Here is a 144179-nt window from a genome sequence, read left to right as displayed (position 1 = left end):
CCCCCGTCTCCTGACATCATTGTAGTGCTTGGCGCAGCTGATGAGACAATTGCGGCTATTTCCTCTCACGCCTGTTTAACCGACGCTGATTTGGGCGGGTTTCTCCCATCCCCATACAAAACAACTTCTCTGTCTTTGACTGCTCTTACAAGAACGTCAGTCTCCTCGGCTGTGAACCGCTCCCCACGTGCGCCTGTCAAATCCGTCATAATAATAGCAACCCGCCATGGAACTTGCGCCCTTGCGTTTAAAGGGAATGTTGGATAGCGTTCTGATTGGTTTATTTGACGTTACGCCCAAACCACACCTATGAATAATGAACCTACTTCAGACCAACCCCTTATTGATTTGCGCCCGGCGCAAGACTTATTTCTCCCACTGGGAAAATAGCAACAGTGCCCAAGATCCGCCCACAAAGTCACTTGCGCTTTGCGCTTCGGACTTGCGTTTCAGATCGTTAAAATAGGTCCCTATATGTTAGGCCAAACATCTCAAAGTGCTACAAGTTAAAACAGATCAAAGAAAATTTAAAAATAAATACACATAAAGACATAAAACCTAATCGTGATGCAATGTTACTCAAATGCCTTTTTAAAAAGATAGGTTTTTAGTCCATTTTTAAAATAATTTAAAGTCTGTGTTATCCTCAGGTGATCAGGTAAGGCATTTCATAATCTGGGAGCAGCTAAGCAAAAAGCCTGATATCCCAAAGTACGGAGCTTTGTCCTCAGTAGTTTTAAGATCCCCCATAGCAGAGCGGAGAGAGCAAGCAGAGGATTGTGGGGTAAGATGTTCCTTAAGATAGGAGGGTGCATCTCCATGAATACACTTGTAGGTAAGCTTATACTCAATCCTGAATGTGACCGGTAGCCAATGGAGTGTTTTAAGGATGGGGGTAATATGGTCGTACTTTCGCACCCTCATCAGAATCCTAGCAGCACTGTTTTGGATGTACTGTAGTTTCTGACAACTTTTGGCAGGGATCCCAATGAGCAATGCATTGCAATAGTCCAGTCTGGAGGAAACAAAGGCATGGACAAGCCTTTCAGCATCTGCGAGAGTGAGCATGGGACGAAGCTTGGCAATATTTCTTAGATGGAAATAAGAAGTTTTACACAGGTTGTTGACATGAGCCTCGAAGGTCAAATTGGAATCCATAATAACACCCAAGTTGGAAACCGATGTTGAGAGTAGGATATCCTGGTTTGAGAAAGTAATGCTGGTAAGAAGAGATGTCCTCACCTGATGGGTGGTGCCTATAAGAATTGCTTCAGTCTTTGAGCTGTTTAACTGTAAAAAGTTTTGCTGCATCCACGCCTTTATCTCCTCCAGACAGGTATTCAACATGGAAGATGACATAGTAGCATATGTATTTGAGTTTGTCTTCAGGTAGAGTTGCGTGTCATCAGCATACCAGTGAAATTAAATTTTTTGTCGGCTGATGATACGACCAAGGGGAAGGATATAAAGAATAAACAAGATGGGTCCAAGCACCGAGCCTTGTGGAACACCGCAGGTGACTTCATATGTACGGGATTTATCTTGTTTGCTCCTTCCTTCTGCGCTTCCCCAAGAGGTTCTCAGCTCTCAGTGTTGCAAGCCTGCCATGAATGTCTTTCTGCAACAGGTTTATACCCTCCTTCTCCTCCTCTATAGCCTTCCTTCATTGCTTCTTTAACTGCCTCCTCTCCTTGACTAGGCGATCAATCTCTGTCTGCCTTCTTGACTTGGTGGGGATTGAACGAGTAGCTTGTTTGTCTTCGACCACTCCAAATCGTTCCACGCCATAGGCATAGATAAGATAGCCCATCCTTTCCAACTTTTTCATGGCTGTGCCTCTGATCCCTTTCAGTATGTTGCAGAGATAGGTGTTGGCCTCCTTCCACATTGCCTTGTTGCAGGCTTTTGGCCACTTGACAAATGTCCTTCGCCCCTGAATCCTCTTTTCTGCTGTTGGTCATGATGGGTTTGGTTCAGGTTGCCCTCTTGTGCCATGTTGTTCCTTGGGTTCCAGACACTCCAGACACTGGAAGATCAAATTCCAACACTTTAAAAAATGATGGGTTATTTTTAACCCATGATTTGGCAGAATTTTGCGTTAAATAGGCTCTAAACGTATTTTTCTATTCTTTATATAGACTACTGTGGTAAAACAACTGACCTGACAGATTTTGAGACAACTACAGCTGCAGATACAACAATATCCTCAGGTGCTGTTAAAATTTGTTGGACAAAAACTGAATTTAGTCTATAAATAATAAAAAAGTCCCATATTTGTCCCATATTGCACTATAAAAGTAGATCTTTTCAATAATCAATTTCACATAAATGACAATGTAAATTCAAAGCTTTCTCGCATTTGCATATTCCACTAGTATTTATAAAGAGTCTGTTTGATCTCTTAGTAGTCATTTATCACACTCATAAGAGGAATGGGTCAAATCTGTTTTTCTCCTCTGTAGATGGCTCCTCCTGCAGGGATAGCTGTGGCTCATTTGTTGGCACTTGTGCATGTTACAGTGCTTGTCAAGCTCTGGGTAACTGTTGCCCTGACTTTAAAAGTGAGTTTTTGATCAAACAGACAAATCCTTCCTGACTGAAAATATATATTTTTTTCAGTATAAATCCTCACATAATGTAAATGTACTTATTCAGTTTTATTTATTTTCTTTATAGCCTACTGCTCATTGACAACTTATGAACCGGATCCAACAGTTGGGGGTTTGATCATTTATTTAAATTTAAGGAACATTATTGACTCTAATTGAATGATTGTCATTATTATTCAACATCTGCACTTCCAACCAATGCTGATACCAATAGTTTGGTTGTTATAGTAACTTCTGTCATATTTAAATTATGAAGATTACAATGAATGAATATGAATGAATACTGATTCTAACGATACCTAAAACTTAAATAATCAATTCATCAGTTTAAGGAGACTGTCTTCTGTCTTAGTCTTTTCACACTGCAATTAACCCTTGGTTATCTCCCAACCCCTGGTTAAGCATGAACATGGTAAAATGTAAAACTCTTCACAGGATTCTGTTAACCCGGGGTTTAGAATAACCTGGGGTTAACTATTTTAAATGTGAAAAGCCCTTCTAGAGTCATTAATCACAGTGGTAATAATAAATTAATATATTTTTTCTTTTCTCTCTTCTCAGTGTCCACAACAACCAGTGCAACCACGACAACTGGCTCGACAGAACGTAATACAGTATTGTGTGACATTAGGGTTTTCACACTTGAAATAGGTTAAACAAGGTTATTCTAAACCCAGGGTCAACAGAGTCCTAGGTTATGAGTTTCACGTTTCACGCTGTGCATACTAAAAGTGTTTTATTATCTTCAAGCTGAATACTGATTCTAATGATACCTAAAACCTAGAAAATCTATTCATTAGTTAAAGGAGATTGTACAATCTGTTTAATGGAGCATTTCACACTTGTAATTTAGAAGCGGATTATCCATGAAACTAACCTAGGGTTATAAAACCCTGCTCTGAAGAATTACACAGCTCTCTAAAATGCTAGCTTCTAAATGGCTTTAAGGGTTTAAGAATGCACAGTGTGAAACATCAGATTATGAATACCCAGGGTTATCTCTTAACCCCTGGTTTAGCATAAACCATGTGAAACTCGTAATCCATGATTCTGTTAACCAGTGGTTTAGAATAACCTAAGGGTTAACTACTTAAAGTGTGAAAAGTCCTTCTGTAGTCATTCACAATCAGAATGGTAATAATAAATTAATATATTTTCTCTTTTCCTCAGAAATTTATGTGGATTACTTTTGCGAGTTTAGCTGTGATATTGACTTTGGCCCTTGTTCATGCAAGAGCTCTTGTCAGTACCTTGGCAACTGTTGCCCTGACTATGAGTGTAAGTTCCTTAAAATCACTCAAAAATATAATAACTAAAATCTACCCAGTTTTTCATATGCAACAAATGTCCCCATGTGTCAAAATAACAGCACCAATACAATAATATAACAAAAACTACCGTTATGTTAAATTCAAAGTTGTGAAACTTCTGTGTTTTGTTGGTGTTGTTTTACTTTATTTTCTTCTTTTTACACAGGGTACTGCCCAGTGCCCACAACAACCATGGCAACAGGCTCGACAGAACGTAATATACAGTAGTGTGACATCAGGGTTTTCTCACTTGAAATAGGTTATTCTAAACCCCAGGTTAACAGAATCCTGGGTTATGAGTTTCACGTTTCACACTGTTCATACTAAAAATGTCGACTTTCCAACACTGCAGCAAGACAGTTCAGCACCTGGTTGTGCCGCCAGGTGTAACGGCCTTAGGTGAGGCTGATCTTGCTTCCCACTAAGATGTGCTTCAGTGTTGCTAGACTTTGGCATAGATGGCATGCGGGGTCCTTGGCATACCATTGGCTTAGGTTTGTGGGAGAAGGTAGAACATCGTAGGCAGCCTTGACAGTAAAACTTGCCCTGAATGCCTCCATCTCCCATAGCTCTTTCCAGGAGATCTTCCTTTTCTCCACTCCTTTCCATGTAGCATCATCCAGTAGCATCATCTCCAGTCTGGCTTTGGCACACTTGTACTCCTCAAAGAGACTGGTAAGGGGCAGGTGTAGCATCCCTTTGCCATAAAGTCCAATACTGCTGAGGCACCGGGGAAGGCCAAGCCACTTACTTACATATGAGTAGCCCAATCTCTCCAACTTTTCTACCTTTGAGATGGGACTTCATAGAGGGTTAGTGGCCACAGGAGACATGGAAGTAGTCCATACTGCATGCACCAGAGCTTCAGCTTGCCCAGAAGCAAGGTTCTGTCGATGTTCTCCAGGCTACTGGCTACCTCATCCTAAGCTGCTCTACCTGCTCTTTGTCTTTAAGAGGGGCTTCATACCAACAACCTAGGCTCTTCACTGGCTTCTCGGAAACAGTTGGGATTGGTTCCTTGCCAATGTGAAAGCGGTGATCTGACAACTTCCCCTTGATGATGGAAATACTTCTGGACTTGCTTGGTTTGATCTTCATGTGGGCTCGTTCAATGTTTTCCTGGAGCTTATTTAATAGCCGTACAGTGCAAACCTTGGTCGTGGTAAGAGTTGTGAGGTCATCCATGTAGGCTCTGACTGGCGGCAGCCTCAGCCCAGGTCTTATTCGCTGTCAGCCAACTGTCCATCTAGAGGCCCAAATGATGACCTCCATTGCCAGGGTGAAGGCCAATGGGGAGATGGTGCAGCCGGCCATGATTCCCACTTCCAGGTGTTGCCAAGCTGTTGTGTACTCTGCTGTTGTCACACAGAGTTGGACATCCTTGAAATAGGCCTTGACAAGGGTTGTGAGAGCTGCTGGGACTCTAAAGTTATCAAAGGCTGTCCACGGGAGGTGGCGAGGGATTGAGCCAAAGGCATTTGCGAGATCCAGGAACACCACATGAAGATCTGTTCCCTCCTTTTTGGCGACCTGGATCTGATGCCAGATAGCATGCTCTACACAACCGGAGAAGCCTGAGATGCCTGCTTTCTGGATTGACTTGTCAATCAAGTTGTTTCTTTGCAGGTATACTGCCAGCCTGTCAGTGACCATGCTGAAGAAGATTTTTCCTCCACATTTAAAAGGCTAAAAAGACTATTCACAAATTTAAAGGGATCTTTGTAGAAGCGTGATCTTGTTTGCTCCTTCCTTCTGCGTTTCCCCAAAAGGTTTTCAGCTCTCCTCAGTGTTGCAAGCCTGCCATGAATGTCTTTCTGTAACAGGTTTATACCCTCCTTCTCCTCCTCTATGGCCTTCCTTCATTGCTTCTTCAACTTCCTCCTCTCCTTAACTAGGCGATCAATCTCTGTCTGCCTTCTTGACTTGGTGGGGATTGAACGTGTAGCTTGTTTGTCTTCAACCACTCCAAATCGTTCCACGCCATAGGCATAGATAAGATTGCCCATCCTTTCCAACTTTTTCATGGCTGTGCCTCTGATCCATTCCAGTATGTTGCAGAAATTGGTGTTGGCCTCCTTCTCCATCGTCTTGTTGCAGGCTTTTGGCCACTTGACTAATGGCCTTAGCTCCTAAATCTTCTTTTCTGCTGGTGGTCGTAATGGGTTGGGTTCAGGCTGCCCTCTTGTGCCATGTTGTTTTTCTCGTCTAGGGCAGTGGTGTAGATGTTCTGCAGACTGTGGTGTGTTTCCTGCTGCTGAACTTTTGTCAACTGACTCTGCCTGCTTCTCAGAAAGTAGCTGTCGATGCGGCTACCCTGTTGACCCTTCTTTAGGCACCTTTTTTTGCCCTGGTGTATCTTTAGGCCTTGGGTGGAAGTAGCCTTTGTCCAACCACAAATGCAGTTCTGGAGCTTACATCCTGCTGTAGCTGTCAGAGCCTCAGGTATGTTGATCATCAGTCTAATCTGTTCCATTCCTGTGTTCATTACCGGGTTATCTGCCGATGAGCCATCTTCCGCCCCTGCTCTCGCTGGCTCAGGGGGTGTTTTCTTCTTAGGACTTTTCATAGCTATGTGTGGGTGGGACCCATACACCTCTTGTGCTGGATCCCGCTGCCAGGGGTAGCTAGCCCATGGTGGCCCCATTGGGGTCTGTTCCCTCCTGTCAGCTGTCTTTCCATCCTGTCACAAGGTCTTTCCCTTGTAGTCAGCTGCCCTTTCACAGCAGTCACTGGTTCACAAGATGATCAGAGCTGTTGTATAGGACTTGATGTTGATTTCCCTTAATGCATACTTGAGGCACTGATGAGACTCTGTGGGATAGTTAATTGAGTGACCCTCTGTCACACTCCTGAGGTTTCTCTTTTCTCATAACTCAGTGCATAAACCCTTAACATGATCTAACCCCAGTCTCTAGCGCCACAATTTCACTGCAACTCGACCATACACGCCAGACTGTTTGACTAAGGCCAGAAGCCCCAACTCATTGATGTTAATATCCCTTAATACTTACCTGAGGCAATGTTGCGACCCTGTGGGATGGTCAATTGAGTGATGACACAGCTTTCTAAAATGCTAGATTCTGATTGGCTTTACGGGTTTAGGAATGCACAGTGTGAAACGTCAATATGAATACCCTGGGTTATCTCTTAACCCCTTGTTTTGTATAAACTGTGTGAAACTCGTAACCCAGGATTCTGTTATCCCGTGGATTAGAATAAGCTAAGGGTTAACTACTTAAAGTGTGAAAAGCCCTTCTGTAGTAATTCATAATCAGAGTGGTAATAGTACATTAATATATTTTCTTTTGTCCTTAGATATTTATGTGGATTACTTTTGTGCGTTTAATTGTGATATTGACTTTGGCCCTTGTTCATGCAAGAGCTCTTGTCAGTACCTTGGCAACTGTTGCCCTGACTACGAGTGTAAGTTCCTCGAAATCACTCAAAAATATAATAACTAAAATGTACTTAGTTTTTCATAATGTCACCTTCCTAAAATAATTGCCTAAGTCAAATGACTTGGGCAATAATTTTAGGAAGGTGACGATATGCAACAGCTGTCCCCATGTGTCAAAATAACAGCACCAATACAAAAAAAATATAACAAAAACTACCGTTATGTTTAACCCAAAGTTGTGGAAGTTCTGTGTTTTGTTTTTGATGTTGTTATTGTTGTTTTACTTCTTTATTTTCTTCTTTTTACACAGGGTCTTGCCCAGTGTCCACAACAACCATGACAACAGGCTCGACAGAACGTAATATACAGTAGTGTGACATTAGGGTTTTCACACTTGAAATAGGTTGCCAGAGGTTATTCTAAACCCTTGGTTAACAGAATCCTGGGCTGAGTTTCACGTTTCAAACTGTTCATACTAAAAGTGTTTTTTTGTAGAACTTCAATCTGAATACTGATTCTAACAATACCTAAAAGTTAGATAATCAATTCATCAGTTTAAGGAGACTGTCTTCTGTCTTTTCACACTGCGCTTAACCCCTGGTAAAGTATAAACAGTGTAAAATGTGAAACTCTTCACAGGATTCTGTTAACCTGGGGTTTAGAATAACCTGGGGTTAACTATTTCAAGTGTGAAATGCCCTTCTGTAGTCATTAATCACAGTGATAATAATAAATTCATATATTTTCTCTTGTCACTCTTCGCAGTGTCCACAACATTCAGTACAACCATGACAACAGGCTCGACAGAATGTAATATACAGTATTGTGTGACATTAGGGTTTTCACACTTGAAATAGTTAACCCAAGGTTATTCTAAACCCCAGATTTAACAGAATCCTGGGTTATGAGTTTCACATTTCACGCTGTTCATACTAAAAGTGTTTTTGTAAATATTGAATCTGAATTCTGATTCTAATAATACCTAAAACCTAAAAAATCAGTTCATTAATTTAAGGAGACTGTACAATCTGCCTTAACCCTGGGTTATGCAGCACAGTGTGAAACGTCAGATTATCGATACCCAGGGTTATCTCTAACCTAAGAGTTAACTTTTTAAAGTGTGTAAAGCCCTTCTGTAGTCATTCATAATCAGAGTGGTAATAATAAAGTAATATATTTTCTCTTGTCCTTAGATATTTATGGGGACCACTTTTGCGAGTATAGCTGTGATATTGACTTTGGCCCTTGTTCATGCAAGAGTTCTTGTCATTATCATGGCAACTGTTGCCCAGACTACGAGTGTAAGTTACAGGAAGATAATAAATAAAACTTTTTCATAGCTGAAATCTCTTGATTTGCTATGTATAAATTAAAATACTATTTAATAATAAAATAATTCTGCTTTAAAGGTCACAATAAAAACACTATTTCTGCTAATCTCATGTTAATCTTGAGTACCTATAGAGTAGTTCTGCATCCTTCATATCTCCAAAGAGTCTTTAGTTTTATAAGATTTATAAAGGACAGATCAGCTGTACCGGTATTTTCCAAAAAAGCTAAGCTTCTGGAGGCGTACCATGAGCGGAGCTAGTCATGAGCACAAAACATTATCCCACTATCTCTGATTCGATCTGATTAATAACTTATGATTCACTAAACTGTTTGTGCAATTTACATTATATGCACTTATGTGCCGATTGCCAACAAAGCACAGACATTAATACAGTTTTACTTACCACCTGCAACCAGGTTCGTTCCGAACAGAAACGGTATATTAACGTTTCCCGTTTTCGGTTGAACCCTAAAATTGATGTTCCTGAACCAGTTAGAACAAAAATAAAGTTCCCGAAATGGTTCACTGTAAACCCGGATAAGTTCTACTAACTCAAAAAAAATTGAGGCAACTGATTGCCGCTATTTTTCTAAGTTTGCCAACTTAAAACTTTGAGTACTGACAACTTCAATTCAAATAAAAAAATTGTTTATCTAAACTTAGATAAAGTCTTATATAAATTAAATTATATAATTTGTGTAACTTAAATTATAGTAGTAGTTTTACTTAAATATTTTGAGGCAAATGATTGCCTTGTTTTTCTTAAGTTTCCTGTACTCAAATATCTACATTTTACCACTTAACAGAACACTGTAAAACCTGACAAGTTCAGAGTACTCAAAATATTTAAGTAAACTAACTACCATTTAATTTTGTTCACAAATCACAGAAACATATCATGTGACTCATGAAAATTTGATACCAGTGAAAGTGTGTTGAGACTGAGCTCAGTGCTGACTTTCACATAGGTATTGTTTATATGATAAAGCAACACATTATTGACCTATAGCCTAAGCACAGGCACTACACTTCTGAACAATGGTAAGCACAAAACTAAAAAAAATAGTAAACTATTCTAAATCACCAACATAAATAAATGTTTGTTTACTAAAACCCACATAAAATATCACTTAATTTCAAAAAATGCTCTCGTTTTGCGGGCTCATGCAAACATGCTGGGAACTGAACCTTCTCAACCAATGGTGTTGATTTAACTAGTAAATTAAGTACTTAGTACTAGTTGATTTAACTAGTACTAAGTAAATTTGCAGTGACTCTTTCTGAGCTTACCTGGCAAATTGAACTCATCACAACCAGCAAAAGTTTGTAATTATTTGCATCCAAGAGCAAATTCATTGATGACGTCACTTTTTGGTAAAAAACGCCACTAAAGGGCTTTTGACTTAAAATATTTAATTATGGTTGAATCTACTTTCAAGTTCCCTAAACTCTTTACCTTTGGTGTAGTTGTAAAAACTCAAAAAACTATTTACTGTTAACTTAAATCTATCATAGATGTTGAAAATAATAGTTAGCTAAACTTTTTGGCACATTTTGAGTACAATGTACTTTCTATAATAAGTTAGTTTTACTGTTTGGTTTTACAGTGTTAAAAACATTCCAAGTCTACATCATTTTCCTCAAGTCTCTATCTTGTCATAATTAAACTTCATCATTATTAAAAAGCGCTACATTATGTAAGCAGCATAACTGTAATTCTGACACGCCTATATTTGTTGAGTGCACTTAAACACGCGCACACACACAGATGGAGAACGAATTCCAAAAGGCGTTCCGGGAAGAAGATGCAGCATACGTAAACAGTCGCTCCACATAAAGTGAAAATTACGTTGTTTTTCAGTGCTTTCTTTGCCAAATGTATTTTAATGGACTACAGTATGAGACACAGTAACGCAACTCTCTCTCAAGTTTATACATCAAGAGTTCTGATCTTTGAAGGGCATAGAGATAATCACGTTTGATTGGAGTTGGACTGGACACATTCAACCGCATATGCGTCTGTGTGTACAGAAAATTGCTCACTTTAGCGCCTTTTTGTGGTTAAGTTGTTTAACATTACTTAAAGGTGCAGTGTGTAATTTATAGAAAGATCTCTTGACAGAAATGCAAAATAATATACAAAACTATATCATTAGGAGTGTATAAAGACCTTTATATAATGAATCATTATGTTTTTATTACCTTAGAATGAGACTTTTTATCTACGTACACCGAGGGTCCCTTACGTGGAAGTCGACATTTTGTGCCGCCATGTTTCTACTGAAGCCCTTAACGGAAAAACGTTTTTTACTAAGTTGTCTCAGACGATGACGTTTTTTTCTGTGGCGGCTACAGGAGCTTCTCTTTGTGTTTCAAAAGTGAGGGGTGAGCAGTTACAGGGCCGCTGGTTGCATTTCACAACCTCACTACTAGATGCCGCTAAAATGTACACACTGCACCTTTAAGTGTAAACATTTGCAAGCCTTTGAAACACTTGCAAATGTGTCGTGATCTGTACCGGTTTAAAGCCTTGCCTGCAACTCACGAACAGTTGGGTTATCACTGGGGTCGTCCCATTTTAACAAAATCCAGTGTTAAACAAACACATTTGCACAACTCTGCTACTACCCTGGAAAAACAAACTGCATCCACTGTTCCCATAATGCTGGGTTTATTAAGAATCTGAACAAGCTTCAATTTATCTCGCAAACAAAAACACTTCTTTGGTGACACTGAATTTTTTGTCAGCTTTTTGTCAGCATGTGCGCTATTCCAGGGTGGAGTGCCAATATAAGGACTTTCGCTGTACTTCCATCACTCATTAGGTAACAGAATCACTAGTCAAATTAAACTTTCCAAAACTTGTAAGAACCCTCCGGCCTACATCCAAATTGTTCTCTAAAACTTTGCCCATAGCATGGGAGTCCAGTTCTTTAACTGTGTGAATAAGTCAGAATGCATGCTTTCATTAGAATTTAAAATATAATCTGGTCATATTGTGCATGATTTATCAAAGCATATTGCCCAAAAATGCATCTGAACTTAATTTATGCTTTGCTAAAGCTTTATTCATTTTTCCCTCTTTGATCAGCGTATTGCCCAGCGCCTACAACATCATTGCCACCCATAACAGGTATAGTACTACTGTAACAGCATGGCTTATCCATTCTGATACTGTATCTTGATTCTCATGATACTTGTTTGTAACTATACTTAATTTCTTCTGATCTGCAGATAATCACACAGCATGTGGAGGACACCTGTATGGTTCTGGGCTGTTTTCCAGTCCCAACTATCCACACTATTATTATGACAATGCATACTGTGTGTGGTATCTCTCTGCTCAGCCAGGACAGAGGATCTTCTTGTCATTTGCTGATGTACAGTAAGTGAAATATCAGCTTTATTACAGTGTTGGTGCATGTTTGCTATCAACAGATGTCTTACCTTTAAATCATTAAAATATTTTCATGAACAATCTTACTATTGAGTAGTTTTGTCAGTTTTGATGTGCAGTACTAATAGCAACCTGTAGTTGGAAATTAATACACATTTTAACCCTCTTAAAGAGCTTCTTTCCTGTGTTCTATTCTATCCTACATATTTCTAAGTGTTTACCTTAATTACATGTATGATCATTACTTGAGGAGGTGACATGTTTTCTTGTAAATGAACATTTTGTCTGGCTCTTATTTTTAGGTTCAGTAATTTCACTTTGATGGCAATGAAAATATTATTTTCACCTTTAAATTAATGTCATCTTAGTCATTTGATTAGTATTCAACAAATTTGACAGTCGTTGGTCTTATGCTGCATGCAAGTGTTGTTCTTTTTCTTTTGCAAAGACATCTACGTCTAAAAAAATCCACTTCTTTGGACAAGAAAGTAAACCGTTGCAAAATCACTAAAGATGCAACTAGAAACATTGTAAACAATGAAAGTCAGATGACATGTTAATGGCTATTAAATTTAAATCAAATTCTTCTGGTTCAGGTACCTTTCTGCTTGTTTATGGTTCTTTCAGATTGGAGCGCTGCTGTGACTGTGACTACATCTCTGTACATGATGGTTCTTCCACTGGTCATCAACAATTGGGAAAGATCTGCTTCAATGAGAACACAAACCAGACGTTTCACTCATCTTCTCGATTCTTGACCGTTGTCTTCAGGAGTAACCACTCTGGTGTCGACCATGGCTTTAAGGCCCAGTTCACAAGCTCTCTGACTGCAGATCAAGGTAATAAACTGGGAAGGGGGCATATTTGTAGTAAATATGCTTATTAAAGTAAATAAAATGAATAAAACTCTTGCTCTGCAGGTCATGTGGACTGTTCTTCAGACAACATGGTTATTGTCATTAGAACATCGTACCTGAATTCACTTGGGTTCAATGGAAATGACCTTTATGTGGATGACCATCGATGCAGACCCACCATTAACAGTACTGAGGTTATGTTCCGCTTCTCTCTCAACACGTGCGGCACTGGCAAAGAGGTATAATCACACGTTTTTGTAGCAACATTCAAGAATTTAGTGCTTGAATAATAAAAAGGAAGAATCATCAATACTGCCCTCCTGCCTTACTATGCTCTCCATTCTGTGAATTAAACAACATCTCTTTCTCTCTAGATGATGAATGGTTATGTGACTTACACCAACAACGTGCGGGCATCCCCAGCTAACAGGGAACGTTCCCACAACATTCGCTAACGTTTTTTAAAAGTTCTTTAAAGGTTAGAGCAAAACGTTTTTAACACAACGTTTATGCAACGTTCTTATAACGTTATTAAAGGTTGAATAACGTTCTTATGATGTTGATGAACAAACGTTCTTAGAACAACGTTCTCAGAACGTTCCCTTGAGGTTATTTCTAAACGATGAAGGTTGTCATAATGTTACGGAAAAACGTTCTTAGACCAACGTTCTCAGAACGTCCTTTTGAGGTTATTTCTACACAATGAAAGTTCTCTTAATGTTACGGAAAAACGTTCTGAGAACAACGTCCTCTGAACGTCCTTTTGAGGTTATTTCTACACATTAAAAGTTCTCTTAATGTTACGGGAAAACGTTCTTAGAACAATGTCCTCGGAACGTCCTTTTGAGGTTATTTCTACACAATGAAAGTTCTCTTAATGTTACGGAAAAACGTTCTTAGAACAACGTTCTTGGAACGTCCTCTTGAGGTTATTTCTAAACAATGAAGGTTGTCATAATGTTGTGAGAAAACGTTCTTAGAACAACGTTCTCGGAACGTCCTTTTGAGGTTATTTCCTCACATTGAAAGTTCTCTTAATGTTACTGGAAAACATTCTTAAAACAACGTTCTCGGAACGTCCTTTTGAGGTTATTTCTACACAATAAAAGTTCTCTTAATGTTACGGAAAAACGTTCTTTGAACAATGTTGTCGGAACGTCCTTTTGAGGTTATTTCCGCACATTGAAAGTTCTCTTAATGTTACTGGAAAACGTTCTTAGAACAACGTTCTCGGAACGTCCTTTTGAGGTTATTTCCTCACATTGAAAGTTCTCTTAATGTTACTGGAAAACGTTCTTAGAACAACGTTCTCGGAACGTCCTTTTGAGGTTATTTCTACACAATAAAAGTTCTCTTAATGTTACTGGAAAACGTTCTTAGAACAATGTTCTCGGAACGTCCTTTTGAGGTTATTTTTAAACGATAAAGGTTGTCATAATGTCACGGGAAAACGTTCTTAGAACAATGTTCTCGGAACGTCCTTTTGAGGTTATTTCTACACATTGAAAGTTCTCTTAATGTTACGGGAAAACGTTCTTAGAACAACGTTCTCGGAACATCCTCTTGAGGTTATTTTTAAACGATGAAGGTTGTCATAATGTTACGGGAAAACGTTCTTAGAACAATGTTCTCGGAACGTCCTTTTGAGGTTAATTTTAAACGATGAATGTTGTCATAATGTTACGGGAAAACGTTCTTAGAACAACGTTCTCGGAACGTCCTTTTGAGGTTATTTCTACACATTAAAAGTTCTTTTAATGTTACGAAAAAACGTTCATAGAACAATGTTCTCGGAACGTCCTTTTGAGGTTATTTCCTCACATTGAAAGTTCTGTTAATGTTACTGGAAAACGTTCTTAGAACAACGTTCTCGGAACGTCCTTTTGAGGTTATTTCTACACAATAAAAGTTCTCTTAATGTTACGAAAAAACCTTCTTAGAACAATGTTCTCGGAACGTCCTTTTGAGGTTATTTCCTCACATTGAAAGTTCTCTTAATGTTACTGGAAAAGGTTCTTAGATCAACGTTCTCGGAACGTCCTTTTGATGTTATTTCTACACAATGAAAGTTCTCTTAATGTTACGTAAAAACGTTCTTAGAACAACGTTCTTGGAACATCCTCTTGAGGTTATTTTTAAACGACGAAGGTTGTCATAATGTCACGGGAAAACGTTCTTAGAACAATGTTCTCGGAATGTCCTTTTGAGGTTATTTCTACACATTGAAAGTTCTCTTAATGTTACGGGAAAACGTTCTTAGAACAACGTTCTTGGAACGTCCTCTTGAGGTTATTTCTAAACGATGAAGGTTGTCATAATGTTACGAGAAAACGTTCTTAGAACAATGTTCTCGGAACGTCCTTGTGAGGTTATTTCCTCACATTGAAAGTTCTCTTAATGTTACTGGAAAACGTTCTTAGAACAATGTTCTCGGAACGTCCTTTTGAGGTTATTTCTACACAATAAAAGTTCTCTTAATGTTAAAGAAAAACGTTCTTAGAACGACGTTCTCGGAACGTCCTTTTGAGGTTATTTCTACACATTGAAAGTTCTCTTAATGTTACGGGAAAACGTTCTTAGAACGACGTTCTTGGAACGTCCTCTTGAGGTTATTTCTAAACGAAGAAGGTTGTCATAATATTACGGAAAAACGTTCTTAGAACAACATTCTCTGAACGTCCCCTTGAGGTTATTTCTACATGACGAAAGTTGTCATAATGTTACGGGAAACGTTCTTAGAACAACGTTTTTGGAACATCCTCTTGAGGTTAATTTCTAAACAATGAAGGTTGTCATAATATTACGGAAAAACGTTCTTAGAACAACATTCTCGGAATGTCCCCTTGAGGTTATTTCTACATGATGAAAGTTGTCATAATGTTACGGGGAACGTTTTTAGAACAACTTTTTTGGAACGTCCTCTTGAGGTTATTTCTAAATGATGAAGGTTGTCATAATATTACGGAAAAACGTTCTTAGAACAACATTCTCGGAATGTCCCCTTGAGGTTAATTCTACATGATGAAAGTTGTCATAATGTTGCGGGAAACGTTCTTAGAGCAACGTTTTTGGAATGTCCTCTTGAGGTTATTTCTAAACCATAAAGGTTGTCATAATGTTACGGGAAAACGTTCTTAAATCAACGTTCTCGAAACGTCATGTTGAGTTTATTTCTACACGATGAAGGTTATCATAATGTTAGGAGAAAACTTTCTTAGAACAACGTTCTCAAAACGTCCTGTTGATTTTATTTCTACTTGATGAAGGTTGTCAAAATGTTAAGAATTTTTTTTAGTAGAAAACGTTCTTAGAACAACGTTCTTGAAAACGTCCTCTTGAGGTTATTTCTACAGTACTTGATGAAGGTTCTCGTTATGTTAAGAGAAATCATTCCTAGATCCAGCATTTTCTAAACTTCCTTTTGATGATATTTGTACTTGATGAAGGTTCTTGTAATCTTAAGAGAAAACGCTCTTGTTTTAAAATAAAATAAAAAAAACAAGATCATTGCACATCATTTGTCATTAATCCAAGTAATAAGAACAATTACAGACTCTAAAATTTACCCCCAGGTAAGCACCTATATAAATGTACCAGGCCAAGAGCTTAACATTAAATAATAGTTGCAACTACATGCGTTAGCCTAGTGCTAACTAGACATTCAGAACACTCTGAGATGTTTGTTGGTCCAAATAAAGTAGGTACTGAACCATCTTTCAGGGTCAAACGTTTCGCAAATCCTGCCTTGAACTCACCTAGATTGGAGAAGCAATCGTCAGTAAAATAACAAAAAAGGGGTTTTTATCCTCTGAATTTGATTTATCTTCATGGTAGTGAAAACAACACAAACTTGCCCTTACAGCTTAAAACACAGTGTGTTAGACATGATGTTAACACACCAACTAGTGTAAGGGTCTGTGTGCAGATCAGGGTTTTCATTTCTCCCGTGCAAGACTGTAGTCTTATGCAAAGTATTGCCTTTATATGTAAATAGACAACAGGTCAGAGATTCAAAAAGAAAATGTATGTAACATGGTTCAACTCCCTACTTTAGAAACTTGTGTGTTTGCACACCATAGATGGACAGCTACATGACACACTGCAATAAAGGTAATTTTCGATATTGAAACTGCCTGGCACTTTAATATCAATTTGTTGAAAATGACAAAAAGACAAAAAATGTGGCATGGCTTTACATTTGGAAGATTATGTCACCAAGTTGAGCCCCCTGTGTGTGTATAACCCATGCAGGTTATTGCCTACAGTTGTGCAAAGGCCTGTTGTCCTGTACACTATGAACCAGGAAGGGTTTTTTTGGTGAACTGTGTACATGACATGTACAAAAGCTTTGACAATCAGAGAGACATTGTGTGATTGAAATGGTACAGAAAAAAACGAGAAACTAAGTTGGAATGGAAGATGCTCAATCATTCATATACATTACATGGTCAGATGATGCTAGAAAGAATCAAGCCACAGAGGAGAAAACCAATAAGTGCATAAGAATTTTAATGAAATTTATGTGATGGATAGGTTGCCCTTAAATTAAGGTGACCAGCTTTTTCAAATGACAAGTACGGACATGTCCTAATGATTAAAATATCCTTGAAATCTTATTTGTTATTGTCTAGAAATTTAAAAACAGGGTCAAAACCTTTTTAAATGTTTTCATCTTTTATGTGGGTTATGGAGAACACACCAAAAACGGGGACATCCTTAAATTAAATTTTTTTTAATTTATGGGAAAAGTTGATCACTGTTTTGAATCTTGACTTAATTATAAAAAGAAATTATAAACACTTACAGGAGCAAAGTAAATGAAATAAAAAAAATACAAATATTAAAGTAGTATCTAAAAAATAACGAAAATGTGAAGCATCTTGTTTATGGAATCTATCTATATAATCTGAAATTTAAAATATTTAATGTTCCCAGATGCTTTCTTAAATAGGTTATAAATTAGTAGAGTAATATAAACGTCTAATAACGCTTATATGTATCACTACTGTCCGTTTTCAGCACTGGATATATTTATTTTGATATATTTATATAATCTAATATTTTATATTGTGATGTATATTTTTAAAAACAAATTGGCGCGCAAGACGAACCGCGCATGCGCATGAAGAAACGTTCCAGATACAGTCCACGCGGTGAGAGCCAAACCGCGTTAGGTAAGTGTGTATATTATTTATCTTTCTTTATTTTCTTTGAAAAGTATGACCTAGCTAATATGGCATAAAGTGAGTAACGTTAAACGTTTTAGCATCGATTGACCAGTCACTCTTTTTTCCATCATATGTGTCGGATTGTGTTTGTTTATGGGTCTGGCTAGTGGCAAACTGTGAAGTTACTGACCAATACCTGGTCTGAAATAAAAATATTTTGTTTTCCCAAAGACGAGGGCAGACGACAAGCATGAATAACCGCTGTGTGGACGTTATTTGTAAATGTGGTAACTTAGTTGACACGCTTTTGCAATGATTAGAACTTGCAACTCAAGTTTACTTACATGTTTAACGTTATTTCGCTTCTCATCGAAAATAATCTACACTACAGGGACTTTGATAATGTTACTTTTATTTATTCTTTGTGGAAGTTAGTTCAGTACTACTGTGCAGTACTTGTAACAGAAACAGTATTGCTGTTTCTGTATGTTTGTGAATAGTAAACAATGTTTGCAGTATATCTGTAAACCATACTGTATAAGCAGTAACTTATACATGTAAGTTAACAATGCACAGTAGGCTATACACAATACTGCAGCAGCAGCAGTATAAGGCATGTTACTGCTTATATAATAGATATTGTTAGTATAAAATACAGCATGGCATGTGGCTCTTGAATATGTTTGTAATATTACTTTTCTCCCCCAGTAACATCTTTGAAGGTTTCATGAAATTCAGTCTGGCTCGGTATGTTGAGAATAATTCTTAAAAAAATGTAAAATAACTAGTTAAATCTGTTAAAGATGTATTTACCTGTTGTCTGCATAATTTTTCATAAGTCCAAGATTGAACACATTGTGTACCATTTTAGAGGTCTGCTATAAGTGATGTGGGATTAAGATGGGAAAAATGCAGCCTGCAAAGTGCTAAATTATAATTTATTTTGTTTCAGATCCGCTTGGTAGCAATGGTCCAGGTGATGCTGTAAGGAAGGTTTTGCAAGTTGCCCCATACAATGCATCGAAAGGGAAAGAAATACCTTTGGCACTGTGATTATTCGTAAGTGTTTCAAAAGTTTCTGTAACTCGACTGATATTGCTTCTACAGGGAGTGCAGAGTTGTTGGCCAGGATGTGTTTTTGAGGATTGCTTTTGTTGTTGTGCAGCTGCAGTGCTCTTGGTCGGTTCGGGGTGTTGACAGGCCCTCAAACCTGAACATTTAAGTACTAAAAGTGAAATTTTGCCTTTCTTAAGAGGATATTTCTATGTGCACCATTGTTGGGCGGCTGTTGGTGTGCAGAATTATTGGGCAACTCAGGGCTCCAAACTGCGACTAAAATGGTCGCATTTGCGACCAAATATATTTATTTCCGAGTGAAATTTCTGTCAAGGTCGCCATTGGCGACAATACAAATTTACTCCCTTTGATTGTAAAATTTGCATTATATGTGCATGTTTTATAACCAGTAGCCTATCGCTTCATTTGTTTTGTTAACTTCATGAAATGAGATGCGTTGTGTGAACGTCACCCCTCGTTCAGACAGCCAGTGACGTTATTGCTGTGTGTCGCTTGTCTCTTTCAATGAGGCGTTTCTAAATCTGCTTGTCATAAACAAATGAGTACCATCCACGCCAGTAACTGACGAGAGAAGGATGACGTGAACTCCACTGCTTTGTTCTCAATGGTAGTCGCTCCCGAAAGTCGCTCGACCTTTGCATAAAGTAAAACTTTTCTTAACTTTCTCGCGTCGCTGGACACGCGCATACGGTCGCCAACGGTCACTTTCACTCGTGTCACCGGAAGTCGCCAGGTTTCCATTGAATGAGATTGCGTCGCTCTGCTACTGCTAACAAAAAGCAGGCTCCAGCAGCTGTGCCAGAACGAGCGCGGGAGAGAACGCCAGAGACACAGGGATTCATCTTTCCGCATCAGTCAATGAACACCGTGCCGAAAGACATTTCAAAACGTCCTGGATTTTAGACTATTTGAACGACAAAGATGCTAAACGGAGCGTTTTTTTGTGCGCATACGTGCACACACTCAAGCCCAATGCGCGTTTTAAAAATCACGCAAACACATGATTTCTTTGGGCTTGACAGGAGATATACGCACAAATGATCTTGTAATGCCACAGTCTCTGCAAGTATACTCATAAAAACAGACATTTATAAGTGAGCAGTTGAACAGATGTGTCAGTAGCTACGTTTACATGGACACATTTTGCCTCCATCGGATTAAAATCCTTCCGATTAAAGGAGCGGTGAATCAAAAACTCAATTTTAACTTGATAATTTGTTATATAAGAGGTCATCAACTTAAATGAACATCCTGCAAGTTTCAGAACTGAAAACGTCCGTGCTACTGAAATATAACCGTTTTTGGCACCAAGCCAGCTAAACACTCCAGTGAGGAATTCGGAAATCTATGACGTCAAAGTAGAATTGAAACACCTCCCCATAACCGAAAGGACAAGTCTACTTTTGTAGCCCCGCCCACAGCTTCGCGTGACACACGTGTGTCTCAACGAGTAAACATGTCTTTAAAGATTGACAAATGTAACCAAAATGACTTTTAAATACATTTTTTCTGAGAGACTTTTATTTTGACGCGGTGATCTGTTATGATACCATGGAAACGCATTTTCGGTTGTGGAAGAACCGCGTGGGAACAACACAGAAGCTAAATACTTCAATTCGGAGGCTTGGAACATAACATTAGCAATATGCGTGGATAAAGTTTGCTTTTGAAGAAGTTCCAGCTCGTGTGGGGAGCGTTTGTTAACGTTGTGTACACGGATTCATTTGTAAAGAAGTTGATGCTGGATTTGCAGAGAGACTGTGATTAAAAGCACCACTTATATTGGATCTGACAACAATGACACAGCAGTATAATACACAGTAAGACATTTTACTTTATTTAAGTTACTGCGTTTCACTATTGCTTTGTTAGAAGAGATCCCTTGATATGTCCTGTTGTAACATCCGTGTCTAAACACGTTTGTTTGACTGTTTTAATTTACTAAAAACATTAAACGATTAATAAATGTACAACACTTAACAATACGACTGTAATTTAAAGGTAGAAATATGCAAAGTTAGTTATAAGGAAGGATTTATCAGCCGCAGTTTAGATTCTGATGCCCGTTTACTGTGTTGTATACGGTAATTTAGGCGAATTGTGTTTGAAAGGTCAAACACTCAACAAAGCTTTTTTTTTATCATATAACTGTGGTATTTAACATTACGTGAATGTAAAAGCAACCTCACAAGCACAATAGAAATATACAAAGTTATTGAAAAGGATTTATTAGCCGCAGTTTAGATTCTGATGCACGCTTACTGTGTTTTATACGGTAATTTAGTCACGTCGAGTTTTGTTTCTACTTAAATATACGTATTGTCATTTATGTGTATCATCTTTAGTAGAGGTCGACCGATATGCTTTTTCTCTGGCCGATGCCGATTTTTTAGAAATTGGGGCAGCCGATGGCCGATATGTTTGGCCGATTTTCTATATGTACATAATAATCAAAATGTTCTCATCATTATTAGCAGATATTTTAAATGCAAAAATGTCACTATTTAAGTCAAAGTATATATGTGTACATAATAATCAAAATGTTCTCATCATTATTAGCAGATATTTTAAATGCAAAAATGTCACTATTTAAGTCAAAGTATTTAAAAATATATGACTGGTCTTTCTGAAGAGTTTTACAACCTCCTCTGCACCATGCATTTATCAGACACAGATATTACCTAACACTCTGCTGTCATCATCTTTGATCAGTTTTTTACCATGGCTTTTATTGCTTTGTAGGATAAAATCCTTATTTGGTAGACCTGATAAAATATTTATTCATCATAAAGTTAACATAGTAAATGGTTTTTAGTTGAGACTGTTATTTAGGGCAAATCTTTCTAAACACATTTACATTCTCATTTCTGAGACGCTATAAGTGACTGATTGTGCTGACAGTGACGTCTTGTGAGTTTAGTGTTGGGACAGATCTGTTGTTTCAACCGTTCATTCAAACGAATCCGTTCAAAGGAGTCAGTTCGCGAATCGGACGCGCTGTGTTCTAATCCAGGCTGAACAGCGCAAAACTGTAAACAAAGTCTTACTGTAACAACACGAAAAACATTTCCTTTGTGGATATGATTTGGTCTTCCGACCTTTCGCCATCGAGTCAGTTTTGTTTTGAGTAATAAAAGCAGGGAGACAGAAAGCGTGCACGCGCGGCTCTTCTCTCTCTGTCACGCAAACAAAACTCATCATCACTCATTAATCACATGAAATGAGCCTAATCTTTGCACGGACTATGCACCGCGAGACATAAGCCTGTCGCGCTGTTGTACTGGCTGCTTAATTCGCGCGATCCACCATCATTTAGTAAAGCTGTTTGTGAACAAGGCATGGCTGCACACACACGATAAGGGAGCGAGCTGCCTGCAGCAAGAGGCAGCGTCACGAGTTCTACAACAGCGCTTAGGTGCCCGCAGATGCGCCTGCCTATTAATCGGCCTAGTTTTGCAGCAAAATCGGCCAAAGCCGATTTTTTAAAATATGCCAAAAATCGGCCAATTAATCGGCCGGCCGATAAATCGGTCGACCTCTAATCTTTAGCACCCAGAATCTTTTGTGGCTCAAACATATTTGTGTTCGGCAGTTATTTTTATCACATTAATGCTTTTAAAACATTTCCCTACATGTAATGACGGGGAATGAAGCTGTCCAATCATAGCAGTGGGTGTTTACGTTCAGGTCTTCAATGTGGCCCGCCCCTTCAAACGAACCATTTCTCAAGACAGCCACTAATCCATGTTACAAAATAGCGTATTACTTATTGCTTTTATGTTTTTGAATGTAAAAACCAAGCACTTAATAATGTGATCGGATTGATGTGCGTGTTTATATGACACAAGATTTACATCAGATTTGATCATTTGACATGCGCACATTGCACAAATATAGTTTCACGCTGTTTCAAGATTTGCTTTGTGCCTCAGCTGATTATAAAGCAGCAGCAAAAACACCCATTCACGTGTGCCCAAAAAGCGTATTTTACTTCACGCAGTGCTGCAGAGACCGTTCGCGAGAGCGAGTCCAAACACACGCGTTTGTGGATCAGAGAATAAATCATGGACTGACCGGACAACGCTGTCTTGTATCACTTTATGGGGAATTGGAAGGATAATAGGAACAAGATTAACAAGACAAATCACTTCTTGTGACTTCCTTCAACAAAACAAACTCAAATATTTGCGTCACATGTCATTACGGCAATTCTACGTCATTGCACGTGTGAACATGCTCAACACTCCCGTCCTGCAGGTGGCGGAAATGCGCCTTTCAGTGGGTTTACCAACCGCCATTAAAAAAAGAAAAGATGGCACATGCGCAGAGCGTCCCAGTTTCAGTTATCCATCCGGTCAAGTGTATACATGTCCTTTTGAGCGGATTACAAAAGGTATAAACCACCCCTAACAAGCGAATTAGATTTTTAATCAGATTGCCACTTTTTAGTCCGATTGAGGTGTTTACATGGAGCATTTTTATTCCGATTGATCATTTAAACGGATTACAAATGTCCATGTAAACGCAGCTAGTGTAAAGATCAGTGCTTCTCCGTTCTTAAAGGGACAGTTCATCTTATAAGAAAAGCTTATGTTTGAGTCGTTATGTAAATCAGACTACAGAAGACAAAAGGAAAATCACTTTTATAGCTTTAAAAAGATCAATTATATTTAATTTATAGAATGAAAACAGTGCTGTATTAATTTGATACTGTTTCTCTACCTAATCAATACTGTTAGATCTTACTTTATTTGTAAATTTGTTCTTTTCTATTTTATATGTTTGTAATTTCTTGATTTGTTCTTATTTAATTTTCCAACATCGCTTTTTTGCTTATCTGAAAATTATTCAACTCATGACTCAAAAACCATAATGCAATTAATTTAACCAGTACTATATTGTAAAATTAAGTAATTTTAAAATACATGTACTGTAGGCATTCAGGTCCACCCTATTCCAAGGCCAACTTAAAATTGTATGGCCTTGTGACTGATGGTCAGATTATGGCAAAATAAAATTATTGCAGATGTCAAATGGTAAGGGAATGCTACTTGTTACAGCTTTCCACATGTATTAACCCATTTAATTAAACATGGTTTTGGATAACCTACTAGTCAAATGTTTACATTTTAAATTTACAACCTATATTGTCCGTCAGAATTAAATAATTGAAATAATGGTCATAATGTATTTTTTTGCATTTGTTATGTGGTGTGCATTTTGTTTCTGCGCGTGCAGGGGTGTGGGGGGATGTTGGGTTCCTTCCTCATTTTTTGTCCTTGGCCAATCACATGCCTTAAGAATAAACAAGTTAAGTTACCCCTTATGAGGCCATAATATTTATTCTGGGAGAGTCCCCCACCTCCCGGCCCCATCAGAGGCCACGTCGCCCCTCGAGCACCCTTTTCACCCCTGACCATTTTCATGCCTGCTAAAAGTAAGTGCATTGTTATGTGGCTCTTAAAAAAATTATTTGGCGCCTGTTTTTTTCCCCTATAAGAGCCAATGGCTCCTTAATTGATTTTTTTTGTTTGGAGCCCTGCAACTGAATGGGGGGCAAGGGTTTTGCCATCTCACTTGTTTTTTTTCTCCTGTTGAAGTGAGAATAATAAACAAACTCTACATTTACAAAAAAATTAATAAAACAATAAAAAATAAAAAAATATATGGACTCAGTGACCGGTGTGGCCGCCCTTCTTTTCGATGGCAGTCGCAGGCCTTCCATTCGGTCGGTTTTTTGGTCTGGTCTGGACCAATGTTTTGTGCGGCCACGGCCGCGGCCTCCCGGACGCTGTTCGGGGAGGTGTGCTGTTTGCCTTCGCTGTGGATGTCCTGCTTGGGAAGGGATCAAAATATCTCAATAGGGTTTAAGTCAGGTGAAGAAGGGGCCATGTCATTAGTTTTTCATCTTTAAAGCATTTACTGGCCAGCCATGCAGTGGAGTACTTTGATGTATGTGATGGAGCGTTGTCTTGCAAAATAATCAGTCTTCTTGAAAGAAGCAACTTTTTCCTGTACCGCTGCTTGAAGAAAGTGTCTTCTACATTACAGGCAGGCAGGCACAGACAAGTATTATTAAAGATAAGCTTGTTGGACCTTTTTGGGTTGAAAATGAAAAAAAAAAAACTCTCAGACCTACTGCCAATTTTTAGAGGACGCTTTCTTCAAGCAGTGGTGCAGGAAAAAAATATGCATCTTTCCAGAGGACTTTTTTGTGCGGGACGGCGCTTCATCACATGCATCGGGGTGCTCCACTGCATGACTGGCATGTGGAGGCCTTGGAGATGAAGGGCTGGTTACATGGCCCCCTTCTTCGCCTGACTTGAACCCTGTTGGGACCTTTTGATCCCTTCTTGAGCAGGACATTTGCGGTGGGGGTGGACCGTGCACCTCTCTGGGCAGTGTCTGGGGGGCTGTGGTTGTGGCTGCGCGGGGTGTTGGTTCGGACCGGATCAGGAAGCTGACTGAATCCGTGAATGGAGGCCTTGGGGCTGTTGTCGGGGGGAGGGGTGGCTGTGTTGGACACTGAGTTTATATATTTTTTATTGTTTTATTAATTTTTTTTGTAGATGTGGAGTTTGTTTGTTGTTCTCACTTTGACAGGTGAAGGGGGACGGGTGAGATGGTGAAATCTTTGTTTTTCATTTAGTTGCCTAGTGGTTCTGCACACTGGTGGTTGCCTGGTGGTGGTGTGCATGGAGGTATTCTCTTGGGAGGGCCAAAATTTCACTTTTACTACTTAAAGGGACACTTCACCCATTTGCATTAATCTTTGTATAGTTAGAACCCTAGTCATGTTTTTGAATGGTCGTGCATAATTTCCTCAGTTGCTGCTGAAACAGGAGAAATATATATTTCAGTGTTGCACTTCCTTCTTTCAATGATGTAAAAATCATCATTTTGCATCATTGAAAGAAGGAAGTCCAATATCTTTGTTGAGCGGGTGAGACTACAAACAGCCCTTTTCTCAGTCAAATTGGCACCAAATTCGAAATGTATGTTACATTTCGACTACAAATATGAGACACTTTCAATGAAGATTAATGTTTCTATGGGTGAAGTGCTCCTTTAAATGTTCCGGTTTGGGGGTTTGTTGGCATTTTGGGTTGACCAGGAGCACTGTAGTTGTGCGGTGGCAGGGGTGGTCCTCAGGGATACAACTTGCCTAGTAATTCTGCACTCCCGGTATAGGGCTTATTCGCAAACACAGGAAGTAGCTAACCGCGGCCATCTTGTTGACATGACATCTGTCCTGCCCCTAGCCGCACGTAGATTTGAGTTGAGGGGAGCAGTAGCCTAAATGGCATCATCTCGTCAGTATTAAGAGAAGATAAGCTTGATTGGTGTGGAACCATATCAAATAGACCCAATAGCCTTAAGTAAAGATCCGTCCTTATTGCCAGGCGTAACTTATCTGGATATTTATAACTATATCGTTCATACAGTATCCGCATACATCATACAAGCACTGAAGGGCCGTTCACATTATAACGATAACTATATTATCGTCCACATCACCAAACAATACGTTTATGCTAATTCGCTCACGGCACTCGCGCAAATCACTTGCCTTTAATATTGCTTGTATGTCCTCAACACGCTGCGTTTCGCATAACTCTAAACAGTGAATATAATAGTTTGTGTAATCTCTTACCTTTTGGCATAACAGTTAGTTAATGTAATAGATTAAAAAACATTACGTCAATTTTCACAGCAACTGCAGGTAATCTTATGTTATAGACCTCAATGAGCTTCACTGTCATTTTAAGTGCTCGTGCACTTGAAGTTCAATTCATTGTATCTGCATCGTTATAGTTTTGGTGGGAGCTCCGCTATTCTCTTTAAAGCAACACCAAAGAGTTTTTTTTTACCTTAAAATAACGCTTCCAAAACAGTTTCATTCGTTCATCCACTCTAAACAGGGTGAACAGCACTTTCACATTCGCTTTGCAGCCCTCTATCGGCCAAAACCGCACTAAAGAAGTTTCCAACCGTCGGGTAGCGGTCCTGTAGTCCGAGTGAATACTACAAAAACTTGCTTTACGGCAGACCTACAATCCAATCAGAGCCAGCTATGCCTCAGTATTTATGACAGTGGGTAATGGACAATTACGCTTCTAACCTGTACGGGGAGCAAAGAGCCAAAACTCTTTGGTGTTGCTTTAATATAAAACGATTTTCAAAACTATATTTTTCATAGTTATCGTTATAATGTGAACGGCCCTTAATTCCCTACCTAGTATCAATGCCAGACCTATGTTCATAAAGTCATTAATCCTAATTTAATAACTGTCTCAATTTATAGCAGCTTATTTGAAAGAGCAGTTTCAGCCACTGCTTACAGCTAACCATATGTGATTAAATGATGGGGACAGACTTTGCTGTGAGGCATATATCCCTAACGTTACCTGTGGTAAAATGATGGGGACAGACTTTGCTGTTGGGAGTCTCTCCTTCTCTGGTTCAACTCCTCTGTCTCCTTCCTTTCATGTTTTCTGACAGTCTGTATCGCATAAAAACTAATTCCGGGGTTCTTTTTGCTGTTGTTAGAACAGCCGTGTATTACACCACACACCATCGCGCGGTTTTAAAGAATTACATCGATAATACCATGCATAATACCCACGCTGCCTCGCTTGTCAATTGACAGACTGACAGTTCTATGTCAACAATATGGCCGCCGCGAACATTGATGACGTAGATCGAATAACTCCTATACAAGTTCATTTAACAAACATTTTTTTTTTTTATGTTTCTGTAAAGCTCAGAGGTAGAGTATTGCATTAGCAATGCAAAAGGTCATTGGTTCGAAACTCTAAGAACACATACTGAAAAAATACATAATACCTTGTAATGCACTGTAAGTCGCTTAAGATAATAGCGTTTGCCGAATGCGTCAATGTAATGTTATAATCAATTATACCACATGGCTGTTGAATGCTTCTGATTAACAAATGTTTCACAGGTATGCATTATTTTTCGATAAATGCACACCTGACCTGTCAAATGTAACCACCCAAGCAATGTCTTTTGTAACCGTGGTATAAGAGGAATAATTGACTCTGATCCTTTGAGTTATTTAAAAATAATGCACACTCAGCTTCGTGACGTGCCGCATTACCACCTTGAGTGTGCATTATTTTGAATAATCCAGCTGCCCGTCATCAATTATTTCTTACGTATGCAACCATTATTTCTGTTTCTGATCGGCTTTTAGAATTAGTAGGAAAGGCTAATCTAATGATTTGAGCAGTCGATCAAATATTTGTGACAGGAAAAATCTGGCACAACATTCACCTGCAGAAACACTATTTAAACACTTTGGGGCAGTTTCCTGGACAGGGTTTGGATTAATCCAGTTATATTAGGATATTATATTAGGCCTTAGTTATATTAGGATTAGAGCTGGGCATGGATTGGTCTAGATTGATCTCATGCAAGGTGGAAGTGATTTTTTGCAGAATATGAGTTTGTGCTGTGTGTAAATATTATGTGTATGTAAACACACACACATACATATATGTACATTTAAGAAATGTTTTATTTATATATAATTTTTTTATTTATATATAATATAGAATATATAAAAATATAAATAAATATACAGTCTTGTTCAAAATAATAGCAGTACAATGTGACTAACCAGAATAATCAAGGTTTTTAGTATATTTTTTTATTGCTACGTGGCAAACAAGTTACCAGTAGGTTCAGTAGATTCTCAGAAAACAAACAAGACCCAGCATTCATGATATGCACGCTCTTAAGGCTGTGCAATTGGGGTTTTGGTTGAGGGGGGTGTGTTCAAAAAAATAGCAGTGTCTACCTTTGACTGTACAAACTCAAAACTATTTTGTACAAACATTTTTTTTCCTGTAATCCTGTGAATCACTAAACTAATATTTAGTTGTATGACCACAGTTTTTTAAAACTGCTTGACATCTGTGTGGCATGGAGTCAACCAACTTGTGGCACCTCTCAGCTGTTATTCCACTCCATGATTCTTTAACAACATTCCACAATTCATTCACATTTCTTGGTTTTGCTTCAGAAACAGCATTTTTGATATCACCCCACAAGTTCTCAATTGGATTAAGGTCTGGAGATTGGGCTGGCCACTCCATAACATTAATTATTTTGGTTTGGAACCAAGACTTTGCCCGTTTACTAGTGTGTTTTGGGTCATTGTCTTGTTGAAACAACCATTTCAAGGGCATGTCCTCTTCAGCATAGGGCAACATGACCTCTTCAAGTATTTTAACATATGCAAACTGATCCATGATCCCTGGTATGCGATAAATAGGCCCAACACCATAGTAGGAGAAACATGCCCATATCATGATGCTTGCACCTCCATGCTTCACTGTCTTCACTGTGTACTGTGGCTTGAATTCAGAGTTTGGGGGTCGTCTCACAAACTGCCTATGGCCCTTGGACCCAAAAAGAACAATTTTACTCTCATCAGTCCACAAAATGTTCCTCCATTTCTCTTTAGGCTAGTTGATGTTTTTTTTGGCAAATTGTAACCTCTTCTGCACATGCCTTTTTTTTAACAGAGGGACTTTGCGGGGGATTCTTGAAAATAGATTAGCTTTACACCAACGTCTTTTAACTGTCACAGTACTTACAGGTAACTCCAGACTGTCTTTGATCATCCTGGAGGTGATCATTGGCTGAGCCTTTGCCATACTGGTTATTCTTCTATCCATTTTGATGGTTGTCTTCCGTTTTCTTCCACGTCTCTCTGGTTTTGCTCTCCATTTTGAGGCATTGGAGATCATTTTAGCTGAACAGCCTATCATTTTTTGCACCTCTTTATAGGTTTTCCCCTCTCCAATCACCTTTTTAATCAAAGTACACTGTTCTTCTGAACAATGTCTTGAACGACCCATTTTCCTCAGCTTTCAAATGCATGTTCAACAAGTGTTGGCTTCATCCTTAAATAGGGGCCACCTGATTCACACCTGTTTCTTCACAAAATTGATGACCTCAGTGATTGAATGCCACACTGCTGTTTTTTTGAACACACCCCTTTCGGCTAATTCAACTACTTGCCCGGTTGCGCAGCCTTGGGAGCGTGCGTGTCGTGGGTGCTGGGTCTCGTTTGTTTTCTGGGAGTCTGCTGAACCTGCTGGTGACTTGTTTGCCACGTAGCATTGGAAAAGTGTGCTGAAAGCCTTGATTGTTCTGGTTGGTCACATTGTGCTGCTGTTGTTTTGAACAAGACTGTATATACACATGTAAATGTTTCTTAAATGCATACATGAATGTGTGTGTATTTATTTAAACATGGTTATAACACACAGCACAAACTCATATATTGTGCAGAGGATGACTTTTGTTTTGCGTGTGATTGATCTGGATTGATCTATGCCCAGCTCTAATTAGGATATTAGTAGTTTTTTACAAACATACCTTACAAAAACCAGTACTGGGGTGAATATTAAGACAAAACATGTTAAAATATATCAGTGCAAGATGTTTTTAAATTAAAGGTATTGCGGAGGATTTTCTTTTTCCGGGTGGATCATCAAGACTATTGGTCCTCCTAGTTGTCAATCAGGAGTGTTTCGCAATTGCATTTTTTTAAAAAGTGAAGAAGTCGGTTCTTTTCAAAAATTTGAGAAAATCCTCCGCTACACCTTTAAGGCAGCTCAAACATGCATTTTAGTCTGGGACTTATTTGGTCTGGGACTATTCTGGATGGGCCCTGTCTGGGAAACTGTGTATTTATACATGTCAAAGACAATTAAAAAACAAGCATAAGTACTAAAGTAAACGATAACAAACATATCATCATTAGTAAACGCCAACCCCATTCTCTTCTATTGTTACAGTTGTACAAATGACAGCGCATCATTTTATATCATTCTATACCAGTTTGTTTTTACAAACTATATCAGCACGCTGCTATAAAGCCAAATCACACAACTACTAGAGCAATATTAAACATTAGTTTGACTCATTAGTGCCAAACTACTTGCTTCTGCTATGGATTCCTGATACGGATGAGTTTTTATTGCATGTGACAAGAAAGAGGGAAGAGCGTGACACAAAAAAATTACATACTATGCTGTATGCACTTGTTTATCCTAGTACTTTCGCACTTGTTTTAAGTGTCTGACATGAATTTACACACAAACCCTGTTTTCACAGACAGGACTTAAGGCTAGTCCTAGACCAGTGTTTCCCAACCCTGGTCCTCGGGCACGCCCTCCCAGAAAGCTTTAGATGTCTCCTTATTTAACACACCTGATTTAACTCATCAGCTTGTTAGGGGCACATGTTTACCATTTTAGAAGGAGGCTGATGAGTCGAATCGGGTAAAACCATCCAAATTGTTCATCTTGTCAAAATCCATTGTCCATTAAACATATCCTTTTAGACTGTATTACATTTACTCCTGTGAGAAATCGTTTTTACTCTGTTGATAGTTTTAAAAAGGTTTTTAATCAAGTGAGCCCAACATGGTTTTAAGATTTTTAGAGGAAATAAATTTGAAACATCTATTTTAATCTTCCTTTGATTTAATTATACTGTATTCTCGCCATGAATATTCTGCATTTCACAAAAAGTCGAACCTGTTTGCGCCTTCATTGCAGACACCTTAAAGTATGTTCCACATCGAGGAACAAGGGTAAGTCATATTCTGACTATACAAAGCTTAATGCAAATGGGTGAAGTGTCCCTTTAATGGCGCGCTCCGATTATTAGCATCAGTTTTAAGAAGGTTGTGGTCATGACAGTGTTGCCTTCTAAATCAGCTTCTTTTTTGTCCACAAATCAAGTGACTTTTAATAAATGAGTAAAAAATGAACAAATAAAAGAGTAAACTATTGCCCCGCCTAAGACTTATCTCTTTAACCAAGCATTTACCTACTTCATCTCCTATACATACTTATGCCGCATTTATTATACTGTATGAATGCCTTTAACACTACATGTGATGGGCCTCTTTACTAATTGCACCTTGTTTCTGTTTCCCTGTCTCATCCTCGTTCACCGAGCAAATCTGAGACGGACAGGTCCAATTCCAATTTGGAGGGATGCTCATCCCACCATTCATCGCCTGATGCCCATCCTCATGCTGCTAAATTGATGACTGCTCACATATACTCACCGGCCACCTTATTAGGTACAGCTTACTAGTACCGGGTTGGACCCCCTTTTGCCTTCAGAACTGCCTTAATCCTTCGTGGCATAGATTCAACGAGGTACTGGAAAAATTCCTCAGAGGTTTTGGTCCATATTCACATGATACCATCATGCAGTTGCTGTAGACACGTTGCCTACACATCCATGAAGCGAATCTCCAGTTCCACCACATCCCAAAGGTGCTCTATTGGGTTGAGATCTGGTGACTGTGGAGGCCATTTAAGTACAGTGAACTCACTGTCATGTTCAAGAAACCAGTCTGAGATTATTTATTCTGCCGGAAGTAGACATCCGAAGATGGGTACACTGTGGTCATAAAGGGATGTACATGGTCAGAATCAATGCTCAGGTAGGCTGTGGCATTGACACGATGCTCAATTGGTACTAATGGGCCCAAAGCGTGCCAAGAGAATATCCCCCACACCATTACACCAGCACCAGCAGCTTGAACATTGATACAAGGCAGGATGGATCCACATTCTCATGTTGTTGACGCCAAATTCTGACCCTACCATCAGAATGTCGCAGCAGAAATCGAGACTCATCAGAGCAGGAAACGTTTTTCCAATCTTCTTTTGTCCAATTTTGGTGAGCTTGTGCGAATTGTAGCCTGGTTTTCCTATTCTTTACTGTCATGAGCAGTGTTGGGGAAAGTTACTTTTAAAAGTAATGCATTACAATATTAAGTTACTCCCAAAAAAAGTAACTAATTGCATTACTTAGTTACTTTTCATGGAAAGTAATGCTTACGTTACTTTTAGTTACTTTTGCGTTACTTTTTCTTGGCTGAAGCTTGATCTCTTTCAGCCCTTGCAGGTGTTTTTATGACTGAAAAGTTTTGCATTCAGAAATTGCATATTTCATCACAAAAATGTTTAGCTCTGGCCTGCCATCTCAGTTTCTGACTCAAAATGTTTCCACACAGGCACAGAGAGTGCATACGTTTAGTTTAATTCAGTACATATTTTTTAATCAAATTAATTAAACTAAAAAAGTAACTTGAGTTACTTTTTTGAAAAAGTAACTCAAATATCAATGTGTACATTTAAAAAGTAATGCGTTACTTTACTCGTTACTTCAGAAAAGTAATATTATTACGTAACTCAAGTTACTTGTAATGCGTTACCCCCAACACTGGTCAGGAGTGACACCCGGTGTGGTCTTCTGCTGCTGTAGCCCATCCACCTCAAGGTTCGGCGTGTTGTGGGTTTAGAGATGCTCTTCTGCATACCTCACTTTTTTATTTTGCTTTTACCTCCATTGTACCGAACTGTGACGCCTGAATATATATATATGTTTATATGTATATATTTATATGTGTTAGTATTATATAGCATAGTATATACTAAATTCTATACTACATTACCGTAACATATGTTGTAGCTGAAATTAATAACAGGGTCTCTTTCCTCGGTTACAAACTGCACCACACTACAGCTGTAACATGTAAGATGGGAACTGCACCTCCTGGCTAAGCCTGGTTTTCTCACTGGGTTTTTATTTCTGTCTCCCTGAAGAAGTTTCCCCCTTGACCAATGTTTCTGTGTGGCTTGCTTACTAGGAAACTGCTGATATTAACCTTATAACGTCTTTAGAAAATTATGTTAATACTGGTATAAAGTTTGGAGTTGGAGTATATTACATACACTGTTCTATCACTGTTCTATTACTGTATGTTCATAATTTAGCTTGGAATGGAGTAATTCTTATTATATTATTTATATAAGAAATAACTCCATGTAACCTCAAATACTCCATCCTTAACTGTATTTAAAACTTTGAGGTTCTTTGCTTTTCTGTGTCGTCTTTTATTCTATTACATGTACAGATGATTTGGTATGATGAACAATTGTGAAAAGCACTGTATAAATATAATTGAATTGAATTAAATTGATGTTTGTTAAACATTTTTGCAAGGATATTGTACTAAGACATAAAGTTGGTGAAATGCTCAAAAATGTTTTGTAACCTTTAAATAATGGAAAGTAAGAAAGCTGGATATTGTATTGTTTTGGATTATAAAAATTAATGTTTAAAGAATATTATATTTGTGAAAATAAAGTTTTGAAAATATTGTAAGAAACTTTTTATAACCTTTGAACACAAATGTTTAAAATGATAACTATATTGTTGATATAATTTAGAAATAACCATTAAAAGAATGTTATACAGTATGTGAATGTTGTGAAAAATGTTTTTGTAACCTTTAAATAACGTTCTAATCATGACAAGAAAACTGGACATTTTGACGTTTTAAGAATGTTAAAAATAAATGTTCTAAGAACGATGTATTATGGATGAGAAAAAAGTTAGGAAAACGTTATATGAAACGTTTTTAGAACCTTTAAATAACGTTCTAATCACGAAAAGAAAACTGGTCAATTTAACGTTTTAAGAATGTTAAAAATAAATGTTCTAAGAACGTTGTATTATGGGTGAGAATAAAGTTAGGAAAACGTTATATGAAACGTTTTTAGAACCTTTAAATAACGTTCTATTCACGACAAGAAAACTGGACATTTTAATGTTTTAAGAACATTACAAAGAAATGTTTAAAGAACGTTCTATAATGGGTGAAAATAAAGTTAGGAAAACGTTATATGGAACGTGTTTAGAACCTTTAAATAACGTTCTAATCACGAAAAGAAAACTGGACATTTTAACGTTTTAAGAACGTTATAAATAAATGTTTTAAGAACGTTCTATAATGGGTGAAAATAAAGTTAGGAAAACGTTATATGGAACGTTTTTAGAACCTTTAAATAACGGTATAATCACGACAAGAAAACTGGACGTTTTAACGTTTTAAGAACGTTATAAATAAATGTTTTAAGAACGTTCTATAATGGGTGAAAATAAAGTTAGGAAAACGTTATATGGAACGTTTTTAGAACCTTTAAATAACGTTATAATCACGACAAGAAAACTGGACATTTTAACGTTTTAAGAACGTTATAAATAAATGTTCTAAGAACGTTGTATAATGGGTGAAAATATAGTTAGGAAAACGTTATATAGAACGTTTTTAGAACCTTTAAATAACGTTATAATCACGACAAGAAAACTGGACATTTTAACGTTTAAATAACGTTCCAAAACAACGTTCCCACAACCAAAATAGAACGTTTGGAAAACGTTTTTAGAACCTAAATTTGTTAGCTGGGTCTCAGTCTCAAACAGGCGTGATCACCCTTCAGCCACAGTTTCTGTTACAGGTGGACTGCAGAATGGAGCCAGACACTGTGGTGCAGATACTCTACAAGGCCAAAGAGGACATCAATGCTAACCTCACAGGAGCGGGTCGCTTTAATGCCAGCATTGCCTTTTACACCTCTAGCAGTTTCAACCAACAAATTTTTTACTTGCCATACGAGGTGAACCTTAACCAATACATGTATGTTCAGGTTTGGCTAAACAGACCTGATACGAGCCTTGATCTCTTCCTGGAGACCTGTGTCGCATCTCCAGATCCAAATGACTTCAAAACTCGCTCCTATGACCTGCTGCGTAATGGGTAAAATCACACCACAGAAAATTTGATGTTTTTAGTTTAGGATGTATATAGACTAGTACATAGACATTTAGTTTTTTTTGTTACTTCCTTAACCATATAGTACACGACAGTGTTAAACAATATCTATTAATGGCTCAAATAATTCTGGGTTAGTTGTAAATTAAATTTGAGTTTCGCTGTTTTGTTTCAGATGTCCCAGAGACAGCTCATATTATTCCTACATCAACGGTCAGCAGTATTACGCACAGTTCCGTTTCCAGGCTTTTAAGTTCCTTCAGACTCATGCCAATGTGTACCTGCAGTGTAAGGTGATCATTTGTCCAGATAATGATTACAACTCTCGGTGTCGTCAGGGGTGCCGTTTACGTCGCAAGAGGTCCCTTGAATATAACCACCACAAAAATACTGTGATACTGGGGCCAATCACACTCAAAGGTCAGAGGGTAACTCAGATTATTCTTTTGGATCTTCAGGGACAAAAAGTGTTTGTTTTTTTTGTATTACAATCTATATAGAATGAAAAGTAGGCACATGAAATATGGTTTTAGAGGCAGTTTACATGACAATGTTTTCAACCAAAATTCATCCGTTTTGGTTTTTCGGTTATAGAACAACAACGTTTTCAGTTTCTGTAAACATAAGCTTTTGTAAATGGGTTTCAAAGTACAAAGTTCAAAATGATGGCATTAACTTTCTGTGTAAAAGACATAAACACAAATCTGTGACAACAGTGACATCATGTGTATGAGTATTGTGTGTTCGGTATACAGGCATGTGTGAGTACTTCATAACCAACAACAAACGCGGCTTACAGGACTTTGTTTGTGCTACTCAAGTTTATTAGCCCTTTTCCAAAAATGTTTTAAAATGTTTTTCTAGTCATATAAGGGGTCAGTTGTGGTAATAAACCTACCTCATCAGTCATCTAAACAAAGTTGCTTGATGTTTTATCTGTCTTAAATACATTTTAGCAAGAGAGTCATGTGCATCATCATGTCAAAGAACGTGCATGCAGCACACGGGTCGAAAGGTTTTATGATAAAAGAGACACATGTACGAAATACTCGCAAGACAAAAAATTAACACTAAACCCTGATTACACATGAGATTTTTGCAACATGATCTCACAAAGTTCCGTGGGATAGTCACGGAATTTTGTGCTCATTTTTCCGTGGCATTCTCACGGATCTCCGCATTTTTCCGTGGCCCTGCTACGGACTGTCTTTTTCGTGGCATTCTCACGGATTGGTTACTCAACTGCTTTTTCCTATTTTCAAACCATTTTCGCTTCGGTTTAGGGTTAGATTTGGTGTTTGCGTTAATATGTCACTTTAACTATTGGTTTATACTATTTTTTCTGATTTATTCTTTTATATTTTCTAAACTTTAAACAATTGTTGCCTGGCATTGGGGTTAGAGTTGGGTTTGGGTAGGGATGTCATTTCATGTAAATCTAACCCTAAACCGAAGCGAAAATGGTAAGAAAATAGGACAAAACAGTTGAGTAACCAATCCGTGAGAATGCCACGAAAAAGACAGTCCGTAGCAGGGCCACGGAAAAATGCGGAGATCCGTGAGAATGCCACGGAAAAATGAGCACAAAATTCCGTGACTATGCCACGGAAATTCGTGAGATCAGGTTGGATTTTTGGCTAATATTTGGCAAACGCGAGCATCTCTTTTATCATAAACCCCTTTCGAAGCGTCTGCAGCAGGCTCGTATTTTGACATCACGCGTGATGCACCCATGATGTGCCAAACACGCGCCCTCAAAAAAGAAGTCACTGGCAGTCACTGGTAACAGGTATCATTTGTAATGGACTTTCTGAATGACTCATTATTTTATCTCTCTGTCTAGGAGAAAAGCCTGGTGTGAAGAAGTCTGAGAAGAGAAAGAAATAAAGAGATCATCTTCATTGCCTGAAAACAGTGATAATTATCAAAAATCTCTGTTAACCACTTCTCAATCCAAATCAATAAAGCATTCCTAAACAGCTGTGCTTGTCATTGAAGCTTCTATTGTTTATATTAACCTGATTTCTCTGAGTATTTATCCTTGTTCTGTGATGTGACATGTAGACAAACATTTTTTTGTTTGGGTCTGTAATGCCTTAGAAGCTTCCTAAAAACCTCTCTCAGAGAGCTCTATTAGGGTGGGGGATTTCAAACAAGTGGTTTTGCACCTATTTGGCTCCCTACTGGCTTAACTTGCAATCTCATTACTGATTGGCTGACTTTGATGCCACTCAAAAAATGTAGCCAATTATTTTAAAGTGGAGGGGCAGTTAGATGCCTGTGATGTCATAAGTATCAGTTTTTCAGATTGGGCTGTTTTCTGGCTGACATTTCTAAAAGAGGAATTTCTTTGAGACTAAGATGTTTAGCATGTTTAGCACTTTTTGTATGTTTGTGAATGTGGGTAGACTACCATTATTCAACAAAGACAAGGTAAAAATGGTTTTTCATTCTCTGTCCCCTTTAAAGATAATACTGGTTGTATATGTAAGTTCAGAAACCAAGCAAGCATCATATTATGTCAAAATCTGTTAGAGAAACTTGATTAAATGAACCGCAGTGTGACTCATGTATGATGAGGTAAAATCATGTATATTGGGGGGAAATTAAGAAAATAAGAGTCATGTCAAAGAAGGTTTATAACACGTTTCTCACAGGCTCTTAAAGGAACAGTGTACCTGAAATTATAGGTCACTTTTTACAATAAAGCTCTTTAAATGTGAAACAAAAAGGATTTTCCTGCAAAGATCTAATAATCTTTTTCGGGTTTGATTAATAACATTTTAACAAATAATTTATGTTAAAAATTCATAGACATTACATAAAAAATCTGTAAACCCAGTATTTAATTGGCTTTAGTGCAATATTTTATGTATTTAATGTCTTTACTACATGATCACAGAATCAGCTCTAAATCATTACACCACATTTTCCACAGTCAGTATGTGTAATTTTCTTTAACTCTCAACAGTTATATGACTGTGTGGAAGTTATATTTTAGAAAACTTTTTTAGTTAAAAACAGTTTATTTAAATTCTTGAAAAATGCTGTTCTAAATATTTATGCAGAATGCACTTAAAAATAAAGAAAAAGTGCAATGAACAGAAATCTGTCATATTTGCTGCATGGAAAGATAAAATGGTTACATATTAATATATACGAGCCCTTCTTTGTCAAGTGCCACCCACCTACAAAGGTCTTACTTATGAGGATGCTTCATAAGTTCTTAATAAGACTTATGTAATAGGATGATGGTGGCCACACTTTCATTTCATTTTAGGCCAGACATTATTATTATTATTATTTTTAGGCCCATTTTGCCTTTATTTGATAGACAGTAATACAAGATGACAGGAAAGTACAGGGTGGAGAGTGGGGTATGGGATCACGCAAAGGACCTCGAGACAGGATTCGAACTCGGGTCGCCGGAAGTGCGTCTGCACCATATGTCAGAGCACTGTCCACTACACCATCGGCTCCGACAGGCCAGACATTCTTTAATGCTCATACCAACTATTCACCAACCATTCAGAACCAGTAGATTAGATGTTTTCAAAGGGGTCCGGAGATCCACAGGGGTCCCCCAGATGGTTTTATGGAGTCCCAAGAAAAAGACTATTACTATTTCTCTAACACAGTTAAAATTTTCCTTTATACAAAATATGGATGTATGGACATGAGTTTTCGGAAACGGGTCCTGCACTAAGGGTTCGTCACATGTGGGGTCCCTGCTATCATAAAGCTTGAAAACCCCGGATCTAGACCAGTGGTGAGGCCAGAGAGTGGACCTTTGTGAAATAGGGTGGATCTCAAAGCCTTTTATTAAGTTACATAATTTTACAATATAGTGGTTAAATGCACTCTCAGAAAAGTACAAAGGTTGTCACTGGGACATACCCTTTCAAAAAGTACTCAAAAAGTGCACTTTAGTACTTCAAAGGTACATATTGACAGATCAAAGATAAATATTTGTACCTAAATGTTACATATTAGGATCTTTTTAAAGGGTTCTGCCCCAGTGACAGCTTTGTACCTTTATTTGTGAAAGTGTGGATTACAGTCTTGTTCATTCAATAAATTAAAAATAATGTATCTGATTAACAGAGGTAATTTTCCTTTTGCTTTCTGTTGTTTGATTAACACAAACATAAAAGGACACAAACATAAGCAGATTTTGAGGGTACAGTGCCACATTAAGAATGGATCAGCACAGATCCATGTACTGTTTGCGTTCACTTTAAGACATAAACGACTGGTTTTATGAAAATACTTCCCAAGACTGTGGTATTTTGGGATAATTCTGTGTGTATGTGCCCTGTCAAGTGCAAAGAGATCCTGTGTTTGTGTGCTTTTTGAAACGTGCATCTCTGCAGAGGCGTCATGCCCATTCAAACTAAGGGGGCACGTGCCCCCTTGGTTTTTTTGAGCCAATGGATTTTGCATCCAATCTTAAAATCAAATAAGCGTCCATTAATCTGTTATTTGACGTTTAATCTATTTAATATGCACACTATTATACATTCTGTGCTGCATCCTTGTCACTTTTCGGATATTTTCGCCGTTTTGATAGTGTTTTGATCATGTTACATTACTTTTATTCTGGCGGCAGCTGGTGCTGCACTCAGTACAGTCGCAGACGTCATCAGCGTCTGGGCGCGCTCACGAGCTCTCTCCTGTTGCTGGCTTGCTGCTGCATTTTTCTATCTGAGGAATTAAAACGTGTTAGAAACGCTCACAACATTTCCAAACCCCACTACGGTAATGTGCAGTTAACCTCCTCTGTGTAGAAAATGTATGGTTTAAAATGTGACCGTCTCAACGTTATATTAGTAGAGATTCATCTTCTTGGCACAACGCCAAAGTTCGCCAGAGTTCACGCGGGCGCGGAATCTCACATGCTCACATATGAGGTAAACTTTAATGCAAAAATCCGTTCCTCTAATAATTTTATCTAAACATATTTTTTTAAATCATTATTGAACATTAAAATCAATCACGTGGCTATAGCTTATGTCATTTTCGTTGTTTATATACTTTATGGATTTAAAATCACATTAATTGTATAAGATAATGCAGTTGTTGTGCAAAATGCATTAATGACACAATTAAACAAGCCATTAAGACTTAAATAAATAAAACATGCCGTTTCAGATGTAAATATGATGCAAATGTGTCATTATTCCAATTGAATAGTATTTGATATTAAAGTTAGTCAACACTTTTATTTTGGAGGTTTTTGCATGAAAGCAGGGGTTTTCAGATTGTTAGAAATGTAAGTGCCATGGAAAAGACTGAAAGCTCTATAATATTTCGTTTGATGTCTGTGTATGCACAAATTTCTGTTAGCTGTTGACACTGTGCCCCCTTAAAAAAAATTGGTGCATGACGCCCCTGCATCTCTGTGTGTGCCCTTATGAGTGTGTGTCCATTTGTGTGCGCGTGTGCACAGAAAACAGCTCACTTAAACATCTTGTGCTTAATTTAAAATAGCTTGAATGTTAACATTTATAGAAACACATTCAAATGATAAGCTTTCTATATAAATAGTTATTTATTTCTGAATGATGTGCATTTGGGCGATTATTATTAAAAAGATTATTATCATTTATACATATTTTCTTTTGCTTTAATTTTGTGTCTCTTCTGACTGGGTGGCTAGCCGTCAATTTGAATGGGCTTGTGCCACCCTGGCCCTTATGTAGCCTCGCCACTGATATAGACTATCCAGTGTATCACGGAATTTGTGAGTAAATAAATGGGGTATGTTTCTGTATAATTCACTTTGTACGATTAGCCAACTCATCAAATATGTAAGGATTTACGTGAGATCAGGCTGGATATGTCACTTGTATAATAATTTTTACATTTTGAGAACATGAAGCTATTAAATTGTGGCCCTCCCTGCAAACCCACCTAAAGTCTTTATTAGGATGGTCCTTGTAATGGGTCTAATTTTTTTTTTAAATGTTCAACTCTCACCCCCTAAATGTGTTAGGATATTAATAAAAACACATTGTGCAACATTTTTAATTGTTCCTACAATATCTAAAGGTTGCTCAAAGCCTTTTTGCAAAAACCGTACCATTTAAAAATGCACAACACACATAAAACTTCCTTGAAGGGTAACTTTGTTCCAGTTATTTTAGTCTCTTCTGATCCGAGAAACCATATAATCGACTTGCTTCGTGTTGCTTCAGCCATTGTCTCAGTGATTATTGTCTATTGTGCTTCATTCACATTAAAGCTTTCTTGCTTTGAAAGACATATCACAACTAAAGCAGGAGTTGTTATTGCAAAAAAAAGGAGTTGTTATTGCATGGAGCATGGTTAAATAAATACATTGCTGCCAAAAGTATATATTATTAATCAATTATACACGCTAGCACAAAGTATCACATAATACGCGAGCGAATGTGTTAAACTTCAAAGGTCTTGAGCAACCTCTAAATATTAATTAATATTGAATAAATGTTGCCCCTTTTTTTATTGACAGTTTTTTCCAATTGCTAACACACAGTTTTGCAAACTAGTCTGGTTTTATCAAAAAACTTAACACAATTTACAAAACCACACACCCAAATAGCAAAATACCACATATATCCTGCAAAATGAAGCACTCCAACCGAAAATACATATAACATTATTAAAATCAAACTTTGACACAAATTGGAACACACTTCATTCATATTATCAGATTTTTGTCTAACCAACTACACACAGTTGGGCATAATGAAAAGTGCACTTTTCTTTAGTATGCTTTGCCATAATACTAAAATATGTATTAGATTGTTCACATGCACAAAAATATTTGCAGATACACACACATGCTGTTGATTTTTTTTTCACCAAACAAGTCATAACGCCTCGTCCACATCACAGGCAATATATTTCCTTGCCAGACATCGAGGGAAGAAGCGCCTTGAGCGCCTTATCCATCCCTAAATTGCACCAACATCAATCTCATCATATGTCTCTTCCATCGCCTGCAAAAGAGGCATGCCCACAAAGGGCTGGTGGTCATATACCTTCCATATACCTCTTCTATGGGGTTCAAAAATGGCAAGTATGGTGGGAGGTATTGCACGATAAATGTTTGGTAGTCAGCAAACCAGTTTTGGACTGGAGCTACACGATGAAAGCTCACGTTGTGCAACACTACAACATACCGGTTGCTTTGGTCTACATCATTTATACACTCTGATGGTATGAGAATGTTTTGGAGTTTTTCTAGAAATGTGAGAATATGGGCTGTGTTGTATCAAGGTTGGCATGACGGTGGAGGACACCATCCATATTGGAGATGGCAGCACACATTGTGATGTTCCCACAACGTTAGCCAGGAACATCTATAATGGCTCTGTGGCAAATGACGTTCCTGTGGTCTTTTCGAGTGCTTACATCCTGATTGAAGTGTTAACAATTAACCATTCAGGTGTTTGGGCAGGTGGCACATATATTGGCCATTTAGCTCGTGTAGTGTCATTTTGAATGGTAGTGTTTTGAAAAGGCAAACATGTGACTTTATGTCAGATTGTTGTGTCTTGTGCAGAGAACCGTGTTCAGTGCATTTAAAAAGTGCCATTGTGAATTGCAAAATGTGTGTAAAGCAGAAAATGTGTTTAGACTTTTGGAGACTTGAGAAGAGGTGTTGCTCTCTGTGTGTCAGTTTAAATTGTTGTGCTGTTCATGTCATTTTAGTGTGTTAGCAATTGGAAAAAACTGTAAACATATTGGTAGGGGGAGAGCATGAACTTTTAAAAGTTGAAAAATAAGGACCATCCTACTGTAGGCTTTATACTTTACTATTTGACTTTACTATTGACCAAGTAAGATCATGTCAAATATTAAAATCAATGTAAAATCAGTCGCTGAATTCAAACTTTGATGCTTCATAATTACATTATTAGAGAATTAGAGACTTAATTTCATAGACAGGGTCACAATTTTCTTCATTGCCATTGAAGGATGTGGAAAACTTGTAATAGGCTATCTGTCGAGTAGTCGTGGAAAAGCCACAGCTGGATATTCTCTGCTTCTGTCGTATTCATTTATGGATTTATATGTTGACACAAGATGTGATAATGGAGTAATCATGCAGTACAGATAATATTGTGACGAGCTACCCGAATAACCCCACCCACTACTGTTGGATGATTATTATGTAATACTTTTTATGGCTTTACAGAACTTTTTTTCTTGTCTGGCTAACTTTCGAAATTCTCTTTTGAAAACTTTTTGTAATGTACTGTCTGCAATGTGTGCTTATCGCATATAGGTAAATAGACTGTAAGAATTGCTTCTGGATCCAATGTAAATTTAACCATCGTGTTTTTGATTATCTATACTGAAATTTTTGATCAGGGCTGCGTTCCCCGAAGCCTTCTTAGCTCTACGTCGTTCTTAAGTTGTACCTTAAGCTGTACCTTATCGTTAATACCTGTTTCCCGAAACGTTCTTAGTTACGTATCACTTCTGTAAGTCATTCGTTCGGAAGGTTGGTCTGGAGCACTCTTAGCTTTACCTTATCCCACTTGACTCCGCTAGGGGCCATCACTGTGATAAAAGCTTACATTGCAGTCTATATAACTAAATATCTGTAAAAAAAAAAGTTGAAGTACACTCCGTGTTAAATTAGGCATTTTTTATTTAAAGAATAAAATATTCACATAATTAGACATTATAACTGATGGTTGTTAGATTTTTAATATTTTTTTCCAAAGGAACATTAGCTTCGAACCATACCTGTCAAGTTTTGGATTTGAAAATAAGGGAAATTTTCCGGCGCCCACCGCGAACAGTCCCACCACCAACCCAAACAAGCTCCAGTATTCCTTACATTTTAAGACTGGTGAGGGCCGGATAATATTTTTTAAACCTTAGTGCTGATAATTGTGTTAAAATTAACTAAACAAACTAATTCATTAGCAAGAAAACTAGTGAAACACACAGCTCTGTGAAAACTACATTTCATAAGTCACACTCATACTGTACATACTATACACACAAATTTGCATCTGTACAAAACCCAATGGCCTTAGTTTGAAAAGCCTTATTTTAACTTCTTTTGCATTATACCTTAATGCCAAAATTATTTATAAACCATTCACTTTTCTTTGTAATGAGAACAGTCATTTAGAAAATGAAAATGCTAGATGGGGCATTGGCCCAAACCAAAAAGGGCACAGGGAGTGGTACTAGTATGGTTTTAATAAAGTACTATAAATAAATGATGTGTTACTATATTACTAGCATCAACTTAGACAAGTGATTATAATGGGAAAATATAATAACAAAAATTAAAGTGTGACAATAGATATTCAATATGATTTACCTGCTGGCTTGATGGAGCTTTGAATCAATGTTTGCAATGTTGAACTGCCTTCACCAGCCTCCCTTTCCCTTCTCTGTCTTTATTTTGTGAAGGCATTGGTGTTTTTTGGTATTTTTGTATACAAAGTGTGCCAACAACAGCAAATTTAGTGTTTATGTTAACTTAGATCTGACCGGGAACATTTAATTCATTAGAAGAATCAGTGGATCTTTAGCTATCTGGGATTGGGAATGTTTTTTATTACTCCGCCCGGGCATTATTATTTTTGTAATAACGCAGGTTAAAATACGGGAGATTTACGGGAAAATACTAATACGGGAGGACGGCGGGAAAGAAGGGTAAAATACGGGACTTTCCCGGCCAAAACGGGATACTTGACAGGTATGCTTCGAACTATTATTACAGGCTTAAGAAACTATTAAAAAAGATTTTGGGTGGAGGAGTTGGTGAAACTGGCAGCTATACAGCGAATCTTACTAGTTCATTTGTGCATTTCAAATCCGTTAAATCTTTAGTTTACCGGCTATTTTAGCTGCAATAAAAGTAAAATCGCAGACCACGGGAGCACATTAATCACGAAATCATAATTGTTGATTTTCCTAAATATTATTATTGATGTTAATTCGACTTTGCATCAAAGTTTTTTTTAATGTTTTCTAACTTTGAGGCAGCTGCATGCCATATTCTTTATAAACAAGAAAATGCTCCACTTGATTATTGCTTGTATAAGGTCAACAAATTTTCCACATTAAAACTAATCAAAGCTAAAACCTAAAACAATCATAATATTTATTTATATATCATATTATATATATTTTATGTTATATTTAAGGTAAACAGACAGGCGCGGCTTCAGAAATGCGTCCATTAAGCGTTATCCGCATTGTAAACGCGCTGCTTGCGCAGTGTCCAGACACATTAACGCGTGAATTAATGAACAACAATTTGTTTTTATAGCTAAGTGTAATGCCAAGCCAGGTGACTTGCACGACCCACCTTATTCCCCTGTGCAACGCATTTATTGGGAACCCCTAATTTAAATTATCCTTTAAAGTGAAGGAATAATGGATGCATTGGAGCAGTTTATGCATTATACTTTTGAACATGAAGTTGCGAGTTTTGCATGGGTTTGATATAAAATAATATATACAAGGTTTATATTTAGTTGTTTGCAATTTGAAATATTTTTACCAGATATTCCTAATAAATGTGACTTAAACTATTTCTGAAATGTTTCTTTAATGAATAATACTGCTCTCTCATAACGCAGCGAAGTACCTATTACATAAAGTGAACAATTGATTGTCGAGCAATCGATATCAACCTATTCAGCACCATCGCCATGGACAGCAGCTGGTAACGTCGTACGTAAGAAAGTATACCTTAAGAAACCCTCTAAGGTACAGTTCGGGAAACACGCCTAGAAAAGGTAAACCTGTAGTTAAGGTTTAACTTAAGAGTCTTCCTAGCGCGCTAAGAGAGAACGTTATCGGGAAACGCAGCCCAGTATATTATCATAAACTTTGTGTCAATAAATAAATCCATAAATTTTCCCAAGAGCCGCTGATCATCCAGCTGTGTCTTTTCCACAGTTATGCAGTCATTTTATTTTTTACCATCACAGGTTCCAGGATATTGTTGTGTTATAAGGAAATAATTATAAGGATTATTATATGGTGTGTTGTCATTCTTAACCTGGTTTTGGCTATAAAAATGATGAGAGAAATGTTGAAGACAAACCTTACCTAAAGGATAAAGATGGAAGCTCCTGCGTATCTTCTCTGGGTCTTTCTAGGCTTTCAAGGTAAGAAAATCCTTACATTAAATGAACCTTCTGATTCATGCAAAATGGTGTAGGCATGGCCCATGGGCCGGTTACCGGTTTCAAAGTATATTGAGCTTTTTAACAGTCGAGGTTTTAAAACCACTAACATTTTCTGTAATACCGTTTGCAAGGTATGAGCTGGGTTTACACAAAGTTAGTTAAATCATTAAGTCATATAATTTAAATTTAATATATATTACAAAAAACCCAGCATACATGTTGTATGTTGTTTAAAAATAAAATGTATTATGTCCAGTTAAAAAGTTGTTGTTTGTATACGTCTGAAAATAACACATTTTAGTGTTGAAATGCCAAAACCTCAATACTGTGAAACCGTGGTATTTTTGCTTAAGGTTATCATACCACCAAAATCTCATACCGGCCCATGCCTACCCAGTGTTTGATGCTATACTACTGTATATAATGGCATGTAAAGCATTACACTTATTGAGGGAAAAATATAATGAATATTACGTCTGGTCTGTGTATTTCAGCATTAACTTTAGCCAATGGATGGACATGGACAGGTAAATATCCCTCAACACATTGAGATATGGGTGTATCATTGTTATTCTAATGTTAAAATATAATTTCATGTTATATTTACTTTACTTTGTACAGACTCAACAACAATGGATCCCTTTGCATGTACAGTATTTAAGGTTTTGTTGTTAGTCCTGAAAAAAGGAATGACAACACTATTTGTTTTTAACTTTTCTGTTTTTAATAGTCTGTAGTCTTTTTAAGGATAAAGAATGATATCCAAGTATGTAATCTGTAGTCTAGTATGTAATCCTATTGTAGTAATACATTACACACATATTAATGAAAAATAGTAAAAATATAATATAAAATAAAAAACATAATATTAAAAAGTAAAAATATAAAATATCTTTATAGATTCCTGCTATAAAAGTTGTGGCTATGGCTTTGGAAGCTGTTCCTGTGAAACCTCTTGTCAGTACCTTGGAAACTGTTGCCATGACTTTAACAGTAAGTTCCTCTTTAGACCAATTCAAATCATTCCTGTACCGGACAAATGGTTTCTACTGTGACAACATTAACATAGGTGACTTTAAATGATTTAGTTTGTTGCTTTTCTTTACACAGGTTATTGCTCATCCACAACTGAGGAGCCAGAAACAACAGCAGGTGTCTTATACTCAAATGAATGACATTGATGATGGGATTAAATGGGATTGATTTGAAAAAATACCCACATTTTTAAACACTGTATAAACAGTAATAATGCCCTCATCATTATCATCAATATTAATTCTCTACTTCACTTGTTATTCATAGTTTTAGGACAAACTGCATGATCTCTCTGTAAGCATTTCCACATTACTGGTAATATCGGTTTCCCTTTTAGCTTCTTTCTCCTGCATGCACAACTGTGGCTACTATCTTGGCAGCTGTTCATGCAGATACGACTGTCATTACTATGGGAACTGTTGCTATGACTATAACAGTAAGTATCTCTTAAACAAACAGACACAAGGCTAATTACCCACATGAAATCGCTCCTGTTGTGAGCACATGATTAGTCATTGTAAGTTTTGGATATAGTTTCTACTATATCAATATTGACATACATGTCTTTAATTTTACTGATTCAGTTTTATTGCTTCTTATAACACAGGTTACTGCTCATCAACAACTGAAGAGATAGCAACAGGTGCTCTTTACTTTCTTTTAGATGACATTAATGATATTAACTGGGATTTTCTGAAAAGTGACACTTCGCTTTACATTAAATACAATTCGTAATGTACAACAACTTTTGTAAGGCCAGTAATCAGTCCAGCTTTGCCCTTGAACATAAACTGATACAGTAAACAATGGTGTGACTAAATAATGTTGATATTACACACATACTGATGACATCATGAGTAAAATCTGTTCTGTCTATAGCTTCATCCTCCTGCAGGTACAACTGTGGATACTATCTTGGAAGCTGTTCATGCAGATACGACTGTCATTACTATGGAAACTGTTGCTCTGACTATAACAGTGAGTTTCTCTTCATTAAACATAAAAATGTAATTTCTACTTACAAATGTGTACTTCCATAGTATTCCAGAAATGGTAATAAATTATCTATGTTGACATACATGGCATTTGATTTCTTAATGCAGATTACTGCTCATCAGCAACAACTGAAGAGACAGCCACAGGTGAACATTTCTTTCAGATCAATAAAGTTAATGATATTTAATAAGAATAGTAGAAATTTGTTTAAAACGTCAGTTAAATTTAGATGCCAATGTAATATCTAATAAGTTCAATGTACGCATTTTTAAATCCAATAAACAGTCTAGCTTTGCATTTTCAATTGTATACACTAAATGTAAATGGAGTGAGGCAAAAAATGTGTACATTACACACATATTGATGACATCATGAGTAAAATCTGTTCTTTCTATAGCTTCACCCTCCTGCAGGTACAACTGTGGCTACAATCTTGGAAGCTGTTCATGCAGAGACAACTGTCGTTACTATGGAAACTGTTGCTATGACTATGACAGTGAGTTGCTCTTCATTAAACATACATTTTTAATATTCACGTACAAATGTGTACTTACTGTGTTTCTAGAAATACAATTAAAGTATCTATGTTGACATACATGGCATTTGATTTCTCAGATTACTGCTCATCAGCAACAACCGAAGAGACAGCAACGGGTAAAAATGTATTTCAGTTAATGATATTTAATAGAAATTGTAGAAAAATTGTTTAAAAACTCAGTTTAATTTAAAGATGCCAACGTAACATCTAATAAGTTGAATGTACGCATTAAATCCAATAAAAAGTCCAGCTTTGCATTTTCAATTGTATTCTTACACTAAATGTAAATGGAGTGAAGCAAAAATGTGTACATTAAACACATATTGATGACATCATGAGTAAAATCTGTTCTGTCTATAGCTTCACCCTCCTGCAGGTACAACTGTGGCTACCATCTTGGAAGCTGTTCATGCAGAGACAACTGTCGTTACTATGGAAACTGTTGCTATGACTATAACAGTGAGTTGCTCTTTATTAAACATAAAAATGTAATTTCTACTTACAAATGTGTACTTACTGTGTTACCAGAAATGGTAATAAAGTATCTATGTTGACATAAATGGAATTTGATTTCTTAATGCAGATTACTGCTCATCAGCAACAACTGAAGAGACAGCAACAGGTGCAAATTTCTTTCAGTTCAATAAAGTTAATGATATTTAATAATTCATTTAGATGCCAATGTAACATCTAATAAGTTGAATGTATGCATTTTAAAATCCAATAAACAGTCCAACTTTGCATTTTCAATTGTATTCATACACTAAATGTAAATGCAGTGTCGCAAAAATGTGTACATTACACACATATTGATGACATCATGAGTAAAATCTTTTCTGTAGCTTCACCCTCCTGCAGGTACAACTGTGGCTACCATCTTGGAAGCTGTTCATGCAGAGACAACTGTCGTTACTATGGAAACTGTTGCTATGACTATGACAGTGAGTTTGTCAAAATGTACCGTGTTTCAATAAATAGTAATAAAGTATTTATGTTGACATACATGGCATTTGATTTCTTAACGCAGATTACTGCTTATCAGCAACAACTGAAGAGACAGCAACAGGTGCAAATTTCTTTCAGTTCAATCAAATTAATGATATTTAATTATATTAGGAATAGTAGAAAAATAGTTTTAAAAAGTCAGTTTAATTTAAAGATGCCAACGTAACATCTAATAAGTTGAATGTACGCATTAAATCCAGTAAACAGTCCAGCTTTGCATTTTCAATTGTATTCTTACACTAAATGTAAATGGAGTGATGCAAAAATGTGTACATTACACACATATTGATGACATCATGAGTAAAATCTGTTCTGTCTATAGCTTCACCCTCCTGCAGGTACAACTGTGGCTACAATCTTGGAAGCTGTTCATGCAGAGACAACTGTCGTTACTATGGAAACTGTTGCTATGACTATAACAGTGAGTTTCTCAAATTCAGGCACATACTGTAATGCTAGTTAAAATGTGATGTTGTGAAGTTGTGGTAAACATCACGGATGTATAAGAATAACACTTATACTAATGTGAAAAATGTATAAAAACGAATCCATGTAGTATGTCTGGGTAGAGCTGTAAAAAGTTAGTTAATAAAGCAATAAGCCCCAAGAAGCAGTGGGTTACCAGTGCATTTTATAACAGCTAAGGGGTGTTTTTGTTTTATAACAGCTAAGGGGCGTTGCCTAAAACCCCCTTAGCTGTTATAAATGCACTGTAACGCCACTGCTTCGCGGGGCTTATTGCTTTTATAAAACGGTTACTTCATATGCATAGCAGGGTTTCATAAAATAAAACACAAATAAGTTGTAATTATATTAGTACAAATATGACTCTTTCACCAAACAAAGTAGTTCCTCAGAATCAAGTGTGGCTGCAACAGAGCGCAGTGTTCAAGCAACACAGACGCAGCAAAGACACAATGAAAATATGATTAAAGACTGTAGTGTGTATTTTCATAAATCAACATTCATCTAATTTATAAATTAACATTTATATCGTGCAACTGTTGATCAAATATGCTTGGAAGCATGCTTAACTCTTTCCCCGTCAGCGTTTAAAAAAAAAGTTGCCACCCAGTTTTAGTTTAATGCCTTCCAGAAAAATTATCTTCTTTAAATAAACATAAAATATATCAAATTAAAGAACAGACCCTCCACTTTCAAACAAATAAATAAACAAAAAAAGTTCATCCTACCTTCATTTGTTCTCTACATTTTTAGCTAAAAGTTGAGATAATTTCATTTTTGTGAAGAACTTTGTAAGAGATCAGATTCAGAGCCTGGTCAAAACTTAAATGCTGTTTTTAGTGTTGAGTGAATGTGTCAGTGTTTAAGTTGGGTAAAATCAACATCTAGTGGATAATAGTGGAAATATGGATTTGATGTTACAATAAAGAGAAGCGTTTTCTATTTATTGACGAGATCACTCAATAATATTTATTGACATTTATCTGGATATTGCCATTAAAGCTGCCGTCGACAACTCTAGAGGATTGAGTTAATTCCAAATGATTACAATTTCATTGGACCAAATGAACCGGCCTGCGCTGACTGGACCAAGTGAACCGGGCTCAAAAACAGGCTCTAGGTGGAGCTAGAAGCGCAGGTTTTTTTCTTAAACAGTCTAATTTATGTTGTTCTATCGGAGCATAGTGTTGGTTTCCGTGAATATGATCAAAAAGTATGATTAAAAAAAGTTGCCGACCGCAGCTTTAATTATGCAATTGTAGAAAAATAAAAAATATGATTAAAGACTGTGGTGTTTATTTTCATAAATCAGCAACAGTGGCGCAGTGATACTTATGTAATGCAGTCCGAAACGTGGGTTACCAGGGAATTTTATCACGGCTTAGAACGCTTTCAACCAATCAAAATGGACAAGAACGGGCCGTTTTCTAAAAAAAATGTCTAAAAATTCTGTCATATTTACTTACCTGTATGCAAAGCCATCTCTTTTCTATGCAGCTTTAAAGAACATAAAAAAGATATGTTTTAAATAATGCTGTTTACAATAGAATGAAAACATACTGTGAATGAGTGAATTGTTGTGTAATACTCAAACATGACCAAGAACAGGTTTCTCTTTAATCATGTTAAAACTCTCTGTTACTCAGGGTATTGTCCACTGTACACGACATCATGGCCAGACACGACAACAGGTGACAAGTGATATTTGTAATAAATTAACCTAAATCCTCTTCCTGTAACTGATTTCTGATGATATTTGTTTGTAAGTATAGATTTGCTTTCATCTGATCTCCAGATTATTATGCTGAGTGTGGAGGACACCTGTATGGTTCTGGGCTGTTTTCAAGTCCCAGTTACCCAAACTATTATTATAACAATGCTTACTGTGTGTGGTATCTGTCTGCCCAGGCAGGACAGAGGATCTTCTTGTCATTTGCTGATATACAGTAAGTGAGAGATCAGCTGTAACAGTTTGCAATGTGTGAAAGCACAAGAAGCCTGTTTAGTGAGGGTGTGACCTTTGATATTATTATAAGATATCACATATTACCCAAATTAAAATGAATTTATAAAATCAACAAAAGAAAACCTTTAGCTTATTTCTGCTTCTTTCAGATTGGAGAACTGCTGTAACTGCGACTATATCTCTGTACATGATGGTTCTTCCACTGGTTATCCAGTGCTGGGAAGGATCTGCTTCAATGACACCACACACCAGACGTTTCACTCATCTTCTCAATACTTGACTGTTGTCTTCAGGAGTGACTCCTCTGTTGTGAGCCGTGGCTTTAAGGCCCAGTTCACAAGCTCACTGACCGCAGATCAAGGTAAAGACCTGTATTGTACATGCATTATACTGTAAAAAATGATTGCCTTAAATTTTCAAGCAAAATTATCTTGGCATTTCAACACTTTTTAAATCATAGCAATTGATGAGTCGCTGTAACGTACTGTATCCAAAAGTTGAAATTGCTTAATGTATTTTAGTATTTAAGTTAACGTGAAAACGTACAGTATATTGCCCTAACGTATTGTTCACATTATTTGTATAATGTATGATACAGTTTATGCTATTTGTAAATGGGCTAGTAGCATATGAGCGCCATGTTGGATATCTGGTGTAGCGGATATATGCATAAACATTTCCTGTTTAATAATAGGTATGTAAATGACAAAATATATCAATAGATACTGACAAGCAAAAACAAAAACGGTGAAGATAATATTATTTTAACAACATTTGGAAACAATTTGACTGAAAAATGGATACAAGGCATTATGAAGCAACATAAATGTGCAACGCAATGGTCTTAAATCAATAAATCAGTCATGTTTATTTGTATTGTAATGTAATACAAGTAGATAATAATGTTTTTACCACAGTTCGTGTAACTTTTTGTGTTTCTCTCTTTAAGAACAAGTAAATTCCCATTTACTGTCTTATTTTAGCAAAGCAACAACAAGATCATCTGCACCTCTTATCCTGCTAGTAATTTTTTTATGTCTTTATCATCTTTTTGTTTCTGGATCTATCAGGTTAGCTAACATTTTAAGTTCTATGGTCAAAGTCAGATGGCTGATATCACATTTTCTAAAAAAAGCTTAGTTTCAGGCATTTTTGTTAAAATAAGTGTTTTTTAAAGTTTGGTTAACCATGGTCTAAATCAACAGGGAAAAAAATGAAAGCTAAGATAAATTAACCCAGGATGATACCCAGACCCTTTATTCAGTTTAATTGAAATATCTTCATGCTTGCCAGAATTCTTCATTTACTTTACAGTGTTAAATGACTTGAAGTAAGAATGCACACACTGGCATCCCAGGAATTTAAAAACACGATCTTTGGCACCTCACCAATTAAAGCAAGATTGAACGGTTCAAGTGTAACATACATTAAAAGCACAAAATTTAAACCTAAAAATGTAACTCTGCAGGTCGTGTGGACTGTTCCTCGGACAACATGGTCATTGTCATTCAAAGGTCATACTTGAATTCACTTGGGCTCAATGGAAATGACCTTTATGTGGATGACAATCGGTGCAGACCCACCATTAACAGTACTGGGGTTGTGTTCCGCTTCTCTCTGGATACATGTGGTACCAGCAAAGAGGTATAGTCCAAAAATGTATGGTCTTTGAAGAAAATGTGGAAATTAAAAGAAAAAGATCCTAAAAACTTCAAATCATTATTAAATTTTTTATGTACTATAAAACTTTGCTCACTGTCTGAGTCTCTATATTTCTTTAGATGATGAATGGTTATGTGACTTACACCAACAACGTGCGGGCGTCTCAGTCTCAATGGGGTGAGATCACCCGTCAGTCACAGTTTCTGTTACGTGTGGGCTGCAGAATGGAGCCGGACACTGTGGTGCAGATACTCTACAAGGCCAAAGAGGACATCAATGCTACCATCACAGGAGCGGGTCGCTTTAATGCCAGCATTGCCTTTTACAACTCTAGCAGTTTCAACCAACAAATTTATGACTCTCCGTATGAGGTGAACCTTAACCAATACATGTATGTTCAGGTTGTGTTAGATAGACGTGATGAAACCCTAGATTTGTTCCTGGACACCTGTGTTGCATCTCCAGATCCAAATGACTTCAAAACCCGCTCCTATGACCTGCTGCGTAATGGGTAAGATCACACCACAGAACATTTAATGTTTTTAGTTATGGAGTTTAGATGTATATATAGACTAGTATATAGAAATTTTTTAATGTTACTTCCTCCAACATATAGAACATGACAGTGTTAAACAATATAGACTTAATAATTTCTATTAATTGCTGAAATAATTCTGTGTCGTAAATTAAATTTGAGTTTCACTGTTTTGTTTCAGATGTGCCAGAGACAGCACATATTATTCCTACATTAACGGCCAGCAGTATTACGCTCGGTTCCGTTTCCAGGCTTTTAAGTTCCTTCGGACTCATGCCAATGTGTACTTGCAGTGTAAGGTGATCATCTGCCCTGGCAATGATAGCAACTCTCGCTGTAGCCGAGGCTGCCAAAGACGGCGCCGGAGGTCTCTTGAATCCAACTATCACACCAACACTCTGATACTTGGGCCAATCAAACTCAAAGGTCAGTGGAAGTTTTGTGTCATATAATGTAAAAATTATTCAATTTAAAATATTTTGTCAGACATCTTCATATATATATATATATATATATATATATATATATATATATATATATATATATATATATATATATATAAACTTGGTAAGCACTTTTTTATCATTGCCTCCCTATGACAAATCACTTGATTGTTTCCTTATCTTTGTAAGTCACTTTGGATAAAAGTGTCTGCTAAATACCTAAATGTAACTGTGTATATATAAATAATACTGATGGAGTATACATTATATAAGATATACATAATATTCCAACTTGCATTATAAGCATAAACGTTTTTAAGATACTATGTGAATTTAAAAGTGGTTCAACTTAAAAAAAAAAAAAATCTGGGAAACGCCTGACTGCACAATGTTAATATGTTCTCTATTTGTGCAGGAGTGAAGCCTGATCTTCAAGAGCTCAATCTTCAAGAGACTGAGACAGGAGAGTGATTTCAAAATCATCACCATTATAATCAGTTAAAAAAGATTAAAGCATTCCTGAAAATCTCAGTATGACTGCCGTCTTTTCATTTTTATCAACATAAGATCTGTCCTGTCCTGTGTCATGTAAACATTTTAATATGAGTGGTTGAAGTAGTTGTTTAAGATCTGAAAGGATTGTTTAATATTATATTTTAACTTATTTTTTGTATGAGCACAATATTAAATTATTACAATTATTATTTCTAAATCCTCACTTACATGACAATGGAATTTTGGTCCTTTATGTCAAGGTTTAGAGACTCAAGACACGAACCCAAATGCGGACGATTGACGACAAAGGAATTTATTAAATAACAGTGTAAACAGGGAAAACAAAACCCACGAGGGGGCAAAACAAGACAAGGGAAACACGACACTAAACTGACACTAAACTTAACAAAACTAACAATAAACTTTATAAACATAAAACAAGCAAAGACTTCACCAAACTCTCACAGGAACCAACAGGATATGTGACAAGACGAACGTGCACAGAACAGCAAACACAAGGGCTGAATCCGAAACCACATACTGCCATACTATATAGTAGGCAAAAAGCAGTAGGTGAACGCATAGTATGTCAGAAACCTCATGCCCTACTGAGTCCGCCCAGATTCTGAAGCGTGCATCGGATGGACACTTCTATCCCAGTTTTCCCATGATGCCACGGGAAAGCAAAGAAATCGACCGGAGACCTGCCAATCGGGTGATTTCGATACGTTACACAGGGCTGTTCCTCAGCACCCTGACTTCACGCACAGACCTGCCAGGATATACCACAAAGTGCTCAGCTGATTCATTAAAATAGAGCTGTAGAATTATCACAGCTGTGTTGAGATGATAGTAAATATGTGATGGTTTGTTAGAAAAATACATTTGAGTAAAGTTTTGTTTTATATGGGATTCACTTCAATACGTTTTCATTTATTGTGATGGTTTTATTCATTCATTTTTTTATTCATGTTTCCTGTTGTTTTAAGTAAATACAAGAGCTTGTTTCACTAAAATGTATATAATCACATTGACTGCATTGTCTAGTTTGTATTCAAGCACAGCTGTCATCTGACAATAGATATTAAATTACAATCTGCTTGTTTTACTTATTTTTGTCCACTATAAAATTATGTAATATATCTGTAACACTGACAGAGACCGTAGTAGAGTTGTGAAGTTACTGTGCAATCAGTTGTTAGTGCACCTGTCCCTCATACACACGCATACGTTTTCATGTCTTTTATTAGGTTTGTTCGAGTTTATGCACCGCTGTAAGAACCAACAGGTGGATGACATCAAAGTACCGTGAGAGCGATTCCAGAAATCATACGGAGAAGTCTGATTTCGTGTTGCTCTCGCGGTATTGTAATGTCAATCTCCTGTCGATTCTTGTGGTTCCGCATGAACTCGAACAAGTCTACTACGTCATATGTCACATGATAACGTCAACATGGCGGATGCTGTCCATACTTAACGTGAACGTAGGTACTGTCTTAGCGCACGTTAAGTAGGTACCCAGTGAAATTAAGTACCTACACAGTAAGTATGCGATTTCGGATTCAGCCATGGACAATAAATAGGGACAAAGTAAATTACATACACCTGGAAATCATTACAAGTAAGGGATCGGGGAAAAAGTGACGAGACCCGGGAAATGCGTGTTCAGAATAAACCAATACTAAAACCACACATCTCCCACATAAAACATATGTACTGTCAGAACCCTGCCATGCTAAACTAGATCTAAATATAAACAAGGATCTGGCAGGATTCTGACACTTTAGTTGTGCTGTCAACGACAATGCTAATAATCACATCTGACAGCTTCCCACAGATTTAGGTTTACATACTGTTATAGGCCTATATCAGCTTATTTTAGGTAGCATAAAAGCAGTATGTCTTCAGTATGTCCAACTGTTTTTAGTTTAGCTGTGTTGGGATTAATTATGGTTCATGAGTCATGCATATGTGACCCGTCACGGAAACCAGGGACACAAATCGGCAGCACAAGTTTCGAGAAAATGAGAAACAAAGTTTTTTTTTCAAAATTTGTGATTTTCGTTTTATTGCAGAATCTGTTAGTTGAGATCACAAAGAAGCCTCTCCATGTTTGAGATAGCAGTTTTTGTATATTTAAAAGCGTACATTTTGCGGTTAAAATAGGCTTGTTTTTCCGGAGATTCTAGCGTGCAGCGGGGGGCGTCATTGTCTGTGTATATTTACATACTGTATAAGCTTGTGTTTTCGCCTCCGCCCCCAAAGGGAACAGCGTGACTACTAAATAAGGATAGTTCGCCCAAAAATGAAAATAATGCAATTAATGACTTACCCTTATGTTGTTCTAAACTCGGAAGACCTCCGTTCATCTTCGGAACACAGTTTAAGATGTTTTATCATTAGATTTAGTCCGAGAGCTTTCTATCTCCTTCATTGAAAATCTATGTATGGTTTCCATGTTCAGAAAGGTAATAAAAACATCATCAAAGTAGTCCATGTGACATCAGTAGGTCAGTTAGATTGTGTTGAAGCATCGGAAATACAGTTTGGTCAAAAATAGCAGAATTACGACTTTATTCAGCATTGTCTTCTCTTCCGGCTCGAGCGTAAAGTCACGTGACTGTAGTGACGCGGCTGCCCTGTCCCTCAGACATGTTTGCTAAGTTTTTTTTCAAACTTATAGCGTGTATCTCCCCAGACTGTAAAGCTCTGGCGCACAAAACAAAAGAAAAATAAAAGAAGCTGGGGCGGAACAAATAACAGTCAGCCGCATCGTACGTCAGCCGACTGCGGCGCCGCAGTAAGATGACGTCAAAGTACCGCGAGAGCTCTTCAAGAAATCGTATGGAGTAATTTAATTTAGACTCGCTCTCGCGGGACTTTGACGTCATCTCTATGTCAGTTCTTGCAGCGCAGCATGAGTCCAAACACACAGAAGTTATACAGAGATCGTTGTAGTCTTTATATAATTGGCTACATGCTTTGTCTATCAATATTTTCCATGAAGTTATTGGCTAATGGAGGAACGAGCGAGCGATTGGTTACATCCCTAAAGGACTTCACGTTTTCGACGGCGCTGTTTGGATGATCTATGAAACTACCTCCCTCCCTATTTTAAATACAAACTTTGAAGGCGGGTTCATGTGTTTAACGGAGTGTAATCTCATATACCCTTACATGTTACGTTGTAAATAGACTTCAGATTGCAACCCTATATCACGCAAATACGTGACTATTTCACGTATGGACCAACGTGAAAATGTCACGTTTTGCCGGGTCATGCGAAATCTGATGTAAACAATCTATATTTCACGGATTATACGCATTTGTGGACAAAATGGTCATTGGATAATCTGAAACAGACTGGATTCGACTTGTGATCCCCACAAAGGTAAAAAGAGTCATGTTTATTTTTGCATGTTGTTATTTGGTTATAAAATACTACATATCATGCTATAACATCTGTATCTCAAAACGGCTTTACATGGGGTATGGCTTAGCTAAATGAGATGTAAATGAGCCCTATTGTCTCCCTCAGTTGAAAAGAAGAGTCCCTTTCGTCTCGATTTTCTCGGTTTGAGTATTTCTGAGTTCCTATATTCAAATGGCCACAACTTCTCCAAATCTTATCAGATTTCCACGTGTTACACATCGTTGGAAAGCTTAGAAACTGCACTTTCAGAATCTGTGAATAACAAAAAAAATCCCGGATCCGACTTGTGTCCCTACTTTCCGTGACTGGTCACATATACTATAGCTACAGCGGGGAAAATAAGTATTTGACACTTTTATTGACACAAAATTTCCACCAGATGTAGCCATCAAGCCAAATGTTGAATTCATACAAAGAAATCAGAACATTAAGTATACAAGTTGGGTCATAATAAATAAAATGAAATGACACAGGGATTAAGTATTGAACACACTTTATTTAATTAATACTTTGTAGAAAAGCCTCTAGACGCCTCTTGTATGGAGAGACCAGTCATCTGCATTGCTCATGGGTGATCAAAATGAGAGGGAGAGAGAGAGAGACCCTGACAGTCTCGGTCTGAAGGATTATATATGCATTAGACAGGCACTTTTATCCAAGCCAACTCTAAAAACAAACGGTGCTAAATACCAAAAGTGGTTATTTGCTCGTAATCATAGAATAACCATTTTAGTGCCATATTGCACCGGTGAAGCACCTGTGAAGCACCTGTGTAGAACCACATAGTGCTATGTAGAACCACATGTGGTGCTATAGTGGTTCTAAATGACCCCCATGTGGTTCTACACAGGTGATTCGCCGGTGCTGTATGGCACTAGAAAACGGTTGTTCTATGATTACGAGCAAAGAACCACTTAGCCCCATTTGTTTTTAGAGTGTACCTTCAATATACATTTTTACAGTATGTGTTCCCTGCCAAACCCATGACCTTTACATTGCTTTACCAGCTGAGCTATAGGAACACATTTTGTCCTAAACAGAACATGGTGCATAACATAGACTCTGCCTGCTGCTATCCAAAGCCATGAACTAAACTGGGAAGATTCTACTCCCTAATGGAAATCCATGCTGGTATGCTCAAGGAGACATTGAAGCAAGTGGTGTGATCAAACTGAAGACCAAACCAACACAGAAGAAGTGTGATCAAATACACTACCACTTGAAAATGGAAGTAGAACACACACTCACCACTGACACGACTAAACAATACCAGACAAAGACACAGGAAACACAGAGCCTTTAATACTTTACAAATAATTGTTGAATCTAGAAAAAATAGGAAGGCGCAAAAAATCAGGTAGTAGTAACAGGAACCAATTTATTTCTGTTCTCTTTATATTACTACAGAAAGTCAAAGTAAACCAGGTATAAGTAGGCAGTTTGTGCTTCTGTGTTATTACTGTACTTAGCTGTGTTATTACTGTACTTATTTGTACTCCACAGGTAGGTGAGTATTAATTTAAAGTCTTTGATATTTAATATTAAAATGTATTGTTTTATGGCATTTACTGTAATTGTGTACTGTATACTTGCATGTCTTAATTCTACATGTACACTTGTAAACACTTACAGATTTGCAATTGAGTAATTTAGTACTGTGTACTTTTGTGGTTTGTGTCATTAGGCTGCTAGAGGTTTCACAGAATAAGAATCTCACTGTATAATGCCACAAGAGTGTTACACTTGAATCTACATAGTAAAACATTACCAGGATTTAATGTAATTTAACTACACTGTAAAAAAATTCTGTAGAAATTGCAGCTGGGTTGACGGTAATTTACCGTAGATTTACATTTATGTTATTTACTGGCAAGAGTTTGTTCAAAGTTAAATGAACAGTAAACATTTATAAGTCTTTGTCTTTACAGAGTAAAACTAAAAAAACAGCATCAAGCAAAACATTCTGGAAAACAAAATCTGAAGCAAAAACAGAAAAAGGTTGATGAGGATTTCTGTTTCCCAGAATGCTTTGCATGAGGCTGTTATTGTATAGTTTTATTCTGTAAAGATAAAGACTTGTTAATATTTAAAATTTATTTAACTTTGAACAAACTCTTGCTAGTAAATAACATAAACGTAAATCTACGGTAAATTTCCGGCAACCCAGCTGCAATAACATTGTAATTTCTACGGATTTTTTTTACAGTGTAGGTTATTTGGTCCTAAACACAGGAAAATTACAATAAAAAATATAAATTATTTTGCTCTTTGCAATCACATGGTGTGTTCTTTAAGCATTGTAGTGATAATTATTTCATGAGAGCTTGGATTTTACTATATAGACGCAGGGATGAATGACAAGTTAAACAACAAACCAGCATGCACACATATTAGAAACTTGAGATAAAATTGTGTATTGTAATTTATTCAAAAGTAAAAATACTTGGACGCTAGTTCACAAGTTAGCATAACATGTAATAAAAATAATAAAAAGCATATTCCGCATGCTGTTTCAGGCTCTGAGGTCTAAATTTTCCCTCCTTAACTAGGATAGATACCAGCTGAATCAAGAAGAAACAAATTTGGTTCTTAGTCATACAGTTGAATCTTTAATTATTACCTTTTTATAATCTGCAGTACCAATTTTTCACAAAAAAAAAACCGTTTCTGAAAAAGAACATTTCTTTTAGATGTTAAAAAGGGTTACACTTTATTTCAATAGTCCACTTTAAACAGTCTATATGTCAACTAATTCTGATAAAGTTTTAGTAGACAGTTAGGGGTAGGTTTAGGGTAGGGTTAAAAGGGTTAAAAATAATGTGGCATGAAGTTGCAAAAATGCTTAAAGTTAGTAGAATGTTAGCAGGTATCAATTAGTCTACTACAGTAATACTCCAATGACTGGGCAGCCCAATCTCACAGAAATTCGTGTTATAGTCACAAAATATTTGATTAATGTATCCATGTTATTGACACAATTTTCCACTGTTTTTCTAGCCACTGGAGCACAAATGTATTTTTCTTGTCACTCAGCACGAATTTCTATAAATAGTTTTTCATGTCACAACTTCTCATTGTTTTTTCCTATTATTTTTTACCATTGTCGCTTGGGATTGGGGTTAAAATCACTTTCTGTGACATTTTAACCCAAACCCCAACTCTAACACCAACTCCAAGTGGGAATAGTTTTAAGAGCGGAAGAAAAACATGTAGAAACCAATGCATAAAATTACATTCTAATGCAAACCCCGAATCTAACCCTAACCCCAAGCGACAATGATTTAAAAATATGAAAAAAACAATGAGAAAAATATATAAACAGACACGATAAAGAAAGTCGTGCCACCGACACGAAAAACTATTTATAGAAATTCGTGCTGAGTGACATGAAAAAGACATTCATGCTCCAGTGTCAAAAACACAAATAAATTAATAAAATATTTTGTGACTATAACACGACTTTCCATGAGATGGCAACGTTAATACGTAGTTTCACAGACTTAAAAAAATACAGTACTGGTATGCTGTTGACTGATTTATGGTTGCTTTGACAGTGCTGTATAACTTCATGTTTTTCACTCTGTTCTTTGTAGGGACAACATCTGCATTTGTTTAAATCATAAGAAGTTGAAAAAATGAGTTCCAACTCCGGTGAGCCTCTCTTACCATCAATTAATGAGCTGCATGTAGTAACTAACCAAGTGAAACCAACATTACTAAAATAAAGCCTTTAATCCCTAACAGAAGGTGAAACTCCAGAATTTCAAACTCCATGGAGGGATGTGACTTGGGGGTTTGTTCAGTTTTTAAACTTTCAACAGTGTAGTAAACTAGGATGGTTTTAATCTAATCTCTTAAAACAATAAAATATAGAAAGGGCCTGATTTTATTAGACTTTATAATTTTACTATTGATCAGAGTAATCAATAGCTCGGTGGGTAGAGCATCATTTTAGCAGTCCAGATATTTTGGGTTCAATATCTAGAGAACATCTGTATAATATACATTGAATGTAATGTAATTAGCTTTTTCACTATAGCTAAAACTTTTCTATGAACTGTTAAATACACTGTAGGCCTCCCAGGGGATTTATGTGATTTACACCAAATTTGGGCAACATTATACCCGGGGCAGACTTTGAATAGTTTTTAATTTACCCATTTAAATACAGTACAACAGTAAACAGAAATGTAAAATGAATACAACCCATTGTTAATTTTTGGATTTCTCTTTTGTTCAGGAACCCAAGTAAAGTCTCTTTAATAAGTGGCATTAATCAGATCCAACCATCCATAACAAATCTGAAATGCTTGAGGGTGATAATGGTTGGCCCACCTGGTTCAGGAAAATCAAGTTTCATAAACTCTGTTAATAATGCCTTTCAAGGACGGATAACTAGCAATGCAATGAGTGACTCCTGTGGTGGTGGTAAAAGTTTCACAACAGAAGTTTGTTTGTTTTTTGTACAGCATCTTCATTTAAAGGGATAGTTTACTCAGAAGTGAAAATTCTGTCATCATTTACTTCCCTTTATGTTGTTCTAAACCTGTAGCTTCTGTCTTCTTTTAAACACAAATGAAGGTATTTTAATAAATGCTGGTAACCATACAGCTGATAGTACCCACTGACTTTCATAGTGGGAAAAACAAATAGTTTGTAAGTCAATGGGTACTGTCAACTGCACTTACCATCATTTATCGAAATGTCTTATTTTGCATTCGATAGAAGAAAGAAACTCATACAGGTTTAGAACAACACGAGATTTGTAAATGATGACAGAATTTTTATTTTTGGGTAGACTATCCTTTTTATATGTTTTAATTGCTACATAATGTTTTTTTGTTGTTATGTTAATGTTTTGTTTTTGTAAAGCAGTACAGAGAATGTAAAATGAAAACTGGGAATACAAAATTGCCCATTGTCTTCAGTGATGTCATGGGCTTGGAAGCAGAAGACAAGAAAGGATACCATCCGGACGACATCATTCAAGCCATAAATGGCAACATAAAATATGGATATGAGGTGAACAATACAACGATAATTTTAATTCCCTCATAATAATTTTTGATGCAATGTACACTAAATATAATTTTTGTGTGCCTTAAACTTAGTTTAATCCAGAAAAGCCAATATCTCCAGAAGATCCATACTATAATAAAGACCCGGATCTCTCTGATGAGGTTTACTGCCTGGTCTATGTTTTAGCTGCTGATAAAATCAGATTGGCACATGATGATATTTTTAAGAAGCTGAGAAACATTCGTCTGAAAGTTTGTAAGACTTTTGGTAAGACTGAGATTGTTCAACGGTTTTATCAAAGCAATTACGACAATAAACATTTGTTTTTGATTTGTGTCATTTATAATGTATAATTTTACACCTTTCTTGCATTTTAAGCTCATTTAGATTGTTTAAGTATAAAATATTAAATTACTGGAAAAAATTATAATATACGAAACACTAGACAATTGTAATATTTATTTATTTATATATTAAGTAACTTCTAATGCTATAGAAGGCATTGCAAACTTAAAATTTAAAGTGTGGTTATAAAAAAGTGAATCTTGCCAAATAGACATATCTAAAAACAAAACAAAACAAACAATCCTGTAGAAAAATATATTATTTTCTTATATATTCTATTCCTTTTCACATATTACAGGGTTGCCTCAGGTCGTTGTCATGACAAACGTGGATCAAGTATGTCCTGTGGTGAAAAATAATATATGGAAGGTCTACCATAGCAAGAAAATAAAAGAGAAGGTAAATTATGTTTTACTCTCACATTAATAGTTCCTTAAAGGTGCTCTAAGCGAATTCACACGTTTTAGACCATAAAATATTTTTTGTTACATACAGCAAACATCTCCTCACTATCTGCTTGCTACCTGACTGCTGATCAAACTGTAAAAAAAACGCGATCTCTGTAGACAGCCCAGGCTCCACAAACGGCAATAACAACACAGTGGCCAAACCTAGCACCACGAAACAAAAAAAGTGTTCCAGAGCCAATAAACGGGGATTTGGGGGTGGGGGTGGTCGTGTTCATGAAAGCACGGAAGGGAGAGGGAGGGGGAGGAGTAAGCTATGCTCCGTTTGTTTGAAAACAGTTCAAACATCAACAAAAAGTGACATCGCACAGATTCGCTTAGAGCGCCTTTAAACCCATATTCAAAACTATTCAAGTGTCTTCTCTCTCTTAATTTTTGTTTGTTTTGATTTTAGATGGAATTGTGCAGCAGTTCATTGGGTGTTCCAATGTGTCACATTTTTCCAGTGAAGAACTACCATGAAGAAATTGTATCAAATGAATACATGGATATTCTGATTTTACAGGCATTCACACAAATTATGCAGCTTGCTAAAGACAATGTAGAGATTCGTTTAGAAAAGAAAGACAGCCAGAATGTGAGAGAGAAACAAACAAAATCTGAGTAAGAAATATGACTATCCTTGTATGATAGTTGAAACAAACTTGTGATGGTGATTATTTACAAGTTTGACCTAATGTGTCTTGAAACACCACTCAATTTAAAATATACAGTTGATTTATTTGCATATTAAATTAACACATATTATTTTTAATTGGTTAGAGTTCTTTTCATACAAATATAGACTAATCGTATGAAATAATGATTATGTAGCATGATGGAGTGTTGAGGATACAATCTATCCAATAATTCGATAGTCCACCAAATGTAAGGATAAGCAGGGCACAAACTACTGTAACACAGTGTTAATTAAATGGATGGATGTTTTAGTTACATAAGCTCAAGCTATCTGTGTGTTTGGTCTTTTTCTCTCACTGTCAGATGATATCTTGCAAATTTGTAAAAATATTTGATTTTGTGTTTTTATTATGATAATGGACAAAGAGTGCTATTAAAGGAAATTTCTTCATCATATGCTTTTTTCAGTATGTAAGTTGTGTGTCACCAATTCTCTTATTCACTGACTTGTTCTCCAATACTATTTTGAAACATGTCAGCAATTCCCTGCAACGGTTAGACCTTTTTACACAGTGGAATCTGTTGTATTGTAGCGAAATGAAAACAATTTACAATGAATTGTATAATTTTTTTCATAATTTTTTGTATCAATCCAAAATAAAAGCATGAGGGATGGATGTGTGCATATCAGTTACAAACAATATTCATGCTGTGTTATTTTCAACCCAGCATTGGTTAAAAGGGATGAGCCCAGCGGTTGGGTAAAATTAAGCCAGAAATGTTTATATCTGACCCAATAAAGGGTTAAAACAATTCAGCATAGTTTAATTTACAATCCAAGGGGCTGGGCTTGTCACCTTTTTGACCCAATGCTGGGTTAAAAATGATAAAATAAACAATGTTGATAGAATTAACCAAAAGGACACAAACAAAACTGTTTAATAATCTAACTTTATAAGTACATTAACAGTGTTGGTGGGGTGTTTCAGCAATACATTGAAAATTAAAAAAAAATTCTGACCCTAATTCAATTTAACATAATTAACATTTACTTATTTGATCCATTACAATATCTTTTTTTAGTTTTTAATAAAAAATATTAAGTGGTTTCTATCCATATTGCGTGTTTAAATGGTTATTTAATGGATATTTTATGCATTTTTAATTACAAAATGAAAAGAGGGAGACTTATTAATGTCTAGTGTGTTGCTATATTAGTATTTGAAAAAGTTTCTGTTTTGTTATTGGGTTTTTAAATTGTTATCATTGTGCAAAAATAGAGGTTTTGCTTAGGGTGAGAACAGACATTGTATCAGTTATTTAGTGTTGTTTTGATTAAAAAGCATTTTACTATAAGTGTAAATGTCTTGATTTGAAAGAATTTACACTGGAAATGTTTATGCTATAATCAGCTTCTGTTTAAGTTGAGTGTTAGTTATGATTAGCTTGCTAATGTGTTGGTGTAGTATAATAACTTTATATTTCTATATATATATATATATCTATAAGTAGATAAAAACATTGGTGAATTTAATTATTTTTTTACTCAGATCAACTCAATTTAATTGTGCTAAGGTAACTAAAAACAATTACTCTAAGGAAGTTCAACTAAAATCATTTATACCATGGTCTGTTTTCTGATTGGCTGGAGCTGTGCATTAAAACCGTTTAATGCACAGGTAGTTCCAGTCAGTTTGATTACAGTTAGAAATTAATCCGCTACTTTAAACATTGGTAACCATAGTAACACAGTTACACTTACTCTTTCTGGTCCTTCTCTTTCAGTTCTCTGTCTATCTCTTTTAAAACATTGCTTCAAAATTTCCAACTGTTTGTTTTTGGTTTCATTTAATGTAATGCATTTCAAAAAATGTATGTGTCCTTACATAGTAATCGTGGTTAGAGAGACTTCGGTTTTATTTCCCACTTTACATAATTCATTTAAATAAATTACATGATTAGTGCAAATAAAGATTGCCTTGTCAACAAATCAACGACCACCACAAACCACTCGGTGAGTAGCACAGTTTTGAAAATGAATGTTAAGTGTTGTTTTAATGACGTTTGTGCATGCCCGTTGGCTTCCATTCTGGGGCAGTCAAGAGACGCTTCTGAACAAGTCAAAAAGTCAAGACACGACCCATTGTCGAAATTTCTGATTTCCATCACTGTAGTTGTTCCAAAACAAACCAGAAATGAGACTCAAAGTGTTAAATACTGGAATTATCCTTTAAAGGGTTTTAATGCACTTCGCAGAGGCAATCTGCTACGCGTCGGGTGGTTCTTTGCCTTTATGTTGTGCATTAAAACCCTTTAATTCATGGCTAGCCATGGATTATCCATTACATATCTCAATTTAGATAATTTAAAACCTAGTCGTGTCCCTGTCTCCCCAACTTTTTTCACAAATGTACTTCATTTCAAATGCAATGATGATAAAAATGATTATTTTATACCCAAAAAATAAGGAATCAAAGTCTAAAACCTTATAGAAAGCTACATTTGCCTTCTTGTTGCTTAATTAGTATTAGTAGTGCATAGGGTGTGGATTCAAAACACAGGGGCAGTTTCCCGGACAGGGTTTAGATTAATCCAGGACTATGCCTTAGTTATATTAGCACATTTAAGTAGTTTTTAAAAACATGACTAACCAAAAAATACTGGTGTGCACCTTGAGACAAAAAAATGGCACAGATATATGTTATGTTAACATGTCAGTGTAATATGTTTTAAAATTAAGGCAGCTTAAACATCCAATTTAAGATAACCAAACTAGAATAACCCCTCTCCGGGAAATGTACTAAATTTACTAAATGCTGACTGTGCAAAGGAACTGTAAAGTCAGTATAATTTAAATGTTACTGATTCAAGACAATTAAATCTAAAGGGACATTCCACTTTTTTGAAAATATGCTCATTTTCCAGTTCCCGTAGAGTTATTGAAAGAAACCAAGGTGACTATTTTCGGGCAGTGCGTAATATCACTACGCCTGCTGCAGCCATGTTACATCAGCAAAGTCCTTGATTATTACACCAGAATGAGAGTATAGTCCTAGCCATATCTGCCTAGAAAATTGCAACTTTTAATTTTCCATCGGTCTTAGTACACGATGTAACTACAGAAGAGTCAAGTTTTCAATAGGAAAAATATCGAAACTCTATAGTTATTTTTTTAGAGTGATGCTAATGGTCTAATCAGATTCAATGGATTGTGTTAAGCTATTCTAAAAGTGCTAGCGCCAGACCCGGAGATCATCTGAATGGATTCCAAAACGGTAAAAATCAAATGTTTAACTCTAGGGAAGCTGGAAAATTAGCTTATTTTCAAAGAAAGTGGAGTGTCCCTTTAAGACAAACTAAGTACAACTAAGTAAACCTAAAAACTTTCTTTTGATTTATATGTGAACCATTAATATAAAATATATTTGAATCCAATATTTTCCTTTAGTTTATTAAGGGATCTGCAAGAACTGCTGGATCTATTTCTTTAGTCTAGTATGCTGGTATCCTTAAGGAGATTAAGAGTTGAGTATGCAAGTGGTATGATCCAGCTGCAGCTTAATTCAAATAAACAGGAACCAAGACAACACAGGGAAGCGTGCCCAAAAACCACTACCACTTTAAAGGGGAATATGAACACGCACTCACCACTGACACGACAAAGCAGTACCAGACAAAGACACGGGAAAACACAAAGCCATAAATACTTAAGAAGTAATTAACTAATCTAGAAACTGGTGATTAAAAATAGGAAGGAGCAAAAAATCAGAAATGGGTAACAGGAAACAAATTTGATTTCTGTTCTCTTATTGCTACTACAGAAAGTAAAAGTAAACCAGGTATAAGTAGACAATCTGTGCCTCTGTGTTATTAGCCGTACACCACTGATTGGTGAGTATTCATTTAGCACTCTTTGACATAATATTAAAATGTATTGTTGTTTTATGCCATTAAAAAATAGGAATTTACATAATTTAACAAAGTGTCAAAGGGTAATTTCTGTTTGAATTACGAAGTAAAAAAAATGGTTTTCTACAGCATCATGTAGTAAATTTATTTTTAAGAGTGTGTGCAAATTCATGATTTTCACACAGTATAGTAACTTTTTTGTTTTATGTGTGTACGTGAACATATCAAAGTTGCAAGTATTTATGCATCTGTACTGTATTTCACAGACTCTGCTCTTACTAAAGTGCTTGTTAGGGCATCAAACAAAAATGTGACTGATTAAATTGACTGATTTATGATTGATTTGGCAGTGCTGTATAACTTCATGTTATTCACTCTCCTCTAGGGAAAACTTCTGCATTTGTTTTAATCAGAAGAAATTAAGAAAATGAGTACCAACCCTGGTGAGCCAACCATCAATTCATGAGTTGCATCTAATAAATAAACAAGTGAACCAACATTATTGATATAAGACCTTTTATCTCTAACAGCAGGTGAAGCTCCAGAATTTCAAACTCCATGGAGGGCAGTGACTTGGGGGTTTGTTCAGTTTTTAAACGTTCTTATTGCAGTAATGAGAAAAAAGGCCTGATGTAATGTTATTATACTTTATAATCACTATACTTGCCTCATATACAGCAGCATTATGGGGCGGTTTCCCGGACAGGGCTTATATAGTCCCAGACTAAAGTGCATGTATGAGCTGCCTTAAATTAAAAACATCTTTCTCTATCATATCTTAACATATATCAGTGCCATTATTTTGTCTCAAGATGCAAACCAGTAGGCTAATGTTTTTTGTAAGGTATAAATGTCCTAACTAAGGCCTAGTCCTGTAACTCAGTTCCTGTAGCTCAGTTGGTAGAGCATTTTTAGCAATGAAAATGTTGTGTTCAAGTTTCCAGAGAACACACTTACTGGTAAAAAATATACATTGAATGCAATGAAATTTAACTTTGAATAATTTTTTTTTCTAAAAAGTAAATCCTCCTAGGAGTTTTTGTCAAATGGTTTTGCCATGACGAGGCAATGAATTTATTGTAAAAATGCGCTGTTTACATGTTACATATTCAATCTCTATTATCTTTAAAACAGTGAATTTATACTAAATACAAACCAATTTAAATGTGGTTTATTCTTTTGCTTAGGAAAGGAAAGAAAGACTCTTTAATACTTGGCATCAGACAAATCCAACCATCCATAACAAATCTGAAATGCTTGAGAGTGATAGTGGTCGGCCCATCTGGTTCAGGAAAATCAAGTTTTATAAACTCTGTTAATAATGCCTTCCAAGGACGAATAACTAGCAATGTGTTCAGTGATTCCGCTGCTGGTGGTGAAAGTTACACAAGGGAAGTAAGTTTGTTTTTTGTAGGACAGGTGTTTTAATTGCTTGTTTGTTTGGTGTTTATGTTAATGTGTTTCTTTTTGTAAAGCAGTACAGAGAATTTAAAATGAAAATTGGGAATTCAAAATTGCCCATTGTCTTCAATTATGTCATGGGCCTGGAAGCAGAAGACAAGAAAGGATGCCATCCGGATGATATCATCCAAGCCATAAATGGCAACATAAAAAATGGATATGAGGTGAACAATACAACAATCATCTTAATTCCCTATTGGATTAAACATTTTTAAAGTACAATGTACACTAAATGTCTGTGTGCCTTAAACATAGTTTAATCCTGAAAAACCAATATCTCCAGAAGACCCATACTATAATAAAGACCCAGATCTCTCTGATGAGGTCTACTGCCTGGTCTATGTTTTAGCAGCTGATAAGGTCAAGTTGGCGCAGGATGATATTTTAAAGAAGCTGAGAAACATTCGTCTGAAAATTACCAAGACTATCGGTAAGACCGAGGTTGCTCTTCCATCAAAAGTTTTATTAAAGCAAAGGCAATTAACATATAAAATGATATATTATGGGAACATTTATCACAAACACTGGACAATTGTAGAAAGTGTATCTTCTTTAGTAAACATACATATAGAATGCTAGAAAAAGCCTTCCAACATTAAAGTCTATACAGGTTGTTTTTGAATATGAAAACATTTTGCCAAATAGGCATATGTAAAAAAAATCAGAAAATATATTTAGTTATGCAAGTCTATTCTTTGGCACATACTGCAGGGTTGCCTCAGGTGGTTGTCATGACAAACGTGGATCAAGTGTGTCCTGTGGTGAAAAACAATTTTTTGAGGGTCTACCACAGCAAGAGAATTAAGGAGAAGGTAAATTATGCTTTCCTCTAAAATAAGGAGTAACTTGCCCTAAACTCATACACTGAGCTCAGTGTCCCTATGTTTTGATTTTAGCTGGAATTGTGCAGCAGTTCACTGGGACTTCCAATGTGTCACATCTTTCCAGTGAAGAACTACCATGAAGAAATTGAATCAAATGACAACCTGGATGTTCTGATTTTACAAGCATTAACACAAATTATACAACTTGCTAATGACCATGTAGAGATTCACGTAGAAAACAAAGACACACAAAATGTGAGAGAGAAACAACCAAAATCTGAGTGAGAAATTGTGAAGATTTGGGAACTATACATTTATTATGGTGGTTTACAACACCACACATTCAGTGTATTAATATGTTGATTAAAATTGCATATTTTATTTTTAATCAGTGATAGTTAATTTTACACAAATATAATCTGTTAGAATAATGATTTTGAAGCCAGTGTAGCATGATTTAGTGTTGAGGATAAAATCTAAAGAAGTTTGATTTCCACTTTCCATACATGAAAATGTACTGTTTTATGTGTTGTAATTTCAAATGAAAAAATAAATGAATATGAACTTAAGTTTAAAACCTAGAAACCTAAATTTGTGTTCCTGTAATTGTGTTAGCAGTGCAAAGGTTGTGAGATCGACAGGTACTCAAACAAAAAACATTGAATACATTATCCGCTCCTGTTTCTTTTCATGACTGCAAGAGCTTTGCAGTGTTGGCATTAAGGCGTTGCAGCAATACCTGCTGCTCTTTTGTCGTTGGCCAGTTTCCTTTAAAATAGCTGCACAGGTGTATTTGTGTCTTTTTAAAGATTACATTTCTCCATTTTATCTAGTTTACTACAGTAAAGCATGCAGATGCTCACGTCTTGTGTACGGAGATAGAGCCGGTCCCTCCAGCCAATATAAGGTCGGGCATTTAAAGGCGTTAACTTCATTGTACCCAAGAAAGTTGGTCGCTATAACCGATCCTGGATTGCACACGTTAAACAGAGCACTTCACAAGATGCCTTTCACAATGCCGATGTAAAAACACATTTTCGAATGCGTCCGTCCCCACGATTGGTTTGCAGTTATCGACCTGAAGGATGCATATTTTCTTGTCTTAAAGCTCACGTAACACGCGCTGTTTCTGCATTTCTGATGTTAATCTGGAGTACCTGTATGACATCCTTTATATCTCCGAAGAGTCTTTAGCTTAATCAGATTTATAAAAGAAAGACTGGCTTTACCGAATCTTTCCGATAACGTACGAAAAAATGAAGGAGAAGTTACTACCGCAGGAGGAGCGACTAGTACAAGTCATGCAACACTATACAACACTTATAACTTATGATTCACTACATGTTCATGTCATTTATATAATATGCACGTGCATATTTTCTGCCCTTCGGACTGTGCCTGTCCCCCTTGCTTCTTCACGAAGGTTGCGGATGGGGGGCATTGTTTCCATGAGAGAACACGGTGTACACGCTTTCCTGATGCAGAACTGTGATTAGCTGTTAAAGGGGTCATATTATGATTTATTTTTAAGATGTCAAATAAATCTTTGCTGTCCCCAGAGTGTGTATGTGAAGTTTTAGCTCAAAATACCTTATAGATAATTTATTATAGCATGTTAAAATCGCAAATTTGTAGGCCTGAGCAAAACTGTGCTGTTTTGAGTGTGTTCTTTAAAATGCAAATGAGCTGATGAAAAACAAACACTGATCACAATGATGGTGGTTTGTTGTAGCTGAAACTCAATTGTGCTGTCAAGTCCTTCTTTTCTTCCTCTTTCTCTCTGCACTAAATTGCAGTGCCGTGGTTGGATAGTGCAGATAAAGGGTGCGGTATTATTGTAATTCGCCTTGCTACCTACCTCACAAAACAGGCAAAACATTTTCACATGCTTGCAGAAATTATTAATGCAGGATTACTCAAATTAACTCTCTGGGGTCGACCGCGGCGGGGCGCCGCAAACTCTTTATTTTTCAATCACTTCGCAAAGAGACTTAGATAACTCTGCTGATTTTTGACATACAGATATGATTTAAACATCATTTAAAACGTTAAAGTGTCTATTTTTTCTGTCCACTCCCAATAAAAACAGAATGTTGTGCTTTTCGCAAAATTAAGAAAATAAACATGATGCGCGTTTTGTTCTCTCTCCCTCAGTGAAGTCCTTTCAGAAACCCGTCAGAAAAATAAACTGTAACTTAATGAATACTTGTCATAGAAACAAAAGATAAATGTCTATATAATGATTGGAATGTCAGCTTTTGAATGATGTGAGATCGAAAACATATTGTCATTCGGTGTAAACTGTATGAGAAGGAGGAGAAGTACCGTATTTCTCCTGTTACCTGTTTATCTGTAATGAGATGAGATCGACACACCCCCGCGCCCTTGAAGTGAATGAGCAGAGACATCCATATGCATAACTCGTGCCTCCTGCAGTCAATGGATACACAATCCAGTCTCTCCATTCCTTGTTGTTTCATCCGAGTGCACCAAACATGACATCTAAATCCTTATTTACTTCCGTATGTGTGTCAGTATCTCCAGACGCGAGTGTTTTCTTTGTTCTTCCATCAAACAGTTCACGCGACGCGCACATACACAAAGACACGAGTCAGGAAATTCGACGCACTTTTTGGTATTCTCATAAAATACGCGATTGCAAACAGTACAATCCTTATTTAGTTGTGTCTAGGCGCATATCTCCGCACAGCAAGTTTATTAACACAGGATCACTCGCATGTGCACACATACTGCTTTCATGATCAACACGTGAGGAAGTAATGGCGGCGGCTGTAAACAAACATTGATAAGTTTATCACGCTTGTCCCTTGTTGTGTTTCTACTATAATGATTACAAAAACACAAACAAGAGTCCAGACAACGATAGATAGTTCTTTTGAGCTTTTTACTGCACAAAAGTAAACCTGTTGCTAGCCAACTAAACACTAACCCTGTGTTCATTTTTACGATGGCCAAACAGTACCTTTACTATGATTACTATGGTTTTTAAAGGTATACTTGTGAACATCATAGACAATATTTCTATTTATTTCTATATATACACACACACATTATATATATCATTTTTTGTTATAAATTCCCAAGTAAACCTTATCATGGTTTTACTACAGAGAAAGTTACATTCCTGTTGAACATCCCCACAAGGCTCATTATGTGGCTCATTATTCAACTCTTTTGTTCCTTAGCTGTCAATCACTGATTATTCAGGAGCTTTCCCGCCTCCACGCATATGGCCTTTCCCAAGCAAATGTGTCTTAGAAACTGTAAATCAATATATTGTTTTATGTGAATGAGCAGGCCAAATGATTTTCACATCATTTTGAAGAAAAAACTCTAGACTACTAGATCCTGTTTTGAAAAGTCTTGGGAAAACATGTTTAGAATGAGTTTTGTGGACTTACGTATATCAGTGACTTAAAAATGTAGCTTTTTCAAAAACCACGCATAAACATTTTTCTCTCAAAAATACAAACATGTACATACATGTTGATCATTAAACATGAAAAAAATCTAATTTTCACACTATGACCCCTTTAATGTCAGAGGAAGCCCACAAAATACGTCCCACCACCACTGTAAGGAATTTATTTGCATAGCATAAAGTACAGAGTTTAACTTTGTCTTAAGAATTTAATCTATACATTTTGCACTTAATAAAACACTTCCAAAATACCATAGGCATTGTCCTGAATGTAAAAAAAATATAAACATGACAGGGAAATTTTACTATATCATGCATGCATGCATTCATTCATATGTTAATAACTGTGAGTATTTGAACAGTTTCATAACACAGAGATTTAATTTAGAATGCTATAGTGTCTCTAAAATGAGTATGATTTCAATAGGTGATGGTTTTATGTTCATTTTGTTGGAAGAATGTTACAATTTATAATTTGGTTTAGCCAATACTTTGCATAGCCATGCTGTTTCCTTAAGGAATTTTTAAGATCACACTGGCTTTGGATAAGGGGGTGAAGGATGATAAGGAGAAATGCTGTGGACCAATCAAAACGTCCTCCTCTTCTTAGCTTTGGCACTGAGGTCAGCCAAAAAAGATGCCTGTCAGTTGTCCGAGCAGCCTTATCTGTTGGAACTGGGCATTTTTGTGTTCATGCTCGTACCAGGTTAAGATTAAATCAATAGTATATAAAATATAGTTTTATTAACTTTTACCAACAAAAAAGATTAAATATGAATAAAAAACAAGTATAGATTCAAGAGACCAAATACTGCTGCTTTGATTTTTCTTTTTTTTTACTTTTGCCGTCGAACTGTTGTATAAAAGCAACATATATATACAGTATATGCCTCTGGCCTAATCATAGCCATGATGATATAGAGTTATATCACACTCCTACTCAAGCAATATTGCTAAAATAATGCACACTCATCAGTCACTTTATTAGGCACACCTGGTCAGGTGTTTGTTATCACATTGCTAATCGGCCAGTCACATGCAACAGGATGCATTTAGGCTTCTAGTTATGGTTTGTTGGCATTGTGCCTGCCGTTTTCAGCCGTGTTTAAAAGCTTTGGTGTATACACCCCCTTTCAGTAAACAAATGTTTGCTCTTCATTTATTCTCTGTGCTGTACAGGGAAACGTCTTGGTTACGTATGTAACCCACGTTCCCTGAAGGAAGGGAACGGAGACGTCACGTCGTGACCGACGAATTGGGAATTCGCTTAGAGAGACCAATCTACTTCGAGTACTACTAAAACGCCAATGAACTTGGCATTGAGGTATTTGCATAATGCTGACGCCGCCCCGCCCGGTGCGCACACAAGCAGCAGGTGCAAACATGGAAACCAGCCTCTCTTCACTGAGCAAGCCGGGAGAATGTGACCGGCCGATAAACAGCAGGGAGCAGCCCTGTGGCAACGGGACGTGACGTCTCCGTTTCCTTCCTTCCCTTCCTTACATACGTAACCGAGACGTTCCCTTTCAGTCGGTCACTACGACGTCACGTCGTGACCGACGAATTGGGAATCCCTACCAAAACGCCACTGAGGGCTAACCTCTTCCAGTGTCTGCGTAAAGCCCTCCGGTTCCACTTAAGGAGAAGGAGAATTAGGTTTTAAGGCAGAAGGCCGGGCACTAGATGTTCCTTTAACCCCACAGTAGTGCCAGCGACTGGGAAGCACCCTATCTGAGCGGGATAGGAACGCTGCGGAAGCCACCGCCCCGTTAAGGGCTGATGGTGGACGAAAGTCAACCATAGTTGAGGAATAAAGACAGCCGTGGCTGTGTAAGCAAAGCAGTGCTCTGCTGAGGGAAACGTGGGCTAGTAGGATTAACCCCACGGAAAAATACTCACAAAGGAACCGACATGCGAGCCGGTGTTCAGTGATCTCCCAGATGAGGAGAGAACATGAAAGGAGACCGGCTCGACACGAACACTGTAAAACCTAATGAACGTGTTAGGTGTCGCCCAACCAGCAACTCTTCAGATGTCTGTTAGCGAGGAACCACAAGCGAGTGCCCAAGATGAGGCAACACTTCTAGTAGAGTGAGCTCTCAATTTAAATGGACATGGGGTGCCCTGCAGATTATAAGCAAGGGCGATAGTGTCAACAATCCAATGAGACATCCTCTGCTTTCCCTCTCTGCTGACCACCGTAACAAACAAAGAGCTGGTCTGAGGTCCTGAGGTTTTGCGTGCGTTCCATGTAGAGGTGCAGTGCGCGTACGGGACATAATAAAGCCATGGTTGGGTCTGCCTCCTCCGGGGGCAGCGCTTGCAACCTCACCACCTGATCTCTGAAAGGAGTGGTGAGAACTTTGGGCACGTAGCCTGGTCTGGGTCTGAGTGTTACGCTCGAGACAGTAGGACCAAACTGAAGGCACGAATCGTCGATGGAGAATGCATGAAGGTCACCTACCCTCTTAACAGAGGCCAATGCGAGCAGGGACAGAGTTTTCACTGAAAAAAACTTCAGACTCACAGACTGCAAAGGCTCAAACGGGGGTCCCTGCAGGGCTTTCAGCACCATGGACAGGTCCCAAGGAGGAATAGAGGGAGGGCGCGAGGATGCAGCCTTCGTGCGCCTCTTAGAAATCTAATAATTAAATCGTGCTGGCCAACCGATCTGCCGTTTATTAAAGAGTGATGTGCAGATATAGCGGCGACGTCAACTTTAATGGTGGAGGGTGACATCCTACCATCTAACCGGTGTTGAAGGTATGTAAGCACGATATTAATGGGGCATTCTCGGGGGTCCTCGCATTGCGAAGAAAAGGTCCCATTTAAGCGCGTACGCGTGTCTAGTAGACGGCGCTCGTGCTGCGGCGATGGTGTTAGATACCGCTTGCGATAAATTACCTAAACCTTGTGCGCGCTCAACGACTATACATGGAGATCGGGGTGCGGGTGCCATCATTTGCCCCCTCCTTGAGAAAGAAGGTCCTTCCTCAGGGGGATGCGCCAGGGAGGGGCTGTCGCGAGGAGCATCAGTTCTGGAAACCAATTCCTGGTCGTCCAGTAAGACGCGACCAGTAGAAGGCTCTCCTCGTCCTGCCTGACTTTGCACAGCATCTGTGCAATTAAGCTCACTGGAGGGAATGCGTATTTGCGCATCCCCCGCGGCCAGCTGTGTGCCAACGCATCCACGCCGAGGCTGCCTTCGGTTAGTGAATAAAATAGGCGACAATGGGTATCGTCCGGTGATGCAAACAGATCTGTCTGCGCACGACCGAACTTCTTCCAAATTAGCTGAACCGTCTGGGGGTGGAGTCACCATTTGACGGGGCATGCAGCTCGGGAAAGCGCGTCTGCCGCTGTATTGAGCGAACCCGGGATGTAAATGGCACGAAGGGACCTCAGATGCTTCTGATTTCAAAGGAGGAGATGACGAGCGAGATGCGACAGGTGACGAGAGCGCAAAAACAGCCTTGACGGTTGATAAATGTTGTCGGTGCCGACTAATACATCCTTCCCTCGCATCTCCGTAGTGGAGCGTACGAGTCCCAGATATACAGCCGACCGCTCGCGCGGTTGGGGTGCTATGCACACCCCTGAGACTGCAAGCCCGTCCTACGTGGCTGCTCACCCCGTGCTGGGGGCATCGTATGTGCTACAGAATGCCAGGAGACCTGTCCAGGGGCATATCTTGCCCTCAGAAATGCTGGGTCTGACCACGGGGTGAAAATGAAACGACACGCAGGTGTAATGGTTACACAGTGTATGCCGGTGCGCCATGCTCTCCTCGGGACTCGATCGTAAAGCCAATGCTGAAGCGGTCTCATATGGAGCAGCCCGATCGGTGTCACAGCCGTAGCTGCTGCCATATGTCCCAGGAGCTTCTGAAATTGTTTCAGAGGGACCGCGTTCTTCCCTCGGAATGAACCGAGGCAAGTCAGAATCGACTGGATGCGCACTTCTGTTAAACGCGCCGATAAATCGATCGAGTCCAGTTCCATGCCGAGAAAAAAGATCCTCTGCAGTGGGCAAAGTATGCTCTTTTCCAAGTTGACCCGGAGAACCAAACGGGCAAGATGCCAAAGCGTTAAGTCTCTGTGTTCGCAAGGCGTCCGCCGAGAATGAGCTATTATAAGCCAATCGTCGAGGTAAGCCAATATGCTAACACCGCTCTCTCTCTCAGTGGTTTTAACGCTGCTTCCACTACTTTCGTGAATAAACGGGGAGAGAGAGACAGCCCGAATGGTAGTACTTTGTATTGGTATGCCCGCCCCTCGAACGCAAAGCGAAGAAACGGCCTGTGGCGAGGGAGAATGGACACATGAATGTATGCAGCTTTCAGGTCTATAGCTGAAAACCAATCTTGGGGGCATATTTACTGAAATATCAGTTTCAGCGTTAACATTCTGAAGGATCGTTTTTGGAGAGTCTGGTTCAGAACGCGCAAATCCAAGATCGGTCGTAACCCACCGCCCTTCTTTGGAACTTTGAAATACGGGCTGTAAAAGCCTGAGCTCATCTCGGCTGGAGGGACCGGCTCGATCGCGTCCTTCGCCAGGAGGACATCGAGTTCTGCATGCAGTACATGTGCATCGGACGCTTTCACTGTAGTGAAACGAATGCCCGAGAATTTGAGTGTGTGTCGGTTGAACTGAATCTCGTAGCCGAGGCGGATCGTGCGTAATAACCAACGGGACATGCTGGTGAGCTGAAGCCAAGCCCCCAAAGACCGTGCGAGTGGAATCAGCGGCACTACCAGAGAGCTCGCGGTGGGGCAGCCGAGCAGAACAGGTGTGACTGCTGGTGCGCGCGCCGTGGGAGCGCACACAACTACAGTGTGTGTGTGTGTGTGTGTGTGGTGTGACACTGACCTGAGTCCGCTGAGGGTGACGGCCGTCTGGTCTCCTGAGCGGAGAGTGCAGACTCTGGAAAACACCCGCAGGAGAAGGAGGGTGAGCTGGTGTGTGCCCGCTCCCAGCTCTCTTAATCCTCAGGAGACCTGGAGAGGGAAGAGGAATGCACTCTTAGTGTTGTCTGTGGGTACCGGTTGGCGGAACAGCAGAATGAAACCAAGGATTTTCCACCCGGCCCTCCTCCGGGGGAAGGAGCAGTGTTCACCGTCTCCTGAAGAGTGATCCCATCCGATTCCAGGTCGCCCGTCTCAGGACTGCTTGGACCTTTCTTACCTCCTTAGGTGGCGGGCTGAGCGGGCAGGGCGGGCTTGTCACAGTGGGTTCCTCAGTGCTGCCTGGAGGACGATAATAGCTGTGACAGGCGTCCTCGGCGAGGAGCAGGCTAAGGTGGCGGCGTAGATGGACCGGAAGGGGGCAGCTGGCTTCTGACGCGGCATGATGGCCTCAGTCTGCTGGAGTCGAGTACTGCTGTAAAGCACTCTACCACATCGCCGAAAAGGCCAGTCTGGACATTCAGGAGACGATTTTTATCGACCTCACTCATGTCTGCGAGACACAGCCTGAGATGGTGTTCCTGGACCAGTAATGTGGACATCGCACAACCAACAGCCTGGCGGTGACCTGGACGAACTGATGGCTGAGTCGTGACCTCCCTCGTGTAGATCTGTCAGAGCCTTAACCTGACATACCTGCGTCAACGCCGTGTAGTGCAGGGGCCGCCTCTTTGCGAACCTGATATGCAGACGCCGTTCGTGCGGACGATTGCTACCGGTCGGTGAGGAAAGGACAGGCTGTCCCCTCCAGAGTCGGGACATCACCATACCTTTAGCAGCCCGTGAATCGAGAGAGGTGAGGGCTGAAGGGGTCAACAGATACCGGCGGTCTCGTAGAACACGAGCCAACCGTTCTCGATGACCCAGCCGGCTCATCATGCGCCTCGGGGAAGGAAGGTACTGGAGGTGAGTGTTAAGATGCACGAGCAGCTCCGTGTACCAACCGTAAAGGGCAGGACAGATCGGGTCGGGTAGATTGGGTCTACTCCACGCTACTGTCACCGCCGCCCGAGGGAGCATGGCCGTCATCTTAGGATAAAACTCGGGGTGTGCAACCCGGCCCGAAGGGGAAGCGGATCCGAGTCAGCCTCAGAGACAGATGGCCCACCTCCAATGCAGCGACATGTATGGGGAGGGACCAACATATACCGGCAGTCTCGTAGAACACGAGCCAACCGTTCTCCATTGGAACCGCTGCTGCGGATCAGCACTGAGAGCCAGAGGACATACCTGCTGACCGATTCAGTACTCTGATGCAGAAAAAAAAAATTCCAAAAATGTTCCCATGGCACCTTTAACCGAGCTTCGCAACCCGTCTCCGCATATCCGCGAGGGCATGCTCTCACAGTGAAAACATGAACCCTCCACAAATGCCGTCTCAGCGCGCTAAATGCCCAAAACAAGAGACGGCGATTGTGACCATCTTTGAACCCATACATTTGCCGCATCAGGAATTGCACGGACGAAAATGACGTCTTTAAAAAGACACACCACGCCGTGACACACTCAGACTCAAGTTCAAACTGAGGTAAACATCCGCGAGCTTCCACTGCAAAGGCTGGAATCCTCAATCAACTACGAGCCAGCAGCATCTTCCCGAGCAGGTAAGAGAGCTTCTCAATAGCAGTAGATCTGCTGGCTTTCGAAGCGAAAATAGCTAATTTCCATATTTGCACCTGCTGCTTATATACGCACCTGGCGGGGCAGCGTCAGCATTATGCAAATACCTCAATGCCAAGTTCATTGGCGTTTTAGTAGTACTTGAAGTAGATTGGTCTCTCTAAGCGAGTTCCCAATTCGTCGGTCACGACGTGACGTCATAGTGACCAACTGAAAGGGAACTGAGTTGACTGAACGTAGTTTGAGCCAGAAAAGCATATGGGAATGCACCTGAAATTAATGAATGCACCTGAAATTAGTGTAGAAAATAATGTTGATGATCGACATTTTCTACAATAAAGTTATGGTAAGTACTTAAATATTTACATTTAAGTCATTTTTAAGTATTTTTAAATTAATTTTCTAGTTAAACTGAGTGAAAATCTGAATAATTACAGCATACAAACAAAAAGCATATGATATGTTTTCTCCTCAGTGTAACATCAGCTAATGCTTCATTTAGTGAGGAAATGGCAAGGACACTACAACTTTCACAGTGAGTATATTATATTTGTAATTCTTATATAACATATTTGTGTGAAAAATGTTAGCTTTTTCGAGATTTAGGTGTGTTTTTTTATAAGAGCCGCTGCGCCGCGCCCACACACGTGCACACATATACATGAAAGGCTGCTTGCAACCTGCACCTTTCTAGAGAGAAATTGCTGTGTTTTTTAAATAAATGAATACGTTACGAGTGTACGGGCATATGTATTTGGCCTGGACTACACGAAACGGCGCATTGTTTACATGTATTCTGCGCAGACCAATCAACCTATGACATCACAGTTCCGCAAGAGCCATTCAAAAGCTTATATATCGCGCTACATTGATCTCATGTGCCAATCGATCTGTGACACGCATGCTGCCGTCGTCATCTTGCATCAGGAAATCCACGAGGGGTAGATATGAAAAGGACGCTCTCTCTCAGCTGGTGTTGATACTCAACGGCGCAAGTCTCAAATAAGTGCACGAACAACGCCCAAAACGGACGAGACGATGACTTGACTGTACTGTAAGTCAGTGGTTTTGAAACTGGGGGGCCGGGGCCCCCAGGGGGGGCGCGAGATGGTGCCAGGGGGGCCCCAGTTTTATGACTTTTTTTGAAATACATTAATTTATCATGAATTCTGTGTAATTAAACCTAAAAAAAAAAATAAGGCTACTAACCAAAAGCACTACTTTTTTGTATAATTTAATGTTTTTTCTTACTAAAATGGTGAGTTTTAGAACAGTTTTTTGTCACAAATTTTATTTGGGGGGCCGCGAAGGAATGCACGGTACACAAGGGGGGCCACACGCTGAAAAAGTTTGGGAACCACTGCTGTAAGTAATCGAATATAAAACCAACACGAAGTAGAGCTTAACATTAGTAAGTTATAGGTTTGCTTGAACAATTCGCCCTTAGAAATTGTTTGTGTTGGATAACCATAAAACAACACATTTACCATAGTCTCACTAAAGGATATTTTCAGTGAAACTATAGTAATGAAAAATTTCCAATACCAAAATAACTGTACTTCTATATTAAAACTGTTATATTTTTCATGTTGACCAGCAATATAGCTAATAGCAGCCGTTTTTCAGAATGTTCAGAAGTTTAAACTTTGAGGATATTCTATATTGATCTGTTTTTATTTATTACATTTGGCTTCATTTGGTACATGTACACTCAGTGATACTTTTTTTACTTCTTACAGAGTACCAAGACTTTGGAGATTTACACATGTGACATGAAAATGGGAATTCGTGAAACTCTGAGCAGTTGCTGATCCATGTCAAGATTCATTTCCAGTGAGCAGGTTGTGCTGGAAAATTTGTGAGACTTTATGCCTTAGGTGTTTAATGTTTTGAGGCATTGTTTAAAGTGTTTATAGTAGTTTCATAAGCTCTTACTTAGTGTGAGAATGTTAAAGGCGGAGTCCATGATGTTTGAAAGCCAATGTTGATATTTGAAATCACCTAAACAAACACGCCCCTACCCCAATAGAATCTGGACCTTCTGTTGATAGAGCCGCCCCACACGCAACCCGGCAAGTATGTCGGTTAGTAGACACGCTCCTTACTGCTGTGCTGATTGGCTATAAGTGTGTTTTGGTAGTCGGCCCGTCTCCTTTTCCAAAGCGTTTTTCAAACATCGTGGACTCCGCCTTTAAATTCAAGTGAAATTGTGATTAACATTGGGTGAGGAACCCTCCCCACTTTTATATGTGTTTTTGGAGATATTTGTAAAATATATTTTCTTTAACCTTTTTTTTATTAAAAAAAATTATTTTCTTATGTCTACAGTTCAATTGTATGCAGACCATTTCTGTATGTTTACAATTTCAAGGTATTACAAATAAATAAAAAATGAATAAAATGTTACAAAATAGTTTGAGTGTTTCTTTTTCTATTAGGACAACGGGAAATAAACAATTCAGCATGATTCCTTACCAATATAATTTTACCTATATACATTTTCAGATTGGGTAAACTAAAAAAAGAATGCTAACACAATTTTAAAAAGTTAATTGGGCAAAAAACATGTTTTCTTATTTTCAATTGGCTCAACCTGTTATTTCCCATTGAGCTAATGTTTAAAATTCGTTGCCACAACTGATACAATTCAATTTACAGAAAATCTACTGGCCCAAGTGAAAAATGTCAACGTTACCAGTCACTAGAAAATTTTGAGTTAGGGAGGCAACATTTTTTTACAGTGTACTTGCAGTAACGGGACTTGAGTTTACAATCATACAGTATGTTTTCTCTCAAAGCCATCCACCAACATCCCTGAACTATCCTCTAATGCAGAGGGGAAATACATTTTCCCATAAGGCTGGATGAGAAACTGGAACTGTGTGGAGGTGCCGAGCCATATGCTCAACTGAAGTCTACTCAATATTAACATTTTTAAAAACAGTAAATGATATGGTTTTTGTAGGCTGCCACTTTTTTATTGTTTTGAAGTTATAATTTACCTAAAGGAACTATATTTGTTTGGTTTAATTTGTAGTAAACTATAAATTATAGTTTTATAAGAGACATGCATGACCAATTAGGCCTGGATAATTCATTTCAAATTAACAATTACTGCACATGGACATGCAGTTCCCTGTACAATTTTTTACCCTGTTCTAATTAACACACTTTAATATATGTAGAAAAAATATTCTTAAGCATATCACTGTTTATACAAACAAACGTGAAACCTGATAAGCTGGTAATGTCCTGTAAACTGTACATTTCTAAAAAACTTTCTTATATAACAATCTGATTAAAACATTTATAGTTAAATACAAATCTAATTTCATATCCACTATAAGCCATACAATTATTAAATCAAAGAAGTTTATTTAGTAGTAAAGATGGTTATTTTTAAACAGCAATAATTTCTTGGCAAATTATACACACTGCCTTTTGCCCAATACTGCTTCTACCACGAACCAAGTGTTCGGCACAGTCTTTAGGTTATCATTGCCAAACCTAAGCGGCTGATCTTCGCCTGTTCATTTTTGTTCCATTTTGCGATCATGTGAAAGTTGTCCGAGCTTGTTTCATCAATTGTTCTAAAACAGGGTTTCCCAAATCTTATCCTGGAGGGGCGGAGCACTACAGAGTTTAGGTCCAATCAAACTTACCCACCTGTGATTTTCTAGTGATAACGAAGACCTTGATTAGCTTGCTTAGGTGTGTTTGATCAGGGTTGGAGCTAAACTCTGCAGTGCTCCGGCCCTTCAGGGTAAGATTTGGGGAACCAATTTTTTTTTTTTTTGATATTGGTGTGTGATGAAGATGTTATCTATTGTTGTTTGTAAGGGTTACTGTGTTGTTTGTCTGTTGTATTTATTGTCTATTCATTGTGTATGTGTTTTAGAAATCCACCTGTGGAGGCAAAGACAAATTTCCACTTTTTGTGGACAATAAACTTGAAATTGAAAATTGAAATTGAAAAGCGTTTGAAAGTGGACAAAAGAGGATTTTAAAAAAGGGTGTCTCTCTCCACTTGTCATACGATCATCCAACACATCTTAATACCAGTGGCCGGTTGCATAAACATAGCCGTGACGTTAAGACTGCGTCTTAAGTATGATTCTGACTAACTAGCAAATAGTTAGGGCTAATCAGTCTTATTATTTGGATTTAAATTAGACCAATCTACCTTTCTATGTAACATACTTGAAACAAAATGATCAGTCTTGAAGGAAAAAATTCATGACTAACTTTTACAGCTAGTCTTAAAGTTTTATGCAACTGGCCACTGGTGTAAAGTGGGCCTTATTCATGTCAATAAGGCAGCAGTGAACTGAATATACAGTATTGCAGAACGCAGTGCCATCTGTTGGATTTTGTTAGCACTGCAGAAAATTAGTTATTTTAGACCAAAATCCTAACTCAAATCCAATGATTTTTAATACATTTAATGCCTCACATGCAAGTGCCCGGTGAGCTGTATTTGCTCTAAAGATATATGTACTCCTGGGTGCTCTTGGCCATTCTGACCAAGATCCTTAAGGTAAACATGTATCTTAATTGGTAGAATATTGCATTAGCAGTGCAAATGTGTGTTCAATTCACAGGAAACACATACGCTAATAAAAAATCCAGAATACAAAGCGAGAAGCTTCCAATAAAAGCATCTTCCAAATGCATCAATGTAACAATGTAACTTAGTATGACTAAGTAAACTTAAAACAGTGAAGGTCAGCTTAAAGGGGACATATCATGAAAATCTGACTTTTTCCATGTTTAAGTGCTATAATTGGGTCCCCAGTGCTTCTATCAACCTAGAAAATTTGAAAAACTTAAACCAAGTAACTTAGTTTTGGTAAACCATTCTCTGCAAGCATGTGAAAAAATAGGTCATTGAAATTGACTCCCCTTGTGATGTCAGAATGGGATAATTTTGTTAAAACCTACAAAGTGACAATTTTACAATGCTATAATAAATTATCTATGGGGTATTTTGAGCTAAAACTTCACATATGTACTCTGGGGACACCAAAGATTTATTTGACATCTTACAAAGGGCTTGTGAAATTTCCCCTTTAACAAATACAATGAATATATCCATCAGAAAACAAGACAAGGTGTAGCTTCGAAGACAAATACAAAATTCCAAAAGCATGGAACAGATACAGTATATTCAGATTTATTGAAAGTTAACAAATTTCACCAAAACATGTTATACAATACTTTTAACTTCAATATGCAGACAATCATATGAAATGCTTTTATTGTAGCACCACAGACGTTTCCAAAAACATTACAAATAACATCTACAGCATGGCACTGGTGGAAGGAGGGGGGAACAGTGTGCTCTCACTGCCCAAACACAATCCTTAACACTGCTTTACCAAACCAGTGTACACAGTCATGTGCTATCTTTCTAGAGAACGAGTAAATCTCAGGCAACAACAGTAAAATGATACATTTGGACAACAATCTTATGGGACACTACTGCTAACTGATAAAAAACAGTCGATACAATTTTGTTTTCGATTACAACCGTGTTGATTTATTTCACTTTAAATATTACAAGTCTTTCAACCAGTAAGCAAACAATAATTTTTAATTATAATTATTTAAGTTTAATTATAAGTTACTTTTAATAAAACATTTTAATAAATAAATAGGGGAGCAGTATTAACAAACGATGCAAATGACTTTTTCCAACTAAAATGTAAGCACTGTTGAAATCTAAACTTTCAATAAACTCTCAGCTTCAGGAAAACAACTGCAGGCACTGATTAATAAGTCTGGCACTTACAAATATTGTGGCAACATCTATGAGGATGATTACAAAGGTGAGTAAATCCTTAGAATCTTGAATTAGACCCTCAAACATGATAACATTTGAAGTAAAGTGTCATATGTCATCACCCATATTCCTGCCATTTTCACCAAAATGAACACTCCAAATGTGCTTCATTGACTTCAGGCTAATGATCAATAATAGATCTCATAAAAGAACTCAAGAAGTTAATACAAAGCACGGTTATCCAATTTTGTCTTTGGAATGTTACAGATACTAAAAGTTGACTTTTATGTCAAACGGGACAAAAACAGACCAGCAACACCCAAAGCTGTTGAATGTGTCACTGTTTATGCTGGCCTCTTGCAAAGTGACAAGCAAAGTCATAGCTGTTCCTGCATCTGAATCCACATATGTTACACTGAAAAGGGTTCTCGTAACCATGGCATCCCATGTGGATGGTGTAGAGGATGTTGTCTGGGAAATATATATGGCAGTGGGGGCAGTGGTGGAGTGTCTGGGGATCCTGTACTGGGGTGGGTGTTCCTGGCTGACTGTTGGTACCACTGGGAGTGCTGGTTCTCTCACTGCAGGGTCCTACCCCTGGGCTACAGCCGCTGTGCGCAGCCGGTCTGGGCTCTGGGGTGATGGGAGAGGAAGCCTGGGCAGAACCGACAGAGACGGCAGCAGGTGCCATTACAGGCTGCTGGACAAGGAATGTTGGTTTCTCATCCGGTAAAGATTCGGCTCCAGGAGATACTGGGGCTCCATGAGCTTCCGGTGGAATGCTGGCAAGTTGACCTGCCAAAGTAGAAAGCTGGTTTAGAGGGTTGTCCAATGCCATGTCCTGGTCTTCTCTAGAGCCACCTCCTATTGATCCACTGGCTTGTGGATCCTTTACAAGACCATTATAGGTTTCATGATGAAGGTGAGTATGAGAAGGCAGATCGTGACTAAAGTCACCCAGGTGCTGCTGCTCAGAGCCGGGTTTCTGCAGTACCATGGATGGTGGGTTGAGGTTAATCAGCAGGCGACGGCCATAACCCAAAGAGCTTCCTCTCTTTTGCAGAACACTGAGCATCTTGCGGTGAGAGAGAGAGGAGCGGGCACCTTTCATGGGTAGGAGTTTGTGTCTACGACGACGGTGATGGGAAAGGTTACTTCTGTCACTGCATCGGAAGGAACAGAGCTCGCACTTGTAGGGCTTCTCACCTGTGTGAGAGCGCATGTGCGCCTCCAGGTGGCGCTCGTATGCTGAGGCAAAAGGACACAGGTGGCATCTATGGGGTTTTTCACCTAAGGGAAATAGAAAATGTTAAATTAGGATTCCTATACTTTTTAGTAAATTAATTTCCATGACCTTTTGTCATTTATGAATATTGGATTTAACCCAATTTAATCAATTATATTAGACTGATATTTGTTGTGGTTTAAAAATGCATATTTTTTATTTTTCTTGGCAAAAATAACAATCGTATCACTAGATAAGACCCTTATGCCACGTTTGGGATCGTTTAGAGTCCTTTGAAACTGTAATTTTAAACTGCATTAAAACTGTAGTTAAAAAGTATTGGGGTCCATTAAAGTCCATTAAAATGAGAAAAATCCTGCAATGTTTTCCTCAAAAAACATAATTTCTTCTCGACTGAACAAAGAAAGACATCAACATTTTGGATGACATGGTGGTGAGTAAATTATCTGGATTTTTTTTAAGAAAATGGACTTATCCTTTAAGACTTATCATTGAAGAAACTGATGATATTACTACAAAACAACTCACTGAAACCAATGCACAGCTACATGGCAATATAAAAGCAAAACTTTATGAGGTGATTTTCCAGATAGGGCTTAAGGCTAGTCCCAGACTAACTTAAATTTTAGTGTTGTCTTGATCGAAAACAACTTGCTCTGACATATCTTAAAATATATCAGTGCAAGTTTTGTGTCTCAATATGCACACCAGTAGTGTTTATTTATAAATTATGCTTTAAAAATGACTTAAATATTCTAATTTAACTAAGGTTTTAAGTTAATCCCTGTCCGGGAAACCAGCCTTATATTATATTAGAATTTTTCATTCTTTTTCAATATTATCTTTCATTATTTTCATTACTTAAACCGTTGTACATTTCAACTTTGACATTTAATCGATGAAAAGTGTATAGACCAAAACATCTGTATAGAAAGGTTCACCACCCTAATCCTGAAGAAAGATAAACTCTTGGGTAACTAATGCTGGGTACACACCAAAATAATTTTTACATCTTATGAGGTTTTTTAAAATGTGATAGACAACAAACATGAGGATAAAAAATCCCAGATTAAACCATTTTGCTCCTATAATGTGTGGTGTGCCATGATGTGTCAAAGACAGCACACACGAACAGATTGTCAACCAGAGTCTCGAGTGTGAACGCAGGAAATCTCGCGAGACTTCAGAATAAGCATGGCGGACGATATGCAGGAGGAATTTCAATGATAGTGTTTGGAATGATTTTTACAGAAAATTAAAGGAAAAGAGAAACGTTAAACATTCGTGCTGTTGACACAAATCAACAAGCTGATCCGCCATGACTGCTTTCGTCTTTCATAATCTCGCTTTCTGATTGGATATTGTTTGTTTTATGTGATAATCTCAAGAGCGTGCCCAAATTTGTCCTCGGGGATCCCCCCACACATCAGGATTTCTGTTTAATATTTACGATTCGCGATCGGGCGACTCCAACGTTCTTCCGATCAGGTTCGGACACTCTTATCACACCTCAGGCCAAGGGAAAATCCGATAAGATAATCTGCAGAACCACCAAGACAATCGGGACATAACTAGGATTATCGGGAGGGGGGAAATCACCCCCATATCAGCGCGATTATCTTTTGGTGTGTAACCAGCATAAGTTAAAAAGATTAGTTCTTACCTGTGTGAATACGAATGTGCTCGATCAGCCGTGCTGTGCCCCTTGTGGCATAGTTGCAGTAGCGGCACTTAAGTTTACCATCATATGTTCTCTCAAAGCCATCCACCAACATCCCTGAACCATCCTCTAAGGACATATCCACTGCTGGGTGCTCCAGGCCATTCTGGCCAAGATCTTTAGGGCAAACATCAATTAGAAAAAAACTCAGACTCACATGATGATTATCATTATAAAATTATAAAATCAATAAAGACTATAAAATCAGAAATATATTTAGATCTTTTTCATATGCTGTACAATTTAGCACAAATCCATTCTAGATTCTCTATATGTATTACCTCCTTGAATCGCATCTCCGTCTTTTACTCCAATAACGGAGCCAGATATCATGTTGACATGCTGGGTCTGCTGACTCAGGTACTCCTGAAAGTCCTTCACAAAATCCAGTGTCTCTGGCTTTTCTTCGCCCATTGAAAGATCTTCAATGTCTTCCTTTGTTGTCTCAAAATGTAGGCTGTACATGAAACCAAGACAAAAGAGTACACATTTGTCATTGTGATGAAAGATATATAATAAAATTATTGTAACATAACACCTCCATTAAAGTACAATAAAAATCAAAGTTTACAAGCAATCCACCAACAGTTTAGTTTGATCAAACACAGTCCTGAGTAATATGAGTACCAGTTGCGTCGAATATAAATAACACTTATCTATGGGTAACGTTATATTAAACATATCAAACCTTTTATAATCTTAACATATTGTTGAACTTGTAATCTAGTTAAATACTACACAGTTGTACTAGTTTGGCTGCTATCTAGTTGGCAGGGTAACATGCGTTGTTATGATAGCGAAGGGCTGTTGTTGACGTTGCTTAGTTTCCCCAACCTTACACCACACTTCAAAACAAAAACTACTAACAACAATTACCTTTACAGATGTGTCCAAAAAATACAAAATACACTCGGTTGTTAGATGTGCTGACTGACGATCGTTTTTAGGAAGAGGTTAGATGAAAAATCTGATGAAACTAAGATCCATGGTGATGCTGCGCAGCTAACGTCAGAGGGTTGGCGCAACTGATTCAGCCATTACGGTCAAAACATACTTTTAAACCGTACATTTGAGATAACGCCAACTAGTTTGAAGCATATTGGGTTTGTTATTTAAGATGGTGTCATTGGTAAACGAAGTTTGACGCAGCGTAGTGATGCTCTGCGATATGACAACAAAAGAAACGCAGGGGTGAAAGTTCAAGCGGTGCGCCGATTAAATTCTTCCGACCTAATACAGTTGATTGAAAGTATAGTTCCGGCGTGCTGATGTGAGTAAATATTCGCTTCAGAGCCGCATTGAAAATTAATGATAAATACTTTTCTTTTTCAATATAACATTACATTTGGCTAGATATGATTTGTACTTTTCTTAGTATTCCTATTGGCTTACTAATTCCTACTAAATATGAATGCTTCCTTCACATTTTGGTTAAAATAGTAAGCTAAACTTGCGCATTTTAAAGTGGTAGTAATTTATGTTCATTTTCATTTATAGCAGTTACTTGCACAAAGCTATTTTTTTAACTTTTGTTTGAGCTGATGTTTCAGCAAAGCTGGTGAGCTGGTTTTAGCTGGTCTCCCAGCTCGGTTTTAGCTGGTATTGCTGGTGTAGCAAGATGGTCTAGCTGTGTTTTGGTCACTTTTTAAGCTGGTCTAGATGGACTTAGCTGGTCAGGCTGGAAGTAGGTATGCGAGTAAAATTTTCAACATGGTTAAATGCTAAAACTAGTCGTGCAGATAGAAAGAGCTTGATAATCCTTTTAAATGACACCAAGACAATGTTTATGCGTTCAAGAATAACAAAATACTGGCCATTTGAATCTTGAAAGTCATCACTTTATTTTGTCCCTTCCATTTTGCTGGTGGTAAAACTGCTGTGGTCGTCCTTTAAATTAATTGAAATTACGTTCACTTAGCAATTAAACTAAATGTCTATTAAAATTTTAAGAATGTTTTCACTTCGCATGTCGCCTAAAGAAATCCGAAGTTGCATCGAGCGGAACCAAAACGGCAGCCGCAACAGCAGAGATAGTACCTACTGGAAGACCTGCTGACCCACCTGCTTGACCAGTTTTGCCTGGCTTGGAGGACCAGTTTAAACCAGCTGCCACCTCAAAACCAGCTAAAACAGGATACCACCTTGTGCTGCTCTTAGCTGGATTTTTCAGTAGGGGGCGTACTAGGGATGCACCGATAGTATTTTTTTGGGCCGATACCGATTTAAATAGACAACTTCTGGCCGATACCGATATTAATCACTTGTATACAACAGTTGGTCTATTAGCTAGTTTATTTCTGCATCAAATTATTTTTACTGAACATGGATTGGATCTAATTATCATTCAACTGACCAACATAATAAGAGAGGCACAAATTAAGCTAAAACAAATATAATAAGACAGCATGACAACCTTTAAAGGTGGTTTTTGCTATTCAGCATTTATTTTATTAACAACATTAACTCATTTTTTAAATATAATGGATTTCTTTATGCAGTTAATTAATAAACAATTGGTATCGGTGCATCACTAGGGCCTACACTATGGTGGGAAGACTTTAAGACTAGCAGTTTTTCTATGTGTTTCTTTCTCAGATGTAAATGTCAAACTATACAAATTTTCTTGGGAAATGTTTGGTAATTAAGTTATACCCCTTTCATGTGTCCCCAGATCTCTCCAATAACTAACAACAAGTGCTTGATATCATCTGAAGTGTTCATTTTTGAGGTACAAAGTCATTCAATATTACGAGTGGACTTTCAAAATTCTTTAATGTTTTGTGTTATTAGTTAGTCGGATTGTTTCGCCCATTCCATCATGTTTGATAATTCATCACTTTTAACCAGATTTGCCAAATACGTAGATAATTTCCATATTCAAATGTCACAGACAATTTGATGAGTACTTGAGCCAATTGCATTACTTTAAATAGCTGGATTGGCTCATTTATGTTTCATAGCGTTTAATATTTAACTAGAGGGGAAGTTAGCTGAAGATCGCATTACCCCATTTGTGTCAGGGTTGTACAAAAACCATTGAAGAGTGTGTGACAAACGACCAGTTAGTGCGAGAGCTTTGTATCTTTGTGACACTCTTCAGAGTTGTAATGAGAGGGATCTAGTGTAACACTTGCATACTCTTTGTATATGATAACGGTTCAGATGACCAGAGCAACATGTCTGGCTCCTGTCCTAAACAGTCTATTTTTAGTGCATCATAATGTACCATTTACTGCACTTTAGTGTTTTTCCACTACACATTTTAGTCCTTTTATATTTCACATTACCCAAGACAGGTCACATTTTACCAAGGGTTTATATTTAACATGTTTATCATGCTCACTAGCACTAAAATTCTGTTTTGAAGTTTGCTTGAAATCTATTTAGACTGCATCATCTCCACATGTTTATTTATGGTGTGATCTCAAGCAAACCATATTTTCTTTTCAGCCAAAGACATGCCATCTTTGTGTCAATATCCAATGCCTAACAGGGTCATGACATCAGCGTTTTACAGTTTGGACACTAGATGGCGCACGATGTCCAGTTTAAAAGTGATGACCATACTGTAGGACGATTCACTACTAAACGTTAGGTCTGTATGGTTTGATACATTTCCGTAATCATATACAATAATTAAACTGGTCAGTCAATTTTGGTGTTTGTTGAATAAATAAAAGAGGAGATTTATGTGAAAGTGCAGACTGATTCAAAATTCTCTTTGATGTGTCATGTGACATTACAAATGATAATTGCTATTATTACAGATATAAACAAAGTTATAGCAAATCAATCAGTCATCTTCAACTCTGACAATTACTGTAAGATGCAGTATTTACAGTCTGTGGGCTTTACAGTGGAATATGCCATAACCCGGACCAAAGGCAGGCATGACAGTTCGACCTTGCAGGTTTGAACTACGACCCCTGAAGCAGTCAATTACAGCACTTCCTAATGGCCTGTCCACACTAATGTTATTTTATAGCAATTTAATTATGCTCAGGTTTCCAGTGAAGCCACTTCCCTTTAAATAATTCAAGCGGGGTGACAGTAATTTGTCATTTGAAAAGATTAATGGTGGTTTCAAGTGGGCTTCTTTTCATAAAACGTTATTGTTTTCAAAACAGGGGTGCAACAGTATATGCGACAAATAGTTGTCATTACGATAATAGTTCATTTGATTCTTAGCAGTATTTAAGCCAGTGTATGTGTTTTGTCAACAATTATTCAACTAACTGTATTGTTATTATGTAGCTGAACATGTGAAGATCTAAAAGGGTTAACCCCAAAATAAAAATTCGGTCATCATTTACTCACCCTCATGTTGTTCTAAACCTGTATTAGTTTCTTCTGCTAAAAAAAAACAAAACAAGATATTTTGATAAATGATGGTAAGCACACGGGTAAGTTGATGGTACACAATTGACATCCATAGTAGGAAAACAAAAACTATGGAAGCCAATGGTACCATCAACTTTCCTTGTGCTTGCCATCATTAATATCTTCTTTTGTGTTCAACAGAAGAAAAAAATCTCATACAGGTTTAGAACAACAAGAGGGTGAGTAAAAATTTTACATTTTGGGTGAACTGTCCCTAAAAAGCCTTTATGAGTGATCCAAGCAAGATTATAGATTTTATTATTTAGATATGCATTTGCAGAAACTTTTATTCAAAGCGACTTACTGTGCATTACACGGTATACATTTGATCATTATATAAAATTAATTTTTTCTTTCGTCAGGGCCTTGTTGTTGACAGATGCACAATGATTAAAGCATCCACAAGTCTCAGTATAGCTTAATATGCATAAAGCTCAGAATTGACTCTCTTTATGACATCAAAGGTCACAAATAAGTATCAGTTTAATTGTTTGTCAGACTTAGTATCCTTTCTTCTCTTTTCATTTTAATTCAGCATCCAGAAGAGTGGGTGAAGCTGCTGCGCCTACACCTGCTCGGGGGTAAGTCAGACCAAGTTCCCCGTTGCCCTAATTCACATTTAAAGGCTTTTGAATGAGCGGGCCCCCTTCTCCTCCAAAGCGCTTGATTTATGTGCTGTTTGTGGTTTTATAGAACGCGAAACAATTCATTTTGTCCTGAAAAGGAATTGGGTATTAATTTGGAGAAGGCCCCTGAGCACTTTTTTAAGACTCCAATCATATGCTGGAGTCATTTAAAGGCTGCCGTGGACATTAGGCCCCGAAGAAAGGCTTTTACTCCTGCCTGAAGAGTGCAGCTATAGAAACGCCTGCCCCAGCGCCAAATCATTACTGCTAAAGGGTGAAGGAGGACCACGGCTGGATTTATTCTTCACGCCCCCAAGACTATTTATTTCTGGAGAGACCCTCTTTTACGCCCCCCACCCTTATGCGACACGGGGCGTGTGTGGAAGGAGAGAAAGGAAAAGAAATGGGATAAAGGAAGTACATATTAAGCTTTTCATTTTCCTGCCACTTAATTTCCTCGCGGCCGCCTGTGTAATGAATGTAATTGCTACCTTTGATGAGAACACTATTATCTGAATCACACTTTAAATGGGCAAACAAGGCCCCTCTCTCCCCCCTCACAAAGCGGGTATGAGATCTCTAATTATGCGACAGAACAAGTGGTTTTTCTCAAAGCCGTGGCGTTGCGCTCGATTGCCAAAGAGCGGCCCTGGTTACATTTGCACAAAGGCGAAGATTAGCGGCGATACGCGCGCCGCACACAAAGACGCGTGTTATTTTTTTTATTAATTTCCTGCGTGAAATAATGAATTTCTCTGTACAGGAAATTCTCATTTAGCTGAATGCCAGCTCTCATTTTTTAAAAATCTGGTCCAGTCTGGTTTACTGAAATATCGGATTAACTGGTGGAATAAAATGCTTGCATACAAGAGTACAGTAAACTTTGTTTATTCCCATTGGGTTTATACAAACAAATAAAGAGGATAGGATAATACAACAGGCTACAGAAAAATGGATAAACATAATAAGAAATCTGTAAAAAATATATAACGCTGACATATGTTTAGAGCAACACATAGGCTATTTGTATAGCCTATATCTAAAGCAGGGGTCTAAAAGATTTTTCTGTCTGATTTCACAATACATTAAACTTTTTGGGGGCTAATGAGGAAACTAGCCTATATATAAGTGTACTATAAGGGAATGCATTGGTATATGAAGCAACTGCTAATAGCCTACTGTAGGAATTATTAAAAAAAACTACTTTAAAAAAACCCAAACAAAGTAAAGATTATAAACTTTGCTTATCCCATTAGGACCGAAAAACATCTACAGAACACAGAAAAATTTTATTAAAAAAAATAATTTACGAAAATAACAATGGTTATAATATAGCAACCAACGGTTTTGTTTTGTATTTGTAAACCATAACCACAAGGTTACCATTGGCTTATTAAATGAACCATAGTTTAGCATGAATTTTGCAGTAAAACTATAGTAATAGATATGGTAATGGTTAATCAATCTTCCAAAAAAATTACACGGTTGTTATAATTAACCATGGTTAATTTTAAGGGGTATATGTTGTTATACGTGAAATAGTCACGTATAACCCCAAACCGAAGTGACAATTGAAATAGGAAAAACAGTTGAGTAACCAATACGTGAAACTGACACTGAAAAGAAAGTCGTGGCACGGGCACGTAAAATGTTGGAAATACGTGACAATGCCACGCAAAACTGAGCAAAATAATATACAGTATAGAGCCTAATGTATTTGTGTCCTATATACAAAGCACATATTGCATGTGTAACAGTAATCTTTGTTAATCCACTTTGTGTTTCCCAGAATTAAATAATAAAATAGATAAAAAATAAATATAGGATAGGCATATCTATAAAGTGCAGCATTGTGTAGACATATAACGCATTGCTTTAACGATTTATACCGTATGCATAAATCTATACAATAACACAGTAGTAAATATATTTCCCCAAACGAATTGGTTTTACCCTTTATCGTTTATCTGCGCTGCTTGGATCACATTCAAACTTTGTATGACACGCTGATCCTCAAACAGACACTTCAGTTATTCATAAGGATTTATCTTTGCACATCTCTCCCCGCACGCGCCCTGAATAGCTGTTTAATAAAAGTGTCGGGCGCGTCCTACAGATGACGTGACTTTACGAGGCGACGCACGATAAAACCGCCGTCACCTTATGAAGTCTGAACGCGCTCGCGTCCCTCTAGCAACCTATTAAAGCATTGCACAGGTGACAGCCTCCTCTTATTCTGCGTACAGATGCAGAAAACTATAAAGCATTGTCACAAATGACGAATTACACAATTATTCTTAAATGGCTGGCGTTTTCAGAGATATGCAAAGCCATTTGGCACCTTAAATGTGAGTTATTATTCTTCAAAGCAAGCGATACTTAAATGATAAAGTGATAATCAATTCCTTCGACTATGATGCCTCGCAAAGGGCCTGAGGGAAAATCTACTGATCACTTCTATTGGTCTGCAAATGATGGTACTTATAGCATGACAGATGGGTGGCAGGAGCACTGTGTGACTTCAGAAAGGTTTATAACGTCTGAAACAGGCTGCCATTCGGGCCCAGTCAGGCAACGGAGGAATGGACCAATATTTCTGAGTGAAGTGGCATTTTAGCTATATTTATCTGAGGATCTCTACACCAAAACCATAGGCACTAATAAAGAAGATGCTGTAATAGCTTTTGACTGGGCCCAGTCCCTCTGGATGGGGAATGAACTGTCCTCTGCTGAATTATTGTGGCCAAATGCCATTTGTACAGCCTGAAAAGTGGGGACATTTATCGTGACTGTCAGTGCTTGGCCATTGCTCACAGTCTTGAATGATATCTCCCAACGCACAGTTGCCCCAATACTCGCATTTCATGCTCCGCGCTGAGAGGGGAGCTAATGGATAGCACTGTCTGAAGGTAGATAATTTAGAGCATCTTCTGTCAAATCTTTAAAACCTATGGCTTTACACAGGCCAGCAGACACAGCAAAGTCCATCCATTGGTACCACCCCTGCACGTCCGTGCCACTATGACAGTTTTAGGTACATATTCATATTAAGTGGCTTCTTAAATTATCAAATGTTTTTTTGATATGTGTGAAATGTCGCTGCTGCTTCAATGTTTTTTAGCTGGTAAGATGGGTTTGGCATGGAGTTTGTGAGACCATTAGGTATAGTATATGTGTTACATAGTTTATTGCATAATTTACTTGTGATGTCACTACTAACTGGCATAATAATGTACAAAATGGAAATGTAGAAGTTAATTTAAAATGAGGCTTTGTCTTAATGAATTATTGTGTGCTATTTACGCACGGATGCCTCTCTGTATTACAAAAGCAAGGCATCGGCCAAGCAGAAAGGACATATTAGGTTAATGAAAGGATCAGTTCAGAAGAGTATTGATTATTGAAAAAAGCTGATCATGGGCATAATAAGGTTTAATAGACTCCATATCTCTTTTTCAAACTATGGCAATGACTCATTACAGAGCAGATGATCAGTAAGGCCAATAAGTTTCGAAAGGAAAAAGTCTCAAGACCTGTTCATTTATTTCCTGTTTGGGACTTTTTTCTAAAACACCATTTGATATGTTACCATCCAATGTTTCCTGTTCTACTTTGATGTCCTATCAAAGTCTATCTTGCTTTCCATATCAGTCGTCTGTTTTATTTATGGTCCACAAAATTTGACCCAGTAACAAGGAAGTGCTCCATTACCTCTGCATTCTGTTTGAATAGACCTGAGCATAGTATTATTCACTTTTTCTTAACACTGCTCTTATCCTGCACTCTACCTAGTAGTTCTCGTTAGTCACCATATGAGGTGAGTGCTTAGATCATAATGGGAGGGAGGAATGACCCTCGACCTCTCTGACCCCTTATCGATCTCAGGGCCGAGTGCAGCTGGGCCTCCCTGACCCAATGCATAGGGGGAGGAATTTAAACATGACTCGCACTGTAACGTGCCAGTGTGCTGTTGGAGAGATCATTAATAACACGTATTTACCTGTAAAGCAATGACAGACCAATCAGATTACAGATCAGCGAGGAGTTGTGAGCTCAAACAAAAGATATGTATTTAGAGCAGTGGTCTGAAAGATATGTCTGTCTGAATCTTTAGTGCTTATTATATAGAGATTATAAAGTTTAGTGAGCAGCCTTAAGCTAAAAATTTTACCATGAAGATACAATCATGGTTATGTGCAGCTATGTCTTTTAAATATAGATGCACATGAGGCTGAAGCGCCAAAAATGTGAGGTTTATAATTAATTTGTTTTCATATAAAACACTTTGTACAACTCTTTTAATGATTTTACAAGCATTTTTCCCTTTTGTTTCACTATTCTCGTTTACTCTTGATATACGTAGTGAATCAAACACATACATTTCCTTCTCATGGTTTTGGCCCATTGCAGACTACAATACTGAGCCCATAGACCTGTAAAGAATTGGCTTTAAAGTTTTCCAAAAAAAAAAAAAAAATGTTGTAGGCCGCATGGGGGAAGTAAGCCGCTAATGTAAGCACGTAATAGTTTTCTATAAATAATCGAATGACAACATGGGGCAATGGCATCTGGGGACTGTAAAAGAATATGTAACCAATTTTAGTGCTATTAAAGCAAAATAGGGAACAAAATATATAAGAGGTCGCGGCAAAGGTTTCATCTGGAGCCAGGGAATAAAGGCTTTATTGCAGAATATCGTAAGAGAGAGTCAGGACCACTGAGAATGGGAACAAATGAAGGATTTTAACGTTGAAGGAAAAGAGTTAGGGAGAAAAAATGTTCTGTGCATAAAATCAATTGGTCAATTATTGTCTCACTTCTCATGTGTGCAGGTGGGTGGTCATATATCTCTTCCTAGGAGCACTGATTTGATTTGCACTTATGTTTTTACAAATAATCAATGATTCATTTTGACTGCAGATCAGGCCTTGTATCATACACTCTAATTTATTGAGAGCGAGTGCTTGAAATTGACATAAAACAGATAAACGCTAAAAAAATTACTTTTGAATTTACTCATAGATTTTTTTTCAAGCAAACATCTATAGATGTTCATACTAAATCACAAATGCACAGTTTTGCACATTTATCTGTGCCCAGAACCACAAAACCATGGGATATATATATATATATATAATTATAGACATCATCTGACAGCTGAATAAATACAACTATTTGAATCTGACAGCTGAATAAATTCAACTATTGTGAAATCGCCCTTATAGTTGAACAAATAAAGTCCTTTGCAACACATATTACTAATAATAAATACATTTGTGATATACTCACAGTATTTACAAAATATCTTCATGGGACATTTACTTTACTTAATATCCTAATTTGGCATAAAAAAAATCAATAATTTTGACCCATACTTATGACTGGTTTTGTGGTCAGGGTCACAATTTTCATCCACTACACTCTAAAAATGGCAGGGTTATTTTTGACCCCTAATGGGTAAATATTGGACAAAACACATGCTGGGTTAAAAATTATCCCATGATGGGTCAAAAATGATCCAATGTTGGGTTGTTGTATAGGGTATAATAACCCAGCAGTTGGGTTAAAATAACCCAGCATTTTGTCAGTTTTTAACCCAGCACGTGTTCTGTCCAATATTTACCCATTATGGGTCAAAAATAACCCAGCCATTTTTAGAGTGTACCATCCAAACAATTAACGATCATTAATGATCATTATTTATTTTACTTAAAGGGGCCATGGCATAAAAATCTGACTTTTTCCATGTTTAAGTGCTATAATTGAGTCCCCAGTGCTTCTATCAACCTAGAAAATGTGAATAAGATCAACCTAGTAACTTAGTTTTGGTAAACCATTCTCTACAAGCATGGCCGCGGGAAGTGGGGGTGCTGCGGGTGAAGACATGGGTACGTAGCACCATGACCCAGAAAAGATTCACATACCTTTCGCTGATGCATGCCCACACAGAAATTCTGAACTCCCTGGATATTCGTCCCCTATAGCTCATGAGAGACTTTGGACTTTATTATACAACCACCGCAACGGAGGACAATGTGCAACGCGCATGTCTTTTGCTAGAGTAAAGAGCGCGTTAGTAAAATGCGCATACAGTATTAACGGGAAGACAACGCCGGTTTGCTTATTACATACATGGAAGCGCAGCAGCACAAACACGCTTTTAAATATGAAAAAATATAGGATTAAAATGTAAAAGAATATTATTGAGTCTTTTGGACAATAGTCCGTAAGTGAGGGATTAATCTAATGTACAAAAAGGAAACACCAAAAGCCTAATATAGCCTATTCTAAAAATGTCATTATACACCATGTATTTCTTTATACAATATCAGAACTAAACCCATTTTATTATTTTTGTTCAATTCATGAATTATTTATAAGTTTAAAAACAGACAGTAATAGTACTATTTAGTAAAAAAAGATCTATATTAAAATGTAGGTATGTTACTGTGAGAATATTTTACCACTGTTAATCGACGTGTGATCCTAACTTAAAAACGAAAGTAAAATATGTTTGTCTGCACGGACATTGAAAATTGTGAAGTTTACTTAATATTAAATGTTGTTGTAATATGTTGTATGTAAATATGTTGTATGTATATATCTGAAGTTGTAACGAAAGTAATTCCCCCAGGGATTATTAAAAGTATTTCTGCTTCATATAGTGCATATTTATCTGAGAACTGATGATGTCTGTGTGTTTCAGACCCTAGCTGTGAGCACTGAAGTGTATATGACAATAAAGTAGTGAAACTCAATGTATTTCTTTTTAAAATGTATTTTAAATAGGCCTAAAGGCTCATAGTTTTTTTGTAAAAAAAAAAATATTCACAGCACCCCCTGTTCAAAATGACTTCCAGCAGCCCTGTCTGCAAGCACGTGAAAAAATAGGTTGTTGAAATTTGGTTCTCCTTATGATGTTATAAGGAGATCTTATTATAATAATACCACCCCTTAATCTGCACTATCCAACCACAGCACTGCCATTTAGTACAGAGAGAAAGAGAGAAAATAATTCACAGCACAATTGAGTTTCAATTGCAACAAACCACCATCGTGATCAGTGTTTGCACTTCATCCGCTCATTTGCATTTTAAACGACACACCCAAAACGGCAAATCTTTGCACACACCTACAAAGTGGCAATTTTAACATGCTATAATAAATTATTTATATGGTATTTTGAGCTAAAGCTTCACATATGTGCTCTGGGGACACCAAATATTTATTTGACATCTTAAAAAAGTCTTGTGCCATGGCCCCTTTAAAAACAAAGTAGGTAGGTAAAAGTCCCCATTCAGTGAAAACCTCATACAGTGCTTAAACTTTTATACAGTATCTAGCATGTCATATTCATTATTAAACTGTTAATTGCATTCGAGTATGTGAGAAAGAATTAGAAAAAGAGTGGGGAAGAGAACAGCATCTAAATTTATTGGCAATTGATTTGTGGTCCATGAGGCTAGACTGATATTTATAGTGGTAAAATGCCCTCCTGCCTCCAGGACTGCAGTACAAATCAGATCCATGAGGTCCAATATGGCTGGCAATATGAAGAAAGAGCAATGTGAGGCATATATAATCTCAAATGAATTTGTGTGGTGACACTAACAAGACACTAACTAAGTTGAATTCCAGATTAATTGTATTGCCCACTATTAGATTTGAGTACAAGTAGACTTTGTTTAGCCGGAACTCTTTTTCAATACAAGATCTTTGCCAATGTCAATCATGAATACCTATATTCTCTCTCTCTCTCTCTCTCTCTCTCTCTCTCTCTCTCTCTCTCTCTCTTTTTTTTTTCTCTAGATAGACCCCTCTCATTGCTCTCTCTGAGCTTTGGCAGTAGCTGCTTAATTATGTAGGGAGGTAGGAGATCTTTATTCTCTGTGTCCATGCTGATAGCATCTCATTCACTCTCTGTGTTTGAGGTTTAGATTTTATCTTGACAAGCTCGCTGACAAATAGGAGTCATCCTACACCTGCACAAAGAATTTGTACTGATGTTCTGGCCAAACACTTTTGTCAATATTTTCAATGGACTGCTGATAAGGTTAGTGTCTTGGACATACAATTAGATGTAGTTTAAAGGCGTCAATTAAAAGTCTGAACGTTTGTTGACGTGCACTTGTCAACCCACAGTGTCACCCAAATGCTTCCTAAAGAAAAAATCTCGCATACAAACCAAATTTTTGTATTCATTACCATGACAGCTGCTATTAGCATGTTAATCCTAATTAAAATGCATATTTAATAACGAGTAATAATGTTGAGGAATGTGTATGTAAGCTTGTATCTGAGGACAAAACGACAATAAATGACCTGTTTTAATTGCTGTAATATGTTTGTTTGATTAATTCACCGCATTACACAACATCTCCATTTCGTATAGTCAGAAAAGGTCGGTTGCTATGGCCACATTTATACGTGTTCATAAGTGGCCCTGAGTGACTGCTCACCATCTCAGCTCCAAACAACGAGCAATAATCAGCTCATTAAAGAGCCTCCCCTCCCTTTCTACCCCCGCGCTCATCTAAATAACAAATAACAACCTTCTTTCTCTCCGCTCTGCCTTTTCCTCTTTTCTGCCCCCTCCCCTTTAACCACATCTTATAGAAATGTATTTATATATCTATAATCAGGCCTGTGAATGGGGAAAGCAAGGGAGAGAAAAAGTGGGTTCTGTCAGAAGTGGTGGGGAAGAGTGTGAAAGTAGCCGATTTTCTTAATACATCCCCTGGGAGCAGATAAGTCTATCAATCTGTTAGATTGGAAAGCCATTAGGTGCCCTGGTTTATGCGTCTCAAGCTGTTAAAGCAGAGCAGATTGATTGTTGAGCCTTTGATGGGATATGCTGATCTAATCTCACTGTGCTTCAGTTTGCAATAAATTACACAATTCATTTCCCCCCATTTAGGGGAAGAAAATGACACCTCCAGGCACGCCTGGCCTCTCCGGGCGAAACAGCACACAGAAGCTATTTTATGGCCCCATTTAGCCAGCAAGCTTTCAGCTATCCAGGCCAACTGTCTCTCTCCCTCTCTCTCCCCCTCTCCCTCTCTCTCTCTCTCTCTCTCTCTGCTCTCCTTCCCAAAAAATCGAAGCATAATCAAGGTGTATGTTTAGAAAATTTATCGTTATAATTTCCACCCATAATCTCCTCCATTTTCCTGCAGCCAGAATGACATAGATCATCATCTGAAAAAAGGGGAAAATGGATAGCAGTTTAAAATTTATCGGTCTTTGATTCTCAATTATAGGTGTTTATGACTTCATCCGTCTTCAGCCACCTCAACCTTTTCCATTATGGTGGAATATTATTTGTACGGAATCCATTAAATTCACAAGGCAGGACTCTAATGGCGAGGCTGCAGTGCTTTGCAGAAGGAAAAGTTTTTTGAAAGGTTAGCTTTAGCAAAAGCGCTGCTGTTATGACACCAGAAATTGCTTTATTGATGGGCTTCCTCAGAGCCTGAGCATTTGGCCCATTTGTAACAGGCTCCATATCTCTATCTTCCCTTAGACACTGATGAGAAACCACTGCTGCCTCAGCTCGATTACAGCGCTGTAATGACACATGGTCAGAACGCTTGGCCCAAGAGCGCTTGCACCTAGATATTCTACTAAAGGTATCACCTGTGTGTGTGAGTGAACATGGATAGGTCCTGCTAACCCATTCCATGTATTCAGCCATGTCAAAAAGAATGAATTTGTTATTGGTTGGCTCAAGCACAACGCAGATCATTGTATCAATGTAGGACACTGAGGCTTAAGGAACCTGTTGAGCATCTCTGTACCTGTAGGAAACATTCCACCTGATAGCTACTTAGGCCTTATGTATATTATACATTAACATTTATGCATTTGGCTGACACTATTATTCAAAGTGACTTGCAGTGCCTAAGTTACAAACTATACATTTTATCAGCTTGTTTATTTCCTTGGATCGAACCCAATATGTTTTGCTCTCCTAACACAAGGTTTTAAGCTATACAATATGCATGATTACATAGATCATACATTGATAAAGAGTATCCATTCAAGCCACCATTTTAAATGGCATGCAGTTTTGTATGATTTTGTCTATTCTTCATATGCATCACTATACACACAACAGTGTTTGTTCCTAGTTTTTATATTCAATTTTCACACAAGTTTTTCTAATGTTTAAAGGTCAAGTTCTTTCTGATCCAATTTTTTAAACCCTAGTTAGTGTGTAATGTTGCTATAATAGCATAAATAATACCTGTAAAATGAAAAAGCTCAAAGTTCACTGCCAGGCAATATACACTCACCTAAAGGATTATTAGGAATACATGTTCAATTTCTCATTAATGCAATGGTGTGGGGGATGTTTTTTTGGTACACTTTAGGCCCCTTAGTGCCAATTGGGCATCGTTTAAATGCCACAGACTACCTGAGCATTGTTTCTGTCCATGTCCGTCCCTTTATGACCACCATGTACCCATCCTCTGATGGCTACTTCTAGCAGGATAATGCACCATGTCACAAAGCTTGAATCATTTTTAAATTGGTTTCTTGAACATGACAATGAGTTCACTGTACTAAAATGGCCCCCACAGTCACCAGATCTCAACCCGATAGAGAATTTTTGGGATGTGTTGGAACGGGAGCTTCTCAGTCAACTGCAAGATGCTATCCTATCAATATGGGCCAACATTTCTAAAGAATGCTTTCAGCACCTTGTTGAATCAATGCCACGTAGAATTAAAGCAGTTCTGAAGGCGAAAGGGGGTTAAACACATTATTAGTATGGTGTTCCTAATAATCCTTTAGGTGAGTGCATTTTCTTTAACAGAATTCGCCTTTCAAAGCCTACAGCGAACGGCCGGTTTGGACTACAGCCCTCTACTTCCTGCTTTAATGACGTCAGTAAAACAGTTTTTGACTAAACTCCGCCCACAGGAATACGGCAGTTGCCAGCTAAGCCAACGGCAAGCTAAGCTGCTACACACTTAACAAACTACACAATCAGAACTCGATATGTATTTCTGAAGGAGGGACTTCACAGAACAAGGAAGACATCAGCCCGTTTTGAGGACCGTGAAAAGCGGTATCAGTTAAGTAAATTGTGTGAAAAATAATGTGTTTTTTTTACATGTGAAACATGAACACATGTCACACAATCAAAGCTTCAAAACGCAGAAAGAACGGGACCTTTAAAAAAATGAAACATTCAATCATTTAACAACATGAACTAAGATGGGCAATGGACAACCTTGTTTCTGCTGGTTTACTTACATTCAGGGCCTTCTTCACACCCTTTAAAGTGACATTGAATTCTGCTCTTTTCTCTGCTGTCCCCATTGAGCATATAAAAACTTGGCTAATCACGCTGTAACTCAGACCCTCTAACTATTCCTCAGCCAATCAATAGCTTTACCGTCCCAATTAAGGTGGGCCGGGTCAGGGCCAGGCCACAGTCAGTCCTTTACAACTTAAATGCCATGTTTAAATCCATTGTGTGTATTACAGTGGGACGAGCAACCTGACCTTCAAGCTTTTAATGCCTCGTTTCAATAGTGCCGGACATTAATGCACTGAAGGAGAGCTTGCAGTGGTCATTTTGTCGGTTCAACAAATCAACAGAGTTTAAACTGAAAGCTTAGTCTGACTGCTAATCACTGTGTTTACAGAACTTTCTTAGAATTGCCTTTTTGTGTTTGGTAGATGCTTTCATTTTTGGCAGGTATAGTTTTTGCCAATGCATGCTTATCATAGTGGATCAGAATAATACATGTTAGCCTCTGTTTATATGCAAGTACTGTATACATGTGATATGTCTGTCTCTGCAAGGTGTTTTTTCTAAACAGATGCTTTGCCCCAATGTTTAAAATACATTTTGTATATAAAAACATTTGTTCTTTTGCCACAAAAAGTAATAACAAAATAGACGGAGATTGTTATAATGTGCGTTTTGAACACAGTTTACATTTCAATCCAGTTAATACTTTATTTAGAAACTTGTTGGTGACATTACAAAAGAAATTGCCTCACGATCCAAAGATGTAGAGTCGACCAACAAACGTACAATGCAAGAGTGCAAGGTTTATAATACTTGCTCGCCCATTTTTCACCTTGTGGTACATTTCGATATTATACTTAAGTCTTTTATCACAATTTCGACCAGACGAGAGAAACTCACAAGATATCAAAACAAAAATCTATATATAATACGTGGGCAATTACAGCGCGAAGTTAGCGGCGTCGGGTCATTGTCAGTGCGCGGCGCGCTTTTCTCATCTCGCGGGGTCGTTAGACGATGATGGATGTAAACCTATAAAGTATCTAAACTGGACCTTTTAACAAACCATGAGCAATACTATCATTTCTTTAATAGAACCTGCTGACCGTGTCATTCCGTTGTGCCATTCGTCATTTTCCCAGTGAAATAATCAATAACTCTACGCTCTGAAATAAATAATCTCAAAGTCGGGGAACATTATATCTTCCCACCAGGCAGAAAGACACAAAGAGCCAAGAGGAAGGCTAATATGAAACATATACACATGGGCTATATGGCGCAAACCCACAGTAAAGGCGTGCTTTGAACACTGATGCTAGCATATGTTTACGCGTAATGTCCATCAAACATTTCATCGACGTTTTATTAAACGCAAAAAATGCATTGGATCTTGCGTTAGAAACGAATAAATATTAGTAATTATAAAACTAATAAATAGAATATTTGTATGATTTTTTTTTATTTGATGCAATTGAAATGTATATAATTTAAAAATAAGTAATTTGGTTAATAACTTTGGTTGTGCAATGAGATTTAAAGCATTTTTCAGACAAATGTCTATTCTAGACATACATTTAATTACATTTACATCTAGACATACATTCTAGTTTACATTTAAATTTGAAATGAATTTAAACTATAATAATGTGAACAATAAATAAATTACATAGTGTACATAGATCACACCTCTTTATCTGAAAATATTGACTCTCAATCCTGTCAACACCTGATGGCGCTAGAAAGTGATGATAAACATGCAATGAAAGTAGACATATACTTAAAACTAAATTTGCTTTTCAGTTAACTGTAGCATTTTTTTATTTTGTGCTAACAAAGCTTTATTTTAATGCTTTATTTGAAATCTTTTTATAGCCTACACAGTTTTTTTGTGTAGGCCTAGTGTTGGAATGACTTAATGACATTGGACATATAATTTTCATGATATCATTATTTGACACACTATAGACAGATCAAAAGAAGATGACGACAACATCAATATTAGTAGCCTAATAATATTATTTTATTATCATTCATGATTAGATTATAGTCTTCGTTATGTCCAGCTCTAAATTACTAATTGTTCAGCTAGGTTACAGTTTATCTATCAAGTTATTATAAGAGCTTAATATTATCTTAACAACACTGAGCCTGAATTGTAGTTCTTTTTACTTGGATTGCAGTCTGTGTGAACGCATGCAGTAAATCTTAATTACCCGTAGAGGACGCTCTCGCCTCGTTCAATCAGTAACTTCTGTGCGTCCGATTCACTCATGTTAATTATATAAATAAACTGATCATCATAATCATGAAAAAGACGATTTTATTTAATGTGCACAGAGCTGGTAACTTTATGATAGGCCTAACACACGTGTACACAGTTTTTCCAAAACTGTTTTCAGTAAGAATGCTGTTCACCGGCGAAGGCGGCTTAAGGGTCACCAAATATATGGCCTCATTGCATTTTTGCATTGCATTGATATTTTTATTTATTTATTTTTTGTTCGTTTGTTGTTTTATTTAAATGATATTCAACCTAATACTTGCCTCCAAAATGCCTACAGTAATTCCAGTTGAATCATGATTCAAATTATTAACAATCTAAAAAGAAAACGTTTATTCGATCTTTCGACGACAACAAGTTAAAAAACTACCTGTTATATAGCATGACTTTAATAGGACTGACGTAAATACATTTTTAACGAAATTTACTAATGACACCGCAATGTGATTTGACCAATATAAAAATCTAAATAGCCTTTATATGGTTCCCAATATAATACAGGGCTATGTAATAATATTTTGCTTACGTAACAGATTATTATGCTATAAACAATTGTAATATTTACTAAATAGATTTTAATATTACGATGCAAATGCTCAGCACATACTTTGTTTGTATTTATCCTTTATGCCTTTATTTTTCGTGTTATAAATAAAGTAGGCTGTTTATCCTGCGCAATTTCATCTCCCAAACAAATATTCTGTTAAAATATGCCGAAATGCTATTTATTTCTAATTATAGCCTATTTAAAAAATAACTTTGAGAGAAGTGTATTAAAAGTGTCAACGTTGACTTCGCAATGCTCTTGTCATCATAAACTACCTTAGCGCTACGGCCTTCGTGGGCACCGTTTGAACTAAATCCGTGTTCCTTTGTGTTAATGGTCCGTCCTCATTTGCCACCTAATTGGACTATATAAGACCAATAACATGAGAGAATTCTTATCCCAGCAGCCAACGCGAAGAGTCTGGGAGGCCCCTCCTCTCTCTCGACTCCCCACTTCCCATCTCTCCCTTCATCCCATTTGCTATTGTACGTGCCCAATCGCCGTATACTTTCTGCATTTAACTCGGGTGACATTTTTATTTCATCATTAGCATCTGGCGCCAGACGGACGCGGTGAGCATCATTTTCACCAAGAAACTCTCGGAAGATGATCAGCAAGATTAATATTGTTTATCTCGCCTCGTGTTATTGTCTTTCTTTCTAACGTCAGTGCTGACTGCGTAAGCCAATTTCCAGTACTGGAAAAGTTTCACACGGACCTTCAAACTCTTAACAGATTTTTAAAAGATTTTTCAACGGTTTTCCACTGTGGTCAAAAGTACCAGAGCCCTAACTTTCCAGCCAACATGCCCGAAACAACACAGGATACATGCGGTTCAGCGAAAGATTCTCCATTTTTTATTAAAAATCTTCTAAACTCCGACAGTAAACCATCAAAGCCTAAACCTATTTTGGCATCAACTAAAGCGGCAATTGATGGCAGCTTCTCGCTTTCTCAAGTTGGGGAATTCAACTTTCCTCGCTTTGAGTTGCCGACCCAGCGCTTTGCGTTACCGGCTTACCTCGAGCGCGCGTCTGCATGGTGGTACCCCTACACACTCAGTGCCTCTGCGCATCTCCACAGAACAGAAGGTAAGGTTTGAACTGCTGTTTTACATACATACCTATTTACTTGAATTTGTTTTGGCGAATGTATTTATTTGTCAAAATGTATAACTTAGAATGGCGTTGAAAATTTAAATTCAACCCGTAACATATTTTTTAGGAATTGTTTCCACCTCTACACTGCAAAGTGCTTTTCCCCAAAGGTTTTAGTCCCTTTAAGTGAAATAATCAAACCAGCAGGAGATGGCTTGCATAAGCATTTATATTATTAAAATACGAGAGTTTTCTGAAGTCTGTTTTTAACATTTGAGATTTGGATAGTTGAATGAGCACAGGAACCACACTTGTTTGCACCTGTCATGTGACGTGACCCATGAAACCTGATACGAAAATGTTTTTGAAAGAAACCTGGTACTAATTTGATCTCGTTTATTCTAGCAGCACAGAAAGTGAGAGACTCATCTCCGATCGAATGCACCGACAGAGATTCACCCGAGCTTGTGCTCAAATCAGACCCGGACGCCAAAGACGACGAAGATGATAACAAAAGCGGAGACGAAATTGTCTTAGAGGAAAGCGACACCGAAGAGGCCAAAAAAGAAGGCAGCGTGGACGACTGGAAGAAGAGTGACGATGGCGCAGACAAGAAGACTTGTCGAAAAAAGAAAACGCGCACGGTGTTCTCGCGGAGTCAGGTGTTCCAGCTGGAGTCCACATTTGACATGAAACGCTACCTCAGCAGCTCAGAGCGCGCGGGCCTGGCTGCCTCCCTTCATCTTACAGAGACTCAAGTTAAAATATGGTTTCAGAACCGCAGAAACAAGTGGAAACGACAACTGGCAGCAGAGCTGGAGGCAGCCAATTTGAGTCACGCGGCTGCGCAAAGGATTGTGAGAGTACCCATCCTGTATCACGAGAACTCGGCATCCGAGAGCTCCAGTACACCGGGCAACGTGCCCGTATCCCAGCCGCTGCTCACTTTCCCTCATCCGGTTTACTACTCTCATCCCATCGTCACCTCCGTGCCGCTCCTTAGACCAGTTTGAGACGACGAGAGATGACTTTTTATATGTAACTATGTATCTAATACAATTTTACAAAGACTTAAAGACTTGAAAAAAGAGAAAGAAAAGAGGGAAGTGAAACCAAGCTGAACCAAGAGACATTTTGTTTGCTATTTTGTTTAAAAAATAATTTAAAAAAGAAAAAAATGTACACTGTCATGCATTTGCGCCCAACATACTTATACAACTCAAAGACATAAAATGAAACATAAGACGATGATTGTTAGAGGCCTACATTTCGGATGTTGAATTTTGGTGGTGAATTATGACTTAGTTAATTTACTGTCACTATTATTATTATTATTATTATTATTATTATTATTATGATACAGGTCTTTCAAACGCGTCTCACTTTCTATAAATATAATTCACAAATTAAGAAGTATTTATACTCATGGTTTTGTTAAAACACCGAAAAATATCCAGCAGCCTGAACCACGGATGTGCAATACTACTGTGTACTACTGTATATTTACACAAAATATTCTTTTGAGATTCAATCATTTTTTAGACACATTTATTAGGACAGGAAGATAAAACTATTTGAAAAGTATCAACCACTGAAAACTAGTTTTGTGTCCTTGGTCCCGCGCTTTCAATGGACAATCACATGCTGTTTACTTGACAGAATTTGCAGAAGGTACACACACACACACACATACAAATTAAACATTTACTTATATTATTTACAGATGTATACATGTACAGAGATATAACGAACCAAAATGAGCAAAGGAGTCATTTGTACAGTAATACCTTTTTTTACACTGTATTGCAAAATTTTGTTGTGAAATAAATGGAAACTATAAAAGTCTGTAAAATGTCTGAAGTGATTAACCTTGTGATTGAAGAGTTGAAGTGAGGGTTTGGTGGAAAGTCGCTTTGATATTTAAAAATTTGATGGTGATTAAAAATATAGATAGACCGGCAGCATCCGTCGCAAGAGTATTAATAAGATATAAGATATGATTTCGAGTAAATGCAACAGGCCGAAGATAAGAATCAAGAGAGAATAAATGAACATGACAAATAATTTCGCGAAACCTTTACACAATGTTTTTAGTTAGAAAAGTGATATTGTAATCATTTAAATTGTGTGGAGGTAATTCTGTTTGTGTCAACACTTCAAAATATACACCTTTTTTTAATAATTTATTAATTTAACCGACAGGTTTTGTAATTAATAAATTAATTAAGACGTGTATTTATTTTTATCAACACAACTAAATGTAAATATTTTTTTATTGTTGTTTTTACCTTACAGCCTTAAATGTAAACGACAGTTTGCTAATTCAACCTTGCAGCAATACAGGAATTGTTTCACTTAAGCCTCAACAAGCTGAAATACCCATTACCATCTCAATCACAAGCAGGTGCACCTTTAAATCTGGTGGACTCAACAAGCGATGTTTTGCTAAATGGCGTTGTCAGTAAAACAGTATAATTATTGGTGAGAGCTGGCGCAATTGCATTAAGAGTTTTACGGGTCTTATATGTCTGTGTTTGTGCATTTTAAAGAGAGAAAAACAAATATTCGTTTATTATGTCTTTTAAACGTACATAAATAGGCTATATACATTTGATATATAAATAATACATTAATTTAGTAAAAAAATATAATACAAATAGTTTCAGTAACAATTACTGTTTTCCATTTTATTATGAATATTACAATTATTATTATTATGTGATTTATTTAAAAAAACAATATTATTGAATTTACTTCGGTGTGGCTTTTTGAGTCTTTTTTAAACTGTGCTCAGCAGTTGTTTAAAAATATTGTTGACGCAATTACGTTTAAAAAAGACAATTACATATAAGCATTTTCGTTCATATATGATTAGCAATTAAACATTAGGTAGACTATACATTTTGTCCCGACAATTGAGGAAATTCGTTAGCCCTATATCGTCGGGAATTTGACTAGCACTGTTACAAAATTAAATGCCTACAACTATGCATTAAACGGAGTCAGGATCGAGAGAACTTTAATATGGGTCAGTCAGGCACATCGACAGGCATTGGACTTTCTATTGCAGCTTTCCTCTACAGATCTGAGTTGAAGCTAAGCACGCAGCCAGCACATTCAAATGTCGCCGTATAATAATCATAACTCCAGTATTGACGTATAATATAATGCATGCTCAGCACGACCCCATTATGGTGAATTAATAGATCGCAGAGGCATTATTGCCTGTCGAGTATTGATCGGGTAACGTCTGTAAAATATTGTTTCAAATCAAGGGCATTGCTAACAGTTCTGTTTTTCCTGTTGGCTTACTGATGACCTTGATCCACTGTAATAAACAAAATATTTATCATTCGATAATTTCCATTTGACCATATCTTTATGTAAAAAAAGGAGATTGTGGGGCTGGGATAAACAAATAAAATGCACTCCAAAGAAGCATCCAGTTAACATGGGAAGGGTTGGGCATTAGACTACTTGTGCATATATAGCTGGAAGACTTATTAGGCGGGTATTTAAATAATCCCCACTGTATAGGATTATTACAATTTTACACAATAATGTTTTTTCTCTCTTTGTGATTGTGATGGGGTTGTCAACTCATCAAAGCTTGTTTACAGCTCACGGTGATTTAACAATTTCGATTAAGCACAATAGGTTTAGTTATCCAGCCTCACATTTTTAGCCGGACAGCATAGCAGATAACTCATTGCGTCACAGGATGAGATTGACAAAATTGACTATCATCTGCCCTATTGAATTATCTTTGGCTGTTTAAGGGACATGTTTTTCAGCGCTCTGCCAAAGTACATTTATCCACAATAGACTGCGAGAACGTCAACTCAATCACGTGTATAACGCTTGAAAAGAAAGTAGGACTATCTTTGCTTGTTACTTTCTGGAAATGTTTGTGTATTCAGGAAAAGGGATATCTTATTTTTCCCCACCTTTCCTATTTGCCTTTGTGATTGAAAGCGAGCATCAGATTTTCATCAAAGTTCTATTAAGTGAAACATAGGTTGCGGGGCAGCCTCTGATTGAAACAGTTTAAATTTTAATTGTGTTTTTAATTTGACATATAGTTGCGGAGAGGAATGACACCACAACGCCGAGGGGCGGTCGATTCGCTTAATTTCTCCCTCAGGGATTGATGAGTATATCAGAGCAGTAGATTGGAAACCCATTAAGACTCAATGGTTAGGTTGTTAATTGGATCTTGATGAATAGAAGCCCTTGGTTGAACTATACTGATCCAATCTTCTTGACTTTCTGTTTTCCAATAAATTACCCAATTCATTTCCCAGCCGTAGATTACATAAATTGTACACCTCCAGGGCTTGAGCTTCCCGCCTGCCTGCTTGCCTGCCCCCCCCCCCCTTCTCTGCAAAACCATTTGAGAAAAAATAAAAGACCAGCCTCAGATTCTTGAATGAAAATCGAAACATAATCAGCGTTTATACTTAGAAAATTTATTGATATCATTTTCTCTGGTAATTTCCTTATCTTAAAGTTAGACGTGCCATATATCATAATACACACGTGCAAAAGGTCCTTTGTTTAATATTTATCGAAGCTTGATTTTCAGATCAAAGGCGCCTATGACTTCATCTGTCTTTCTAGCGGAAGGCATTTTTGCCAGAGCTTGGTGTGTTCGTCATTACTGTCTGCTTTATGCTTCACTGACAGCTCGTGCAAAGCTCCATTTGAAAGATCTTTGCCTCGTGGACGCCTGACAGATTGTGCCATAAACCCTGAATCTTCATCACCTGTCTTTGTGATTTTAAAAAAAAAAAACATCGATAACACTAATCAGTTTGTCTTTAAATTCAGTTAAAAACTTTTTTAATTTTTGTTCTCAATAAAGCCAAACACTGCTTTAAAAAAACATAACAGCACACACAAAAATAGCACATAACATCATACACAATACGCATGTTTATTTACATTTTTCGAAAAAGTCCCTCGCATTTTCCCCCAAAATAATGCACAATGCCTGCATTTCTGGTGTATTGTTTTGTTTAATACGTCTAAACGGCCTTTAAGCCATCCAGACTCGGTTGACAGGCGCAGCGTATAAAACCGGCTCTTTAACGATCATTGCGGATTTTACGCCTTATGTGAATGCGCCATAAATCGTAGAGCCGCTGTGAACCGGCCCCCTCATATTTTACGCAGTAAATGGCTATATGTGGGCATATGGTCTCTCACAATAGGTCTCTTTAACAACCGCTCCAAACAGAGTTGCAGATTGTGACAGTTCAACCACATCGTTTCCATCATCGTGTAAATACAGTGCACGTGTCGTAATAGCGCCTTTCTGGACCAAGCAGACATTGGGCTTCATTCTATAGCTATAGCTACGTTGTAAATGGACAAGAAACATATTTTAGATCGCATAAATAATATTAATAAACACATCTAATAAAAAACTTTTAAAATTGGTTGGTGTGGTTCACAGTCCACAGTTTGAGTGTGCGTGGCATTCTTGCCGACCTTTGAAATTTGTAGTCGAGGTCGCTCAACCCTGGCTCCCTCTGCTCCATTAGGTGTCCGAGCGCTGTCACCACGACAAAGCATGAACATTTGTTAAGTGTCGCCAGCCTTTAGAAAACGCTAACGAGAGCTAATGTGGCAGAGCCACAGCTGCCCTAGAGACACAAGTCAGGGGTGGGGCGCGCGCACCCCCCCAATCAATTAGTCAATCAATTAAAGAGGGTCCTGCCCGCTCTAGCCGGCATGCAGAGGCAGTAGATTAGCCCACCATAATGATCAAATTAATTCTTAAACGGAGATAATGGACGTGGAATGAGTTTATTATTTTCAAGAAAAATGAGATAGGATCCATTATTAGTTCCTAGACTGTGTGTTGGATTATTTGACCAATTTGCCATTTATAGCACAAGACTAGTGGAATTTAAAACGACTGTTTAATAAGATATATGATTTTGAACTCAACCATGGTTTCAGATGACTTGTGATTATGAGTTCAAAATGGCGAATTATTAATATAATCCTAACCTTAAGAACTCGGAGTATGCACTACACCAAACAATAAACGTTTACATTTATGCATTTGACATACGCTTTTATCCAAATCGACTTGATGCATAACAAGCTATAAATTTATAAGCATGTCAGTATGTTTTTCCTGGTATCGAACCTATGACATTTTTTTGCGCAGCTAACGCAATACTGTACCATTTGAGCCACAGCAATGATCAGCTGCGTTGCAATAAGTTTGTGTCAGGCATTCCAGTCTACAGTATAATCTATTTCAAATAAGACTTCTGAATCAGGTGAGCAAATTTTAGTTTTTCATGCAGATTTTGTAACAACCAAAAACGTACTTTAAAAAAATGCAAGTGACATATCAGTTATATGTTATTGGTAGAAATTTAAGAGCCAGTTAATATGCCCCAGTTGACAAAATCTTAATTGTATTCAAAATTTCAAGATAAGAAATATTTGGTGTAATAAAAGTAAGCTTGCTCGTTATACCACAACAAACAATGGTTTTGATATCAAGCATGAAAATTACAGTAAGATGAAAATTACTAAAAGACGCAACAATAATCATAATTTGTCAAAGCAGGCACTTACATGACAAATGAATAATTGTACGCCCTGCAGTATACAGAAATCTAAAGCAATAAAACATTGGATATAGCCTAATTGTTACTTGCAGGCAATATTGGGACATTTTAAGAGATTTGTAGGAGAGAAATCTGAGCTTCCTCTTAAATAGCTAATATTTTGCATCAAATTAATTTCCACCGAATACTCTGCACTTTTCTTTAACCATTGAGGAACTCAATCTTTTTAAAATTTGAAATTTCCGGGCGCGCTTTAAGCGCGTGATTGGCCAGCGCCGGTCTTACCTACATGCAAATGAGGGCACGTTCCACCCGCCTTGAGACCAGAGCGCGTGGTAGGGGAGAGGAATGCATTCAGACACTTTTGAGCCCCACGAAAAACAACTTTTTAAAACGTCCCAACAGCTTTAAAGAACCCCTTTCAGCTGAGAAGAAAACATTCTCTATATGTAGCGGAACTTATTACTGCATTGGCATTTTAAAATTTTTAGTTCATTTTTGAATTGTTATGAGGCGAGAATGAATAATTCGGAGGACAGCGGAAGCAAGTGCTCGCCTGCCCCCATTTCAAGCTTTACCATCCAGTCAATTCTGGGCACTTCCAACGAGGGAGTCCGGTCAGCTGGAAAAGACAGTCCAAAATCCCAGCCGAGGAAGCGAACGTTGTCCGTGTCATCAGAGGACGACTGCAGCGGCGGAGAGGACTCGGGTGACTGCTACTGCTCAGAGCCCAGTGTACCGGAGTCCTGCAACCCGCACCAGCCTCTCAACTTCTGTCTTGGTAAGTGAATATAAAAAGATGCAATTTTATTGTTGTTGTACATTATGCATTTTATTGTTGTTGTTGTTACATTATGCATAATAGTCATGCTTAATATAAATAGTGATGTAATGATTTTTTATTGAGTTATTCAGGTAGGCTAGGCTACATATGATGTCTTTAGAAGTATTATATAAAAATACGTTGTTTTTGTCGACGCTACGGCTCTGATAATGTTGTCCCCGTTGCCAGTACTGGGAAAACTCCAGTAGTGTTTTATCCGACATATTATCGCGCCTCAGCGCACAGGGTAAAGGTCAAATAATTAACGGCATGTTTTCTGCCGCATCCCGAATTTAATCGAGTCTGCTAATTGATTATGCTGCCTTTCAGTGGCAACGCTGGATTTCGTCAATTGAGCGTTAAATGTAACACGATTTAATTAATATCGTGCACCAGTGCTAGTCATATTGTATTGTTTATTTAACAGGGCACTTGTAGCCTTTTTACAGTCGATCAAACAGTCAGAGTTCAAATTTAATGAACTCTTGTGTAAAGTATCGAGTAATGGCTTTGTTTAGCCCAAAAAAAAAATCACCTAGTGATTTTGATGACAGACGAATAGGTTTCAAAGCACAATTTGGTACCACATTAAAAATAAAAGCTTTTAGAACCATTTATTGAATTAGGTTATGTAGACACGTTGGTTTAAGGGTCGCAGATTTTTTTCACATTAAACGATTTATGTTACAGAATGGGCCTGTTGTTTTTTGAGGTTCTTATAAGCACAAATTTATTAGACAGTATTTTTTCTTTTGCGTGGGTTACAGGTGCCACGAAGGGACTTCTACCTGTGCAGGATGGGTTAGACCGTCGGCCACATTTGACACCATCCATACTACCGGATTACAAAGAGGAGCAGGAGCGAGCGTGTAGCCAAATGTCTCCCGTGTCTGAAGAAAGACAACGAGACGGGCCGGACAAACAGAGCAGTTCCGCAAAGAAAAAGACGCGCACTGTTTTCTCTCGGAGTCAGGTTTATCAACTCGAGTCCACGTTCGATATGAAACGCTATTTGAGCAGCTCTGAAAGAGCCTGCCTCGCCTCCAGCCTGCAGTTAACGGAGACCCAGGTGAAAACGTGGTTTCAGAACCGACGAAACAAATGGAAACGGCAGCTCTCTGCTGAACTGGAAGCTGCGAACATGGCGCACGCTTCGGCGCAGACTTTGGTTGGGATGCCACTCGTTTTCAGAGAAAATTCGTTGCTCCGGGTGCCAGTTCCGAGGTCCATTGCTTTTCCAACCCCCCTGTATTATCCGGGAAGTAATTTACCGGCTTTACCATTATACAATCTTTACAACAAGATTGAATATTAACTTTTATGCACAACGAAAATTCCTCAAAAAGGAAGACACACTATTACACGCATACAAAACACACATTTAAGTATTTAAATTCATGTCTATTTATAGCCCTTTCTTTGGTAAAAAATATATTTCTTATTATGCAGCAATTAAACGAATATATGTGTAAAACACGAAAGCAACACGTTTCTGTACATGTCCTATAAAATACACCATGTGTATTATAATTATTTTGTACTTTTATTTACATTTATGTCCCTCGATTTACCAATTTTACACATTATGAGGAATGAAAAGATTTAAATAAATGTGTAATCATTCCATGCCTGTCTCTGCAGTGAAAGCATCTGAGATTTGGAACAATCTCATCAATATTAACAAAAACAACAATAATAATAATACCTATTGTAATTATTTTAAAAAGTGCTTTTAAGCAATTAAACAATTTTTTTTTCTTGTATTAAATTCTAAAATCAAAAACAGCAATAACAGAGTTTTTAATAGCCTACTTGATGCAAAGTTTGAAGTTTTGCCTGTTTCTTTAAAAAAAAATTTATTCATACCGGTGATCTCTCACAATAGGCCCATATATACATATATTGTGCTCTTCAGGCGTCACTAGCTAAAGACAAGCGGAACATCCACACATACCTGCCCTAGATAGGGAGGTAGGCTATATATGGGGAGGTGTATATATGTTTTATATATATTAATATTATATTTTGAAAATACTCTGCCCTTATGTTCATCAGACATGAAGACAAACGCCCTGTTTGTATTACAGTGACATTGGGTCATGTAAAGTGTCCCCAGTTGATGCTTTTGCAATTAGGGATAACTACATGTTCCTTGTCACGGGAACACGCATTGAAACATACTCGGAGACAAGCGGAACGTCAAAAGCTCAGCGGGGCCTCAGTGAAGCCGCAGTACAGAATGACAGTGCTCGCGGTGCAATCTGATAACACTCGACCGCTGTCAGATTACAAAGGCTGTAGTGGTGTCATGTTGCTCTGATTCCATGTGTCTGTACAGGGCACAGAGAAAGTTCATTATCAACACACAAGTACTCTTTCCAATATGTCCACATACAAATAGACGATAACACAACGGTTTAAATGGAAGCCCTCAAAATATGTCAATTGTAACATTCAATATAAACCACGCTATTTCTTCATTCATCTTGTGTAATACGGTCCCACATAAAAAATCTGTAGTATTTCCTATATATATTAACCACAGTAAACTGTAGCAAATTGTAGTGTACTATATATTATAGTAATTACTAATTTATACTACAGTATACTGTGCTTTACTAAATTGATAAACCACAGTAAACACTGCAGTATACTTTATTATTCACTTTGGTTTGAAAATCAATAAGAATTTTGATTTAAGAAAACTTTATTTTATACTACTGATATTGTCTTAATAGTGATAATAAAAAAGTGTAATTTCTGAATTAACATATAATTAATAGAAAATATAAATCATATAGTATATCTTATTCTCTTTTATAGGCCTTAAATTCTTTAAGAACTTACAAGTTCTGAAATTATTGTTTAATTGGTACCTAAAAAACCTATTATAGGGTCAAGTACTTTAATATATTGGTTGAATATATTATAAAAATATAATTAATTCCTTCTTTGCCCTAAAACACCAAATGCACAAAATCTTCCCTTAAGGCAGAATGCAGAGAGGCTCTAAGCTTGTTAGTAATACTTTTGTTGTATTCTGTTTGATTGACAGCTCCAAGCAAGTCAGACTGTTTGCAGTATTCATGTGTGTAAATTTCATCCTATAGGTTTTCTGTGTTTCTCCAAGTTTCTCACTAAACGCCAGTAAACTTGCATACGCTTCCATTCAGTGTTTTACACACATTTGACAGGTGTGAATTACAAATTTTAATAGCACAGCAATGAAAATGATTTGAAGTGGTTTGAAGAGGTGGAAGACAGTGTGGAGCAGATTTGTTGAGATGATGTGTTGTGCCTCAGGATTCATCAAACCTGCCTGGCACAGCGAAAAGCAAGAGTAATTCAGTTTGCGATGTAATTTATGAGCAAGGTAATGGGCACTATATATAAGGTGGTGAGAGACAAAGAGAGTGAGAGAGGTTTAGAAATAGAGAAAAATGTTTTTCCATTCTTCTTATATCAAAGCTGACATTTGTCTATTAATTTAAAAGCAGTGCTAAATCTTAAAAAAAGCATTATTTTCATAGTTTGAGTTTATGTGACACATTAAAAAACTGAACTAAAAATGATCTTTTCAAAGAAAAGAATACTGATGTTTGTGTCTGTGCGTGCTGTCTGGGGACCCGTATACTGTTCAGATATACACTAATGATCTGTTATTATATTGTCTTCGGATGTGTGTGCGTTTACTCTCTTGTGTGTACAAATTTACTTTAACCAGCAGCTGATCGTCTAACTGCCGGATAATGAAGGAGTGCTTCAGGTTCGGACAGACATTCGCCATGATTGTCACTCAGTACAAACAACATCTAACAAGAGCTGCTTTTGTCTCAAAATGAATTTAAGAAAAACATAACCAGGTTTCTGATTGGCCTCTGTATCACTTATGCCTCCTGTGAGCGGCTGCTCCTCCAGACTAATGGCTGAAATGAGGAGCTTGAGTCTGAACTGATTCTGGTTTATATCAAATCCTAATGGAGGAGCCGAAGGGAAATTATGTTTGTATCCCCCCAGACAATAACTAAATATAAAGCCACTTAGTAATTTCCAGATGCACTCAGAGATAACTTTGAGTTGGATAACAGAGTTCAGTATTTCATTGTTCAAAGTGGGGACCATTCACAACAAAACACAATTCAAAAAAATATAAATGTATAAAAAATGTATATACTGGAAGTTAATAGAATATAGAAATAGTTCTCATTTTTCCACCAGTGGTGAAACAAACAACTCATCTTTTTCTGCTGTCTGCAATCCAGCAAGGCCAGTCACTTCTTTCATTGAGAAGTAGAAAGTAAGTCCATTTTATATGACAAAATCAATAACCGTGGTATAAAAGTATCTTAGTCGGCTGAACTTTTTTCTCAGAGATGAAAGGGGATAAGATTTCTCCATTAGTTCAAAATTGATTGTGCAAATGGAAGAAAAACAGTGATTAGACATTTTACTACACTGAAAAAAATGATTCATTGAATTTAATAATTTTTTTTAAGGTAAGTGGTTGGAATAAATTTATTTAAGCTACATTTAAACAAAAGTTTTTCATTTTATTTTACTTTTTTGTTTAAATGTAGCTTAAATAAATTGATTGCAACCACTTACCTTAAAAAAATGATTAAATTCAATGAATAATTTTTTTTCAGTGTACTGTATACCTCACTGGTTTCATAATACTAGAAATTATATTCAACAGCAAATTTTCACACATATATGTAAATATATTATACACCACCTGTTGCAATATTTTGGCCCCTAAATGAAATGTACACTTTTTGTTGCAAAGAAATGTTTAGGTTTAATCAACTTGAATTTACAATTAATTTCAACTTTCTTGACTAGTAAGAAGTTGCTATAAATTATAAAAATGAAGTTGGAATAACTTAAGCTAATTCAACTTTATTTTTATAATTTATAGCAGCTTTTCACTATAGTCAAAAAAGTTGAAATGAATCATAAGTTTAACAGTGTAGTTAACGTTAACCTAAAAATTAAACATTGTTTTTCTGGGCAGACTGAGGAAAAATGAAAACCCTGGGTTGAAATATTAATTGATTTGATTTCTGAAAATTCAATTTCTCAAAATGCTGAGCGAAATGCCACAAAAGTGCTCTGTTTTTACAAGAAATATACTGTAATGATGCAGTCACTGTAGCAGTTGTGTGAACCTCTCTCACCTCATCTTTACTTACTCTTTGTCTCTTTCTTTCAAAACCCTGTTTTTCTTGGTGAGAGAGGAGGGCAGTTGGTGGGGGGGTTGGTCATTATTCTATTTAAGAGGTACAATTTTAGTAATGGCTTTTGCTGCAGTCCACAGAGGCACAGCCAGCCTCCCTCAATATCCTGAACATTATTTGCTCGTTTAGTTAAATGATGTTTCTAATTGGTTCATAATTAGTTGTAATGAGGCGGGCCCGAACGTCTCTGATGCAGATACGTCTTAATTCAACATGGCATCTCGCTTCTTCAGATGTAGTCGCGCGTGGTTCTCGGAGGTCCAGAAGCGAGAGGAAAGCTGGAAGGGGGAGGTTTCCTGCCATTGTGTGTTCCCGTAAATTGGAAAATGAAGTTTGCAGAGCAGTTGGGTTGAAGCACGGGCCATCGTGAGCGCTGTTGCCGTCTGTCTTAAATGATCTGGCCAGTCAGTTGTCTGAAATCAAATAGGCTAGATGTTTGCTTGGCGGTTTACCTTGTTATAGAACAAGCAAAATAATATGCCCATTTAGCATGACATGCTGGAAATTATATACTTAAAAGTTGATTGAAATATTACATTTTTTATATAATAAGGGTGACGCAGATTAGGTGCGTTTGCAACTGAATGCTGTGGAAAAGAGAGACTGAAGGTCATTGCGGCTGGTTGGTGTTAACATAAGACTCTTTTGTGGTTTGGATAAATGAACATGTCCATTCACAGGAGCCTACTCACCCCTTTTAAGCAAAACAGCACAGTTATACATGCACACAAACACTGGTGCCCAATGACTTCGCTTGAATAGCTTTTACAACTGCATGCAGAGGCAGTCAGCCCTCTTTACTTGTTTATTTTTCGCACTTTTTCTTTTTCTCTCTCACACACGCATTGAGATTAGTGAAAGCGTTTTTCCTAATACACACAAGGTTTATCTGTTTTGAGGAGCTACAAGTTCAACTTTTTTAAAGAAGACATATTTAGACTTTAAATAACCAACACTTTCACCCTAATTTAACAAAATTATTTGTTTAAACAAATTAGAGTTTTACAAATAAGAACAAATTATCTCTATGTACCTTTTGGAGACTGAGACTATTGGAGATACATTTTAGGCACACATACATTGTTTCTCACCTGTAGGTAATCAGTATTACGTAGAAGGTGATTTGAGAGATTTATTGACACTTGGAGGCAAGGGTCGCTCAGGTGTGAAAGGAGTCAGGTAAATGCACCTGTGCTTTATGGAGGCAAGTTGAGGAATGGAATGACTAAAACTTGCGATCTAATATCTGTGCACGTATGCCTGTATTTACAGTCTTTTTATTCATTCACAATTATTAACGGCCCACTTTACCCCACTACTTACTTTCTGCAATAGCAGGGATTTGATTTGATCAAGGTCAAAGTGTTTTAACTTTGCTTTATGGTGTTTTGGTATTAACTTGCGGTTTATAGAGCCCCAGAGAGCACTTGAGACTGTGGATGTTTTTAGTAAACAAACAAATCCGTTTGTCAGAGATCTCTGCATAGATTTTGAAAGGGCAATGTCTGGGTAATAATTCTGACATGTGCGCGCGCGTGTGTGTGTGTGCTAGGGAGACCCACCAGAGATCTTTTTCACACTGAGAACATATTTGTAACCATTAGTTGGGTCTCCTGTTTCATGTTTCATGTCGTCTCTGAGCTAACAGCATCATCAGAGTGTATATACGTGTATGTGTGTGCGCTATGTCCTAAAGCTCCATGTTAGTGGAGGGAGAGTCTGGTGCCTCCGCGTCCCGCACATGATGCATCATTCGGGGTGTAAAGAGTAACCCGAGCTTCCCTTCCAGCTCGGCTGTGGTTCTCTGTGACCTCACAGAGCCCTGGGGAGGCTTTTAAGGAGATTTGGTGCAAGAGAAAACAGCTCTTCAAAAGAAGTGTCGTTAAATTACTGAGTAATTAGCACCGCATAGGGCCAAAAAGCTGCACTTTGGCACACCAATAGAAATGCAGGGAGCACAGTAACTGTATGTGCATCCGTGCACTTTTGTTGATTCACATTGCTTTTAAAGAAGCATGTATGTTTTGTGTTTGACCGAGAGGAAAAACTATAGTCGACAGTCTTGTTGTATTGCAGTCTTTCGAAGTCTCCATAATCATTTAACACATTTACTGCAGCTCGTTCTGTTTCACCGAGTGAGAGAGAGTCACTAAGTGCCTTTTAAAAGCATAACAAACATTACAGGTTAACAAATGTGACATTTTAGATATATGCTATAAAGAGTGAACCACCCAACATTTCAGTACATTTAATTTGACAAAATGGGAAAATGGCAATTTGAGGCATTAGCGCTTGACTTTGAAAGCACCCGTTTGAAGTAAAAGACATGCTGATTGCCTTAATTGATAATCTGTGGTTGGTTAAGTGCAGTTTTGGTGCGTGTGGTCTTAATGAATAAATGTAATTTTTTATCTCTGACAAATTTGCTTGTTCTCTTTCTCTCTCACTGTTTTAATTAAGTCTATGGAAAGGCAGTTGTACACTAACTGTGTGGTGAAGAATAATACACAGAATTCACATCAATACAGATTATCTGTCTATTCCCTAGGATTGTTTTGGTAAAAAACAGAGCTTGTATTTCTTACTTCAAAGAACATTTGACGGTCTTGAGGGTTTTCTAAGAGGTAAAAAAAATGCACAATACATGAGCAACGCACACATGCACGCACACACATGTAGGTCCATGCTAAACCAAGTGGCCAAAGACAGCACTTAGCCTTAGTCCCCGTTAAGAAGACTGTTATCATATTAGAATCATATTAGCACAGCATGGCTTAACCTGATAGGTCAAAGTTCACAGATCAAAGGTACAGACCTGTGGGAAGCACACAGAGAGAGAATGATCCTCACCTCTGTAACGGTATCCTCTCATTACAATAAAGCTCCACTCTGCCTGGCGGGGAAAGAGAGAGAGGAGCCACGGTCATGTGATAGTAACTGAGCCAGAGGGAACTCTGCAGATTTAGGTGCAGCCAACCAATAAAAAGGGAAACAATGACATCATAATGGCAGAGAAGTAGAGTCGGATCTATTCTTGCGGAATATCAAAGGATCTGGTGAAGATAATAAATCAATCTTAGACTTTGCCTAAGTATTGTGCAATACAATTTAAATCAACAGCTCAGTGACTGAATTGTCTTGAGGAGTTAAATTTACTTTTGTGATGGTACACAGAGTTTTTATAGGGGAAGAGAAAAACATTTGAATCATTTCAACAGAATTTGTGTTCCTGTAGCTCAGCTGTTAAAGCATTATGTTAGCGACACAAAGGTTGTGGGTTTGATTTCCATGAAACACACACACACAGTGATGAAATTGTATACCTTGAATGCACTGTGCATAAAAGCAGCTGCCAAATGCATAAATGCTAAATGTCAAAGCATTAACTAAACAAGTTAGACTGTCCTATTAAGTTCACAACAAACAAACTTAGTTTATTATGGGTTTATAAAAGATAAAACTTCCGGACCAGCCTGTGGGCTTCTGGCCTCCCATTGGTTGAGGTCACAGTCTGTGATCAGGGTTATGACCCCCTGACTCATGGCTAGAAGGAACAGAGGCATTTGCCATCTTGGAGTGAATGAAGATCTTTGACTTTCACCTAAGATTAGTATCAGTGTTTATTTCACTTCCACCCTCTAACCAAAGCCTCCTTTCTTTCCGTCTTCAGTCTTTGTCTCCTAAAAATTACATGCAATGGGTGATTGAGTCCTCACAGAATGAGACACATGGTGGTGAAGGACATATGCAACAGTCCTGGCTTGGATTTGAAGAGCTCAGATCCAAATGCCGCCAAATGACACTTACGTCAAAAATTAGATAATGATATTGACCGGATGCTGTCTTATATGTTCATCAAATACTTTAGGTTCAAATCCGCTTAATCCCAGCCTTAGGTCATTCAGAAATAACGCCGCATTGGAAGAATCAATTAAACGGCACGTTGATTTTCAGCAGAGTCCTCAAAGTGCACGGAAGATGAATGTGAAATGACTGAATCGCATTAAAACTTGAAAATTATTTGGACCTGAATACAACAGGAATGTGCTGGCCACATGCAACACAGCTTCTAATGTGTGGTTCATTTTCTTCATTTTTACCTTTTGAGTTCTGACTTTAATCATTTGCAATGTTTTTGTTGAATTTTTAATGATTTTGCAACACTGCTATCTCACGTGAATTTGTACATATTTTACGAGTTGGCTAATCCGTATCAATTCAATTCATTTTGGTATGATTTGCCTTGACCCCTGTGACGTTGGGGTTAGGTGCGGGGTTAGAGGTTCGGTTTTGTTGTTTTTTTCATGAGAATCGTACGATTTTGCACGATTCATTTTGTATGAATTGATACGACTTATAAAATATGTATGATTTCTCGTGAGATCAGGCTGGTTTGCAACCAGTTTTGTACATAGAAGTGGACTTTTATTCTCAAAAAGCTTGCATGCACTTAGAGGGTTCTGCAGCAAAGACAGTTACATTTGTTAAATGCACTGAAGGGATTTCAAGGCATTGAAATAAGGCATTTCGATTACTGACTAATAACCTTTGCATTGTCATTAAAGTGAAATTACTGAACCCAAACCTAAGAGTCTGTTTAAAAATGCAAATATATACAAGAAAACATGTCAGACGCACTTCATATAATGCTAGATCAGTACTAAAGTAAAGTAGAGGACTTTATGCACAATACAATATGGAAATATATAAAAAATATTAAAATGAATTATAATTCAAATGTAGTAATACTTTATTTATTATTATTTTAGGAAAGTAGTAATCTATCAATTCCACAAAAAAAAAAACTAGTTATTTTTGAGTCATTTATAAAAAAAAAATGTAACCATAAAATGTAAACTACAAATCTATTTAATTAGCACTAAAAATAATTTGGAAAGTTAAATGTGCTACAATGAGATTAGAGTTTAACCATCTAAAACTAATCTGGATTGTTAAAAGTTTACAGGGTCACATAATTTAACATAATTTAGCAAACGTCAGTTTTGCCTATCCGTCTTTTTATTTTTGCAACATTAAAATGCAGCTAAATAAAATGATTCTGCTTAAAGTTTGAAAACACAGAGAGAAAGACACAGATCCACAGACGTGGCAGAAAAAGAGAACTGATCTGAAGGCTTTATGGGGATTAGAGCCAACAGTGTGCTGAGTGATTGGTGAAATCTTTACGATGTCATCACCTGTCACAGATTGCTATAGGCAGAATTTACTGCTCGCCTGTGACACCTCTCACATATCAAATCATATTCTTGTGAGACGCGTTAACCGTCAAGCCCATTCCCCTCTACGATCTGCCCTAACTGCAATCCTCCACAGTTTACTTTCAAACTCCTGACCGAACAGAAGAGGTATCAGCTGAAAGAGTGGATAGTAGGACAGAGAGAGGGAGGGAAAGGTAGCAATTCTGTCCTTCCTGCAATTAGCATTCACGGTTAGCTAAGCAGAACTAATGCAGTGAATCTGAGAGTGTTGAGTTACGAGCTCGCTGTCGAAGAACCCCTGGGCAGATTAGACTGTAGAGAGAGAGATGATGAACAAGAAAGAGAGAGAGAGAACAAACCATTCAGATCCATTACAAGCTTTATTAGGGAGCCGTGTTATTGGTAGTTTGCTCTCAAGAGGGGCAAAAACAGCAGTGCACACATACACGGACACACGCTGGGAATGGGATGTATTTAGCCTTGAGGAGGTCAGTGTTTAAGAAGTAAATGATGGGGTTGTTTTCAAAACAAAAAATAACTAAAAGTAGAACCCTTGAGCCTGTGGGACTGTCGGTTTGCTGCTGCGTGCAGATTCTGACCTGAAAAAATTAACCCTGCTTCACAGGTGAACAGGAGAATTACTGGCCAATAAAACAAAAGGAGAAAGAAAGAAAAAAGAAAGTAAGATAAAAGAAAGGGATGCAAGGAGGATTGACTAAATGCAAGCGAAAAAGCATATATTCACTGATATTACTTCAACTACTTCAATAAAAAGTTTAGCAACAATGTACAATAAGGTTGTATTTGTTTACAGTAGTTAATGCATTAGCTAACATAAACAAAATACTACACCACTTATTAAAGGGGCCATGGCATGAAAATCTGACTTTTTCCTTGTTTAAGTGCTATGATTGGGTCCCCAGTGCTTCTATCAACCTAGAAAATGTGAAAAAGATCAACCCCTTAACTTAGTTTTGGTAAACCAGTCTCTACAAGCACATGAAAAAATAGGTCGTTGACATTCGTCTCTCCTTATGATGTCATCAGGAGCTCGTAGTCTACTACTACCCCCCCTTACTCTGCACGCTCCCACCACAGCACTTTTATTTAGTGCAGAAAAAAGTACAACTGAGTTTGAATTACAACAAACCACCATCATTGTGATCAGTGTTTGAATTTCATCAGCTCATTTGCATTTTAAAGGACACACCCAAAACGGCACATTTTTGCTCACACCTACAAAGTGGCAATTTTAACATGTTATAATAACTTACTTAAAGTAGGGGGTTTAATGGTATTTCAAGCATTCTGACTTATTAACACAGTTATAGAGTTGTTTCCTCATGCTAAATGTAGGCAAAGTGTCAAAACCGCAGTTGGGCGTGTTTCAGAGTATTTCTGTGCCGAATGCACTTCGCCAGGGTTCGTACAAGTTTCGGCTAGTTTTTTTCGATTACAGTTCTAACTGACGTTTCAGGGGTTTTCGATACGTATCACTTCTTTATATGGGCTTCCGCCGGAAAACTTCCCCCGGAAAACCCCGCCCAGCCGTCAGTCAGCGGGAGACGCTAGAGCTTGCTAACAGCTTATCACGCAACTCAGCTTTGTTTAATTTCAAAACTCAACAATGGCACAAGAAGAAGTGTGTTTTTGGATGTAAGGAGAAGACATCCAGCCTTATGGAAACAATGGATATAGTTTATTATCCGGATTAGCAGCGGAGTTTTGCGTGTGTGTTTGATGCTGTGGATTTTCAGAACCGGGTCATGACGAGTTACACGTGGTAAGTAAGACTTCTGTCTTATGTTGGAAATAGGCACGTGTATATTATATAAATGACACGAACATGTAGTGAATCATAAGTTAAAACAGTGTTGTATAGTGTTGCATGACTCGTACTCGCTCCTCCTGCGGTAGTAACTCCTCCTTCTTCATTTTTTCGTACGTTATCGGAAAGATTCGGTAAAGCTAATCTTTCTTTTATAAATCTGATTAAACTAAAGACTCTTCAGAGATATAAAGGATGTCATACTACTCTATAGGTACTCCAGATTAACATCAGAAATGCAGAAACAGCGTGTTACGTGAGCTTTAAAACTTCACATATGTGCTCTGGGGACACCAAAGATTTATTTGACATCTTAAAAAAGTCTTGCAGGCATAAAAGCTTTGGTGTGCACGCCCCCCTAAGGATCTTATCTAGCAAATAGATTGTAATTTTAGGCAAGAAAAAAACATAAATTCTTGTCTCGCACTATCCGTGTGACGCGCCAGCACGACCTCACGCAATGCCGTGAAAAGGTCACATGTTATGTGAAATGCACATTTGCGAACCATTTTAAACAATAAATATACCACAAGGACATTAATTAATATCGTTTCACATACAATAACGTCAGCACGGTCCTCTTCTCCACACTCTGTAAACACTGGGGCATAGGGCTGTGCAAAAATATCGATACAGCTAACTATCGTGATATTTAAAAAAAACATCAATCCCTCTGTGTGTGTCAAACGACCTCCTCCGCCACTGCTGTAGTTGTCACTGTCCAGTTGTCTGCCATATACAGCCATTCGGCCAATGTCTCAGAAGTTAGAGGGAGTGAGAAAATGGCAGAAAATTTAAAAACAGCTCTCTTTTTTTACATTTTTGATTGTATCGTGATACGTATTGTATCATGGCCCATGTATCGTGATACGTATCGTATCGGGAGGCCCTTCCCAATACCCAGCCCTACTGGGGTGGTAGTTTCTCTTTGACATCATGCCGCATTACGTGAGGTCGGCTATGCACAGAAGTCGTGGTTTAAAAGTGCATATTTTTTATTTTTCTTGCCGAAAATGACGATCGTTTGCTAGATAAGAATTAGATAAGAGATTTTTAAAGCTGCGTTGAAACTGCAATTTTAAACTGCATTTGAACTGTAAAGTGTTGGGGTCCATTAAATTCTATTAAATTGAGAAAAATCCTGGAATGTTTTGCTTAAAAAAACTACATTTCTTCTCGACTGAACAAAGAAAGACATCAACATTTTAGAAGACATGGGGGGTGAGTAAATTATTGGAATTTTTTAAAGAAAATGGAGTAATCCTTTAAGATAAGACATTAAATATCACAAACACACTATTTGGTTTAATCATTTTTAAATATAATGTCATATATGTTTTTAAAAGACATATTTATATTAAATGTTTTGTGTAATTTTAAACTGTACTTGTCAAAATGATTTACAGCATCCAGGTTATCCTGTAATGTTATTTTTGAGCAGTTGTTATCAGGGAATAAAAAACCTGCCAATCAGAATCAAGCATTCCTACGAGCCGTGTAATAAGAAATGTTAACAAATACAACCTTATTGTAAAGTGTTAGGCTACTTAAAATTAATTCTCATATTATAAAACATATTAATTTTTAAAGGGGTGGTTCAATGGTATTTCAAGAATTCTGACTTATTAACACAGTTATAGAGTTGTGTTCTCATGCTAAACGTAGGCAAAGTGTCAAAAAGGCGTGTTACGGAGTATTTCTGTGCCGAATGCACTTCGCCAGGGTTCGTACAAGTTTCTGAAAGTTTTTTTACAATTACAGGTCCAACTGACGTTTAGGGGTTTTCGATACGTATCCCTTCTTTATATGGGCACTTCCCCCGGAAAACCCAGCCCACCCGTCAATCAGCGGGAGACGCTAGAGCTTGCAACCATCTTATCACGCCACTCAGCTTTGTTTAATTTCAAAACTCAACAATGGCACGAAAGATGAAGTGTGTTTTTGGATGTAAGGAGAAGAAATCCAGCCTTATGAAAACAATGGATATAGTTTTTTATCCGGGATAGCAGTGGAGTTTTGCATGTGTGTTTGATGCACTGGATTTTCCCAACCAGGTCACGAGTTGTATGCGGTAAGTAAGACTTTTGTCTTATGTTGGAAAAAGGCACGTGCATATTATATAAATGACATGAACATGTAGTGAATCATAAGTTAGTGTTGTATAGTGTTGCATGACTTGTACTCGCTCCACCCGCGGTAGTAACTCCACTTTCTTCATTTTTTCGTACGTTATCGGAAAGATTCAGTAAAGCTAATCTTTCTTTTATAAATCTGATTAAACTAAAGACTCTTCGGAGATATAAAGGATGTCATACTACTCTATAGGTCCTCCAGATTAACATCAGAAATGCAGAAACAGTGTGTGTTATGTGAGCTTTAATATTAAAGATATTATACCATTAAAAATACCTGTTCATAGCCCCACTAGTAAGTAATTACATTCAAAAACACCATTAAAAGTGCCCTAAAATGTATATGTGTAAAGTATGTTATAGATCATTGCAAGAAGAAAGAAAGAAATCTGATGGCAAACTGAAAACAATACAGTCCATATATCATCTCTATGCTATGTAATGGACAGCTAAACTAAAAGGATGTTCTGTCTAAGGGTTATACTGTGACACTTGACAGCTTAAACAACATGCACTCTCTCACACACATACAGAAGAGGGCACATGTCTTGTGGGCTACTCCTCTTCAAACACTGTATCCCTGACAGAAGACATAACAGCCAAGGGCAACTGTCCAGCATGTATTTAAAGCAGCACATTTGAAAAGCTCCCCATTATGGCTGTCAATCTGCTCCTTTTCTCTCTGTCTCCTCCTAGCCAGTCTTCTATTTCTTTTTCATTTCACACCCTAATTGTGCCACACTGTTTAGATGTTTCTCTTTTAAATATCCAGAATTTTCTTAAACATTTAGGTCATGAATCTTTTTCTGTAATCTCATCGGACGCCGTTAAGTCATACACACAGCTCCTGTCCTTTATTTAGTGCCGTGTGATGTGATCTCATGGTTCTAAGATGTCACTTCTCCATCGGTCATTAAACACTGTTCTCACGCCACCCGTTAGCTTTCAGAGAGGCTGAGAACTTCCACTTGTTCTCTATCATAATAGATATAATAGGAACATGTTATTCTTGATATATTTACTCTCTTCTCTGGCCTGAAATCAAACACCTAACACTTGTACTTGTAAGGTAGCTCATCGTTCGGTATGTCACAAAAAGGGTGGGGGGTTTTAGGTTAATCATGGCTTATGGGCGAAGATTTTATTTTGTATTTTACATACACAAATAGATGCCCATCAAATGAGTTCTGGTGTAGAAAACTTGATCTGTTGATTGATTTGTTGTGACTGGGCCATCTTGGTGATCAGAAACTCCAATCAATAATTCTTCTCCTAAGCACTCCAACCTAAGTATCGAACACTCAAGATTTACAATCTTAACACAGTCTGTTAATAGCAGACACATCATTTGTTATAAATGTTATATATTTAATCTATTTTGAATAATATGAGAAAAATAAGTGGGTGTGTAGGCTACAGGTGTACAGGTGTAAATATTATTAACTAATCAACGAAATCATTTAATTTTTAACCTGCAGAAAAAAACAACTGGTGGAAACCGGTAGCTCAAATCTAAAGATGAAAAAAGCAAGAGGAATTTGCAATGCTACGCTGCCGACAGCATCTCTCGTCGAGTTCACGTTTTATCTCTGGATAAAAGTCAAAACTGAGTTGGAGAAAGTTGTTCTTAAGAAGTTTTCAGATATAGGTAATAAAATTACACTTTTCAAAATGCACAACGATATTTTATTGCTTTAAGTAGCCTAATATTTTAACAGAATGTACATTGCGTGACCCCATTAACGTTTCCTTAATAATGCGTGATGCCATTGCCTTGCTGTTGCATGTTTCAGTGACGAGAATCATGTGATGTAAGAGGTTATTAAATGGCCTTGTCCCAAATGGCACACTCCGGACTTGTGGTCCTCCTCAGAGTCCACACTTTGATGACATCATGTAGTACAGACTTTAGGGACCTTTGATGTGAGTCCACGTGGGTCCACCGGAGTCGTATTTTGGGATAGACATGAGCGTCACGCCGGAAATAGGAAGAGAAGTTAACCGTCAGTGTGAACTCCTCCCTTCCGTCGTCTGATTGGTCTGCTCTTCGCAAGGACTTCTGGGTTGATAAAGTGCACGAATCCTGCTGCAGTGCGGGCTTCGCCGAAGACCGCATCAAGGGGGCGCTGATGAGCACACTTCGAAGCGTAAAACTCGAGCGTCACGCCGGAAATATGTAGAGAAGTTGCCCGTCAGTGTGAACTCCTCCCTTCCGTCGTCTGATTGGTCTGATTGCTCTTTCGCAAGGACTTCTGGGTTGGTAGAGTGCGCGAATCCTGCTGCAGTGCGGGCTTCGCCGAGGCCGCATCAAGGGGGCGCTGATAAGAAACACTTTGAAGCGTAAAAATGACAGATGGGAGACCCTACGGCCTCGTAGACTAAGGGGGACGCGCAATTTAAGGCCACGAGACCGAAAGTCTACATGAAGTGCGCCATTTGGGACATTGCCTAACCCCGGCTTTACACCGCACGAGTCTGCGGCGCGTTGCGGCTCCGAAGAGGCAACCGGAACCGATCGCAGTCATTGTAGTCAATGCTTGTGTTTACATTAGATGCGCCGCGGCACGTTTCAAGAGCGTCCCAGAAGCTGCTCTACGCGCCGCTTCGCTAAAGATAGGTGCCTAGTCTATTTTTGACGTGCGCCGCGTTGAAGCCGCACCGTAAATATAAAATAAAAGTCAAAAATCCTGTCAATTTCAAAATAAACATCTCGTGCAGACTCCCGTATTTCACATCATCTTGCTCACAGGCACTGTATGTGAAATAAACATAATTGAGGATGTGTTTTAGACGAATATAGCTAAATAATTTAAAATTTGACCATCCTAACTGAATTTTTATGTTTATTCACTTTTTTACTACAGAACAACAAAATAGGACAATGCAAAAAACTAAACAATATACAGAATGAATAACAAAACATTAACATTTAGCCAACTTATCCATGTTATAACTCAGAAAATCAAGAAAAACGTCTGACAGGAAAATCACGTGACGTTCTACTGCTGCTCTTCTGATCCGCTTCTTGTGTGAGTTGGCACCGCGTAGAAGACCAAACAAAGCCACCTCGGAGCCGTAGCGCGCCGCGGGCTCGTGCGGTGTAAATCCGGGGTAAGACGTGAACTGGACCACAAATGTTCTGCGCATGTGCACAATGCATTTTTGCGTCCGATTGAGAAAATACTTTGATTAACGCGTTTACATGCATACTTTTCTCCTGCTGTTCGGATCAGTGATCCGAGTACACCACCCCCTTCAATACGATCAAAATTTGCATCCGATCATCCTCAATAGTATTGATTAAGGTGTTTACATGATTGCTTTTCAATACGATTGAGCCATCAGTACGATTACAAACGGATTATTTGGTTGCATGTAAACGTGCCTAGTGATGCCGTAGAAGAACCATTTCTTTCTTACATGTTCATTATCTTAAAAACCCCTTCTTACACTACAATCTTTCTGTTCACTTTTCAAAACAAAAAAATAGTCAACTGTACTGTCCCTACAGTAGCTGTCACCCTTTCAAGAAGTACACCTTTGCACTTAAATAGTTTATATTAGTACCTCAGAGCTACATATTGATACCAAAGAGTGCAAATCAAAAGTACATATTGGTACCAAATGTATACCTATCCATACCTAAATGGTTAAGGGTACTGTAACAGCTTGGGACCATTTTTTGTCTATTTTTTCCTCATGGCGTACACACAATACTCCATAGAAAACACACAAGGAGAGCGATTGCACATACATTTCTAAAACGCACAATTACACACACACATACAAACTGGCAGATTTTGCTGCTCGCTGATCTGTAATTGCAGTGGATTGAATCTACAGTTTAGCAAAGAGAAATAATTATCTAGCTAATCAGAGTAATTCAAGGTAATGGTTGATTCACATTTCGCAATATGGCCCATAGCACTTCTGTTTAATGAATGCTGCTTGCCAATATTTACCGCGAAAGGTTTTTAACAGAAAGTCGATAATGTATCTGTGCTCCCACCAGAAATGGCAGCAATTATTTCGCTCATTGAAGAAGCTTGTTCAGCAGACATGGAGCAACATAGTGCTGATCAACAACTGGTTTGTTAAACGCCAAATAAAAACTAGGGTTGTTTCTTAAAAAAAAAAAAAAGGTTACAGTCACAAGCACATGTCATCTTGATAGCTGTTTACTGAATCCTCTGAAGTTCAGTTGGAGGGCAAGAGATCAGGAAAGGAGCAATAGCGATAGAACCAGAAAGAATAACAGAGAAACAGAAAGGAGGAGGGTGGTCATGGAAGAGAGAATAAATCATGTGAAGAATCTGGAATGTGACAATGACAATGCAAACCTATCCCATTTTTAAGTCTATATTTTCTATATGTTAATATTTTATGTTTTAACCGAGGGGCAACCTTCTGATCTATCTGATGAAGCCAATACGGAAGTGATTTAAACTGCAATTCATCGACTGGCCACTAGAGGCAGGCTCCAAAAGGGAGTCAATACCAGAGTATGTGAGCGGTGCGGAGTGGGAGCGGAGCGAGGAGTGGAGTGGGATGATTTTGCCAGGAGCGAGGAGCGGATTTTTTGAATGTCGGAGCGTCGTGATTTTCTCTCGTCTGAAAAAGCTCCACTATTGCTCAGTCACGAGCAAGAACCAAACACAATGTGAGACAAGGGAGGGACACTAAAAATTTTTCTAAACATATATTTTGGTCCCAATTGCATTTGTTTTGTATTGTTTACAAAACTGAACTACATAAAATTAATACAATATCATGTTATTTATTATGTTTTTAATTATATTTTACTGACCCCGTCGCGATTTACGCCTTTGCATTATATGATGGACGAATTCATAAGTTATTAATAAGCACAGTTAAAAAAAAAAGAAAGAAAGAGTTTCTGAAATACTACAGTGCAATGCGCGGAGTGCAAATTCTTTCCACTTCACTCCGCTCACATACTCTGGTCAATACCCATAGACCTCCATGTTAAATGGCCAAATTTACAGTAGAAAATAATATGTTTACAGCCTGGTACAAAAAGTGTTTTTGGTCTGTATAGCTAATTTTGGCCTTCATGACAGCTGTGAGGGGGGGGGGGGGTGAATTTTGTTTAACTCATCCATTTAAATTATATCAGGCCTTAAAGTTCTGCATAATTAAGGGCGTGACCACTTAAGTGATGGTTGAACAGCCACTGCTGTCACTGAAGTCGACCTAGGAGGGGCAGTCACCTCAGCTTCACCCATGTCCTGCCTCTTTACCCATGTTCGGATATCCACAAGTGATGCGCGGAGACGCGCGGCCAAGATGGCGACGGAAGACACCGCCTACTTTAAGCTTCAAAAACGATCTTCAGAAACCTATGGGTAACGTCACGGACACTACGTCCATCTTTTTTTACAGTCTATGGTCTATTTCTCATGTCTTACTGGCAATATATTAATGCAGTGCATTCTGTGCAAAAACAGATTAACAAATAAACTTTATTATGTGTTTATGTGTTTATGTTTATAAACAAATTCTCCAAACATCATTATTACACAGCTCTCTGGAATGCTTGATTCTGATTGGTCAGTTGAGACATTTGCAGGTTTGTTCTTTTCAAATAATAACCGCTCCAAAGTAATAACGCATAGCCGGACTACTTGTATGTTTAAAATCCCTCCGCGCCAACAAAGATTACTGTTTGGCACCATCTTGTGACAAACACTGGACAACCACAATTAAGAATGGAACATTTTGACATTAATTTTAACATGTATGGAAAAAACAAAACATTTAAACAGTGGATATTAGAACATGAACAACGACAAGACACAGAGAGCTTACTGAGACTGAACTTGACAAAATGAAGCATGACAGCTACGAAGCCAACACCAAAAAAAAAAAAAACAGAATGGGCATTAAAACATTAAGACTGGCTAAACAGAAAAAAAATGGAGACAGACAAGTATGAAGTAGAGGATCTTAATAAGGTATTACGATCATTTTATGCATCTGTGCAAAGTTTCGCGGAAGGATAAAAATGTTAATTTAAAACAAATATGTCAATAAAATGTTTCAAATTCATATTCATGTCCAGTTTTTTTTCTTAAGTGGCAAGTAGCCGTGTAATAAGCGGGATAATGTAGAGGCAGCCGGTAGTTATTGGGAAATAAGCCCCTTCAGTGTGATACAAGACCCGACGCGAATCACACTGTCGGGGCTTATTTCCCAATAACTACCGGCTGCCTCTACATTATCCCTTACTTATCTTTTTTTCGTTTACAACATGGTATTCAGTCTTTCTACACTTTATTTCTTCCTCTTATTCCTTACTATTATATCTCTTTATTTCCCACTGGCTGTTATGACTCTAACTGGTTGTCATTAGGTTGTGGGAAGGCGGTGTGTTAAAGTGCAGGGCTGTTCTCCTGCTCCTTATTGGATGTCTGTGCTTTTGATGTCTGGTAGTGAAGCTACCATTTATAGGATGCCTGGTACATTTTCCAGGTCAGGATAAGATGAAGAGGTTGCAAAGAGGGCCCTTTTAAGCAAAATCACCACAATTCCTGTTACTGTCATTTGCAATAACCTTAACGCCCAAACACAATGAGCTGGCCACAAACAAATGTATTTCTGTTAGTTTTTTAAAATGCGGTCATAAACAAGTGAATTAACACTTAAAGGAATATTACACTTTCATATCAACAATTCAGATTATTTACTCACCCTCATGTCATCCAAAATGTTTGTCTTTCTTTGTTCAGTCGAGAAGAAATTAAGTTTTTTGAGGAAAATTTTCCAGGATTTAGGCATATCTTATCTAGCAAAACAATCGTAATTTTCACAAAAAAAAAAAAACTTTTTAACCACAACTTCTTGTCTTGCACTGGCCTTGTGATGCACAAGTGTGACCTTACGTATTACGTAATTGTTTCGAAAGGTCAAACATAAAAATACCACTCTAGTGTTTACAAGTGTGGAGAAAGAGGACCGTTCCGAAGTTGTTGTATGAAATTGAATGTCTGTGTTTATTGTTTAAAATGGTACACAAGTGTGCATTTTAACATAATATAATAATAACAATTCGTTACATTTATATAGCGCTTTTCTGCAGCACTCAAACACATTCATTACATATGAATGGGGGAATCTCCTCAATCACCACCAATGTGCAGCATCCACCTGGATGAAGCGATGGCAGCCATATTGCGCCAGAACGCCCACCACACACTTATTAGTAGCTTATTAGTGGAGAGGAGACAGAGTGATATAGCCAATTAGTATGAGGGGATGATTAGTAGGCCAACGGGCAAGTTTGGCCAGGATGCCGGGGCACAGCCCTACTCTTTTTCGAAAGACATCCTGGGATTTTTAATGACCACAGAGAGTAATGACCTCAGTTTAATTTCTCATCCGAAGGACAGTGCTTTTTGACAGTATAGTGTCCCCGTCACTATACTGGGGTGTTAGGACCCACACAGACCACAGGGTAAGCACCCCCTGCTGGTCTCACTAACACCTCTACAAGCAGCAACCTGTCTTTTTCCAGGTGGTCTCCCATCCAAGTACTGACCAGGCTCAGCCCTGCTTAGCTTCAGTAGGCAAGCTGTCTTGGGCTACTGGCATATGTAATACATATGTAATGCGTGACCTTTCGACATGATTATGTAATATGTAAGGTCGCGATGGCGCGTCACACAGGGAGAAGTTGTGGTTTGAAAGTAAATAAAAAATTTTTGGGGGGGTGACAATTGTTTTGTTAGACAAGACCCTTACCCCGGATTTCCACCGACTGCGAAATGGCTGCAGATCTGCTGCGGAACGGCGGCTGAGTCAATCGGTTTCCATTCAAGTCAATGTGTGTATTTCCACTGACTGCGTTCCGAATCCGTCACAGCTCCGGAACTGGTAGGTATTGGCGGACGGCGGAGTGCGGAGCCGTAACGCAGTGGAGCTATGCCCCGGTTGGGATTGTTTAGAGCCCTTTAAAGTTACATTGAGACTGCAATTTTAAACTGCATCAAAACTGTAAACTGTTAAGGTCCACTAAAGTCCACTATATGGGGGAAAATCCTGGAATGTTTTCCTCAAAAAAAGTAATTTCTTTTCGATTAAACAAAGAAAGACATAAACATCTTTGATGACATGCGGTGAGTAAATTAACAGAATTTCTTTATTAAAGTGAAGTAATCCTTTAATACAAAAGTGGGTTACAAACGTGGTCGATTCAAAATTGATTCTCAAAGAGCAGAGTCGATTTTTTATTTCATATTTATTTCCGCAAACATTGAACGTAACATTAACGTTAATCTAATTACTAGTCTTCTCCACTAGATGTCATCCTCTTTTTTGCCTTGTGCGATGTTACCAAGGAGCGAGAGGCGAGCCTGTCATTCATTCATTCAGTGCTTAAAATGGCGGTTTCAGGTGCTTAATTCTTTTGGTGTGTTTTAGACTCATTTAAAATACTTTTTGAATATGTTGTGATTTGTTCAGATTATTTTTCATTGCTGCAAATTTAACCTTTTCGATTTATTCATAAACAATACCTTTACGGTATTTGAGAAGATAACAGAAAGAAAATGGAAGTATATTTATCTAGATGTAAAGTCCACACTGAGCAACTATTGAATTTAAACCCATAACGTCCAGGATTTTCTATTAGATTACTTTTGAGATTATATTTCTATCCAGGTTAGTTTTTGCAAGTCAAGAACAAATCTTTCTATCATTATTTCCAAATTAAAATAATCAAGAATTCATTTAAAGGTGCAGTGTGTAACTTTTAGAAGGATCTAAAGACAAAAAATGCAATATACAGTAGTATACATAAATATATTATCAGTGTATAAAGACCTTACATAGTAAACTCTACTGTTTTTCTATCTTAGAATGAGCCATTTTTTCTACATACAATGCGGGTCCCCATACATGCAAGTCGCTATTTTGCACCACCATATTTCTACAGTAGCTCTAAACAGACAAACCGCTTTACAGAGTGCGTTTTATCACTACTGTACAACAACATGTTTGTCCGTTAGCGGCTACTGTAGCTTCTCCTTGTGTTTCGGTGAATGGTGGACTGAGCCGTTGGTTGCAATTCACAATTTCACTGCTAGATGCCGCTAAAATCTACACACTGCATCTTTAACTAATGTTTAGTCCTTTGTATTAGTCTCAAATAAGTCATTCATTGTCAACAAACAACAGGATACCATTGTGACAACAAACCCCATACTGTCACGACAGGGTTGGAGAGACAGGACGCAAACGCAAGGTTCAAAATAATTAACATTTAATAATAAAAAACACGAGGGCAGACATGGTGAAGGCAGGAACTCAGGAACATTAACACAGGAACAGACAGGGTATCAATGACAATGATCCAGCAGTGAGCAAACAGAAGACAGAGGTATATATACACACAGACTAAATGACAAACAGGTGTGATGAGGCAGGTAATTAATCAATGAATGTCCAGGTGATAACAATCGGAACAGAGACAAGACATGACACGGATTAACCGTGACACATACAGAGTGACAGCATACCCCGCTTAATTATTGACAATAATTATATTGGGAAATTATTTTTAGGTTAACAGCAACAATGTAAATATAGTATATGAATATAATTTATAGAATTGTAATTACTGAACTGTATAAAATAACCTGACAAAAACACCTTAGAAGACAGTTTTACAATTTTCTTTTAAAACATGGTAGTACAAGTTGTTAAGTTTTGGTTTAACTATTGGCATATAAAATAACCGGTGTTCCCTGCCTTATATCCACTTTCTTGTCTAGGGTGAAAAACATATTTTTTCTTTTACTGTAGTAACATACCCCAGTAAAGAAAATATATTCAGTATGCATATCTGCACATCCACCCTAGGGTGCTACAATCTAACCGGATGATTGACTGTTGGTAGACTCTTAAAAATAAAGATTCATTTTAAAGCTTTTTTGTTGGTCTGTATGGTTCCACAAACAACTTTCAACATCTGCAGAACCAAGTACACAAAAGGCTCTCGAGGAAACCAAAACAGAACTGTATTGCATTGTTGCGAAGGACTTTTTTATTAGCCTACCATAATAATGGCTGTTTCTCAATTCTAAGAACGCAAAGAACAGACTTGTGTTCTCCTGGAGACTGGTCTTGCAAGGCGACCTTGGAAGAACGAACTCAGAACGTTCCTCCTGCTGGTCAAGTTACCTCCCCAGATTTCAACGCGCAAGTCTGCACTCGATGCATCCTCGATATCAAGAACTCATCCGGGTATTTTCACGCGTCCTTTGTACTTGCGTTCTTGAGAATTGGAATTGAACTTTGACTGTTAATGATGACGTAGAGGAAGGACACAAGGACGCAAGATCGCTGAAGAACGCATATTGAGAAACAGCCTTTAAGAACAATACATAAAGACAGTTTCACTGGATGCTGGACCACATTGCTGTGGTTTTGCACCTGGCCCGAAGTTGTTTTCCGGACTGTGTCTGTTTATAGGTCTGGATAGTGGCTAAACTGTCCTCTGGAATAAATACCTTGTCGTTAATAAAATGCTGGGTTTTTTATTAGGGGAGAGGTGAGCATAGATCATCGCTGTGAAGAGAGGCTTGGCAGCCAGGCAAGAACTCATGGATCTGTCGCTAACATTGTATACATTAATTTTACACAGTAATGTTAGCTCAGTATAATAGTTGATAGATTTTACAGAAGATATCTAAACAAAGGTAATTAACTTCGTTAATTTTTTGTTTGTTAGAAACTACTCTAAAAATACTCTGTTTTTGTTGCTTGTATGCGGAAGTCTTTCAGAAGTTAATTTTGGTCCACAAAAGTTGTTTGTTTATGCTGTTGCTGCTGAAACCATCTATAAGTCTAGTTAATTATACATTTATTGGATCTTTCTTTAATGTTGTTACATCTGTATCCGTTTACAGTTGCACATACATAGAGAGCGTGCGACAGCATTTGCATTACAAACAACAAAGCTTTTGCAAAATCTGATGTGTTCATGTCAGGAGTCAGTGAGTGAGAGAGTGAGTGAATTGATTATCCTTTGTATTTGTTTAACTAATGTAATCCCCAGATTCAGCGTGTTTGTCTAGTAGCTGATCATTTGGCTGTGCCATGAATCAGAATGGCGAAGGAAAGTCTAATATATGTGATACAGTCCAGGTCCTGC

At 37.7% G+C, this 144179-nt stretch overlaps 7 protein-coding genes and 2 long non-coding RNA genes across 19 annotated transcripts in view; 8 read left to right on the top strand and 1 right to left on the bottom strand.

The window, feature by feature from the left end:
* LOC129417038 (uncharacterized) overlaps positions 1-37810 on the top strand; it is a 45286-nt gene extending 7476 nt beyond the window's left edge. The window contains exons 9-25 of the mRNA XM_073869364.1: positions 2139-2210; positions 2463-2561; positions 2677-2721; positions 3171-3215; positions 3780-3887; positions 4086-4133; positions 7235-7342; positions 7627-7674; positions 8082-8126; positions 8510-8617; positions 11741-11782; positions 11884-12034; positions 12674-12885; positions 12967-13142; positions 35516-35814; positions 36005-36249; positions 37673-37810. Coding sequence (XP_073725465.1) covers positions 2139-2210; positions 2463-2561; positions 2677-2721; positions 3171-3215; positions 3780-3887; positions 4086-4133; positions 7235-7342; positions 7627-7674; positions 8082-8126; positions 8510-8617; positions 11741-11782; positions 11884-12034; positions 12674-12885; positions 12967-13142; positions 35516-35814; positions 36005-36249; positions 37673-37716 — 1895 coding nt within the window. The 3' untranslated portion in view covers positions 37717-37810. The remainder of the gene's footprint in view (positions 1-2138; positions 2211-2462; positions 2562-2676; positions 2722-3170; positions 3216-3779; positions 3888-4085; positions 4134-7234; positions 7343-7626; positions 7675-8081; positions 8127-8509; positions 8618-11740; positions 11783-11883; positions 12035-12673; positions 12886-12966; positions 13143-35515; positions 35815-36004; positions 36250-37672) is intronic.
* Positions 17810-20853, top strand: LOC141365250 (uncharacterized). The gene is made up of 3 exons (XR_012370449.1): positions 17810-18077; positions 18780-18818; positions 19024-20853. It is a non-coding gene; the product is annotated as an uncharacterized lncRNA (long non-coding RNA).
* Positions 37811-46844: 9034 nt separating the features above from the next.
* LOC129417033 (CUB and zona pellucida-like domain-containing protein 1) lies at positions 46845-56161 on the top strand. 8 transcript variants are annotated; one of them, XM_073869354.1, is made up of 23 exons: positions 46847-46964; positions 47480-47512; positions 47607-47633; positions 47886-47978; positions 48096-48137; positions 48358-48456; positions 48628-48663; positions 48900-48998; positions 49124-49162; positions 49414-49512; positions 49632-49670; positions 49915-50013; positions 50138-50176; positions 50397-50495; positions 50582-50620; positions 50882-50980; positions 52671-52715; positions 52820-52970; positions 53140-53351; positions 54459-54634; positions 54772-55163; positions 55369-55613; positions 56046-56161. In XM_073869354.1, the coding sequence occupies exons 1-23, from the start codon at positions 46919-46921 to the stop codon at positions 56099-56101; spliced, it is 2304 nt and encodes a 767-aa protein (XP_073725455.1). In that variant the 5' UTR covers positions 46847-46918; the 3' UTR covers positions 56102-56161. The 8 variants fall into 8 exon arrangements, with proteins under 8 accessions (XP_073725462.1, XP_073725458.1, XP_073725461.1 ...); XM_073869357.1 differs by lacking the exons at positions 49632-49670; positions 49915-50013 and having other exon boundaries at positions 46846-46964; XM_073869355.1 differs by lacking the exons at positions 48900-48998; positions 49124-49162.
* Positions 56162-60677: 4516 nt separating this feature from the next.
* Positions 60678-66684, top strand: LOC129418190 (interferon-induced protein 44-like). 2 transcript variants are annotated; one of them, XM_055173132.2, is made up of 8 exons: positions 60678-61065; positions 63152-63209; positions 63303-63351; positions 63799-64006; positions 64431-64580; positions 64670-64844; positions 65221-65321; positions 65784-66684. In XM_055173132.2, the coding sequence occupies exons 2-8, from the start codon at positions 63194-63196 to the stop codon at positions 65994-65996; spliced, it is 912 nt and encodes a 303-aa protein (XP_055029107.2). In that variant the 5' UTR covers positions 60678-61065; positions 63152-63193; the 3' UTR covers positions 65997-66684. The 2 variants fall into 2 exon arrangements, with proteins under 2 accessions (XP_055029107.2, XP_055029108.2); XM_055173133.2 differs by having other exon boundaries at positions 60683-61065; positions 64434-64580; positions 65784-66682.
* A 3026-nt stretch (positions 66685-69710) lies between these two features.
* LOC129418189 (interferon-induced protein 44-like) lies at positions 69711-72766 on the top strand. Of its 2 annotated transcripts, none has more exons than XM_073869352.1 (8): positions 69711-69898; positions 70302-70359; positions 70447-70495; positions 71104-71311; positions 71392-71541; positions 71633-71807; positions 72089-72189; positions 72274-72766. In XM_073869352.1, the coding sequence occupies exons 2-8, from the start codon at positions 70344-70346 to the stop codon at positions 72484-72486; spliced, it is 912 nt and encodes a 303-aa protein (XP_073725453.1). In that variant the 5' UTR covers positions 69711-69898; positions 70302-70343; the 3' UTR covers positions 72487-72766. The 2 variants fall into 2 exon arrangements, with proteins under 2 accessions (XP_073725453.1, XP_073725454.1); XM_073869353.1 differs by having other exon boundaries at positions 69720-69898; positions 71395-71541; positions 72274-72764.
* A 14620-nt stretch (positions 72767-87386) lies between these two features.
* On the bottom strand, positions 87387-92210 carry ikzf5 (IKAROS family zinc finger 5). The gene is made up of 4 exons (XM_055171348.2): positions 91854-92210; positions 91259-91434; positions 90921-91094; positions 87387-89301 (listed from the first exon to the last, which is right to left on the bottom strand). Exons 2-4 carry the CDS (start codon positions 91389-91391, stop codon positions 88349-88351), a joined length of 1260 nt encoding a protein of 419 aa, XP_055027323.1. The 5' UTR covers positions 91392-91434; positions 91854-92210; the 3' UTR covers positions 87387-88348.
* LOC129416935 (uncharacterized) lies at positions 92153-96957 on the top strand. The gene is made up of 5 exons (XR_008635635.2): positions 92153-92247; positions 93649-93705; positions 94428-94572; positions 95893-95938; positions 96051-96957. It is a non-coding gene; the product is annotated as an uncharacterized lncRNA (long non-coding RNA).
* A 12906-nt stretch (positions 96958-109863) lies between these two features.
* Positions 109864-113335, top strand: hmx3a (H6 family homeobox 3a). 2 transcript variants are annotated; one of them, XM_055171351.2, is made up of 2 exons: positions 109864-111168; positions 111583-113335. In XM_055171351.2, the coding sequence occupies exons 1-2, from the start codon at positions 110883-110885 to the stop codon at positions 112185-112187; spliced, it is 891 nt and encodes a 296-aa protein (XP_055027326.1). In that variant the 5' UTR covers positions 109864-110882; the 3' UTR covers positions 112188-113335. The 2 variants fall into 2 exon arrangements, with proteins under 2 accessions (XP_055027326.1, XP_055027325.1); XM_055171350.2 differs by having other exon boundaries at positions 109867-111168; positions 111580-113335.
* A 622-nt stretch (positions 113336-113957) lies between these two features.
* On the top strand, positions 113958-120120 carry hmx2 (H6 family homeobox 2). The gene is made up of 2 exons (XM_055171352.2): positions 113958-118548; positions 119358-120120. The coding sequence occupies exons 1-2, from the start codon at positions 118287-118289 to the stop codon at positions 119903-119905; spliced, it is 810 nt and encodes a 269-aa protein (XP_055027327.2). The 5' UTR covers positions 113958-118286; the 3' UTR covers positions 119906-120120.
* Positions 120121-144179: the final 24059 nt, after the last annotated feature.

Source organism: Misgurnus anguillicaudatus, chromosome 7, assembly GCF_027580225.2.
Source record: "Misgurnus anguillicaudatus chromosome 7, ASM2758022v2, whole genome shotgun sequence".
NCBI classification, from domain to species: domain Eukaryota; kingdom Metazoa; phylum Chordata; class Actinopteri; order Cypriniformes; family Cobitidae; genus Misgurnus; species Misgurnus anguillicaudatus.
Note: the sequence above shows the minus strand (reverse complement) of the source record. Positions and strands in the feature narration are given on the sequence as shown.

Bases quoted from the DNA above. Each gene is read 5' to 3' on its own strand.
- LOC129418189 (XM_073869352.1), top strand. The intron at 70,496-71,103 runs GTTTGTTCAGTT...TCTTTTGCTTAG, and splicing joins TGGAGGGCAGTGACTTGGGG to GAAAGGAAAGAAAGACTCTT. The intron at 71,808-72,088 runs GTAAGACCGAGG...CACATACTGCAG, and splicing joins GAAAATTACCAAGACTATCG to GGTTGCCTCAGGTGGTTGTC.
- LOC129418190 (XM_055173132.2), top strand. The intron at 63,352-63,798 runs GTTTGTTCAGTT...TCTTTTGTTCAG, and splicing joins TGGAGGGATGTGACTTGGGG to GAACCCAAGTAAAGTCTCTT. The intron at 64,581-64,669 runs GTGAACAATACA...CCTTAAACTTAG, and splicing joins ACATAAAATATGGATATGAG to TTTAATCCAGAAAAGCCAAT.
- ikzf5 (XM_055171348.2), bottom strand. From the start codon at position 91,391: ATGGGCGAAGAAAAGCCAGAGACACTGGATTTTGTGAAGGACTTTCAG. The intron at 91,095-91,258 runs GTAATACATATA...TTTGCCCTAAAG, and splicing joins CGGAGATGCGATTCAAGGAG to ATCTTGGCCAGAATGGCCTG. The intron at 89,302-90,920 runs GTAAGAACTAAT...TATTTCCCTTAG, and splicing joins GCACATTCGTATTCACACAG to GTGAAAAACCCCATAGATGC.
- hmx2 (XM_055171352.2), top strand. From the start codon at position 118,287: ATGAATAATTCGGAGGACAGCGGAAGCAAGTGCTCGCCTGCCCCCATT. The intron at 118,549-119,357 runs GTAAGTGAATAT...CGTGGGTTACAG, and splicing joins GCCTCTCAACTTCTGTCTTG to GTGCCACGAAGGGACTTCTA.
- LOC129417033 (XM_073869354.1), top strand. From the start codon at position 46,919: ATGGAAGCTCCTGCGTATCTTCTCTGGGTCTTTCTAGGCTTTCAAG. The intron at 50,621-50,881 runs GTGCAAATTTCT...TTCTGTCTATAG, and splicing joins AACTGAAGAGACAGCAACAG to CTTCACCCTCCTGCAGGTAC. The intron at 52,971-53,139 runs GTAAGTGAGAGA...TGCTTCTTTCAG, and splicing joins TTGTCATTTGCTGATATACA to ATTGGAGAACTGCTGTAACT.
- hmx3a (XM_055171350.2), top strand. From the start codon at position 110,883: ATGCCCGAAACAACACAGGATACATGCGGTTCAGCGAAAGATTCTCCA. The intron at 111,169-111,579 runs GTAAGGTTTGAA...CGTTTATTCTAG, and splicing joins GCATCTCCACAGAACAGAAG to CAGCACAGAAAGTGAGAGAC.